Consider the following 125,893-nt stretch of genomic DNA (forward strand, 5'->3'; position numbering starts at 1 on the left):
TGATGGTTTGCTCCACCAAGCTGTGAGTTACAGCATGAGCCTCATTACACCTTCGTTCTGCTGCAGTCTGAGGCCACCCAGGGGTATCATCAGCCACATCCTCAGCAGGTAGCCCTTGTCCCCTAGGAGCGAACCCCTAAAGCCTCTGTGGACCCTGGAAGACTTCATGGATCTGTGACCAACTGAGAATGTAGGAGTCGTGGACACTGCCTGGAAATCGTGTACAGACCTGCAGCCTGCGTTTGTAGTGGTCACACACCAGCTGCACATTATGCGAATGGAAGCCCTTGCAGTTGACATAGTTAACCCCTTGTTGCGATGGAGATCTGTGCGCCACGTGAGTGCAGTCGACTGCACCGTGCACCTGTGGGAAACTTGAGATCTGGGCAAATCCAATGGCTCTGTTGGTCCCGGGCGAAATGCACAAAGTTGTGTCCTCGTGAAGACGGCATCCATGATCTCACGGATGCATTTGTGGGCGGAGGCTTGTGATATCCCATAGAAGTCACCTATGGAGCCCTGAAAGGAGCCACTAGCATAAAAATTGATCTCCGCGATCGCTTTCACGGCCACTGGCAGCGGATGACCTCCATGTCCCCGTCGCGCCATATCCTGCAGCAGATGGTAGAAGTGATCAACCAGTTCCCTAGACATGCACTGTCTTTGGCGACATTGGTTCTTGATCATCTGCAGGAATGAAAGGCTGTGTCTATAGACCCTGGGTCTACTTATGCACTGACAAACGATGGGTCGCTGTGGCTTTTCAGCAGAATGTGCAGGAGCCCCAGCCGCCCCTTTCCAGAGGGTGCTGCTCCTCCCTCTGTGCAACCAGGCGCCTCTGTTGCTTTCTCCTCCATCATTTCCACTCTCTGTACGCCACAAAGCACACAACTATTACGCCAGACTCCATATCCCTGATGTACTCCTCCTGCAGGATGAAAGAGAGAGACGTGTGAGTTGGCTTGGGTATACTAACTACCTGTCCTGGTTAAGTCTGAAGGCCCCTTAAAGCATCCCGGAGATTGCTGGCTACCACAGAGTTTAGCACGCTGCATGGCTGCCTGAAACCCCAATCACCTCTGCCTCATTCCACCTGACCGATTGATGGCAGCCTTTCCCATTGGAAAGCATGCTGTGCTCTCAGCTCAGGCATTCTCCTAACATGCACTGCAAGGCTGCACTGTTAACTTGAACCATGGGGGTGACTGGTCCAAGCCGGGATGATTACATTGCAAGGGACTGTGAGCGCCTCCACCAGTGACTGCTCCACGGCCAGCTTTAGCAAGGAGATTGAACAATGTGCCCATTCTGCAGTCCACTAAAATGCTCGTTAGTTTGCAGTCTGTGCCCAAGGGGTGAAAAACTCTGGAGCACTGGGTGGTACTTGCATATCTTTGCGTTGATTGAGTGGGCAGATAACCTAGAGGCCTGACTCACGCATGTCAATGTGGCTGTGTCTGAATAGTCTCAGTCAATCTGAACAGTGTCAGAGGAATGGTCACTTTGTACAAGGTTTCCCTAATGTGTGGCCACTTCCCTCCACCCCCACCTCCAACCCCACTACTTTCAAATGCAGCGCAGCCCTTGCCCCCACGCCTCCAATGCTTCTCAACCTTGAAGTCCAACAGGCATGCGCTGTGCAACGTTACTGTGTACTCACCTCCAAGTTGACCTCGAAATGCAGCCTGCCAATTGCATACCTTATATATGCAGTTGTGAAACACGTTAGTGTGCAATCACGCCAACGTGGACAGACGATCCAGCAGGGGTGGATGATTCCGGCAGGCTGGCCTTATAATGATATGCAGGTGTATTATAATGAAGTTTCCGATGTCTGATGGCAGGAAAAGCAGACCGCCATCAACGGGGTGAGCAGACGATTGCAAACTGATTTCCCAACAACGTGGAAATGATTTTTGGCCGTCTCATCATATTTTCCGCTCATGCCACCGAGGATACCCAGTGCCAGCGGGCACAGACAATTCCACCCAATGTGAAGTTGTGTCAATCATGTGTAATTCTCAGTCTCTGAATTTAAAAAATAGGTAAATTCGCTTACACAAAGCTGTGACATATTATTTCACTGGAGTATTTACATACTATATATCTGACCACATCACACATCAGGGCCATCATTAAGACCACCTATTTCCAACTTCATAGCATCACCTGATTCCACCCCTAGCTCATCTGATCAGCTGTGAAACCCTCAATTGTGCTTTAGTTATCCCTAAGCTTGACTATTCCAACACACTCCTGCCCAGTCTCTCATGTTCATTCTATAAACGTGAAGTCATCAAAACGCTGCTGCCTGTGTCCTAACTCACGCTAAGTCCTGTTCACCCATCACCCCTTTACTCACTCACCTACATTGATTCATGGTTAAGTAACACCTCAATTTTAAAATTCTTATCCTTGTTTTCAAACCCTTCCATGGCCTCACTTCTCCCACTTCTGTAATATCTGTCACCCTCTCCACCCCATGAGTTATCTGCACTCCTCTAATTAGACCTGTTGATCATCCCCAATTTTAATCACTCCACCATTGTTAAATGTGCCTTCAGTTGCCTAGGCCATAAGCTCTGGAATTCTCTGACTAAATCTCTCCATCACATATTCTTCCTTTAAAGTTCCTTGAAACCTACATCTGTAGGGGGTGGTGGTGTGTGTCAGCTTCACCTCTGACTTCTGAGCGGTCCGAATCGCTCCCAGTTCCTGGGCTGTAGACCTTGGACTTATTTGGGGGTTGTGACAAAGTGCAGCAGACAATGGTTTGGATGCAAGAAAAAAAAACTGGGTTTACTGAAGTCACAGATGAACTTATAACATTAGAATTATACTGAGATTATACAGACCTACAAAGTACACTTAGTTAAGAATGGGGAACACACGGCATAATGAGGGAAAATCACGCTACTAATCCCCCTACCCTTGTCCCACCACCAAAACCTAACTAAATTGAACTAGGAGAGGTCAAGGATCATGCTCACCAACCCAGAGTTTCTTGACAGTTCGAAATCCAGCTAGGTAAGCCGGTTACAGTTTTGGGGTACGCGCTTTGTGTCCTCTGGGGCCTGCCGTTCTCATGTGGTCCTGGTCTGTGGAATCTGTGAAGGTTCTTCAGTTGAGTGGAGGACACGGTTATGGGTGGTCGATCTTCGTGGAGGGCTGCATTTGCGGCCTTGTTGTCTTCGGTTGAGCCTGCCACCCCGTGCCCCTCGCTGTGATATTGCTTGCGGGCCTGCGAAACCTCCAGATCTTCTTGCTTAAACTCTGTTTCAACCGCTCCAAATTGCTCACTGATATGTGTCAGCTTTCAAAACTGCAACCCTTCTGCTAGCTAGTTTCTCACCTTCTCCTTCGTAACTGACCCAGCCAGTTATACCGTCTTTCGAATTTCTTATCGGAATCCAAATCAAGGTTAGTTCTTTGTTTTACTTTGGTGGGCTTCCTTAGGCGATTGTAGTCTCATTGTTTTTAATGGGCTCGCATGATGTTTATCGTTGTCTTCCTGCCTGGTAACTAGTTTTAAACTGAAAGCCATTGTACCTGTGGAGTATTGATGGGTTTGCATAATTGAATTGATTGTCCCTTCTTGCCTTAGTAGTTAGTAGTGATTATTTATGCAAGATTTCGATGGGCTTCAGTTTTGTGTGAGGTGAAGTCTTTCTCTGGGTTGATTGTATTAAAGGGAAGAATGCATATTCTGTCTCCTCTCGTTGTCTGGTTTCAGGCAAAACAATCCACACTGCACTCAACACGCCCGAGCATGTGCAGCCCCAGGCCTTCATGGGCCCAGCCTCCTGTCTGCAGAGTTTTACACTTAACTCAGCAGTTTAAAAGTCCAAAAGTCATATCCTTGATGATGATATGAAATATGTGGGAATTTTGAGAACCCCACAGTTCTGTTCATCCTCTCTACAATCCCTGAGGACTGTGGGTTGTATGCAACGTACCATTTCCCCTCTATGCCGAATACCATAAGGGTATTCTGCATGACCTGCCCAGTAAAGTAGCTCCCTTGGTCGGACTCCACATACTGTGGTAGTCCCCATCATGAGGACACCTCCTTGACCAGGATCCTGGCTGTACTCAGAGCCATGACTGTTCGGCAGGGGAAGGCTTCTACCCACTTTGTGAACATCCACCAGGACTAAGCAGTACTTATAGCCTCCCTGGGCGGTGGGTAGGGGCCCAATGTAATCGACCTGGATCGACTGCCATGGTCCCTCTGGCCTCCTTATGTGTCCCATAGGTACCTTCCTTTTGTGCGGGTCAGGGTGTCAGCAGCACACACCAGACAGCTGGCACAGAACTTGCGGACATCTTCCCTGAGTCCTGGCCAACATCCTGCCTGTTCCACCCGCTGCCAGGTGGTCTCAGGCGTGGGATGCCCCGCTCCTGGACCCTCATGGGCCAGTTGAAGGAACTCCCTCCTGTGCTGCTGCGGTACTACCCATTGCTCTCCCTTAAACAGCATGCCTCCCTTTACAGAGAGGGCTGCTGTGCTGTAAGGGCCCTCTATCCTTTTCCCTTCTGCCACTGCACTGAGGACTGCCTTGAGGACGGGGTCTTGGGTTTGGACCGTCTTAAGGTCTGGGGTTAAAGATACCCCTGCACTCTCCTGTGTCCCATTCCTACCCGTGACTGCTGCTATAGGACGGGACCCATATGGGTCCCAAAAAATGCCTGTGCGGGCACCCTCCTTAGCTAGCATGTTGGCCTGATGGTTGCCTTCACTCCGGGGTTCTGCGGAGGAATGGGCTTTCACCTTATGGATGAAAACCTCCCCTTCCTTCCCCACTGCTGCTAAGATTTTCTCCAGCAAGGGTTTCACTGTGAGGGGTCTCCCGTCAGCGGAAGTGTATCCGTGGTGGGACCAGATGGCCAGGTACTCCGTACACGAATTGCATGTGAACATGCTGTCCGAGCAAATTGTGTTTGGGGTGGGGAAGATCTTGGTGTGTGTAACCACGTACACTACCACGGACAGTTCAGCCTGCTGGGCGCTCATGGTGCTGGGGAGCTTAATTGCCAGGGCGAGGTTTGCCGCTGGGTCATAAACTCCACGCCCTGTGAATCGCTCACCAGCAGATACTGTGCTGGAGCCATCCACATAGATTTCACAGTCTGTGGGGTGTATCCCGGCCCTTAAACCTATGTCTACTTCCCAAACTCCTTCTATGGAACACCGGTGGGCTGTTCCAGGATATACCAGGTTAGCTGCGAGCTTTGGCTCGCAAAGCCCTTTTACTTTTAGGTCCATCTGTGAGAGAAGCAGGATCCAGCGAGCAATGCGGGCACTGCTCACTGTCCCATCCTTGATTCTCCCATCCAGGAGCATCTGGGTGGGCGTGTGATGGGTGGGGAGGGTGATGGGAGACGTGCCTGTGAAGATCAGCGATCTTTTCACAGCCCAATGCGTGGCCAAGAGATGTCTTTCACAATTGGAATAGCTCTTCTCTACATCTGTGAGTATCCTAGAGGAGTAGACCACTGGTCTCAGCTTGCCATGCCGCTCTTGGAGCAGCACAGCAGTCAGGCTGCCCCCGCTGGCTGATACCTCCAGGAAGAACTCTTTCCCTCCATCTATGGCCCCTAGAGTTGGTGCGGTCTGCAGATCTTTCTTGAGCCTGACAAATGCTGCCTGGCACCCCTCATCCCAAACCCACTCCACTCCCTTATGCAGGAGTCAGAGCAAAGGGGCTGCTGTGGCCGCATAGTCCTCAATGAAGTCTATGCAGTACCCGGTTAGCCCTAGAAACGATCTCACTCCCGTGACTGTGTTGGGGACTGTTAACTCCTGTACTTCTTCCCGACTAGCTTTATCTATGGCCCTTTCCCCAGCGCATATTGTCAGGCCCATGAATTTCACCTCCTGCTGGCTGATCTGTGATTTCTTTGGGTTCACTTTAAAACCTTCCTGCCCGAGCAGTTCCAGCAGTTTGGCCAGAAGTGGACCATGCTCCTCTCTTGAATCGGTGAATAGGAGCAGGTCATCCACGTATTGTACCAGCCGCCTGGGCTGGCTGAAGCCCTTTAAACTTTGCCATGCATTGGTGGAAAATGCTGGGGCTATTGTGGAAGCCCTGAGGCAGACAGTTCCAGGTGTACTGTTGCCTTTTAAAGGTAAAGGCAAACTTGTACTGATCCTCTCTCCTTAAAGGGATGGATCAAAACCCGTTGGAGATATCCAGCACCGTGAAAGTGGTTGCGGATGCTGGGATACTTCCTATCAGGTCGGCAACTGCTGCTACCGTGGGTGCACAGGCTGGGATGTTGCTGTTGAGCACCCGATAATCCACTGTGGCCCTCCAGGAGTTGTCCGGTTTTCTAACTGGCCACAGTGGAGAGTTCACGTGAGTGGCTATCAGTCTCAGGACCCCCTGTTGCATTAAGGAGGACATGGCTGCTTCCATGTCTGGCTCCGCTTCCCTGGGGAATTTATATTGCTTTTGTGGTCAGGCCATAGGGTCCCCATCTATACTGACCTTGAACCTGTTGATGCTCCCACAGTCGTGTTTGTGTGAGGCAAGTGTGGCTAGGGGGCTTGCACAAATTCCTGGAACTCCCTTAGGGCACTACTGACCATAAGTTTGAGGTTATAACCCTCTTTAGGCTTCATGGTGCACAGGGTCCCCTTCCCCTGTTTCCCTGGGATGATTACTACTTTGCGTTCCTTTCCTGTTTTTGCCCCCCATAGGCAGAAATTCCTCAAATCCACTAGGATCTGGTGGCCGACAATAACGTCAGCTCCCAGGATCCCTTTTCCACCCTCCACTTCATTAGGATACAGGTCCACTTAGAGCGGAGTGTTCCTAAACGAATGGTCAGCAGGATGGAAAACCAGCCTGTTGTTTACCTGTGAATCCCAACAGACTGTATGAGACCCAGTTAGATAGAGGTGAGGTGGCAGGGTTAGCTGAACGGATCACAGTACATGATACTCCCGTGTTCAACAGATAGGTCCCCGTTACCTCTTCTATCTCCATCTCAACAAGGGGTCTCTTCCATAAGTCGTAGGTAAGGGAACACAAGTAAACAGGCTGCGCTGGCTCTAGTCAGGGTCGTGGGTTAGATGGGGCTGATGGGGTCAGCGCACCGGTGGTGGCTGCTACCTTCCCTGTGCCAGTCAATAGGGTTCTCACAGCGTCCAAAAAATGACTCAACCGTGGCGGGAGGGATTCCTGTCTCTGCCTTTTGGGCTGGGGTTGAGGAATTCTTTCCCTTGTTATCTTTCCAAGGATTCTTACAGTCCTTCCTCCAGTGTCCATTCTTCCCACACCAATAACAGTTGAGCTTTGTGCTGGAAAGGTTATTCCTTTCCTGATGCCATTCCTTCCTACCATGGCCAGGTTTCATTTCATGCACTTTCCCTTTAGGGTGTGCATCGGTTCCTTTACCATTACGGTAAGCTATGGTCAATTGTCTGATCACTGAGTTCGGTAGTCAGGGAATTCTTTGGGTCAAACCACATTCCTGCTGCAGCCCTGACCTGTGGCATGCTGTTTGCCACCAGGCAACGGAGCCAGTGGGCCCGCTGATCCTGGTCCAGGTTAGCCCGGTTAGGCGTCCCACTGCATGCGCTCCTAAATACCGGCCACAACCTGTCTGCAAAAGCCTGCAAGCTGCACTGTTTTTTCCACCCGGGAGAAAGAACTTCCCTCATTCATCCCCATGGCCTCAAGAACTTCCTCCTTGAGCTCCCCATAATCACACTGTCCCATCTTGTGTTGGTCAGAAAGGGACTGGAAGAGCTTACTCTCCAGGGAGAATAGCAGTATTTTGGCCTGTTCAGCATCATTGCACTCGTTGATGCTTACTGCTTGTTCCACTTCCCTGAAGTGGACCGAGGGATCCCCATTTGCCGCAAGTTTAGTTAAATGGCTTACCATGGTCCTAAGCTGTTGGGTGCCATGGGGAACTATGAACTGGTTTTGGAGGGGTCCCTCATCCCCGTTATCAGTGGATGGGCCGAACCTTTGCTGCCGGGCTGGGCACATCAGCCCCGGTCCCAGCCTCTCTTGCTAGGGGTTTTCCTCCTCAGCTTCTGCCCCTAATTCCACCCCCCACTCCTGCCAGATTTCGCTAAAGCTTGGCGCTATGGGTGGTGGTCGTGGGCCCTCCTGCTCCTCAACCGGGCAGTCCCTTGGCACTACCTGTGGTGTCTGAACCGTCTTCCCCAGGTTTCCTGTGAAGTTGACCTGGGCTGCACTGAGGCTTATAAGGCACACCATGCCTTTTGCCGTCCTTAGAGCAAGGTTCAGACTCTCTATCTGCTTCTGGCAGGGGCCATGGTCCGCACCCTCAAACCCCTGTGCGCTCATTATCTTATAGGCTGCCTGTAAGCCTTTTACTTTCTCCTCCTGCTCTCTTACTTGTCTTGCTAGGCGGGCATTCTTTTCCCGCAACCCCAGCTCATTGTTCTTGGCTTCAGTGACCTGACACTGTAAATATTCCTGCTGGGTCTTATGCTCCCTCACTAACTGTAACCTTTCAAGGTTCAGAGCCTGCAATGCTAACAGTAACTTCTCTCCTGCTAGGGCCTTTGTTTGGACTTCCAGGGCTGACTGCCGAATCTCAGCTGCCTGTGCTTCATCGAGCCTGTCCTGGATCTGTTACTTGAAGCACATCAGCCAGACTGCCTTTTCTATGGATTTTTTATGATCCTTCCCTTCTGACCATTTAGCTGCAGCATCTACCGGGTGCCCAGCCTTTATCAGATTAGTGACCCATTTTTTTTTCCACATTCACTTTACTGAACACATAATTTGAAATCCTCTCTTCCATTACAGTTCTCTCTTCCAAATCAGTGTCCACTGCATCACAACCCAGTTGCCAAGGTCCTGCCGTGGTCGCCATTATGTAGGGAGTGGTGGTGTGTGTCAGCTTCACCTCTGACTTCTGAGCAGTCCGAATCACACCCGCTCCCTGGGTTCTAGACCTTGGACCTATTTCGGGGTTGTGACAAAGTGCAGCAGACAACTGGTTTTGGTGCAAGAAAAAAAAACTGGGTCTACTGAAGTCACAAATGAACTTATAACATTAGGATTACACTGAGATTATACAGACCTACAAAGTACACTTGGTTAAGAATGGGGAACACACGGCATAACGAGGGAAAATCACGTTACTAATCCCCTTACCCTTGTCCCACCCCCAAAACCTAACTAAATTGAACTAGGAGAGGTCAGGGATCATGCTCACCAACCCAGGATTCCTTGACTGTTTGAAATCCAGCCAGGGAAGCCGGTTGCAGTTTTGGGGTAAGCTCTTTGTGTCCACCCAACTTCGCAACTGGTGGCCCAGTTATACTGTTTTTCAAATTTCTTTTCTCAATCCAAATCAAGGTGTTCTTTGTCTGACTTTGGTGGGCTTCTTCAGGTGATTGTTGTCTTGTTGTTTTTAATGGGCTCGCATGATGTTTATTGCTGTCTTCCTGTCCCCGTAACTAGTCTTGAACTGAAAGCCATTGTAACTCTTTCTTGAGTTAAACAATCAAACTAAATTAACAAAATTGGGATAAATCAAGCACAGCCCCTAATTCAGGTCAGCTGTAGAACTAAGAACAAAGTTTAAAGGAAACTTACAAACTTTAAACCAAAATGTGATTAAAGGGGTCAATAAAACACCCCAGTCCCCGCGGTTCCCACCGAGCACGGAAGGCGAGTGTGCGGGCAGACACCGCGTGCTCCCTCTCCAAGGACACCCGGCCGCGAATGTAGCCGCGGAAGAGGGACAAACAATCGGGCGGGACTCCCCCGTCGATCGCCTGCTGCCTGGACCTGTTAATGGCCAACTTGGCCAGGCCCAAGAGCAGGTTCACGAGGAGGTCCTCCTCCTTCCCAACCCCCTTCCGCACCGGGTGAAATCCATTGTTTATGTGCAGTATTGATGGGTTCGCATAATTGCATTGATTGCTGCCTTCCTGCCTTAGTTAGTAGCGATTATTTATGCAAGATTTTGATGGGCTTTAGTTTCATGTAAGATGAAGTCTTTCTCTGGGTTGACTGTTTTAAAGAGAAGAATGCATATTCTGTCTCCTCTCGTCTGGTTTCAGGCAACAAATCCACACTGCACTCAACAAACCTGGGCATGTCTAGTCCCAGGCCTTCATGGGCCTAGCCTCCTGTCTGCAGGTTTCTACACTTAACTCAGCAGTTGGGTTCTCTGCCATAAAAGTCATATCCTTGTTGATGATATGAAAAATGTGGGAATTTTGAGAACCCTTCAGCCTTTGACCAAGCTCTGAAGGAGAGTAATAAGGACTCAAAATGTTAACTCTGTTTCTCTCTCCACAGATACTGCCAGCTCCTGCTGAGTTTTTCCAGCATTTTCTGTTTTAATTTATTTTTGACTAAGCTTTTGGTCATCCACCTTAATATCTCATTGTGGCTCAGCGTCAAATTTAGTTTTTTCAACGTTATGGGGCATTTTATTGCTATTGCTATATAACAATGCAATAAACATACCATTTATTGTTGTACTATCGTAGCTCCTAGTATGATTTGCAAACTTAACTCTAATACTACACTTCACCATAGACCTTCACACAACCTGATATGGCTTGCACTTCTGTGATACAGTTTACATTAATAGGACTATATTATTTTTACACAATTCATTTCCCCTGTATCAACTGGCCAAGCTGCTTTGCCAAAGAGTTTGCAAATTTTTGCACCTTAACACTGAGGGGTATTGGTGATTAAAATGTATTTAAGCAAATTTCACAACTGTTGTGTTTTTTTTCAGCCGTCTACTATGATTTAACCACCGCAAGGTTCAAAGCAGAACAAAAGGAACTCGGGAGCTTTAAATTGGCGCGCCTGCGTACAATCGGAAGGAAAATAGAGGCTGGTTGTGGAGTGCAGCCTCTTGCCTATGCATAATACCAGTGAAGGACAAGCAAGCATTGCTCTCTCCGCTGCTGAATAGAGAATTAGTAGGGCCACTTTCTGGCAGGAAGTCGGCATTACGCGACGCTGTACCGACTGTAGCTCGATGCGGGGTCCACGCGTTAGCTCACTATCTGGCAAGGGGAGGAGGAAAAGAAGAGGGAGGGAGTGAATGAGCTTTAACGTCGTCGTTGCTGCAGTGTGTGTTTGTGTGTGTGTGAGAGAGACGGTGGTGTAGTGTTTGTGGGCGCGGGGACAGAGACTCCAGTTTTGTTTGTTTGTGTGTGTGTATATATATATATATATATATAAAGGTAAAGGAAACGAATACTTTTTGTTTTACCTTACAGGCGTACGCAAGTCTGTCGTGTTTTCAGAAAATAGAGCGACACCGGGTGAGGTAACGGGGAGCAGAATAAAAAGGGAGAAGAATGAGGAAGCACAAGTGAGGATAAAGTGAGAGAGAGAGAGGGCGGGAGAGAGAGAGACTCCGGGTCCTTTGTTCGAGCGCGAGCGATGGTTGGAATCTGAGCCCAGTCGCTTCTGATTCTAATGCTGCTCGTGCAGACAAATAGTGCGGCATTGCTAACCTGCATCATGGCTGCTACATGGCTGCTGTGATTTTATATATATGTTTGTGCATCATTTTTATGTTATACTGCCAATGCCCAGCAATTTAAGTGGGAGCAGAGCTGTGTTTTAAGTATTGAAATAACCAGCCTCTCTGAAGGTTTTGTTTTGCCTCTTGTCCTTTCTGCCTTTCCACTACCTCCGCCCCATCTATGGATTCAGGTTCACTGGTGTCATTGAAGAGGGAAGGTTTTGTTGTTTTTGCTTGTCGACGGAAAGTAAAACGTAGATTTTCCATTAACCGAGAGGACCAGCGAAATAAATGCATTTGGAAGATTTTTTTTCAAAATTCTGTTTGGTTCTAGATTGGAATGTTTTAGACTATGTCCGCTGGATTTGAGCTTGTTTATTATGAAGTGCAGTTGTATTATAATGGATGCAAATGCTGCATTCAGTACTCCTATCCAGGTTTAAATATTTTGCAGTTTCACGTAACTGTTCAAAATATTTAATCCTTTTTTGAAATAGCGTTTCTATAGCAAATTACTGCAAATTAGTTACACATTTGGAGTATGATGTCAGTGTCGAAGACGTGGTGCATTGACGAGAGGTAGCATCTGCACTGTTTCTGCCACCACAAACCGACCCAAAACTGAATAAACTCTCACATGACACGTAAACATAGTCATTGAGGAATAATTTAAAGATTCAAATCAATAATAGTCCTATATTCTGCCCGTGGCCTGTAGATAACAGGAGTAGGCATATTCACCTTCCAGACTCTAATGTTAGGTTATTTGTGATCTGATAACAAAATTAATTTTATTTGAACATAACAATACATAATTGTTTAGAAATCACTTTTATTTAATTCTCCAGTATTGTAAATTATTATACTAGGCAGAAAAATAATCGTTGACTGGCTAATAAGCAGATCAAGGAGCTGTAATTGATACAACATTGCTCACTTGCATAACCATATCAAACTGCACTTCAAGGTTTCACATATTCAATTTCATGTTTAATGTGAATCATTTTAAATGCCTTTTAGAAATGTTATTAATAAAAAGTTTAGGTAATATTGAAATTTTATTTATTTTTCCAATTTCCTTCCTTTAGGTACGAGCGCATTCAAGAATATGGTTTCCTGGGCATCGGCCCCTCTGCACTTCACTTAAGTCATTCTTCGTTCTTGTCGCTAGGTAAGGAGCAACACAGTCAAGCCTGACCCACTTCATGCCTGACACTCGCCTAGTTTCAATAATTGTGATTATCAATGGGAATTCTGACTGTTTGTACTCTCTACCCTCTCCCCAGCCCAAAGGTGATCAGGCCAATCTTTGTGGCCCATCTGCAGCTTTGATAGAGATGAGCTATGTCATGTAGGGAAATGCAGCAATCAGTTTGCACCTCAGCAAGGTTCCACAGAAAGCAATGTGATTAATGACCAGATAAGTTGTCTTTAGTAATGTTGGTGAAGGTAAATTTTGTCCAGACACCAGGAGAACTCGCCTCTTCTAGAATAGTACCAACGGGATCTTTTACATCCATCTGAAAAGATTGGTGTTAGGAAATAGAGTTTAAGTAAATTATATTGGTATTTTTAGATGTTAGGAATGAGTTTTAGCTTTAATGTTTAAATTTGACTTGTATTTCTGTACCTGTGTTAAGAAAAGGTCAAGTTGAGTTTTAGTTTCACTTTAAAAAGTGCCTGCATTTCTAATGAGAGCTTACAACTGTAAGAGAAGTTAAGCAAACACGAGTAGAAAAACTGGGTTGTTGCCTAGCAATGGGTCCAAAGAGGCCGGCCCCTCCCACAGACACACATAGAAGAAACTAGAAACAACAGTTTTTAAGTTCTGTTTTGAATGACAGCTGTCAAGTAGAAGCAACCTAGAAGGGGCAGATAGCCAGTCCCAAGCTAAAGAAGGAAGTCTCGCAAGAATCCAGGGGAATGGAACAGGAGAAAGTCGCAAGCAGACCTTCTAGTCAAAGGAAGGACAGGAACCTGGAAAAGGACCTGTTAAGAGTGAGGGGTAGAGAAAGGCTTTAAGCTCCAAGCTGCAGGAAGTGGTGTCAAAGCAATATAAAGGCCTGTGCGAAGCCAGAAGGTCCAAAGAGACGGTTGAAGTTCTGTTAATCTTTGCTATGGGCATGTGAAGCAGTGGTACTGTTGAAGGCTGAGTTGATGAGAGTGCATGCATGGAAGACGACTTGAATTTGTGTGGTGACCCAGGGGCAGGGGAGAGGAACATCAGAAGGAGAGTTCAAAACCTTGAAGGTGAACCCTTGTGGAAGGCATCTGAGAGAAAGTGTTGGTTTGGGAGAAGATTCCAAGGTGAGTTCTTGGAAAGTGGAGATTGAAAACCTTTGTGTGAAAGACTGAGTTCAATGAGACTGGTTGGCTCATCATTTAACAAGCATCTGGGGGAAGTTGATGCGAGACCCATAGCATGTGTTTGGAGGTGGCATCTGTCAATTGGTTTCAGAGTGTCATGTGTCTGACTACCTAGTGCCAATTGGTTTTTATGGACTGCACTTGCAGTGAACATTAGGGTATAAGGTAGCTTTTGTAACTTGTGTTATCCTTACAAACCTGTATATATCTGTAAAGGTATAGTTGTGGATGAAGGAGTATTGTAACATAGTTCATCTTTTCTTGTATTAATGTTTTATGCTTTTGTTAAAAGCTCATTAGCTGTCTCCTGTGACTCTGTTCAGTAGCCCCTCTCCATGTATCTAAACAAACAAATAAAAGTTAGGATCTATCAAGCTGGATTCCACCCTGGGATCAGGTTTGTCCAGTAGTAACCTCAGTTGGGGATCATAATATTGGTATCGCCTAGCTTAATGTCTTATTCAAAAGGGTTACACCTGACAATGTAGCTCTCCTCAAAATACAGTGGTGAATCAACCTGTATTATTTACTGAAATCTCTGGAGTGGAAGTGAAATTTTTACCATTTAAACCAAGGCTGACACTAGGCTATCAGTGATGCCCGTTCAATAATTCTATTCTGCTATATTTAAGAACACACTTGGACCTCTTTGGCGTTTGTGTTTGGACTGTATAAGTTACTTAAACTAATCAGCTTCTAGTATAGTTTGTTCATGTTTCCTTATAATTGTTTTCTGGCTTGTGTTGATGAAGGCTATTACTTTCGTACCCCTGTATTTATGGTAGAGCATTGTTCGTGGCTGAAAGACTAATCAGACTGGCTTACAGTGTGGTGATAATAAATGGATGCAGCGGAGAAGAGAAGAACAAGTCAATGGAATTGGGATCGGAGCCAAAATGACAAACAAATATTTTAAAGCTATTGAAAGCAGGAATGGAGGAGATGAGGTGGAAAGATTTAAGAAGTGAGTCTGAGAGCAGGAGTACAGCAGATGAATCGACAGCCACCAATACTGAATGTGGAGGATGGGGAAACAAGGAGTCGAGCCAATGTTAGAGAAGGATGAGAGCAGTGCATAGGGCTGAAATTGAAGTGGATGGGGGTGAGGTAATGGACACAATTGAAGGCAAAGACAGAAATTTTATAATTGACATGAATGGCCACAGGGAGCAGTTGGGTTGATGGAATTGTGAGGCTATGAATAGATAAAGATATGAGTAGTGCTTTTTTGATTAGTTGCAATTTATGGAGGGTGGAAGTGAGGAGGGAAGCTTGGGAAATAGGAGAGAAACAAAGCATTAGGTGACAAAGGCATTGAATGATCTGAGCAGCAGTTGGTGTGGTGGTAGTAGTGGCTACATCTAGCTTTAATGTTACCATTTTTAGTTCAAGATGGACAAATATACTCTCTTTGTCTAGCCTGCTAAGGATGGCTGAATTTTCACATCCTTCAACAAATATTCTGGAATTAGTAGTAATTATTTTTGACCAGTGTGTGGGTTTCAAAGCTGTTCAGTTAACACTTGTACCGTAATCCATTTTGAGTTGAATGTTGCCAAGGTCCGTTACCTTTTGCAGACAGTGGAATGTTGCAAGTAAATTAGTTTGGGTTCTTTCCTTCAATATCAGCAGTGACAACTTTGGATAGCTCTTGTCTTGGACAGATACTACTTAAAAAGCTTCTGAAACTTCAATTGTTTGGAGTCAACAGATTTTGTGTAAAATAGGTTGAGCTGCTAAAGCATGCTGCCTTTATTTAATGGTTCTTGACTGTCTGTTGCTGAATCTCTGCATCACAATCAAATTCCGGAGTTGGGTTGGTGAAGCTTTATACAGTTTGACAAATGCTCTATGGATAACGCCATGTTTTTTTCCACAGAGGATTTGCTATTGACCCAGTTTGGCGATGCCTTGGTAGTGATGTCATTGATCATGATTTTGGGAATGTCAGCCCTGTCTTCGTGGCAACGTCTTGCCTCTGAGGATTGTAATCTAAGTTGACACTGTAGTGACGTACTGAGGGGGTGTTATATTGTTGAAGGTGTCATCTTTCTGATGAGACATTAAACTAAATTAGAGAGTCATACGGACTCAATGTTAACTCTGTTCCTCTCCGCAGATGCTGTCAGACCTGTTGAGTTTTTCTAGGTATTTTTGTTTTTGTTTTGGATTTCCAGCATCCGCAGTTTTTTGCCTTGAAACTAAATTAGGTTACATCCACTTAACATCTACCCTGTTAAATGGATGTAAAAGATCCCATTGTATTATTTGAGGAAGAGGAAAGAAATCCTTCCTGGTGCCCTACCAATAGTTAACCCTTAAACCAGCATCACTAAAGCAGTTTATCTAGTCATTACTCCATTGTTATGTGTAAATTGGCTGCCGCATTTCCTATATCACAGCTGTCACTATGCTTCAAAAGTATTTAATCGGCTGTAAAATGCTTTGGGGTATCCTGAAATTGTCAAAGGCATGATTTAAATGCAAATTATTGTATCTCTGCCACTCTGGATTTGACAGCTTAGTGTACACTTGCATCTGTATAGCTTGACTTGGTAGTGCATGTGGAAGATCAAACCTGATATAGTCACTACTTCATTTGTCATTACAAAAGTTCAGATTGACTCAGAATTAGCAGATTTCTCCAAAAACTTGTAAGCCAAGTAAGGCAAAGCATTTTAAAAAATTTAAACTGCAACATTTTGGAGAGACTTTTTTTCTCTTGTGGATTGTGTGAAAATTGCAGTGTTTCTTCGTACTCGCACAAATTACTACGGTCATTGTATTTTGGGTACACAGTTCTTATGTTTCCCTCTAATGTTCTAAATAACTTGGTGATAAAGGACTTCATTGTGTTTGTTACTTTAAGAATCTAGCTTTGAGGTTGATGGGAAGATTACTATCTGGATATGTTTGGTTTTTGGGAACTCCTGTCTGGAGTTTGGTCTGGAGTTTGGAAGAGCTTGGGGAGCTCCAGCCTGTGATTACATGCTCAGATTTCAACTAAAGAGCACTTAGATATTGAGCATGACCACCAACTAATTCACAATGTGTTGAAATTTTGTAAAGCAACAATGAAGTCTATCGAAGTGTATGACTTCTATATTCTCTTTACCTACCATTGTAATGTATGTAATTTTATATTTGTATATTTTTCGGCCCTCTACTCTCTATTCTTCATTCCACTTCCCTCTCCACCCAAAAAAAGGATGGATTGGTGGCCTAGCTTGTTAGTTGAAACATTTTAGATTTTGTAGGTGGCAATCCCACTGGATTACCTCACAACTGTGTTTCACTGCTTATAATCTGGTCACAAGATGTTCAAACAGTAGTTTACTCATTGAGTCCCATTATGCAGCATTCAATGTATTTACAAATTGTGGATTCTTAAAAAAAAATGTTTATGCTCCATGGATGTTCATTGCTTTTAAAATATATATACCTGTTGAGTATGTCTGGGAAATGAATAAGGATTGGCTAACTGACAGGAAGCAGAGGATAGGGATACATGGGTCATTTTCAGATTGGCAAACTGTAACTAATGGAATGCCACAGTCATCAGTGCTGGTGTCTGAACTATTTATGATCCATATTAATGACTGGGAGGAAGGGACTAATTGCATTTTCAGCAAATTTGGTTGCAATACAAAGGTTGGTAGGAAAGCAAGTTGTGAGGAGAAAGCAAAGAGCCTGCAAAGGGATGTAGATAGGTAAAGTGAGTGAAGGGGAAATAATTGTCAGATGGCGTATAATGTGGGAAAATGTGAGGGTATCCACTTTGGCTGGAAGGATAGAAAAGTAAAATACTACTTAACTATTCAAAATGTGGTAGCGAGATCTGGATATCCTTGGACATGAATCACAAGTTAACATTGCAGGTAGAACAGGTAATTAGGAGGGCAATTGGAACATTGGCCTTTAATGTAAGGGGGATGTAGTCTAAAAGTAGGGAGGTCTTGCTACACAACTGTACAGGGCATTGGTGAGACGGCACCTAGAATACCACGTGCAGTTTCTTTTTCCTTAAAGATAGATATACTTGCAATGGAAGCAGTTCAGAAAAGGTTCACGAGGCTGATTCCCAGGGTGAAGGCATTATCTTACGAGGAAAAATTGAGCAGGTTGGGCCAATACTCATTGGAGTTCAGAAGAATCAGAGGTGATCTTATTGAAACATATATTTTTTGGGGGCTTGACAGGATAGAAGAATGGGGGGGGATGTTCCCCATACTGGGTGAATCTAGAACTAGGGGGCACAGTTTTAAAAGTAAGGGATTCCCCATTTAAGATGGAGATGAGGAGGAATTCCTTCTCTTGAGGGTTGTTGGTCTTTGGAATTCTCTTCCCCAGAGAGAAGTGGAGTTAGGCTTATTGAATATATTCAAGGTGGAGTGAGACACAGTTTTGATGGACAAGAGTGATCAGGGGTTTTGGGGGCAGGCAGGAAAGGAGTTGAAGCCATAATCAGATTAGCCATGATCTCATTAAATGCTGGAGCAGGCTTGATGGGCTGAATGGCCCACTTCCCCTATTTCTTTGATCTCAATTCTATAATGACTAGTTGAAAAGTCAACATTTTCCTGTGATGTCTGAAGACCTTACGAATAATGTAATTTAATGCTGCAGACACATTGGGAGACATTTTTTGCATTAGTGCTCTGGGTGTGGAATCTTGCTTGATGGAGAAGATTGGTCACAGATGTCAACTTCCCAAATTTCCACTCATTAAAGCTAATAACTGGAAAATTGAATGGGTTGAATGGGCGGAACTATGTCCTTATTACCTAATCTGCTCTTCTGCCAATGAGTTTATATGTTGCACGTAAGGTCAGAATTTACCCTAGTATTTTTGGTTTGCCCTGTACATGCAGGTTACCTAATTTGTTGACTGATATTGCCCTTGTGAAAGATTTAAAAATAAAATGCTAAGAAGTTAAGCTTCTGTATCCTGCACATGTAAAAAAAAACAAATTCTCTATCTGACCAGTGTTTTCTAAACTGGTTTCAGTATGTAACATTGCACACACACTTTAGAAAATTTCCTTTAGTTTAGCTAATTTAGACAAAATGCAACAGTCTATTTGTAAATTTTCAGTCTACAATTGATCACTTATTTAAGATGAAATGAGGTGGGTGCTTCAGTTTGTTTTGCATATTGTTTTATTTTCTCTGCTGGAGTTATGATACAAGACCTGCTTCCTGCTAGGAAAGAATTTTACAGCACAGAGACAGGCCATTCAGACTAATAGACCTATGTCATCGTTTATGCTCCAAACATGCCTTCTCTCATCTTAGTCCATTTCAGCCTATCAATGTATTCTTCTATTCATTTCTCCCTGCTGTACTTATCAAGCTTTGTTTTAAATGCATTAAATTCCTTGTGTTGCAAGCCCACAGCACAACTGTCCACAAATTGGTGCAAAATGGCAGGGCGGTTGTAAAAATGACTTGTGTAGGAAATGGAGAAGTCAAACTGGTGTGGTTGGAATAATGTCTCAGGATTAGATTAAGACATACAGCCAGAAGAATCTTGCATTCTATTAAATGATCTCATCTGGCTGATTTGTTTCATGGCATGAACCAAATTATGAGATGTGCTATGGCCTTTATGCAAGCTTAAGTAGGCTATTGAATGGTTGTTTCTTGAGCAACGTTGTATATAGATGCCTTAAAACACAGCTGAGGGATGACCTGGCTATTTCATGAGTAAGGTCTTAATATGCAAGTGACAGAAGTTGAATAAAGTACAGGGATCTTGTAAATATAATAATTCAATATTTCATTGTTCATTATACAAATTATTTTGTGGAAGTTACTGTTAAGCTATTTTGTTTCAATGTTTTATATTGAATAGATTAGTTTGTTCAGTACTTCAAAATAATTTTTTCTTTGGCCTGTGGGTGATATGTTCAACAGGATTAGTTGCAGTGGGGTATATCTGATAGTAACTTTGTTCATGGACTGTTGTGTGCTTGTGTTCAGAGCCAGTGAAACTAGTGTAATGGGCGTGCAGGCTTTGCCAGACATAAGTACAGACGAAGACCTCCAGATATGGAAAACAAAACAAATTGGAAATAAATGGATTGTATATTTTGTAATATATTTTTGATTTTTAGGTCAGACTTTTGTTCTTGAAAATAAACAGCAACATTCCACCACCGGGCTGGATTTACTTCTCAATCAGCTCCTTTAGCACCCCACCCCCCAGCTTTTTTTTTGGTTCTTCCAACCATTTAGCAGATAAATAACTTGGAACCAGTTGCCAAAAACAGTACGGGTTGATGCCTTACTATTTATTTCCTTTTCCTCCCTGTGGAGGAAATAACTTGTCTCCAGATTGAGATTAGACAATTCCCATGTGGATGATCCCAGGTGTAAACATCCTGCATCTTTTAATTTTATTACAGGTAGTGTAACAATGGTGCAGGTAGAACCAACTGGCAGAAACTAAAATGTTAAAGGCTAAAATAGGTTTGGTGGTTACTCGGAGTATTAACAGCTAGACGAATTTATATTGGAGTATTAATAGTCATTAAGTTTACTATAGCCCAACGTTTGTTCCAGTAGTTCAACAAGGTACAACATTTAACAGGCAGGAGAAATGTTTAGGGGAAACTTTGCTGATTTTCTGTGTGGATGTGCATCTTTAATTAGTTTTGCTTCCTTAATATGTGGGGATCAAGCAATATTTGACTCTGATCTGTGATATATAGAATTGTGGAATGGTTAGACTCAGAAAGCAGCCATTTGGCCCTTCATGTTGGCTCGCTGCAAAAGCAACTCACTTCGTACCATTCCCTGCCTATCCTCTGTCGTCCTGCAGTATTTTTCTGTTCAGATAATTATCCATTTCTCTTCTGAAAGCCATAATTGAACCTGCCTCCTCCAGACTCTCAGGCAGTGTATTCCAGAAACTAACTAACAAGATACTTGCGTACCAGCATGGGCATCAGTTATGCCTTTCTCTTTGTGGCGTATGTGGAACATTCATTGTTCCAGTCCTACTCCGGCCCCCTCCCACAAGTCTTTATCCGGTACGTCAATGATTGCTTCATGCTCTCTTCTGGCCCTGGAAAAATGTATTAATTTTGCTTCCAATTTCCATCCCTCCATCATTTTCACATGGTCCATCTCTGACACTTCCCTTCCTTGACCTCTCTGTCTTGGTGTCTGGTGATGGACTGTCCACCAATATTCATTGCAAGCCTACCGACTCCCACAGCTACCTCAACTACAGCTCCTCACACCCCGCTTCCTGAAAGGACGCCATCCCATTCTCTCAGTTCCTTCGCCTCTGTCGCATCTGTTCTGATGATGCCACTTTCCAAAACAGTTCCTTTGACATGTCTTCCTTAACTGAGGTTTTCCACCCACAGCGGTTGACAGGGCCCCCAACTGTGTCCGGCCTATCTCCCACGCATCCACCCTCAAACCTTCCTCTCCCTCCCAGAACCATGATAGGGTCCCCTTTGTCTTCACTTATCACCCCACTAGCCTCCGCATTCAAAGGATCATCCTCCACCATTTCTGCCAACTCCGGCATGATGCCACCACCAAACACATCTTCCCTTCACCTGCCCCGCCGGCATTCCGCAGGGATCGTTCCCTCCGGGACACCCTGGTCCACTCCTCCATCATCCCTAAACCTCAACCCCCTCCCACGGCACCTTCCCATGCAACTGCTGAAGATGCAACACCTGCCCCTTTAATTCCCTCTCCTCACCGTCCAAGGGCCCAAACACTCCTTTCAAGTGAAGCAGCATTTCACTTGCACTTCCCTCAATTTAGTCTACTGCATTCGCTGCTCCCAATGTGGTTTCCTCTACATTGGAGAGACTAAATGCAGACTGAATGACCGCTTTGCGGAACACCTTTGGTCTGTCCGTAAGCATGACCCAGACCTCCCTGTCACTTGCCATTTCAACACTCCACCCTGCTCTCATGCCCACATGTCTGTCCTTGGCTTGCTGCATTGTTCCAGTGAAGCTCAACACAAACTGGAGGAACAGCACCTCATCTTCTGATTAGGCACTTTACAGCCTTCCGGACTGAAATATTGAGTTCAACAATTTTAGATCATGAACTCTCTCCTCCATCCCCACCCCCTTTCCGATCTCCCTTTTTTTCCAATAATTTATATAGATTTTTCTTTTTCCACCTAATTTCCATTATTTTTAAATGTATTTCCATCCATTGTTTTATCTCTACCTTTTAGCCTTTTTCAATTCCGTCCCCCCACCCCAACCCCACTAGGGCTATCTGTACCTTGCTCGTTCTGCTTTCTACCCTTAATGTCACCTATTAGTACATTCCTTAGATAATATCACCACCATCAACACCTCTTTGTCCTTTTATCTATGACATCTTTTGGCAATCTCTACCTATCACTGGCTCTCTATCCAGCTCTACTTGTCTCTTCTTCTTCTCCTACCCCCCCCCCCCCCCCCCCCCCCCCCCCCCCCCCACCCCCACCCAAACCACCAAACCATCTCATATTCTACCTCTTTTCTATTTTTCATTAATTCTGTTGAAGAGTCATACGGACTCAAAACGTTAACTGTGTTCCTCCGCAGATGCTGTCAGACCTGCTGAGTTTTTCCAGGTATTTTTCTTTTTGTTTTTGTTTTGGATTTCCAGCATCTGCAGTTTTTTGCTTTTAAGATACCTGCTGTATTTTTTTTTAAAAGTTTTACGCACATTGCCTTGGGTTCTTCAGCCATTCACCTTAAATTTGTGTTCTCTGGTTTTTGACTCTTAAGCCAATTTGAACAGTTTTTCCCAAATAGTCTGTCCAGACCCACATGATTTGGAACACTTCTGTCAAATCTCCCTTCGGCTTACTCTTTAAGGAGAACAGCCCCAGTTTCTCTAGTCTATCCACGTAACTGAAGTCCCTTATCTGTGGATTCTTGTAAATCTTTTCTGTACCCTTTTCTAATGCCTTTGTATCCTTAATCTTAACAGTGTGGTGTGCGCGGTGTGGCCTGTGGGTGTGTTTTTTCAGGGGCTAATGATCTGTATCTACTTTCAGATCATTATAAAATTAAATGCACTCATGTTGATTGTTCTATCTGACACACATCTTGTGTTGTTTGACGCTGTTACCACTAAACTTATGACCAACCAACTTCCCTTCCTGGCTCCCATGTTAGCTGACGTTCTTAACTGTTCTCTCTCTTTGAGTGCTGTATCATTTCCATCATCATTGTTTTTCTCAAAAGTCCAACCTTCAACTCTTCTGTCCTTGCAAACCATCTCCCCTTCTTCAACCTCCCTTTCCTTTCAATTCCTTGAATGTGCTGTTACCTCCCAAATTTGTGTTATCTTTTATCGAACTCCCTGTTTGAATCCCTCCACTGAAACAGCTTTTATCAAGGTGATAAATGAAATCCTGTGTGACTGACCACGATGAACTATCAATTCTCCTTTCCTTGATCTGTGTGCTGCCTTTGACACAGTTGACCACACCATCCTCCTCCAAAACTCTTCACAGTCATCCAGCTGGGTGGGACTGCATTCTTTTTCCATTCTTATTTTGCTAACTGTAGCCAGAGAATGGCTTTCAATGGCTTCCCACACCCATTCCTTCACCATTACCTCTTGTGTCCCCAAAGATCTATCCCTGCACCCCTCTTGTTTCTCATCTTGGCGACATCATCCAAAAAGACAGTGTCTGTTTCCATATGCAAGCTGACGATATCCAGCTTGGCCTCACCAGCACCCCTCTCGACCCAACTCTTCCACTGTCTTTAAATTGTCAGACAGTTTATTCAACTTGGTGGTTGAGCAGAAATGTCTTACAACTAAATTCCCTGGCCATTGAGTCCTTCTCTTTCCCTGACTAAGCCAGACTCTTTGCAACCTTGGTCTCATATTTGACCCCAAGATGAGTTTCAAACCACACATAAGATATAGGGAGCAGGAGTAGGTCATTCGGCCCCTCTAGTCTGCTCACCATTCAAATAAATCATGGCTGATCTTCTAAATGCTATTTTCCCACACTATCCCCATATCCCTTGATGTATTTACTGTCTAGAAATCTATTAATCTCTGTCTTGAACATACTCTGACTCTCCACAGCCCTCTGGGGCAGAGAATTCCAAAGATTTATCACTGCCTGAGTGAATAAATTCCTCCTCACTTCAGTCCTAAAAGGCCTAGCTCTTATTCTGAGATTGTGCCCCTTGGTTCATGCCATCACTAAGACTAAAAGCAAAAAAATAAAAACAAAAAAACTGCGGATGCTGGAAATCCAAAACAAAAACAGAATTACCTGGAAAAACTCTGCAGGTCTGGCAGCATCGGCGGAGAAGAAAAGAGTTGACGTTTCGAGTCCTCATGACCCTTCGACAGAACTTGAGTTCGAGTCCAAGAAAGAGTTGAAATATAAGCTGGTTTAAAGTGTGTGTGTGGGGGGCGGAGAGATAGAGAGACAGAGAGGTGGGGGGGGGGTGTGGTTGTAGGGACAAACAAGCAGTGATAGAAGCAGATCATCAAAAGGTGTCAACGACAATAGTACAATAGAACACATAGGTGTTAAAGTTGGTGATATTATCTAAACGAATGTGCTAATTAAGAATGGATGGTAGGGCACTCAAGGTATAGCTCTAGTGGGGGTTTTTTTTTATATAATGGAAATAGGTGGGAAAAGGAAAATCTTTATAATTTATTGGAAAAAAAAAGGAAGGGGGAAACAGAAAGGGGGTGGGGATGGGGGAGGGAGCTCACGACCTAAAGTTGTTGAATTCAATATTCAGTCTGGAAGGCTGTAAAGTCCCTAGTTGGAAGATGAGGTGTTTTTCCTCCAGTTTGCGTTGGGCTTCACTGGAACAATGCAGCAAGCCAAGGACAGACATGTGGGCAAGAGAGCAGGGTGGAGTGTTAAAATGGCAAGCGACAGGGAGGTTTGGGTCATTCTTGAGGACAGACCGCAGGTGTTCTGCAAAGCGGTCGCCCAGTTTACGTTTGGTCTCTCCAATATAGAGGAGACCACATTGGGAGCAAGGAATGCTTCCAACCTGATAGTCGCCCAACCTTGGACGGCCCGCTTCTATCTCCTACCCAAAATCCATAAACAGAACTGCCCCGGTAGACCGATCGTTTCAGCTTGCTCCTGCCCCACAGAACTCATTTCTCGTTATCTTGACTCCCTTCTCTCTCCCCTTGTCCAGTCCCTTCCCACCTACATCCGTGATTCCTCTGACACCTTACGTCACATCAACAATTTCCAGTTCCCTGGCCCCAACCGCTTCCTCTTCACCATGGACATCCAATCACTCTACACCTCCATCCCCCACCAGGATGGTCTGAGGGCCCTTAGCTTCTTCCTCGAACAGAGGCCCGAACAATCCCCATCCACCACTACTCTCCTCCGTCTGGCTGAACTTGTTCTCACGCTGAACAATTTCTCCTTCAACTCCTCTCACTTCCTCCAAATAAAAGGTGTGGCTATGGGTACCCGCATGGGCCCCAGCTATGCCTGTCTCTTTATGGGATATGTGGAACATTCCTTGTTGCAGTCCTACTCCGGCCCCCTTCCACAACTCTTTCTCCGGTACATTGATGATTACTTCGGTGCCGCTTCATGCTCTCGTCGGGACTTGGAAAAATTTAATAATTTTGCTTCCAATCTCCACCCCTCCATCATTTTCACGTGGTCCATCTCTGACACTTCCCTTCCCTTCCTTGACCTCTCTGTCTCAATCTCTGGTGATAGACTGTCCACCAATATCCATTACAAACCCACCGACTCCCACAGCTATCTTGACTACAGCTCCTCACACCCCGCTTCCTGTAAGGACTCCATCCCATTCTCTCAGTTCCTTCGCCTCCGTCGCATCTGTTCCGATGATGCTACATTCAAAAACAGTTCCTCTGACATGTCGTCCTCCTTCCTTAACCGAGGTTTTCCACCCACGGTCGTTGACAGGGCCCTCAACCGTGTCCGGCCCATCTCCCGCGCATCTGCCCTCACGCCTTCTCCTCCCTCCCAGAAACATGATAGGGTCCCCCTTGTCCTCACTTATCACCCCACCAGCCTCCGCATTCAAAGGATCATCCTCCGCCATTTCCGCCAACTCCAACATGATGCCACCACCAAACACATCTTCCCTTCACCCCCCTTATCGGCATTCCGTAGGGATCGCTCCCTCCAGGACACCCTGGTCCACTCCTCCATCACCCCCTACTCCTCAACCCGCTCCTATGGCACACCCCATGCCCACGCAAAAGATGCAACACCTGCCCCTTCACTTCCTCTCTCCTCACCGTCCAAGGACCCAAACACTCCTTTCAAGTGAAGCAGCATTTCACTTGCATTTCCCCCAACTTAGTCTACTGCATTTGTTGCTCCCAATGTGGTCTCCTCTACATTGGAGAGACCAAATGTAAACTGGGCGACCGCTTTGCAGAACACCTGCGGTCTGTCCTCAAGAATGACCCAAACCTCCCTGTCACTTGCCATTTTAACACTCCACCCTGCTCTCTTGCCCACATGTCTGTCCTTGGCTTGCTGCATTGTTCCAGTGAAGCCCAACGCAAACTGGAGGAACAACACCTCATCTTCCGACTAGGGACTTTACAGCCTTCCAGACTGAATATTGAATTCAACAACTTTAGGTCGTGAGCTCCCTCCCCCATCCCCACCCCCTTTCTGTTTCCCCCTTTTTTTTCCAATAAATTATAAAGATTTTCCTTTTCCCACCTATTTCCATTATATTAAAAAAAAACTCCACTAGAGGTATACCTTGAGTGCCCTACCATCCATTCTTAATTAGCACATTCGTTTAGATAATATCACCAACTTTAACACCTATGTGTTCTATTGTACTATTGTCGTTGACATCTTTTGATGATCTTCTATCACTGCTTGTGTTTGTCCCTACAACCACACCCCCCCCCCACCACCTCTCTGTCTCTCTATCTCTCCGCCCCCTACACACACACTTTAAACCAGCTTATATTTCAACTCTTTCTTGTACTCGAACTCAAGTTCTGTCGAAGGGTCATGAGGACTCGAAACATCAACTCTTTTCTTCTCCGCCGATGCTGCCAGACCTGCTGAGTTTTTCCATCACTAAGACTGCCTGCTTCCACCTCTGTAATCACCTGATTCTGTCCATGCCTCACCTCGTCTGCTGCTTAACTGCTTGTCCATGCCTTTGATACTGCTAGATGTGATTATTCCAAAGCACTCCTGGCTGGCCTCCCATGTTCTCCCATTCATAAACTTAACCTCATCAAAATCTCTGCTGCCTATGTCCTTACTTGTACCAGATTCCAATCACCCCATATCCAGTTGCTTGCTGACCTACATTGGCACTTTGTTAAGCAGTACATCAATTTTAAAATTCTCGGCCATGTTTTCAAATCCCTCCAAAACTTTACCCCTCCCTTTCTTTGCAGTCTCCTTCAGTTATCCAATTCTGGCCTCTTGAGCATCCTTGATTAATGCTGTACTACTGGCAGCTGTTACATTGGTGAAGTTTAGATGATTATTATGTGTTAGAGCTGTATCTTTTGAATTGTAAGAGGGTTATAATTTGGGACTGTATTTTAAACTTAGGATATCTGAGGGGGATCGTGTGATCTGTGCTGGAGTTTACCTGTCTGTAAAAGCTGGATGTGATTAGTAAGGATCAAAAGGAAAATTCAAATTGTATTACTGAAGGGGAGGGGACAATCATAGCTGTTGCTATGTCCACAATCAAGTCTCCTGAAAACAAAAATGTCACTGGTATCAAGATTATAAATAGTTGTGCTGAAACCTGCCCTTTGTTTCTAAGATGAAAGGCTCTTGTGGTCAGGGATAGCTAATTAACATTTCTACTTGGAAGCAGGATTAAAGGTGTTTCCTGTTGCTTGGAGAAGGGGATAGGGGAAGTCATTTTTGGGATCAAGTTACAGGCTTTTGTAATAACCCCAGGAATATTGCAGACCAAGACAGTTGCTGCTTTAATCTTGTGTAGTTTACAGCTCACTGATAAGGGGAGCAAGAGATAAATGTTAGCCAGGCCTGCACCTGAAGCAGAGGAAATACTAATTTTATCCAGCTGAATTTGGGAATGGAGATAATGAGGGAAGAGGCTGGAAGATTTGCCTAGGTTGGAGCTAGATGAAGAAATCTACAGAAACCCTCATAGTGAAAGGGAGTTAGACTGGGAGAAAGCAGATGGGCTTCACTTAGACTGTGCTGGGACCAGTGCCTTGGTGAACTGAATAACTAGGGCTAAATTGGAGGGGGGGGGGGGTGGTTTCTGGAGAGGGGATAAGTAAGCTTACCAAGCAAAAGGATATGGCAGCATTCAGGGCAGCTGCTTACGTAATGACACCCAGCGTGTGACAGGAAGGGACAGTGTACAAACATAAAAGAAACAGCAGCATATAGGGTCAAAGGGTGAAAAAATGGTAAAAAGGCAAAGTTAATGGCTCTTTACTTAAATGCACATAGTATCCGGAAGAAAATAAATGAATTAATGGCACAGATAGATAATAGGTATGATCTTATAGCCATTATGGAGACATGGTTACAAGGAGATCAAAGCTGGGAACTAAATATTCAGGGGTATGTGACTTTTCGAAAGGACAGGAAGGAAAGGGTGGTGGGGTAGCTTTGTTGGTACGAGATGGAATAAGTACGATAGCAAGAAATGGTCTTGGATTGGAAGATGTGGAATCCATATGGATGGAGGTAAGAAATAACAAGGGGAAGAAGACATTGGTGGTCTATAGGCCCTCTAATAGTAGCTATGCCATTGGACAGAGAATAAATTAGGAGATAATGAGGGCATGTAAAAAAGGCAGTATATTAATCATGGTTGACTTTAATCTTCATGTATATTGGGAAAATCAAATTGGCAGAGGTCGCCATGAGCAAGAATTCATAGTGTCTTCGGAACAGTTTCCTAGAACAATATGTTGTGGATCCAACCAGGGATCAGGCTATTTTGGATTTGATAATGTCTACTGAGGCAGGTTTAATGAATGATCTTAGAGTAGAAGATCCCCTAGGAAACAGTGACCATAATGTGGTGGAAGTTAGCATTCAGCTTGAGTGTGAGAAACTTGGTTCATAAGCAACTGTGCTAAGCTTAAATGAGTGTAATTACAAAGGAATGAGGGCAGAGTTGGCTGGAGTGGACTGGGAGAGCAGTTTAGCAGAAAAAGACAGTTAATGAACAATGGCAGACGTTTAAGCAAATAGTTCATGACTCACAACAAAGTGAGGAAGAAGGATTGTTGGAAGGGAATAAGCCAACCATGGTTAACCAAGGAACTTAAGGATAGTATCAAAGTGAAAGAAAAAAACATACAATGTGTCAAAGATTAGTGGTAAGCCAGAGGATTGGGAAGGTTCTAAAAACCAACAGAGGATGACCAAAAAAATGAGGGATAAAAGAAACTTTGAGTGCAATCTATCAAGTAATTTAAAAATGGACAGTAAGACCATCTTTAAATATATAAAAAGGAAGATAGGGGCCAAAGTCAATATAGGCGCCTTGGAGAATGAGGCTGGGGAAATAATGGGGAACCAGGAAATGGCAGAGGAGTTGAATAGATACTTTGCATCAGCCTTCGTGGTAGAAGACGCTAATAACATACAAAAAACACTTAAATAAGCAAGGGGCAAAAGGTGGGGAGTGGGTGGAAGAGGAAATAAATACAATCTCTCTCACTAGAGAAAAAGTAGTCGGGAAACTAATGGGCCTAAAGGCCGATAGGTCACCTGGACCTGATGGGTTACAACCTAGGATATTAAAAGAAATAGCTGCAGCGATAGTGGATGCACTGGTAGTAATCTTCCAAGAATCCTTGGATTCTGGAAAAGTTCCAGAGGATTGGAGAACTGCCAACGCCCTTATTCAAAAAGGGAGGGAGACAAAAAACAGGTAACTATAGGCCAGCTAGCTTAACATCTGTCATTGGGAAAACATTAGAGTCTAGTATAGAGCATATAATAGCAGAGTATTTAGAAATGCATAATATAATCAAGCAGAATCAACATGGCTTCATGAAGGGGAAATCATGCCTGACAAATTTATTAGAATTCTTTAAGAAGGTAACAAGCAGGATAGATAAAGGGGAACCAGTATATGTAATATTACGATTTCCAAAAGGCGTTCAATAAGGTACTACACATAAGGCTACTTAATAAGTAGTGTTCGGGGTAGAATATTAGCATAGATAGAGGACTGGCTAACTAATAGAAGAGAGAGTTAAGATACGGGGGGCATCTTCAGGATGGCAACCTTTAACTAGTGGAGTACCACAGGGATTAAAGCTTGGGCCACAATTATTTACAATATACATTAATGACTTGGATGAGGGAAAAAAATGCATTATCACCAAGTTTGCGGATGACACAAAAATAGGTGGGAAGGTATTGGTGAGAATGACAGAATCTACAGAGGCTTATTGTCAGGTTAAGTGAGTGGTCAAAAATGTGGCAGATGTAATATAAAGTGGGAAAATGTGAGGTTATGCACTTTGACAGCAAGAATAAACAAGCTGAACATAAATGGAGAAAGACTGAAGAAAGCTGCAACACAGGGATTTGGGGTCCTCGTGCATGAATCCCAGAAAACCAGCATGCAAGTTCAGCAGGTAATAGGGAAGGCAAATGGAATGCTGACCTTTATTTCAAAGGGAATAGAGTTTATAAATAGGGAAGCCTTGCTAAAACTATACAAGGCACTAGTTAGACCACACCTACAATTCTGTGAACAGTTTTAGTCCCCTTATCTAAGGAAAGATATACTGGTGTTGGAGGCAGTCCAGAGAAGGTTCACTAAGTTGATCCTGGGTATGAAGGGATTTTCTTATGAGGAGAGGTTAAGTAGTTTGGTCCTGTACTCATTGCAGTTTAGAAGAATGAGGGCGACCTTATTGAAGCATATAAGATTCTTAGGGGGCTTGACAGGGTAGATGCTGAGAGGTTGTTTCTCCTTGTGGGAGAGTCTAGGACCAGAGTGCTTAATCTCAGAGTAAGGGGTTGCCCATTTAATACAGAGATGAAGAGGAATTTCTTCTGAGGGTAGTGAATCTGTGGAATTCTTTACCACAGAGGGCTGTAAAAGCAGGGTTGTTAAGTGTATTCAAGGCTGAGATTTACCGATTAAAAATTTGCCTGGGAATCAAGGGTTATGGGGGAAAGGCAGGAAATTGGAGTTATCAGATCAGCCATGATTTAATTGAATGGCGGAGCAGACTCGATGGTCCGAATGGACTACTTCTGCTATGTCTTATGGTCAGCCTGTCTGTCCAAAGCCAGGACAAGGAGCAGAGGGCTATTAGGAACCCAGTGTGTTTCTGATTTTTTTAAAAAAATCACTAAGCAGGAAGGCAGTGAGGCCAAAGCTTGAGCTGAGGAGTCCACGCTCGTGAGGTCTTAAAGGAATGTTAGAGGGCCACTTAGCCAAAAGCTTCCCCATGAAATCGCATAACTTGAAGGATATCTGGAACGCTGAGGCGAAATCAGTGAATTCCAGAGAGCTGCGACATACTTCGTTTGATCCTAGGAGAAGAAGTGAATGAGCAGTGTATAAGGAGTGTATAAGGGTGGAATTAGAATGTGAAAAGGGATTTTTTTTTTTTTTGCTCATGGGATGTGGGTGTTGCTGGCTAGCATTTATTGCCCTTGTCCAGAGGGCTTTTTTTAAGAGTCAACCACATTGCTGTGGGTCTGGAGTCAATGTAGGTGACCTGTAGGTGCAGGTAAGGACAGCAGATTTCCTTCCCTAAAGGGCATTAGTGAACCAGATGGATTTTTATGACAATCGACAATGCTTTCATGATCATCGTTAGACGTTTAATTCCAGATATTTATTGAATTCTGATTCCACCATCAGCCATGGTGGGATTCAAACCCAGGTCCCAAGAACATTAACCTGGGCCTCTGGATTACCAATACCACTACCACCACCTTCCCACTCAAGTCTTGACAAACTATAGTGATAAGTTGGTGCTTGGTGAGGGAACATGTCAAAAATAAGGAATTAGAAAACAAGCTGCATGTACAATTATTTGCAATTGAGCAAGTAGTACAAAAAAGATTGGGAGAAAATCAAAATACCAATGATAAACAGGGAGATAAACTGCAAGCCAGAAATGTCAAAAGTATGTTAACTATCAAGAGGCTTAGGTAGACATGATGCATTTAGACATTCAGTAGCCTTGGGGGTCAGCATTGAGCATGTAATGAGCAGCAATTTAATAGATGTGCCACACCACAGCCATGGTCATTTTGTGTACATCTTACTACACCACATCTAAAATTATTGAGCTTGCACCAAAGATGGTGTGGCAGTCGCTCATAAAGCTGGCTGATGACCAAGGAGTTTCTTTGAGGACAAGCTGTTCTCTCTCATTCTATTTATAATGAGGTAGCGTCTGTTGTGAAGTTGATTGCTAACATGGTCTGGATTGGTCTTTTGTTCATGAGTTGGTAACACTTTAGTGGCAGCTGTGGCATCTCCCAAGAGATTCTTTGCTGCAGTATGATTTTCTGATGCCTGGGAGACAATATGTTTGCAAGGACTGGTAGCCATTTGGTGTTAATTGATCTCAGTTTCTGTTATTTTCATTGCATTATGTGGGAAGAATTTAACCATTCGGGTATACAATATTTTTTAACTGAGCAGGAGGGAGCTGGAATATTGGTGCATTAGGTCCCCAAGTTGAGCCTGGAAGCTTATTTTGCAGGCCCTTTCTATTCATGATTTTCTGAACTAACTTGGAACTACCATTGTTCTAGGTAAGAACATAAGAAATCTGCTCAGTAGTAGACCATAAAGCCCTTGGAGCCTGCTCTGCCATTCAGTACAATCATGGCTGATCTTCTATCTCCACTCTGCTTTCCCACCTCCTCCCCATATCCCTTGACTCCCTGCCTATCTCAGTCTTGAATATACTCAACAATGGAGTTCTAGAATCTAAGTAGTTTTGGAAAATCATGAGAGGTTGCTGCAAAGATTGTGGGTACATGGTTTAAAACCCTGGGATGTAGGCCTCAGGTCCTGGGGATTTGTCTATTTTATTTCCTTAAGTTTCTCAAACATTTTCTTTTGCTGGTAACTAATTGCTTTAAATTTCTCACTCTCTTATCAGCCACTTGATTATCCTCTACACCTGGTGCGTAATTTGTGTCTTCTACTGTGAAGACGGACACCAAAATATTTGTTCACCATTTGTGCCATTTCCTTATTCTCCAGGGTAATTTCTGCCTCCAAGGGCTCTTAGTATCTGTTTTTTTCTACTCCTGGCTTATTTACTTTCTACCTTTTTAACTAACTGTTTAGTCACCTTTTGCTGGTTTTTAAAACTCTCCTAACCTTCGGGCTTGTTACTAGACTTCGCAACGTGATAAATTTCCTCTCTTAATCTAATACTATCCTTAACTTTCCTAGTAAGCCACGAACGATTATTTCTGAGTTTTTGTCTTTTTAAGGCAATGTATTTTTGTTGAAAATTTTGAATTGTTTCTTTAAATATGTCCCATTGTTTATTTACCACCATAACTTTTAATCTATGTATCCAATCACCCTTAGCCTGCTCACCCCTCATACCTTTGTAATTGGCTTTGTTTAAGTTTGAGATTCTTGTCTGTTACTTGGGTATGTTGCTCTCAAACTTCTTATGGAATTAAGTTGTATTATGATCATTTTTGCCCAGAGGATTTCTTACTATTGTTACGTTGCCTTTGTTGCAGACTCCAATTATTTCTTGTTTAATGCTCTGTCCAATGGTATAACTAATGCTGAAGCTGTAAATTAATCCCATCAGCATTTTCTGATCCTGGTTATTCTTAATCTTGCTCCTGCCTTTGTGTCATCCTTTTATCAGGACTGCTATCCCTTTTCCGTTCTGCCCATCTTTTTGAAATTTTGTGTACCCTAGCGTATTTATTTCCCAGCCTTGGCCACCTTGTAATCATGCCTCTGTAATGGTGATTAGATTTAAGTTATGTATAATTTTATGCTTGGCATATTCAAGTAAAGAGCCTTTTTTTTTTATTGCTGTTCTTTGTATGGACAGAATTTGCTGATGCACTATTCTCATTAAACAGTCTGTCCCTTTCTGCTTGTCTTTACCCAAATTGCTACCTGCTGTATTGCCGTAGCTGTTTTATTTAGATTTCTAACTTCTCCCACCCCATTTTTTTAGTTTAAGGCCTTATCCGAACAGATAAGTGTGTAATGTAGAGTTATTTATATAGGAACATACTTTGTGCCATTCAATGTCCTTCCAAAAAGTTGTTGAGTTCTTGTGAAGCATTGGTATGATGAAGAATGCAAACATCCTTTTTAACACACTGGATCTCCATTTCCTTCAATAACCTTTGAAAGTTGCCATTATTTGACCTGAGTTATTCTCTGTCTTTATTCCAAGAATGACCAGGCAGGCATCAGACCAAATAGGAGCAGTTATGATCAATTTCTTGTTCCTTCCACCCAAGTTGGAAGTGGTTTCCAAAAGAAGAAGGCAGAGACTGTTTCCGGACTTGATGGTGGCATTGGATATTTCTGCCGCACTGGCTCCCTGATCAAGATGCCAAAGATGTGACCTCAATGGGTTATTATGACCATAGAAAGGATGTCTTGAGATAGGAAATTCCAAATAATGCTGGGTAATAAGATGAGTACATGGAGGATCCAGAAGAATGGGCCTCTTTGGGGATCTATTTTTGCGCTTAATTTTTTTCAGCATTTTTACAAATAATCTGCTTTCAGCAATCTACAGGTTATTCAAGTATGCAGATGCCTTCTGCCTGGTTTCACGATATTGCACATACTTGATAGCAAAGAAGAAATTAGATAAATAGTTTTGACAGACGCATGACTTTTACAAATCAATTTTTTACCAATTTGAAATGTACGATGTACAGTAAAATTAGAATTTTGACTTCCCAAGCTCGTAGATTTAAAAAGCAATGCAACACACTTCAAAAACAGTTGGCTTGTTTAGTAGCACAAACCAGCTGTGTTTCTGAAATGTTGTTAAGATTTCCCCTTTGATTTGTGGTTGTTAGCTCCTTCTGAATCAACATTTCTGGCTGCAATGCAAATAGCCTGTTAGCCTACAGCTTAACTATTTGTCTTAACCTACACTTAGCTTAACTATTTGTCTTGAGACCTCTGAGTTGAATATGTCCAACTAGAACCTCGTACGGGACATGTTACCTAACATGTTTTCGCCATCGTTTAGTCTTGGTATTCGGCTATCCAGAGCACAATGCCAATGTGTCAGCTTGCCAGCGCATGTATTGTCAATTGTATATGATCAATAAACTCATTAAAGTTGGCTTTTAAAGGCCTTTCTTTAAAGGTATTTATTTTGTATCGAAGTTATAAACATTTTTTTATGTTCAGATGCTTTTCTCAATGGGCACTGCAGGTTTGGATGTAAAAACTCTTAGGCAAGGTGGTTTACATATTATACCAAGAAACTGCCAAGTGAAGTTTGCCAGAAGAAGCTGGAAGAACATTCGATTCTTTAAACAACTGTGCCTTTTGAACATATTGTAAAGGACTGATGTATAATACCTGTTTATATTTTTTCTTTCCAAATCATCAAATTATTGGCAAATGTAGTTAATGTGCTTGTCTAGTGTTTGGCAGCAACTTGCATATGTATCTTGCCTCTAATGTAGAAAAATGGCCCCAGAACTTCCATGGAGGTGTAAAGAAACAAAAGTGGATGTTGAGCCAAGGAAGGAGATATTAGGAGCTTAGAGGTTTTAAGTTGGATCATAAAAGAAGGGAGGGAAGTGAAAGGGTTTGTTGACCATAAAATGCCACCTATGTGCAGTCAACTTAGTGTTTTGGACAAAGAGCCGGGACAACTGAAAATCCAATCGATAATATCTTTATTGGTTACTAATTTCAAACACCCAAGTAATAATGTATATAGATTCAATTCAACTGTTACGTAATAACTAAACTACGCTACTCTGAGCAACTGGGCGTTTACAGAATAGCTATCTATCATGCATTTAAGTTCGGTGTTACCCCCACAAGCTGAGTTAATCAGGCTTGGCCGGTGACGAACGCTCTTGATAGCTCAGGGTGGGTCTTACTTCGGTTGGTCCTGGGTTGTCGCTTTATTGGTTCCAAACCCCTGCCTTTTTATAGGGTTTTGTCCAGTTTTCCGAATGTTCCAAGATGTGCTTGGTCACCGTTACTCACAACCCTCATGACCTGAGGTTTGACATTGTTAATTCGATGTTGTTAATTCAGTGACCGTTGTAAGCAGGACACCCCTGCTCCCTTGTTCTTCTTATCAGGTCTTTATTTAATCATCTTGCTGATTACATTTGTTTCACTTTAAGTAACTGGTCATGAAATGTTTTGCTCATCTCAGATGATCTTGTTAAACTGCAGCCACAGCCTCCTTACAGGTCTTAGTTCAACTGCAGAATTGTTCTTTCTCCCAGCATGCTGTGGGGCTGAGGCCTTACCCATAGGGTGTACGGCTATAGTCCCCCCTTTGATCCATTAAGTGAATAATGAAATCAGATCACACCTTGAGTCCTGATCAACTTCATGCCTATATGAGAGGTCCTTCCTCTCGTGGTGTTACAAAGCGAAACTAAGGCGCTCATTTGTTTAGTTATTAGCATTGCTTTGCCCATTAGTTTAAACAGTTAATTTTGCATTAATTCTCAGTTCAGAGCTCTTATAATTTTCTTACAATCCTTTGTTATTCAATGCCATTTAGCTAAGCCTCCAGCAGTCTTTCCTGCCGCCTCACATGAAAGGCCAATTTCTTGTCAATCTTAGCATTCCATTGTTTCATTAAAGTTACAGTGTGCACTTGCCAAATTAATATTATCATCACAAAAATTACAGAATTCTGATCCATGGGTGAATCTGTACGTTTGAGCCCCAATCCCAAAAATCGTCCTACCAAGTAGTTTCCTTATACCTTTTAATGGTTTGGTCACTCTCTTTGGTCTGCTGGGTAACTTTCAGAAAAACTTTATGGGCATGTTCGAGCTGCTCCCTAATCTTTTGCAAATCCTCCGGTAGCAACTTGATCTGCATTTCATATTTCTCAAAATAAGTGTCTAGGTTATCCTTGATTTCCTCGGTTGCATTAATGATGGATTTCTTCCTCCTATGACTGTCCACTAATTCTGCTTCTCCGATATGGGCTGGGACCCTGGGCTTCAGTCAAAGTTTGGTTGGTAGTGGGGCATATCCTTTTCCATACTGAAACCCCGGTAAGGTGGGAGTGATACAATATCTCCCTTTTCCTTGATACCCCACTCTGGTTAACTCTATTTCTAACTTATGTGCTTCCATGGTGCAATTTAGGGTTCTACTTACCTTACACCCACAAAGTGCATGTTCATTTGGATATTTGGGGTAAGGATAAACCATAACTTTGTTTGCTGACACGAGGTTAGGGCAGACCCTACTAATCCTCCCTTTCTTTCTACCACATAGGGTAGGATATCCTTGTATGCTATCCAAACCTCTCCTCTTATGATCCCTATATTTTGTACCTTGGAAACCTTCATCCTTTGTGCATTCTGAAGTATGACAGGAAGTCCCAAAACTACCCCCATGGCTTGTTCAGTGGGTCCCTTACAATCCCGATTGAACCATACGCGGGTCAATTGCCTGAGTTGACAGTCTGTTATCTGTGAGGGGGACGGTCGCAGTTTATTGGTTATCCAAGATGGAACTGAACTCTGATTAGCCTGCTCTAGATTTTACCAGCAGATGGATATTCACTCTGTACTCCCGGGTCCTGGGAATATTGGTGAACTCATCCTACGTGTCCCTATCATATCTGGCAGGAGACATGCCTCCTCAGGATCGGGGGTTGGGCCCAGGGGGATGCCCGGGCAAAGTATTGCTGGCTATGCCTTCCTGCCTCCCCATAATTTTCTACTTACAATGTCGGCTACATGTCTCGTTGCACATTGCATGGCCCCTGGTGTCCCACTGTGACACCTAACGCAAACCCAAGTCACGTTCTCATATGCTTGGATTCTCCTGATTTGTAGGCATTCTCCTTCTCCCCTATCGAACATCAGACAGTCCTCCTCTGTTTCCAGGATGGATTGAGTTTTAGCAGAAGCATTAGTGTCAGCCAAGTTGCGGTAGATTGCATGTCGTCTCCTTCCCTCTTATAAGATAAAAGGTAATTTCTGCTCTTATGTACAGTTTTTTTTAAAATCAGTGTATCAATCATGCCCATAGTTTATTACCCCATGTCAGTGGTACATCTAGCCTCCCGTTTTAGATATTGTTGAGTTAGATGAGCCAAAGGTTTTCGTCGTCCCCTCTCCTATTACTGTCTACGGTCAGGTCCTACCAGCTGATCCAGGGGCACCTCGTCATCCCCTATGCACAGTAACCTGCCTTGTGAATTTCTTGACCACTCTGGTTGGAATTGGGCCCACCCACCAAGTGTGGTTGAGATTTGATTTGGTAAAGTCGTCAGAACAGTCAACTGTGATGGGGCTGTATCCCCCATTCTGTGTATGCTGCTTTGGTGGTGAAGCGGTCAATGTGATTCCTACAGTAGCCTACCAGAAAGGATCTTAAGGCTTTTAAATCACGGGGTAAGGGTAATTTAAGGATGGAGTCTATGCGCTTCCGTTCTATCTCCCGTTTTCCATTCGTGATAGTGGCTCCTAAATAAGCGACACTGTCGTGCATGATCTGTGCCGCCTTTGGGTTAACCTTCAACTCCAACGATTTCAAAAGGGTTGATAATTCCCCTAACAAATCAAGGTGTTCCTCTTTGGTGTCAGTCTGTAGAAGTAGATCGTCTACTGCACCAGGCACTCAGGGCGAGAGAACTTTTGGAGCCCGATGGCTAACTGCTGGTGGAAGATGGACGGAGAATTGTGGAATCCCTGTGGACGGCAGGTCCAGGTGTATTGTCTGCCATTAAAGGTGACTGCAAACTTATATTGGCATTCTCTGGTTAAGGGAATGGACCGAAATCCATTCCTGATATCCAGAACCGTGAATAATTTTGCCTTCGGGTTTTGTTTGATCATAGTTTCGCAACGAGTCGCTACGGTAGGGGCTGTAAGAATTGTCTTTTTGTTCAATTCTCGGTAATCGATCATGAGTCACCATGATCCATCTGGTTTCCTGACTGACCATATGGGGGAGTTGTTCATTGAAGCAATTGGTCGTAGGACGCCTTGTTGGAACAGGCTGTCTATTACCCTTTCCACATCAGCCTCAGCCGCTGACGGGAACCCATACTGCCGTTGTGGCTTTGGGTCCTCCCCTTCAATCTGGACCTCTCCCTGCATGTGCCCACAGTCATGCTTATGCGAGGCATAAACAGATTTATCCTTCTCCAGCAATGTCTTTACTGCGGGCTCCGACAACATCTCCGTGGGGTTAACCCTGAAATCGGCAATGATACACACCTGCTCTTGATAGCTTCCTGTGGGGATATTCAATGGAATGCCCCCTTCCTTTACCTAGCAACTGCCAAATGCAGACATTGGTCGGGTCAAATGAGAGACTTTGTTTCCACATAAAACCTGAAGCCGAGATTTGTTCTGTATGGGTGGGAAGCTGAACTAAGATAGTGGGGAGGTAACAATTCAACCTGCCTATTTTAAAGGGAATAGGTTCAGTCCCCTCCCCCATGTTGAGTGTCCGAAGAATCCACTTTAAAGAGAGTGTGCCATGTTGTTGTGGTGTTATCTCTGGATATGCTCAGGCTTGTGCGGGAGGCCCCCGTGTCCCATAAAAATTCGACGAGGTGGCCCCCAACCTCGCCTTTCACTAAGGGTCTCCCTACATTGTTCCACCTGGTGCTACGTACTCCGAAGGGAGGAGCCTGACACTGTCATGCTTGGGAGTGCTCCCCCGGGATTCTGGATACAAACATTCATGGCCCCCTTCAACAGCCAATGGAGCTATAGGTTGGGGCTGTTTGTCGACTCCTGGATTCCCTCGTCTAGAGGCCCCTTGTGAGGGTGCCCTCTGTCTATCATAACTCTGTGGTGGCGATGGACAATCTCGAGCAAAATGCCCGACCCTCTCATCCTCCCCCGGCACCGGTAACATTTATCTCTCCCTCCCTCACATTGGTCCATCTGGTCTTGGCCTCTGCTACCTGCCTGTCCTGACGGTTGGCGATAGGGAGGGGAGGGTCACTGTTTTGGGGGAATGGCGTCCTTACCTCGCCCCTCATTCCTCCAAGCTGGATCAGCCTCCTGGACCTTTGCTGGGTTCGTCTTTTTCTCCTTCCCTGGTTTTACTTTGATATCTCACGAATCGTGCTCCCACACCATGCCAACTTTCTTAAATGGGCCCCCTTTATGGTCCCAATCTGAAAGAACTGTACACAAAATATGGCTGGTGCACAGAAGTTTTAACCTGGCGTTCTCGGGGCCCTCCACTTGGGTGAAAAATGCGTATGGGTCTCCTCCTGGATTGAGTGTCGGGATTCCCTTCGCTATTTCCTTCAGATCTGAAGCTCCTACCTGGGTCTCATACGTGCATCGCCCATTCTCTTTATTCATCGTCCGTTCAGTACGAATGGTGTTTATGGGTAATGGCGCAGGTGGGGCTGAGGGTTCAGGACTTCCTGGGTACGGGGGTGGACAAGGGTCAAATACCAATGCAGGTGGTCCCAATCCTCCCGCTGCCCATAGGTATATGCCTCCCGTCAAGATCTGGTCAATCTATATCACCGTCCCCGTTTGCAACTGCAGCATTCGTAGCACAGATCGTACCCCTTTTAATTGAGATTTGTGCTCTAAGCTTCTCTTTTTCCCTTTGACATTTGGTATGATCAGCCCTCAGGTGTCTCTTCCTGTTTTGACTTCCCCACAACTTTAATAGCAGCTTGTAAATCGGTACACCTTTTAGTCAACTTAGTCATGCCCTCCAGCGCCTTCTCTGCTAATGTACGAGCTTGATCTCAAAAGGCTACATCACATTGCTTCTCGAAATTTCCCAACTGAACCATAACTACCTCGTGCTGTCTGTGACCTTCATCCTGTACCAGCCTTAAACTCTCGACCTGTTGTTTCAAATCATCTGTTTGTTGATGGCAAGAGGACAGCGCTTGGCCTTGGCTTTCTATTTCTTTACTCGACGCTCGTTCACAAGCCGCTAACCATTTAGTCCATTCCTGCTCAGATCTATGGGCTATTTCCTGGCGTTCTTTCTCCTGGACTAACATACGCTCTTGATGTCCCCTTTCTTGGTCCCTCAGGTGCACTTGGTGGGCCTGTTTTAAATCCTTCATTATCTGAATGGTCTGACAATCTTCCCCCTTGTCTGCCAGCTCAACCAGGCAAACGGTGTAAGTTTAGCAGTTTGTTTTCCCAACTTCTGACGTGTCTGTTCCCAAAAACCCACTGTTGTCAAAGCTGCAAATTTGTGCATACATTGTTCCCAATTGGGTCAATTTTTTTGTCAGAAATTTTCATAGGGCTCCAAGTCACTGCAGCTCAGAGTCCACTAGCGAGTAAACAGTTTCGCCCGAGGTAGCTTTCTTTGGGGTGGGGGGGAGCTTCCTCTGAGACCTTCCCGCCATTTTCCAGGGACTCATATCTCAACGAAGGGGGATCTGATCCTACCGAGAAAAGATCAACACTTCACCCCACCCGGTACCATGTAAGGCTGGGCAGCTGTGGGACTGCTCAAAACTAGGACGATAAGACCCCAGTTTCCTTGGAACAAGAGGGGAAATGACCAGCCTCTGCCAAGTCTGCACTGTTGGATCGTACTCGCATGTAACCAAGCCAAAACCTCAGTAGCATCTATGTCAGCATATCCTGGCCCTGTCCGCGCTCTGATAAAACCTTAACAAAAAAAAACTTCCACTTATTGATAAAACCTTTGAGCACCAATTGCTGGCTAAACTGTCTCTATGCTCTCTTCCCAACTAGATGCTAATCCAACTGTTTGTCCGGTATGCCCGTGATTCAGACCAGGTGTAGCCGTAACACGACCACATAACCTCGTGACCACCCAGGGACGCCAATTGTTGACCGTAAAATGCCGCCTACATGCAGTTAACTTAGCATATCGGACAAAGAGCTGGGACAACTGAAAATCCAATCAATAATATCTTTATTGGTTAGTAATTTCAAACACCCAAGTAATTAAAGTGTACAGATTGAATTCAACTGTTAAGTAGTAACTAAACTATACTAATCTGAGCAACTATAGCGCTTACAGAATAGCTATCTATCACGCGTTTAAGTTCAGTATTACCCCCACAAGCAGAGTTGATCAGGCTTGGCTGGTTACGAACGCTCTTGATAGCTCAGGGTAGGTCTTCCTTCAACGGTTGGTCCTAGGTTGTTACTCCAAAGGTTCCAGACCTCTCCCCTTTTTATAGGGTTTTGTCCAGTTTTCCGAATGTTCCAAGATGTGCTTGGTCACTGATTCACGGCCCTCATGACCTGAGGTTTGACATCGTTAATGCGATGTTGTTAATTCAGTGACCGTCGTAAGCAGGACACCCCTGCTCCCTTGTTCTTCTTATCAGGTCTTTGTTTAATCATCTTACTTCACGTGAAACACGTGATCAGCAGCTAGTCATGAAATGTTTTGCTTATCTCAGATGATCTTGTTAAACTGCAGCCACAGCCCTCCTTACAGGTCTTGGGTCAACTGCAGGATTGTCCCTTCTCCCAGTCTGCTGTGGAGCCAAGGCCACAGCCATAGGGCGTATGGCTACAGGTTTAAGGAGGGGATTCTTGAGCATGCATCTGAAAGCAATGATGGAGCAAAGAGATTGGGACTGGGGTGCAGTAAAGGCTGCAGTAGGAAGGAATAATGTTTCCACAATTATAGATGATGTAACCTATGTGTTTGGTAAGCACTGTCCCAGTGTTGTGGCAGGGATAGAAACCAGACCAGACAGTTTCAAACACAATTGTGTGAAAGTATGGTCATGTATTTGGGAGTGGACAGCACATTCAGAAAACTTTGGACAGAAAAGGGATGTTGGAAATATGGTAATTTGCAAGGACAAATGGGTTGAAGGTAGATTTTCTTTTTGAGGAGGAGTGTGATGGCAGTTTTGGAAGCAAGGGGGAACAGTTCTTGAGATGAAGCCATTTACAATGCCAGCTGACATAGAGGCCAGGGAGGGAAGCTGAATCGTCAGCAGTGTGGTGCAGTTGCAGGAGCAGGCAGCAAGTCCTGAGGACAAGATAAGCTTGGAGAGTATATTTGGAGAGGAATTAAGAGGAAGGCACAATTTTAGAGCTCTGATAGTGAGAACCTGAGAGGAAGCAAGAAGAAAGGGGAAAGCAACTGAATGATTGATTGCTTTTGCTAATAAAGAAGTTCTTGAGTTCTTTGCATGTTTTGGGGATGAGTGTGAGGCTGGGGAGGGGATTGAGGAAAAAGTTGGTAGTTGAGAAAATAATACATTAAGAGCTCAAAGAAAACAAAATATTACTAATTTGTACACTACAGATACTTCACACAGGAATTGAGGACAAAGTATTTTGAAGATTCAGTTGCAGTTAAGAGTTAAAGTATTTGGTCCTGTTAGACAGCAGGCTCAGAATCATTAAACAATTTTGCAGGTACCTAAACAAAAACAGAATTACCTGGAAAAACTCAGCAGGTCTGGCAGCATCGGCGGAGAAGAAAAGAGTTGACGTTTCGAGTCCTCATGACCCTTCCACAGATACCTTGATGAATGGAGACAGAGGATTTACAGAACATAAATGATGAGGGCACTCAGAAAAGTGGATACCTCTGCCATGCTGTGTTAATTGTGTTACTGCAATTATGTTGGATCTTCCTTGAGGCTTTTCCCTGCCTAGTTGGTGCTGTGAACCTATAAGCTGAAAAAAACTTTTTTTTTAAGCTCTTCCATCTCTGAGGAGGCTGCAGGCCAATCCATATCCAATAACCTGCTCTGATAACTCTGTTCACATTTCGACAGGATCCAGATCTCCCTCTTCACCAAAAATTAATCCCTTCTTCCTTGGGCTATACCCTATCTGTGTACCAAGTTATGTTGAAATCTGTCCATTAGTTTTTGAGATATATTATTTGCAAATAGACTAACAGGGGCTAAAACACTACCTCAGCCCACCTTCAGTGCTGGAAATAGCAATACTAACTTGCACGTGTTTGTTTTGATACATGGAGATGAAGCAATGATTAAAATACAATGCTTATTGCTCTGAGGTGATTGGGCTTCAATTATTTCTCTCAGGAGAATGATGTTAATGGATAGATTGGTCAAATTAACTAATATGATTGGTTGGATTGATGTGTGGTGAAAGCCTGAATTCTGAAAAATAACATTGACAGATGTGAAGTTCCAAATGGCCTGCTCATCAAGATTTTCTAAAATAATCAAGGCAAAACTGCTGTCTTATTGTTAAATGAGCTATGTGGATTAATAGATTGATTTTAGACATTGAAAGTGTTTAATGTATGATGTATATGTGCATAGATATTTTTAAAAAGTCTCAACATATTGAGACACTTTTTTGATCTAATGATAGATTGCAGGTAAAATGGGAATGTCTTCAGAAGCTCCAGTACTCAATGTTTAAAAAGGACTTGTGTGCCTGTAGCAACTTCTGCAACCATGGGACCTCCTAAAGTGCTTTTCAGCCAATGAAGTACTTCTGGAGTGAAGTCAGTTTTTTAATGTTGGAAAATTATTGCTGAATAGAATAATTGTTACCCTGGTCTACACTTAACTATTCATGGCAGAGAGTGAAATGTGCAGCTTGCAAATTGTACTGCTTACTGAAATTGTCAGGCTGGTTACACTAGAAAACAATGTTGGTAACAAAAATTATATATAGCTGCTGAACAATTTCAAGCAAGAACTGTCTTATTTCACTAGAATTGCTGCAGATGTTAGATGAGGATAGAATTAGAAAGGTTCAGATTACTTCAAGTTTGAGGTCCTCTTGAAGAGTGAACTACAGCAGTAAATTGCCCCCCTCCTGCTTTGGGGCCTTCTCTGCTCCTTTGGTTGACTTGCATTGTCAAGCTTCCAGTTGTCATGTCAGTCTCTTTAAACTTACTCTAAGCATTACTTTTTTGACTGTGAAAATTTGAATGCCTTGACTCCATAGACCAGATGATCAAGCTCACAACAAAAAAATTGTCTTCTGTAGCTGTTTGTAGCACTGCAAAATACAGAAAAAAGGTCTAGTTAACTTAACCCAAGAACTGAAATATAGAAACCACTATTTTCTCAAATATGTTCTAATAAACTGTAGCTATCCTAGTTATATTTGTACTTACTTACTGCATTTGTGATCTGACCTTGTATAATGATGTCACAAGAATGTTCCATTATCTCAAACACATAGAAGTGCCATACCTTCCAGACCCTCTACTTGCACTCCTTTCTCTTATGTGTTGATTGTGTAGAATAAAGATGTTACGTGATTATAAAACATGCAGACGTTCCTTAGTTCAAGGATACTGACCCTTACATCCCACAAGCTAAGCTCGCATTGTTATCAAAGTTCCATTAAAATACATAACATGGCAGTGCAATTAGGCAATTTAACAAAATCTCATCTCTCTCTACAGTTTAAATGTTGTCAAGGTTAACAAATGTGGGGTGAGGTAGCTTAGGAGATAAATTGAGAAATTATTGTTTGACAAGTTTGCTATTTATGTAAAATGAAGGAAGGATAGAATACGGAAAAGTTCAGATTACTTCTCTAAGTTTGAGGCCCTCTTGAGTGAACTACAGTAGTAAATTGCCCCTCCTCTTTTGTGGTCTTTTCTGCTTCTCTGGCTGACTTGCATTGTTAAACTTCCAGTTATCCTGTGTCACCCTTTATAAGCTTCCTGAGTCTGGTGAACACCTCCTGATTTGGTTGAGTAATGTTGCCAGTTCTTTAGTCCATTAAACTAATCAGGAAAATGTCTTTCCTAATCCTTCAAGCTCTGGAAATTTGATTCACATAGTGGAGTCTTTTCTTGTGCACAGGTTTCCAAAGGAACCAAGTATTAGGTAGCTTGCAGGCTGGATTTGGGCTGAGTGTTGCACAGCAGTAATGTAGGTGGTAAAAAAACACTTGCTTAATATTGTGATCACTTATAATTGCCCCATCAAGGGCCCTTTAAGGAGAATTCTCTCTTTGGCTCTGTCCTGAAAAGACATTGGTAGATGCTTGGAAACTGGTTTCTAGGAAACCAGCCAATGCCTTTTGATCATACTATAAGTAGCAGAGAGTGAGTATAAGTAATTGTAATGCATCACAGCTCTTCAGTGAATTTCTGCTTTCCCAGGTGGTTTGTCAAATTGGACCTGGCAAGTGCACTCCACAAATTCCCAGTTTCAAAGATAAGTTGTTGTGTGGACTTGAAACAATTTCCACAAACAGCATTGAGAAAATTATAGCATATCTGTTTTTGTCATTTTGGTTGAAAGTTGAATACTAGCTAGAAAATCCCTCTGCTCTTCAAATCATGTTAGAGAATCTTTAACATTCATCCAATAGGACAAACAAAGCCTTGGTTTAACATTGCATGTGCAATTGTGCATTGCTAACAATGTAGTAATCACTCAGTACTGTACTGAAGTTTTGGCTTAGATTATGTGCTAAAATTCCTGGAATGGGTCTTTAACCATTTGACACTGGTGAGAATGCTCCCATTTAGCTAAGGTTGACAATGATCTGTTTTGATGAAATCAAAAATGTACTTCTGTTAGCAATACCTATGGTGAGTTGGCAGATGGGTTGAATTATCCATAAAGTGCACAATATATTACTCTATCAGGGTGACTGATTAATGGTGATCAAGTGAGTTAACTTGTTTTTGTACAGGCTATTGTGAATTTTGGTGTTGCTTTCTGGTTGAGTTTCATTATCATAGTTAATTTTATCTTCTGCCTTTTAGAAACCCACAGGATGCAAATGATGCTCGGGAAGATATTCTAGACATAAGGGAGGTTCCAGGTACTGTGTGTTGCAGTACTGAGGGTGCCATATGGTTCACTGATTTTGGGAGCACTGAGAAGGGCTAGTGAGGTGTGGTAGACAGAAGGTTGTTGGCTATGTGAGCATCTTCTGGCTGTGTGAGAAGGGTTCCATAATGTGAGTTCACTGTATTAGGGTGTGGTGCTCCCAGTTTGGTGTTCTGGGTTTGGTACTGCTGGTAAATTAATGCTGGGTGAGATGACAGGCCCTGGATATGGTAAGAGTTGGAGCACATTCTTGTAGGAAGGAAGCACTTGGAGGCTGACAGAATCCCTGGCCTGTTAGAATATTTGGGGTTGTAGGGGCAATGTGTATCCAGGTGTAGTTATAGTGGTACAGTGGTCTTGGTGTGTGAGATCTCTTGCAAGACAGTGGTAAGTTGTGGAGTAATCGAAAAAAATGGATGAAAAATTGAGGTCCAACTGTTAAGTGTGTCAGAGTGGAATGGAGGAAAGACCAGTTTTAGGTTCTGCAAATTACTTGAACCTTAGTCATTTTCTTGACTCGGCAAAAAGTTTGGTGTAACAAATTTAGAGGACTTATTAAGTAATGAAGCAATACTTAAACAACAGGCAATAGTTTATAAGCCTCACACAGCCTTTACGCTTCAGAGTAGCCTGGACAAGGGTTGATGCTAATTCTGGCCTGGTGTGATTTTTTACTCTTCTATTATATTTTGCAAAAATATACCTCATTCATAAAATAACATTACGAAGCATTTCAAATGGTTATTCCAGAAGGTGCAAGGATATTCAAATTTTCTACATAGATCTTGTTGCACCCTTGAGGTGCTTCAGTACAATTGTGATGCATGCAATATTTACTGTATACATTCACTGTGAGTCATACAGCCTGGGGGGGGTTCTAGACAATTTCCAGCCCTTGGGTGCACGATGGCTGAAAGGCCTTAAACAGCGATCTTTCCCTTTTGCGCCTCTGCAATGGCTACCCCAAGTTTTAATGCACCCTTCCAGCACACAGCCCTGGACCCTGGAATGTGCCAGTTTGCAACACTCAGTCAAGGATAATTCTTTGCACTGGAAGACCAACAGGTTTTAGGCAGACCAAAGAGTATCTTTTACTGAGTTGGTGATCCTCCAGTTGCAGTTGATGTTTGTCCCTGTGGACATCCCTCTGAACAGCTCATAAAGCACAGAATCCTGCAGCACAGAACTGCTTGGGATGAACCTCGACAAAAGCACTGCATCTCTCTCCAAACCTTGTTTGTAAAGGCACGTTCCAGAAGAAGGTGAACAATGGCCTCTTCCCCACTACAGCCACCTCAAGGGTAACGTGGAGGGGGTGAGACTCCAGGCGTGTAGGAAGGATCTGATGGGGAGGGCCTTTCTCACCACCAGCCGAGCTATTTCTTGGTGATTGTTCTTGTTTGAAAGTTCTGGCGTGGAGGCATTCTGCCAAATTACTTTGACAGTCTGCTCAGGGAACTATCCGAAGGGGTCCACCATCTCCTTTTCCCGCAGGATCTCTAGGACTTTATGTGTAGACCACTGCCTGATGGACTTGTGGTCAAAGATGTTTTTCTGAATAAACTTTTACATGAGGTTTATATGGTACAGCACAGTTCAACTGTTTGCAGTGTTCCACAGCAACGTGGCCAGACCCATCCTTTGCAACACCGGTGACAGGTAGAACCTCAGCACATAGTGACACTTGGTGTGTGCATACCAAGGGTCTGCGCACAGCTTGATGCAGCCACGCATAAAGGTGGTCAACAGGATGAGGACAATGTTGGGTACGATTTTTTTTCTCCTTTTTAGAGGTTTGTACATTGTGTCCCTGCGAACACGATCCTTTTCCGACCTCCAGATAAAGCAGAAGATAGCTCGGATGATTACCACGGCGCAAGTGTGAGGAATGGGCCAGAGCTGTGGCACGAACAGCACACCAGGACTGCGTCACACCTGTTGACCAGGTTCTTGGGTACCAATGACATAGGTAGAACTAGAAAAGAGGTTCTGTAAAGTCAGTATGAGGAGCTAGGTACCAAATTAAGAAGCAGAACCTTAAGGATAATGATCTCTGGATTATTACTTGAGCCATGTGCAAATTAGCATAGGGCAAATAAGATTTGAGAGATGAATGCATAGCTCAAAGACTGGTGAAGGAGAAGTGGACCCCGGTTTGTGGGGCATTGGTATCAGTACTGAGGAAAGTGGGGGCTGTACCGCTGGGACGAATGTCCTCATAAATCACATAACTAGGGAAGTAGAGAGGGCTTTAAACTAGAGAGGGGTGAGGGTTCAAGCTTGGGTAGAGGTAGCAATTTAAGGGAGCAAAATAATGAGAATTGAGGGTCAGAGAATGGCAGCAAGGAACAGAGAAAAAACCTAAGAATACACCAACAGTCAAGACTAGATGTTACGAAGGTAATAAAAAGACAAAACTGAAGGCTCTTTATCTGTACGTAACATTTATGACAAAGTAAATGAATTGATGGCCCATATTTATGTAAATAAATATGATCTGATAGCAATTACGGAGATGTGGCTGCAGGTCGACAAAGATTGGGTCCTTAATATTGAAGGGTACATGACATTCAGGAAGAACAGGAAGCTAGGTAAAGGTGGAGGAGTAGCATTGTTAATCAAAGAGGGCATTGGTGCAATAGTTAGAGATGACCTTGATTCAGGAGATCAGGATGTAAAATTGATAAAGATAAAATACTGCAGATGCTGGATCTCTGAAACAAAAACAAAAAATGCTGGAAAAACTCAGGTCTGACAGCATCTGTGGAGAGAAAGACAGAGTTAACATTTCAAGTCCATGTGACTCTTCAGAGCTCTGAAGAGTCATATGGACTCAAAGTTAACTGTCTTTCTCTCCACAGACGCTGTCAGGAATGTAGAATCGTTTTGGGTGGAGATGAGGAATAGTAGCGGAAAAAAGACATTAGTGGGAGTGGTTTACAGGCCTCCTAACAGTAACCACAGTGTAGGACAAAGTATTCAAGAGAAAAAGTTGTGTGCTTGTGATAAAGGGACGGCAATAATCATGGGTGATTTTAATCTACACACACACTGGAAAAATCGGATTGGCAACAGTAGCCTGGATGAGGAGTTCTTAGAATGCTTTCGAGAGAGAGTTTCTTAGAGCAATGTGTTCTGGAACCAACCTGAGAGCAGGTTATATTAGACTTGGTATTGTGTAATGTTATAGAATTAATTAGTGACCTCAGAGTAAAGGCTCCCCTAGGTATCAGCGACCACAATATCTTAAACTTAAATAAGGGCAACCAAGTGTGAATGAAAGCTGAGCTTGCTGAAGTCAACTAGGAAACTAGGCTAGAGGATAGATCATTAGAGAAGCAGTGACAGACATTTAAAGGGATATTTCAGAGTATTCGGAATAAGTACAGTTCTACTATAAAGAAAAATTCTAAGGGGAGGACCCACCTCCGTGGTTAACTAAATATGTTAAGGAAAGCATCAAACTTAAGGACAAAGCATACAATTCTGCAAAGATGAATGGCAGGACAGATGATTGGACAGACTATAAAGAATGGTGGAGAATGACTAAAAGGTTAATGAGGAGAAAGAAACTAGAGTATGAGAGGAAGCTAGCTAGAACTGTAAAAAAAAAAAAAGGATAGCAACAGTTTCTACAGGTATTTAAAAAGGAAAAGAGCAAGTAAAATGAGTGTTGGTCCTCTCGAGACTGACAGTGGGGAGTTAATAGTAGATAACAAGAAGATGGCAGAAGATAAGAACAAATATTTTGCTTCTGTGTTCGCTGTAGAGGATACAAAAACCATTCCAGTAATAGCTGCAAATGAGGTGGTGAAAGGGAGAAAGGAACTCGGTGAAATTTAAATCACTAGATAAACGGTAAAGAGCAAACTGATGGAGCTACAGGCTGGCAGGTCTCCCGGTCCTGATGGACTACATCCTAGGGTCTTAAAAGAAGTGGCTAATGAGGTAGTCGATGCCCTGGTGTTAATTTTCCAAAATTCGCTAGATTCTGGAAAGGTTCCACCAGATTGGAAAGTAGCAAATATAGATGCTCTATTCAAGAAGGGAGGGAGGCAGAAAACAGGAAATCATAGGTCAGTTAGCTTGACGTCTGTCACCGGGAAGTTATTGGAATCAATAATTAAGGAGGTTATAGCTGGGAACTTAGAGCTCAAGGCATTCGGAAGAGTCAGCATGGCTTTGTGAAAGGAAAATCATATTTAACCAATTTATTGGAGTTTTTTTTTAAGGAGTAACATGTGCAGTGGATGAAGGGGAGCCTGTAGAGGTATTGTACTTGGATTTCCAGAAGGCACTTAACAAGGTGCCTCATCAAGGATTCTTCAGGAAAATAAAGGTTCATGGTGTGGTGGGTAACATATTAGCGTGGATAGAAGATTGGCTGGCTGGCTGGCAGAAAGTGGAGAGTATACATAAATGGGCCTTTTTCCTGTTGGCAGGATGTGACGAGTGGAACCCCACAGGAGCCTGTACTAGGGCCTCAACTCTTAACGATTTACATCAATGACTTATGTGAGGGGAGTGAAGACATAGCTACATTTGCAGATGACACAAAAATACGTAGGAAAGTATGCTGTAAAGAGGACATGAGGTTGCAGATGGATATAGATAAGTTGAGTGAGTGGGCAAAGATCTGGCAAATGGAGCTTAATGTGGGAAAATGTGAAGTTCACTTTGGCAGGAAGAACAAAAAAAGCATAGTATTACTTAAAGAACGGTTGCATAATTCTGAGGTGCAGAGTGATCTAGGTGTTCTAGTACGAGTCACAAAAAGTTAGTATGCAGGCACAGCAAGTAATTAAGAAGGCTGATAGAATCCTATCCTTTATTACAAGAGTGATTGAACATAAAAGTAAGGATGTTATACTTCAGTTATACAGGGCATTGGGGAGACCGCACCTCCAAATAGTGTGCAGTTTTGGTCTCCCTTATTTAAGGAAGGATGTAAATGCATTGGATGTTTACTAGATTGGTAGTTGGAATGAGTGGAACAAAAACAAAAATAACTGGAAAAACTCAGCAGGTCTGACAGCATCTGCGGAGAGGAACATAGTTAAAGTTTCGAGTCCGTATGACTCTTCATCAGAACTCTGATGAAGAGTCATACGGACTCTAAACGTTAACTGTATTCTTCTCCGCAGATGCTGTCAGATCTGCTGAGTTTTTCCAGCTATTTTTTGTTCTTGTTTCAGATTTCCAGCATCCGTAGTATTTTGCTTTTATCCTGGAATGAGTGGGTTGCCTTATGAGGAAATGTTGGACAGACTAGGCTTGTTTCACCTGGAATTTAGCAGAGTGAGGGGTGATTTGATTGAAGTATACAAGATCCTGAATTTCCCTGACAAGGTGGCCATTGAAAGGATATTTCCTCTTGTGGATGAGTCCAGAACTAGGGAACACTTTTAAAATTAGGGATCACCCTTTTAGGACAGATGAGGAGAAATTTTTTGAGGGTTGTGCAACTTTGGAATTCTCTGCCTTAGAAGGTGGTGGAGGCGGGGTCATTGAATATTTTTAAGGCAGAGGTAGATAGATTCTTGTTAGGCAAGGTTACTGGGGTTAGGTGGGAACATGGAAATCAAAACACAAGAGCAACGGCCATGATCTTATTGAATAGCGGAGCAGGCTCGAGGGGCTGAATGGTCTACTCCTGTTCCTATTTCTTATGGTCTTATGTTACCCACAGTGAAGAGCTAGACAGTTTTCATTTGACCGTAGCTACTCGCTTCCAGTTTCCTAGCACATGCTCCGGTCCCTCCAAACCATATGCCCAGCACCTCCTGTTGCTCTGACCTGATGGTGAAGGGGACAAAGGAGTGAGCCCAGTTCCCAAGGAACATGGCCTTGCTTTTGCCGTGATTTACTTTGGCTCCTGAGGCCAGTCGAACTGTTCATAGATGCTCATCAGTTTGCGCACCGACAGTGGACCGAGCAGAAGGTGGCAATGTTGTCCATGTAAAGGGAGGCTTTGACTTGAGTGCTTCCACTACCTGGGATTCTCACTCCTCATTCCAGAATCCTTCCTGAAGGACATAGCAAAACGTTCTATGCAACACCCGAACAGGACGGGAGAGAGGGCAGCCCTGCGTGACTCCGCGTTTATTTGGAAAGCTGTCCGATTCCCACCCATTGATTGAAATTGTGCTACTGATGTTTATGTAAAGCAGTTGGATCCAATTGCAGATTTGTGCCCTTCCCCTCGCCTCCAAAACCCAATTTGAGAGCATATCCATCATGTAGATGTGCGATATTCTGTCAAAGACCTTCTCCTGGTTCAGGCTGATGAGGCAGGTGTCCACATCACTGTCCTGTGCTTAGTCTTGCACTACTCAGATCTTCCTGCCAGGTACAGTGCAGGTCTGGTCAGGGTGCATCACCAACTCCAGAGCAGACTGAATCTTTATAAATGTGTACTCGGCCCTTTTTATCATTTTATAGCTCTGGTATCCAGGATGTTTCCTGCTGTATTTGGTAAAAGCAATTGACTTGCACCATTCATAACACAATCAACATGATCAGTACTCCACGCATAGTTACATCAATAGACTATTGATACACAACATATAGCTACATCCTTAACTACAATTAACAAAGTTAACATACAGACACCTTAATAGGCTTACATTGTTCTTTACAGTGAGTTAGTGCAAATATCAGATGTATGTAGACAGTTGTCTTTTTCCTGCCTCTTACTGTTAGACTATACATTCTGCAGGCAGACTGAATATGTTCTTATTTCTGTTCAGTCTTCCTGAGTTCTGACACCCCCTTCTGTTTCTTTAAATTCAGATTCATGCGATATGCTATCCCTAATGCCTAACCTAATCAATGCAAACAGTTATTCTCGTACCTGCAGTTAACTCTTGGCTTATCAAAAGCCCATGCAAGCATTTATAAAATACAGTCCCTAAAATTCATAGTATAAGGAAAAAGATATTAAACCATATTTCTCACATGCATTGCATAGGTATGGGGGCATGTGTTGCATTGCGACATGATTTGGAACATGGGCAGGGCATAGTTTGCACAGAACTCTACTCGGCAAAGTGCAGTGTACAGAGGCCACTGACAATGCTACTGACAGCAGTTCAGTGTGGGAATCCACAATGTTACATGCTGCCCAGTTCATTTTGAACTGTTGAGGGCAGGTTGCAAAACATGACTCCTGCAGCCAAAACAAAGCTATCCAATTTCTTAAAAACAAAAAAACTGCGGATGCTGGAAATCCAAAACAAAAACAGAATTACCTGGAAAAACTCAGCAGGTCCGGCAGCATCGGCGGAGAAGAAAAGAGTTGAAGTTTCGAGTCCTCATGACTCTTCAACAGAACTTATAATATCAAATAGATACCCCCAAAATTAAGCCTAAGTATTTCCATGCAAAACTAACAGTGGCTGTTGCCGAAATTAACTCTTGATTCAAAGCTCCAGCAAGCCTTTGATCCCAAATTACTCAAATGATAGATTTTTCTAAGACAAAGGATGTTTTATATGTTAACTTCATTAAATGCCACTGAGACAGAGTTTTATTTACAATTGCTGTCTGGTGTTGGTGCCAGAAACAGACTGCATTGATGGCTAGGGAATTTCAAGTTGCACCTTAGATTTTTACCTGGATGTTAATAATACTATTTTTAATTTCTGACCTGATTTAATCATGAAACAGAAAGATGTATTTCAACCCACTTTCTTAGGCTCTAATATTTCCTCCCTCGCATACCAGTATATGCACTGGAAATAATAGGGGCTCACTGATGAATCATTTCCTTTTAACTTATCTATAAGAGACTCTCCTTCAGTATTCTGGACCAGATCTTTATTGAAGATGTTACAAAGTTGATGGACTATTGCAGCACATGGCATCTCACATTAAATCCCTCTAAAACAATAATCAGTGTATTCCACCTCCACAATGCCAGTGCCAAAAAAAAATTGCATATCTGGATGGATGGCCAGAGACTAAAGCATAATCCCAACCCAACATAGTTGGGAGTGACTCAAGATAGGACTCTGTCCTTCCAGGAACATTTGATGAAAACAACAACAAAATTGGAAACAAACTACCAACCAAACTTGCTGGATCTACACTCTGGACCTCAGCACTTGCCCTGTCTGGCACCTCATTGACACTCAACCGAAGGCAACAATGTGCATCATAACTGGAATTCTTGGCTCAACACCCTTCGCCTGGCTTCCTGCCCTTGTAAATTCCATCACTGCTGACTGATGAAAACCTGCAAACTGGTTGAAACCATCTGTGCACCACCTCACTTACTTATCATTCCATGATGATCTGTCTTCCATCTTTGCACCCCATATGGAGCACCATTCCTGAGCAAGATCTGCCAACATACATCCTGCAGATCAAGGAATGGGAAACCTGGGAAGTCACGAACAAGTTCCTTGTGGCAAACCACATCTGTCGAAAGGTAGGCTTTGAACTGCCATGGTGAGAGTGGTCTTTGCTAAATAGTTTCAGGAAGGGCCAGGGCCCCTGTGCAGCCAACCTCCACCACTGGGGTCTCAAGTAAGAGATTGTTAATAAACTTGTGCTGAAAACAGCTGTACTTGTGATGAAGGTACTAGCACAATACATGTCCACCGGATTCATCAATGAGTGGTTTACCATGATTAGCAGTTAACTGTTAAACAAGGAAATTGGTTTATATTCCCATTGACCAATTTGCTTAGGTGAACATGAGAGCACGTGTTTGGGGAGGGGGAAGTCAAAATTATAACATCAACATCTTAAAATACTTGCTGGAAACCAGGTTTCAGTTGTCTCAAAAACTAACTAGTTTAAATCTCCTCTCCTGCCCATCAGCCAGTTATCTTTCATTTCTCCCCTCTTGGTTACTTTGCCTCCTGGTACCTATCCCAATCCATTGCTGTTGCTCTACCTTTTTTTTCCTGCTGCCACTCCAGGCTCTAATACTACTTGGAGGGTAGCTTTGGGCTTATCCATGTCTGCTTTGATATTCTTCAAAGGATTGATCAAGGCACTCTTTGCTGCCTGCCAACCAGCACCAACCCCAACTGTATGAGCTGTATTTATCTCTGGCCTTCCTCTCCAGGATACCTGCTGGGGGCTAATTTCACCTTCTCCCTCCTGCCTGTCCTGTTCACCTCATCTACCACCACATCTTTGGACTTGAGATCAGCAATCCCGGTCCCCCTCTATAGATCCCTCCAGAATCGTCAGTTCACTTGTGAAAAAGGACTTTGCTATTCATGCCAATTTGTTGGTGGCAGCATTGAAAAGATGACTTTGATGGAAGCTTTTTTTAAAAATTTGTTCACTGGATGTGGGCTTCTGGCTGGACCAGCATTTATTGCCCATCTCTAATTGCTCTTGAGAAGGTGGTGGTGAGCTGCTGCCTTGAACTGCTACAGTCCATGTAGTGTACATACACCCACAGTGCTGTTACGGATGGAGTCCAGGATTTTTACCAGTGACATTGAAAGAACGGCCTTATATTTCCAAGTCAGGGCGGTGAGTGACTTGGAGGCGAGCTTCCAGGTGGCGGTGTTCCCATCTATCTGCTGCCCTTGTCCTTCTAGATGGTAGTAGTCATGGGTTTGGAAGGTGCTATCTAAGGAGGCTTGGTGAGTTCCTGCAGTGCATCTTGTGGATGGTAGACACTACTGTTACTGTGCGTCAGTGGTGGAGGGAATGAATGTTTGTGGATGGCGTGCCAGTTAAGTTGGGCTGCTGTGTCCTGGACGGTGTCAAGCTTCTTGACTGTTGTTTGGAGCTGCACTCATCCAGGCAAGTTGGGAGTGTTCCATCACACTCCTGACTTGTGCCTTGTCGATGGTGAACAAGCTTTGGGAAGTCAGGCAGTGAGTTACTTGCCACAGGATCCCTAACATCTAACCTATTGTAGCCACATTATTTATATGGCTAGTCCAGTTCAGTCTCTGGTTAATGGTAGCCCTCCAGGATGTTGATCGTGTGGGATTCAGCGATGGTAATGCCATTGAACATCAAGGGTCAATGGTTAGATTCTCTCTTATTGGGGATGGTCATTGTCTGGCACTTGTGTGGCGTGAATGTTACTTGTCAGCCCAAGCCTGGATATTGTCCAGGTCTTCCTGCATGGACATGGACCGCTTCAGTATCTGAGGAGTCATGAATGGTGCTGAACATTGTGTAATCATCAGCGAACATCCCCACTTCTAACCTTATGATGGAAGGAATGTCAAGAACGAAGCAGCTGAAGATGATTGGGCCTAGGAGACTACCCGGAGGAACTCCTGCAGTGATGTCCTGGAACAGAGATGACTGACCTCCAACAACCGCAACCACTTTCCTTTGTGCTAGGTATGACTCCAGCCAGTGGAAAGTTTTCCCCTGGTTCCCGTTGACTCCAGTTTTGTTAGGACTCCTTGAAGCCGCATTCTGTCAAAAGCGGCCTGGATGTCAAGGGCAGTCACTCTCACCTCACCTCGGGAGTGCAGCTCTTTTTTCCTCCAAGTTTGGACCAAGGCTGTTGTGAGGTCAGGAATGAGTTGCCTTAGTGGAATCCAATCTGAGAGTCAGTGAGCAGGCTATTGCTGAGCAACTGCCACTTGATAGCACTATTGTTTATCCCTTTCATCGCTTTACTGATGATCGAGGGAAGACCGATGGGGCAGTAATTGGCCAGGTTTGATTTGTCCTCCTTTTTGTGTGCAGGACGTACCTGGACAATTTTTCACATTGCTGGGTATGTGCCAGTGTTGTAGCTGTACTGGAACAGCTTGACTACGGATGTGGCAAGTTCTGGAGCATAAGTGTTCAGTACTATTGCTGGAATATTGTCAGGGCTCATGGCCTTTGGAATATCCAGTAACTTCAGCCGTTTCTTGATTTCATGTGGAGTAAATCGAATTGGCTGAAGACTGGCATCTGTGATGTTGGGGACCTTCAGAGGAGGCTGAGATGGATAATCCACGTGACACTTCTGGCTAAAGATTGTTGCAAATGCTTCAGCCTTATCTTTTGCACTGATGTGCATTGAGGATGGGGATATTTTGTGGTGCCGCCTCCTCCAGTGAGTTGTTACATGTCCATCACCATTCACAACTGAATGTGTCAGGACTGTTTAGCTCTGTCTATCACTTGCTGCTTATGCTATTTGGTGTGTGAGTAGTCCTGTGCTGTAGCTTCACCAGGTTGTCACCTCATTTTTAGGTATGTCTCGTGCTGCACCTGGCATGCCCTCCTGCACTCTTCTTTGAACCAGGGTTGATCCCTGACTTGGTGGTAATGGTAGAGTGGGGGATATGTCGGTCCATGAGGTTACAGATTGTGGTTGAGTACAGTTCTGCTGCTGCTGAAGGCCCACAGCACTTCATGGTTGCCCAGCCTTGAGTTGCAAGATCTGTTCGAAATTTATCCTATTTAACATGGTGGTAGTGCCACACAGCCTTCATTGTGTTAGCCTCAGTGTGAAGATGGGACTTCGTCTCCTCAATGACTGCGCGCTGGTCACTTGTACTGATAGTGTCATGGACAGATGCTTCTGCGGTCGGCAGGTTGGTGAGGATGAGGTCAAGTATGGTTTTTGCCTCTTGGTTCCCTCACCACCTGCCACAGATCCAGCCTAGCAGCTATGTCCTTTAGAATTCGGCCAGTTCGGTCAGTGGTGATGCTATCGAGCCACTCTTGGTAATGAACATTGATGTCCCCCACCCAGAGTATGTTCTGTGCCCTTGCTGCACTTGGTGCTTCCTCCAAGTGGTGTTCAACATGGAGGAGCACTAATTCATCAGCTGAGGGGTGGGGAGGCAGTACTTGGTAATCAGCAGGAGGTTTCCTTGCCTATGTTTTGACTCTATGCCATAAGACTTAATGTTGAGGACTCCCAGGGTATACCACTGAGCTGCCATCTCTGCTGTGTCTGACCTGCTGGTGGGACAGGACGTACCCATGGATGGTGGTAGTGGTGTCTGGGACTTAGTCAGAGAAACATACCTTACAGACAATGTCAGGTTGTTGCTTGACTAGTCTGTGAGGCAACTGTCCCAATTTTGCCACGAGTCCCCAGATGTTAATAAGGAGGAGGACTTTGTATGGTTGACAGGGCTGAGTTTGCCGTTGTCATTTCCGGTATCTAGGTCAATGCTGGGTAGTCTGCCCAGTTCCATTCCTTTTAGAACGTTCAGTCTTTTTAGTAGTTTGAAACAACCGAGGGCATTTAAGAGTCAATCACATTGTGCACACCAGCAGAGGCTTTCAAGAGGGCATTAGATGATTGTTTCTGCTCAATTCTGTCCTAATCAAATAATGTGCAAGGGCATGGGGAAAACGCAGGGCAATGGCACTAGGTCATAATGCTCATTTGAAGAGCCAGTGCAGACACAATGGGGCAAATGGTCATCTTCTGTGCCGTTAAAATAACGTGATTCTGTGATATTGGTGCTTATCCAATTCTGGCGCCTTGAGCATTGCAGATTTTAAATGTTCTGCCATTTGTGGCCGTGCTTTCAATTGCCTAGGTCGCCCTAAAAGACTGATTCCCTACCGCTGTTTATTCCTTAAAACCTACATCTTTGACCAAGATTTTGGCTATATGCCCTAATATCACCTAATGGGACTCAGTCTGATTATGCTTTATAACACTTCTGTGCAATGTCTTCTAACGTTTTATTACAATAAGGCAAATAGAGATGCTGTTTCAAACTTGCATTGGAAGATGTTTCGGACACTTTGGACATGTCAGAGGTTAGGGCAATGCATCCCTGCTGTTCTGTTGAGTAAAGAGCAGAGTTTGAGTCAGTATTCACTGGAGATCAGATGATTATACTCCTTTTGAATATTAACTTTTAATTTCTGGAGTTGAGCTCGATTAAAATATATTTTGTTATTGTAGAATTTTTCAGCTCAACACACTTGTGTCTGTTCTCTGAAAGATATATAGCTGTTTAGCCCGATTATAAATTTAGGGATGCCTTTGATATTGCCTTGGGTATAGTGGTGCTGATCACATCTGTAAGTGGTCTGACTTATACTTTGTAACACAGCTGTAATGTCCAATATCTAATTGTACAACAGTGTGTGGCAGGGTGTAACAATCTCATCCCCTTATGATCTGAACTGGATATTGTGGCTTTCACACATGGCCTTAACATCAATTTTTCCAGTCTTTTTGAAGGACAACTAAAATTATGGTTAAATAGGCAAGGCCAGATACAGAATGTAATGTCAAAATGATTTATTTCATGGACAGCACTTCACTTCAGCACACAGTAACAGTCAAAGCAAATTCCATTTGCTTTACACTCGCTTCTTTGCTCAAAAAATGGAGAATGAATAATATGTCGACAAAACTCTGTCTCTTTAGTACCAAGAACATGTTTTGAAAACTTCTTTCTAAATCAATACAACTTACAAAAAATAACTGCCTGCAGTTTAGCTTCTAGTCCCAGGCCCCTGATCTATATGTTGCAATTTCTAGTTTAAATCCTGACACTCAATCCTTCTTACCAAAGGGGTGTGATGCTGACTTCCTCTCTGATCAATGAATCATTAGTAAACCTGCCATGCAACCCAGAAGGTGCAACACCTGCCCCTTTACTTCCCCCCTCCTCACTGTCCAAGGGCCCAAACACTCCTTTTAGGTGAAGCAGTGGTTCACTTGCACTTCCCTCAATTTAGTCTACTGCATTCACTGCTCCCAATGCGGTCTCCTCTACATTGGAGAGACCAAACGCAAACTGGGTGACCGCTTTGCGGAACGCCTTTGGTCTGTTCGCAAGCATGACCCAGACCTCCCTGTCGCTTGCCATTTCAACACACCAACCTGCTCTCATGACCACATGTCCATCCTTGGCCTGCTGCAATGTTCCAGTGAAGTTCAACGCAAAGTGGAGGAACAGCACCTCATCTTCCAATTAGGCACTTTACAGTCTTCCAGACTTAACATTGAGTTCAACAACTTAAGATCGTGAACTCCCTCCTCCATCCCCACCCCCTTTCTGATCCCGCCCTTTTTTTCTAATTTATCATTTTAAAAGATTTATTTTTCTTTTCCCACCTATTTCTATTATTTTAAAATGTATTTCCATCCATTGTTTTATCTCTACCTTTTAGCCCATTTTGATCCCTTCCCCTACCCCAACCCCACTAGGGCCATCTATCACTTGATCGTCTGCTTTCTACCCTTAATGTCACCATTAGCACATTCCTTAGCTAATATCACCACCGTGAACACCCCTTTGTCTTTTTGTCTATGACATTTTTGCCTCCACTGGCCCTCTATCCATTTCTACCTGTCCCACCCTCCTCAAACAGCTTATATTTCACCTCATTTCTTTTTTCTTTAGTTCTGATGAAGAGTCATACGGACTCGAAACGTCAACCGTATTCCTCTCCGCAGATGCTGTCAGACCTGCTGAGTTTTTCCAGCTATTTTTGTTTTTGTTTCAGATTTCCAGCATTCGCAGTATTTTGCTTTTATATTATTGCAGCTAAGAGGGTGTGGTGGGTACTCCCATCAAAAATATTTTTCCAAACAGAAAAGTAAAATTAATGAGAATGCTATCACAATGAAGCATAAGTTACAAAATGGAGATGAGAATGATTGAACTTCTAGAAATAGAAGCAGTGCCACAATTCATGGTACAGATATACAAATTGTACTCGACGTAGATCAAGGTTAACTGAAGAAGTTATATTTGCAAGTGGTCAGACAATGCCCTGGGAACCCTATGAGTCACTGAGCGTGGCTATCTAGACAATTCACTTTCCACGCCCCACCCACTTCTTCCCAGCCCCATCTTAAACAAAGGGTCCCACAAAAAATTTGATAATGTGTGAAACGTTTGTTATTCCTGGGCTATCTCTAGATCTAAGTTTCCCAAGTGGGTTTTTTAGTAGTAAAGAGGATTTTGTTTGTATACACAGTCTTCATGATATAATTTTAAAACTCTATATAATCTAAGTGGCTTTAAAGCGTTTATGATCTCCGACTAGCTGTGACATCATCTTTCTCAGCCACTTCCCACAATTCAGCCTCATCTTGTGTGGATAACTTTCAAATTGAAACTCCATTTTGGGCTCATTTCAGTTGATTGCCATTTCACCAGCAAATCTTAAAGGCACTTGTCAAGCAAATTACTTTTCCTGTAAGTGAAGAGAAAATAGTCAAAATTATGTTAAAAAAAAATTGGCTCAGATAAATTTGATAGAAAAATTGGCAGATAAGTTTACATATTTGATGTATTCCTACAAGTAGTAAAGAAGATGCAACAATAGCTGGAATTGCTTGGATAAGTAGAGTTATTAAAGCAAAATCTGAAAAAAACAGGCATATGGTGAATCTAGGGTGAATATGAAAATCAAGCAGACTGTAGAAAACCAAGGGGAAACATAAAAGATTAAGAAGGCAATGAAGGGATAAATATTGGCCAGGACACCAGGGAGAACTCCCCAGATCATCATCGAAATTAGTGCCGTGAGATATTTATATCCACTGAGACCACAGAGGGGACATTAGCAGCATTCCCTCAGTACTGGCACTGGGATATCAGCCCTGATATTTGTACTGAAGTCCTGGAGTGAGACTTTAACCTAGAACCTTATGACTGAGAGGCGAGAGTGCTACCAACTGATCCCTGGCTGATGCCGACAAATTGTCAGTAGGTAAATATCATGGGTAAGGCTTAGAGTAGGGTGAACTAGAGACTAGATAAAAAGTGAAATCTTTTGGAATTTGGGAATGACTAGTGGACTGTGGCTGAAGGAATGACAGGGCACAAGAGGAAGAATTACATGCAGTTAGGGTGACTAAAGAAAAGGAATTGGTATTGAAAAAGTTGGTGAAATTCAAAGTGTAAAAGGTTCTTTGTTCGGATGGTTTGTATCCTAGAATACTAACTGGGGGAGGAAATACCAAGAGGCTTTAATTACAATTTTAAAAACATCCTTGGGTATGCAAGTTGTTGGAGGTTTGCTACTTCTGTTGAAAGAGAGACAGGGTTTAATGGTTATTTATAGACCCATCGGTCCAACATTAGTCGCAGATAAATATCAGCGGCCATATTACAGGATAAAATTAACGCTTAGTCATGTATTTATTAAGGAGATCCAACATGGATTTGTGAAAGACAGATTATGTTTGACAACTTTAGTGTTTTTTGAGGATTTAATTATGTGTATTCATAAAGGAGATGCAATGACATGCACTATAAAAAGCATTCGATAAGGTGCTGCAGAGGAGACCTTATTCAACTGGTATTAAGTGAAATGTGGAATCACAGAAGGAAGTTGGCTCGAGGGCATAAAACAAAATGGTGGATAATGGAGTAATTTTGGGACTGTAGGGTTCGAACATGAGGTCCGGGGCCAGTGTTACGACTATCATTCTTACTATATAAATTACCTGGAGTCATTGGGGTTCAATATCAAAATACCACACAGTTTTGAATGGACTGAAGTTTATGCAAAATGGGAATCCAGTTTGAAGAGCACCCTTTAATCTGGAGGTGACAAACGCACAAAGCTGGTTTTAGCACCAGATGAGCCAAAGCAGGATTGGAGGGAGGTAATGCTGTAGAGGTGGAAATGGTGTTCTTTCTGATGGAGAATATAAGTGATAAGTTAAGGTTGGAGAGAAGTAGGATGCTGAAGTTGCAAATAATCTGGTTCAGTCTGAGACAGTCAGGGAGGGGACTGAAACTCAAAGCTTAACTTGAAAAGCTTACTTTCAAGAACAAATATTGGAGAACCTGTCTGACCCCATAAAGGCAGTGGAAGGGTCATGACAGATAGTGGAGGTGAGAGCTGAGTATAGTCAGTGTACATGTGGAACCTGACTGCATGTGTTTGGATGATGTTACCAAAAGATCGCGTGTTGAGGAGGAGGCCACGGATAGATAATTGGGTGCTTCCCAAGGTAATACTTAAGGGCTGGGAAGAGAAGGCAATGGTGGGGATACCCTGGTTACAGTGGTTTAGATAAGATTGAGACCATGTGAGGGAATAGTCGTACTATACCATCCTCATGTAATAGCTCTCTGTACTGAGCTGGATAACAGGAGAGCCGTTGCTAGAAGATGCTGTGGTCAACTGCATCAATGGTTACAGATATGTCGATCAGGGTTAGTACATCACTGTCACAGAAAATGAAATTTGAGACTTTCATTAGGGCTGCTTCACTAATAGAAAACCTGATTTTAAGGTAATCAAGCAATAATGCTTCTAACTTAACCATATCATGAAGGCTTACATATAAACAATGTGCCAACAATACCAGGGTGCACAAAATACCGGGAGGGACAGATAGCATTAGTATAGAGAATAGTAAGTTAATAGGTGAAGTCGGGGTGAGGGAGAAAGTAACAAAATCCAAATCACGGAGTATAGTAAATAAGATTGGAGAGTTGCAGATTGCCGTGTGGAAATATGATGCCACGGTAAGAGAGACTTGGCTCAAGGAGAGGTAGAACTGGGTGTTAAATATTCCCGGGTACAAGGTGTTCAGAAAAGATAGGAAAGAAGGGGGGTGGTGGTATCGTTTAAGGAGAGTGTTGCAGTGTTGGAGAAAGGGGAAGTCCCAGACCGTTCAAGGACAGAATCAATTTGGCTAGAGGTAAGGAACAAAAAGGGTGCAATTACATTGCTTGGTATAGTATAGACTGCCAACTAGCGAGGAGGATGTGTAAGAACAAGTTTACGTGGAAATTACAGAGATACAAGCATTGTAGAGTAGTTATAATGGGTGACTATAATTACCCGAATGTAGGGTGGGACAGTGCTAGTGTAAAGGGTGGAGGGGGGCAAAAATTCTGAGATTGTGTTCAGTAAAATTGTCTACAGCAATATGTGTCCAATCCAACAAGAAAAGATGCACTGTTGGACCTGGTTCTTGGAAATGAGGTGGGCCAAGTAGATCAAGTGTCAGTGGGGGAACATTTAGGTGACACTGGTCATTGTATTGTATGTTTTAGGATGTTGATAGACAAGAATGACAGGCAATCCAGAGTAAGAAAAATTAACTGGACGCTTGGGAGTGTTGTAAACTGCAAGGACAGTGTAGAACTTCAAGAGCACGTAGACAAGTTGGTGGAGTGGGCAGATAGATGGCAGATGAAGTTCAATGTGGAAAAGTGTGAGGTGATGCATTTTGGTAAGAAGAACATGGGCAGATAATATAAAATAAGGGGTGAAATTTTGAAGCGGGTGCAGGAGCAGAATGACCTGGGTGTATATGTGCATAGATCATTGAAGGTGGTAGGACAGGTGGAGAGAGCAGTTCATAAAGCATAGAGCATCCCAGGCCTTATTAATTGAGGCATAAGAGTACAAGAGCAAGGAGGTTATGCTGAATTTATATAGGGCACTGGTTAGACCTCAGCTGGAGTAATTGCGTACAGTTCTGGATGCCACATTATAGGGAGGAGGTGAACACATTAGAGAGAGTTCAGAAGAGCTTTACAAGAATGGTTCCAGGGATGAGAAACTTCAGTTACGAAGATAGATTGGAAAGGTTGGGACTGTTCTCTTTGGCGAGAAGAAGACTAAGAGGAGACTTCGTCGAGATGTTCAAGATCATGAGGGGGCTGGACAGAGTAGATATGGAGAAGCTGTTCCTGTTCTTAAAAGGATCAAGAACAAGAGGGCACAGATTTAAAGTGATTTGCAAAAGAAGCAAGTGTGACATGAGAAAAAACTTCTTCAAACAATGAGCGGTTTGGGTCTGGAATGCACTACCTGGAAGTATGGTGGAGGCAGGTTCAATCGAGATATTCAAGAGGACACTTTCTATTCAAAATGTACAGGGAAAAGGCAGGGCAATGGCACTAGGTCATAATGCTCATTTGGAGAGCTGGTGCAGATACAGTGGGCCGAATGGCCTCCTATGCCGTTAAAATCCTGAGATTTTGTTTCTTACTAGGGTTGTCAGATCGTTTTGAAGACTCTAGTCCAGTCATTTTCGAACATAACACATTTCTATATATTTGTGAGACATCTTAATGGAGAGGCATGCTTGATCCTAAGATGGAGACCCACATTAGTTGTACTCGGGATATTTAGATCAACAACTCAGATAATCCAGGACCCTCCAAGTTTAGTAGAAGCGATTGATAGAAGAGTGATTCGAATCTTGGCACACGTGTCAGTCAGATTAGTCAGGTTTCTTTGTCGCCATCTGTAATAACAGTCTCTCTTGGTAGCTTAGACTAGTCCAGTAGTTAGTATTAGTAGTAAAACAAAAACAGAAACAGAAATACCTGGAAAAACTCAGCAGATCTGGCAGTATCGGTGGAGGAGTGCACGGTTGACGTTTTGAGTCCTCATGACCTTTCAACAGAACTGTTCTGTTGAAGGGTCATGAGGACTCAAAACGTCAACTGTGCTCTCCGCTGCCAATGCTGCCAGACCTGCTGAGTTTTTCCAGGTGTTTTTGTTTTGGATTTCCAGCATCTGCAGTTTTTTGCTTTTAACTCAGTATTAGTAGTAGTTGCCAAGTAGATATAAAAGGTACAGTACAAAGGATAGAGTGACAAAAGTTAGAAGTTAAATTTTGGCTACATGAACCACTTAGAGATAGGGGTGAGTGTCAGTGAGATCAAGAAAGGCGAGAGCCAACCTAATTAACTCAGATGTAAGGTGGGTTTAGCCAGAACTGAAGATCCAAGTAGAACCAATAACACTGACACCGAAATACCTGAGATATTTGATGGACTAACTATCTAATGTTGTTAGCTTCTCAAGTATCTACCGGTTTAACTCTAAAATAACCTCACCAATTGTAATAAGCTCAAATCCTGGTCACTCCTATGATCAATGTTCAGTGTCCATTAATGTTGATCTGGTAATTCACTGAATTGGTGGTGTATCCTCTGGTACTTGATTTATTGAGTAACCCGATCATTAATTGTTGCCCTTCAAATTGCTAAGTAACTTCAATTATATCCACTTAGAATACATGTTCAATTTGTGCAGGTAAGTAATCATGGTCAACAAACAAGATATGAGACAGCATTAAATTAAAGGAAGAGTTACACATATGCAAGAAAAAGTAGAAATCCAATCAACTGGGAGAGTTTATCAAAAAAAGGAAGGGAAGAAAAGTAGTAAGAGGTGTGAAATGAAATGTGAACAAAAATTTGCAAAGTATATTAAAGAAAACAGTAAATTTCTTAATAGCATATTAAGAGAACAAGTAGTATGGATGACCATTAAATACAGATGATGGTAATATATAATTGTTGTTAAGGGAAAGGAGGACTTGTTAAATGAATAAATACCTTGTATCCATTTTCATCGTAGAGGAAGTGGATAAAATGAATATTTCAAGGGGAAGAACTTAATGGATTTAATATAAGTAGAAAGATGGTAAATAATGGAATTTATGATGGAACCATCAATGGTTTACACTCAAGGACATTAAAAGAAGCCAGTTGCCATAATTTTCCAAGGGTCTCCAACTTTGGGAATTGTGCCTTTGGTTTGGAATATTGCAAACATCGCTCTGTGAAGACTAAAGTGGGGAGAAACCAAGAAACTATAGGGCTGTTAGTTTAAATGGTAGTTGTGGGAAGCTGTTGAAATCTATCATCAGGGACTGAGTGCCTGAACATTTGAACAAGTATCAGCTGGCCAAAGTGAGTCAGTGAGAGGAATATTAAGAGGAGGTGGTAGGGGAAGCGGTGGTGGTGTAGTGGTGTTATGATCCAAGCTGAGGTTACCCCTGGACAAGCCTGATCCCAGAGTGGGACCCAGCTTGATAGATCTTGACTTTTTTATTTTCGTTTAGATACATGGAGAATAGCTACTGAACTGAGACCTAGGAGTCAGCTGATGAACTTTTAACAAAAGAATAGAACATTTATTCAACAAAAAAAGATGAACTATATCACAATACTCCTTCGCCCTCAATTATACCTTTACAGATGTATACACGTTTGGAAGGATAACACAAGTTACAAAAGCTATCTTACACCCTAATGTTCACAGTAAGTATACAGTCCATGTAAACCTATGGCACTCTGGTTAGACACACCACATTCTGAAACCGTGACAGATGCCACCGCAAACAGATGCTATGGATCTCTCCTCAATTCCTCCTCCCAGACACTTATCACTCCATGAGCCAACCAGTCTCCCTGAATTCCGTCCTTCACACGAGGGATTCCAATCTCCACTCTCCAGGACCTTGCCTTGGAATCTTCTCCTAAATTGACGTTTTCGCTCTGACACCTTCCACAAAGGTTCACCTCCAGGGTTTCGAACTCTTTCTTTCTGATGTTTCTCTTTCCTGGGTCACCACATGCACTCAAGCTGTCTTCCATGCACACCCCCTCAACAACTCAGCCTTAACAGTGCACCACTGCTTCACATGCCCATAGCAAAGAATTACAGACCTTCATTTGTCTCTTTGAACCTTCTTGGAAGCTGTTCTTACTTTAAATCTGAAGCTTGGAGCCTTTCTCTCTGTCCCTCACTCTTAACTTCACTTAACAATACCTTTTGCCAGGTTACTGTCCTTCCTTTTACAAGAAGGTCATTTTTGGACGTTCTCTTCCGCTCCCCTGGACTTGTGGGGTTTTTCTTAGCTTGGGACTTGTTATCGGTTCCCATTTAGGCTGTTTCTGCTTCACAGCTGCTTTCAACCCAACTGAACTCAGCTTCCAAAACAAACTGCTGTCTTCTGTGTGTGTCTGTCGAAGTAACCTGCCTATCTGGCCCCCTGTTATGAGGCAACATCACTGTTCTTCCTACTCTTGTGTGCCTACTTTCACTTTATAGGAGTTGTAAATGTCTCATTAGAGATGCAGGCAGCCTTTTAAAGTGAAACTAAAACTCCATTTGACCTTTCTTAACACAGACACAGAAATACAAGTCAAACTTAAACTTTTTAAAGCGAAACCTCATTCCTAACATCTACAAATACAAATATAAGTTAAACTACCTATATTTCCTAACAAGTGGTATTGTCACTGGACTGGTATTGTAGAGACACACGGTAATGCTCTGGGGACCTGCGTTCAAATCCCACCACGGCAGCTGGAGGAATTTGAATTCAGTAAAAACCTGGAATTAAAAGTTTGATCACAAAGCCATTGCTGATTTGTTGTAAAAGCCCTAATGTCCTTTTATGGAAGGTACCCCACAGCAATATCCACATTTAAATACCCTCTGAAGAAGGACACCCACATCCCATGAACAAATTTTTAAAAAAAGGTCAGGTCTGATAAATCTCTTTAAATGTTTGAAGATATCACTAGCGTAGTAGACAGGGGAATTGTCTATGGATGTTGTCCACATGGACTTCCAGAAGAAGTTTAAGGTTTCGGATGTTGGGCCAATTGAAATTTTCAAGAATGAGGTTGATAGATTTTTATTTGAGATATGAAGCAATAGTGAGTATGTACAAATGAGCGCATGAAATAGGAGCAGAAGTAGGCCATTTGGCCGTTTGAGCCTGCTCTACTATTTAATAAGATCATGGCTGATTTGTTTATATTTCAAATTCCACATGCTTATCTACCTCTGGTAACCTTTGATTCCCTTGCCTAACAAAAATCTATCTACCTATGCCTTAAAAATATTCAATGACCTTGCCTCCATCGTCTCCTGCAGAGGTAGAGAGTTCCAAAGTCGCACAACCCTCAGAAAATTTCTCCTCATCTCTGTCCTAAAATGGCAACCCCTAATTTTAAAACAGTGCCCCCTAGTTCTGGACTCACCCACAAAAGGAAACATCCTTACCACATCCACCTTGTCGAGACTATTCAGGATCTTATATACTTCAATCAAGTCACCTTTCACACTTCTAAACTCCTCTGGAAACAAGCCCGGTCTGCTAACCTTTCCTCGTAAGACAACCTGCTCGTTCCAGGTATTAATCTAATAAACCTCCTGTGAACCGCCTCCAACTCATTTACATACTCCCTTAAATGAGACCAAAACTGTGCACAATATTTGAGATGTGGTCTCACCAATGCCTTGTATAATTGAAGCATAACATCCTTACTTTTATGTTCAATTCCTCTCATGATAAAAGATAGCATTCCATTAGCCTCCTCAATTACTTGCTGTACCTGCATACTAACTTTTTGTGACTCACGCACAAGAACACCTAGATCCCTCTGCATCTCAGAATTGTGCAGCTGTTCTCCATTTAAGTAATACTCTGCCTTTTTATTCTTCCTGCCAAAGTGAACAACTTCACATTTTCCTACATTATCCTCCATCTGCCAGATTTTTGCCCACTCACTAAACTTAGCTCTATCTGTCTGCAACCTCCTTATGCCCTCTTCACAACATACTTTCCTACTTTATCTTTGTGTCATCTGCAAATTTAGCTACTATGCCTTCACTTCCCTCATCTGAGTCATTGATATAAATTGTATGATATGAATTGTAAAAGGTTGAGGTCCCAGCACAAACCCTTGCGGGACTCCACTTGTCGTACCCTGCCAATCAGAAAAGGGCCCATTTATATTCTGTCTTCTGCCAGCCAGCCAATCTTCTATCCATTCTAATATGTTACCCCCTACACCATGAGCTTTTATTTTCTGTAATAACCTTTTGAAATGGTGCCTTGTGAAATGTCTTCTGGAAATCCAAGTACAGCATGTCTACAGGCTCCCCTTTATCCAAGCACATGTCACTCCTTCAAAGAGCTCCAATAAATTGGTTAAACACGATTTTCCTTTCACAAAACCATGCTGACTCTTCCTGATTACCTTGAGCTTTTCTAAGTGCCCATATATAACCCCTTAATGAATCGACTCTAACACCTTCCTCACGGCAGAGGTCACGCTCACTGGCCTATAGTTCTTGTTTTCTGCCTCTCTCCTTGAGTAGAGGGGTTATGTTTGCTACTTTCCAGCCTGTTGCGACCTTTCCAGAATCTAGCTATTTTTTTGAAAATTAATGCTAACACGTCTACTACCTCTTTTAAGACCCTAGGGTGAAATCTATCAGGACCCAGAGACTTGTCAGTCTGCAGCTTCATCAGTTTGCTCAGTACCACTTCCCTGGTGATTGTAATTTCACCAAATTCCCCTCTCCCTTCCACCCCCTGATTTACAGTTTTTATTGGAATTTTTTTTGTATCCTCTATAGTGAAGACAGAAGCAAAATATTTGTTCATTCCACCATTTCCTTGTTATCTATTATTAACTCCCCACTGTCACTCTCTAGAGGACCAACACTCACTTTACTTACTCTTTTCCTTTTTAAATATCTGTAGAAACGCTTGCTATCCATTTTTACATTTCTAGTTAGCTTCCTCTCATACTCTAATTTCTCCTGATTAACCTTTTAGTCATTCTCTGCCATTCTTTATATTCTGACTAATTATCTGACTCATCTTTGCACAGTTATATATGTTTTTTCCTTAAGTTTGTTGCTTTCCTTAACTCTTTTAGTTAACAATAGATGGTGGGTCCTCCCTTTCGAATTTTTCTTTATTGTAGGAATATACTCGAGTATTCTGAAATATCTCTTTAAATGTCTGCCACTGCTTCTCTATTGATCTATCTCCCAACCTAGTATCCCAGTTCACTTCAACTAGCTCAACTTTCATGCCCACATAGTTGCCCTTATTTAAGTTTAAAACACCTGTCTTAGACCCACTCTTCTCCCTTTGACTGAATTTTACGTCCAGTTTGAAGGGAGTTGTGTTTTAGATCAGCCATTATCTAATTAAATGTGAACGGTCTCAAGAGACTGAATAGCCTTCTCCTGTTCCTATAAATTAATTAATTTTGCACTCATTGTTTGATTTTAATGAGTTTGTAGTCAATAAATAGTTGTTAGTGGATGAGAGTTGCAGTCTGACCTCTTTGGTTTGGAAAGAACGGATTAATTCATTGTCAGAACTTGTACCTCTCCTAATGGAGAATTGGGAAGATAAACGCAAATTCAGTCTGAACTCGATCATGTAAAGTGTTACTTAGTAGTACAGAACTTGAAGTAGTACTGAAAAGAGAAACGTGTTGCTAAAGCTCTTTGTTTTGCACTCATCAGGACAAATTTCAAACGATCACAACAATTTATACTACAGGAGAAAAGGATGCTGATTGGTTGTGTAAGGGGGTGAGAGAGTCCCTTGTGGAGTTTCACTTTGGTTCGGAGCCATACTGTGGACGAACGAGAGTGAGTGCCTCCATACCAAACAAATGTATGAAAACAACAATCTTCACTAGACAACTATTAAATAATTATTAATGTATAAAAGAAACTGAAAGTTAACTTTATTGGAAAGAATGGAAGAAAAAGCTTTTATGTATGTGTATAAAACATATAAAGGAAGAAAGCCAACTTAAATACTATATTGCAAGTGTTAACCCCAAATTGGTCTGTTCAAGACGGCTCCCAAAATGGTGAAATTCCCCTTGGCTCCTTGCACGGGTGGGCACTCCGGTCACTCACTCTGTCCACTCGCTCCGTCGACATCCCTTCCTTCTGTAGTCTTGAGTGGTTGACTAATCCACTCCAGCTGTTGGGGGCTGTGCCCCTTTTAAGTCCAATTTCTGGCTCCATTCCAGCCTTTCAAGGCTTTACTCAAATTTTCTCAAAATAAGGGTCTGGAATACATGAGTCATAGAGGTCTACAGCATAGAAAAAGGCCCTTCAGCCCATCGAGTCTGCGCCGGTCAAACAAGTACCTAACTATTCTAATCCCATTTTCCTGCACTAGGCCCATAGCCTTGTATATCATGGCATCGCAAGTGCGCCTCCAAATACTTCTTAAATGTTATGAGGATTTCTGCCTCTACTGCCCCTTCAGGCAGTAAGTTCCAGATTCACACCACCCTCTGGATGAAAAATTCCTCCTCGCATCCCCTCTAAACCTCCTGCCACTTATCTTAAATCTATGCCCCCTGGTTATTGATCCTTCCACCAAGGGGATAAGTTCCTTCCTGTCTACCCTATCTATGCCCCTCATAACTTTATACACCTCAATCATGTCCCCTCCTCAATCTCCTCTGCTCCAGGGAAAATAATCCTAGTCTATCCAATCTCTCCTCATAACTATAAAACTCCAACCCGGGCAACATCCTGGTAAATCTCCTCTGCACTCTCTCTAGTGCAATCACATCCTTTCTATAATGCAGATTCCAGAACTACAAGCAATACTCTAGCTGTGGCCTAACCAGTGTTTTATACAGTTCCAGCATAACTTCCCTGCTCTTATATCCTATGCCTCGGCTAGTAAAGGCAATTATTCTATATGCCTTCTGAACCCCTGATCTACCTGTCCCGCGACCTTGAGGGACTGATGGACATGCACACCAAGGTCCCTCTGATCCTCGGTACTTCCCAGACTCCTACCATTCATTGTGTATTCCCATGCCGTGTTTGTCCTGCCCAAGTGCATCATCTCACACTTAGCTGGATTAAATTCCATTTGCCACCGATCAGCCCATCTGACCAGCCTGTCTATATCCCCCTGTAACCTAAGGCTATCCTCCTCATTATTTACCACCCCACCAATTTTCGTGTCATCCACAAACTTACTGGTCAACTCTCCTACATTCAAGTCTAAATCGTTTCTATATACCACAAACAACAAGGGACCCCACCAATCCTTGTGGAACCCCATTAGAGTCCTTATCAATTCTCTCAGGTTCTATAAGGCTTTGCAATATTCAAGTTGTTTACACATCTCCCATCCACCATCAATCAGGTTGTATGTCCGTCAACCAAATTCCATCTGTTGATTCCATAACATAGTTGACCATCCCACGTGCAAGTTTATTCATTGTCCTGGCTTGTAGTTCAAGGGTCATTGAATTCAGTAAGAAAAATGACATCTGATAAATAAAAGACAACGTTTATTTTAGATGCCTAGTTTGAAAGGGGAAAACAATGATGTAGGCAAAATGCCAGCTGTGAATGGCCAATATGAAAAACAAGTTCTTGGGAAAACACTCCCCTTGCTCCCAAGTAATTCAAAAAAGGCGCAAAACTTGAACATATTCCGGTTTGCAGAGAATGGGCACCTGTATATGAATGTATGTCGCTTCTAGCAAGCATAATTGAGCCACATTATAAGTTCAACCGATTATCTTAAATTGGTTGTTAGTGTCGTTATTAGCACAATTATGATCAGCAAGTGCTACACAATCACGGAATCACATCTAACAGTAGACGTTTTGATTTGATTTTCTCTGCCTGTTACAAAAAAACCAAAAGAACATGTTGTTTGGTTCGATCCGCCAATCGTTGGGGCTTATGACCTCCATACCTGCATCACTCTGGCACTGAAATTCATACACCCTACTGTCTACTGCAAGCTTACTTTCACCAGCCAACATACGTTTCAGGATTTGTGTAACTGCAAGTGCTATCAAATTGGCTTTATCAGCAATCTTGTAAATAGGGCCAGAACCATTTTTTTTATTCATTCATAGGATGTGGGCTTCGCTGGCTAGGCCAGCATTTATTGCCCATCCCTAATTGCGCTTGAGAAGGCACTGCTGTGCTGCCTTCTTGAACTGCTGCAGTCTCTATGGTCTAGGTATGTCCGCAGTGCTGTTAGGGAAGGGAGTTCCAGGATTTTGAACCGGCGACAGTGAAGGAACCGTGATATGTTTCCAAGTCAGGATAGACAAGGGAACTTCCAGGCGGTCATATTCCCATCTGTCTGCTGCCTTGGGAGTGGTCATGGATTTGGAAGGTGCTGTCTAAGGAGCCTTGGTGAGTTTCTGCAGTGCATCTTGTAGATGATACATAATGCTGCTACTGTGTGTTGGTGTTGGAGTGAGTGAATGTTTATGGAAGGAGTGCCAGTTAAGTGGGCTGCTTTGCCCTGGCTGGTGTTGAGCTTCTTGTGTCGTGGCAGCTTCACTCATCCCGGCAAGTGGAGGGTGTTCCATCATACTCCTGACTTGTGCCTTTTAGATTGTGGACAGGCTTTGGGGAGTTGGGAGGTGAGTAACTCGCTGCAGGATTCCTAGCTGCTGACCTCTTGTAGCCACAGTATTTATATAGCTAGTCCAGTTCAGTTTGTGGTCAATGGTAACCCCCCAGGATGTTAATAGTGGGGTATTCAGCGATGGTAATGCCATTGAAAGTCATGGGGTGATGGTTGGATTTTCTCTTATTGGCGATGGCCATTGCCTGGTATTTGTGTGGTGCGAATGTTACTTGCCTCCTGTCAGCCCAAGCCTAGATGTTGTTCAGGTCTTGCTGCATTTGGACATGGACTGCTTCAGTATCTGAGGAGTTGCAAATGGTGCTGAACATTGTGCAATCATCAGCGAACATCCCCACTTCTGACCTTATAATGGGTTGAAGGTTATTGATGAAGCAGCTGAAGATAGTTGGGCCTAGGACACTACCTTGATGAACTCCTGCAGTGATTATCTGGAGCTGAGATGACTGACCTTCACCTAACACAACCATCTACCTTTGTGCTAGGTATGACTCCATCCAGCGGTGAGTTTTTCCCCCCGATTCCCATTGACTCCAATCTTGCTAGGGCTTCTTGATGCCACACTCGGTCAAATGCGGCCATGATGTCAAGGGCAGTCACTCTCACCTCACCTCTGGAGTTCAGCTCTTTTGTCCATGTTTGATCCAAGGCTGTAAAGAGGTCAGGAGCTGAGCGACCCAGACAGAACCCAAACTGAGCGTCAGTGAGCAGGTTATTGCTAAGCAAGTGCCACTTGGTAGCACGATTGATGACCCCTTCCACCACTTTACTGATGATTGAGACCAGACTGCTGTGGTGGTAATTGGTTGGGTTGGATTTGTCCTACTGTTTGTGTACAGGACATGTCTGGGCAAATTTCCACATTGCTGGCTAGATGGCAGTGTTGTAGCTGTACTGAAACAGCTTGGCTAGGAATGTGGCAAGGAATTGTTTATTTCTGTTTGGTGCAAGAGTAAAATAGGAAAGGTGGCCAAACCATGGCTTACAAATGAAATTAGCAATAGTATTAGATGCAAGGAAAAGGTATACAAATTGGTCAGGAAAAACAATAGACCTGAGGATTGGGAGCACTTTAGAATTCAGCAAAGAAGGACCAAGGGATTGATTAAGAAGGGGAAAATAGAGTACGAGAGTAAGCTTGTGGGGAGCATAAAAACTGACTGCAAAAGTTTCTATAGGTATGTGAAGAGAAAAAGATTGGTGAAGGCAAATGTAGGACCCTTACAGTCAGAAACAGGGGAATTTATAATGGGAAACAAAGAAATGGCTGACCAACTAAATACATACTTTGGTCCTGTCTTCACAATGGAGGACACAAATAACATACCATAAATGTTGTGGAACACAGGGTTTAGTGAGAGGGAGGAACTGAAATTAATCAGTATTAGTAAGGAAATGGTGTTGGAGAAGTTGATGGGATTGAAGGCCGATAAATCCTCAGGGCCTGATAATCTACATCCCAGAGTACTTAAGGAAGTGACCCTAGAAACAGCTGATGCATTGGTGGTTATCTTCCGAGATTCTATAGACTCTGGAACAGTTCCTATAGATGGAGGGTAGCTAATGTAACCCCACTATTTAAAAAGGGAGGTCGAGAGAAAACAGGGAATAATAAACCAGTCAGCCTGACGTTGGCAGTGGGGAAAATTCTGGAGTCCATTATAAAAGATTTAATAACTGAGCCCTTGGAAAACAGTGGATTTACGAAAGAGAAATCATGCTTGACAAATCTACTGGAATTTTTCGAGAATATAACTGGTAAAGTTGATGAGGGGGAGGCAGTGGATGTGGTTTATTTGGACTTTCAGAAGACTTTCGACAAAGTCCCACATAAGAAATTAGTGTGTAAAATTAAAGTGCATGGGATTGGGGGTAGTGCATTGAGATGGATAGAAAACTGATTGGCAGACAGGATACAAAGAGTAGGAATAAACGGGTCTTTTTCCGAATGGTAGGCAGTGACTAGTGGGGTACCGCAGGGATCGGTACTGGGACCCCAGCTATTCACAATATATATTAATGACTTGGATGAGGGAACTAAATGCAATATCTCCAAATTTGCAGATGACACAAAGCTGGGTGGGAGGGTGAGCTGTGAGGAGGATGCAGAGATGCTTCAATGTGATTTGGACAAGCTGAGTGAGTGGGCAAATGCATGGCAGATGCAGTATAATGTGGGACCCACTCTGTGCAAATGAAAGGAATGTGTTTAAGCCTTGCACCTTTTTTGAGTCACCTAGGAGTTTGGGGAGCCTTTATTTCCCTGTTGCCTTCTCCATGGCAATGCCTTGGCCACTCAGAGTCAACTTGCCAACTAGTCAGCATCCTTTTCTCCTGTAGCGTAAATTGTGATCGCTTGAAATTTGGCCTTTTTTCATTTGTCCTGATAAATGCAAGATAAAAAGCTTCAGCACTATGTCTCTCCTTTGAGCAATGTTCAAGTATGGTAAAGTGGTTCAGTGCGTCCACTTGGGCATCTTTTCTACTTAGACCTGGGCAGTTAACCTCGGATCTTCTTCAGTGAAGAGCTAAGTGTGGGTGTTCAGGGTCCACCTGGTTCCTTGGCAAAAATTTGTTGTGACACTGAAGTTAATGTCTTCTGAGAAACTTGAGATGAACAATAAATACTACCATATTGGGGTCATCTGCATCACAAGAATAAATATTTTAGACATTGTAGTAGAAAGCTAATAATCCACTGTGTTACGATCGCAATAGAGACAGCTAATGTTGAAAGAGAAATTCAAACACCCAGATATAAAAACAAAAAAACTGCGGATGCTGGAAATCCAAAACAAAAACAGAATTACCTGGAAAAACTCAGCAGGTCTGGCAGCATCGGCGGAGAAGAAAAGAGTTGACGTTTCGAGTCCTCATGACCCTTCGACAGAACTTGAGTTCGAGTCCAAGAAAGAGTTGAAATATAAGCTGGTTTAAGGTGTGTGGGGGAGGCGGAGAGAGAAGTGGAGGGGGGGTGTGGTTGTAGGGTAAACAAGCAGTGATAGAAGCAGATCATCAAAAGATGTCAACAACAATAGAACAAAAGAACACATAGGTGTTAAAGTTGGTGATATTATCTAAACGAATGTGCTAATTAAGAATGGATGGTAGGGCACTCAAGGTATAGCTCTAGTGGGGGTGGGGAGAGCATAAAAGATTTTAAGATATTTAAAAATAATGGAAATAGGTGGGAAAAGAAAAATCTATATAATTTATTTGAAAAAAAAAGGAAGGGGGAAACAGAAAGGGGGTGGGGATGGGGGAGGGAGCTCACGACCTAAAGTTGTTGAATTCGATATTCAGTCCGGAAGGCTGTAAAGTCCCTAGTCGGAAGATGAGGTGTTGTTCCTCCAGTTTGCGTTGGGCTTCACTGGAACAATGCAGCAAGCCAAGGACAGACATGTGGGCAAGAGAGCAGGGTGGAGTGTTAAAATGGCAAGCGACAGGGAGGTTTGGGTCATTCTTGCGGACAGACCGCAGGTGTTCTGCAAAGCGGTCGCCCAGTTTACGTTTGGTCTCTCCAATGTAGAGGAGACCACGTTGGGAGCAACGAATGCAGTAGACTAAGTTGGGGGAAATGCAAGTGAAATGCTGCTTCACTTGAAAGGAGTGTTTGGCCCCTTGGACGGTGAGGAGAAAGGAAGTGAAGGGGCAGGTGTTGCATCTTTTGCGTGGGCATGGGGTGGTGCCATAGGAGGGGGTTGAGGAGTAGGGGGTGATGGAGGAGTGGGCCAGGGTGTCCCGGAGGGAGCGATTCCTACGGAATGCCGATAGGGGGGGTGAAGGGAAGATGTGTTTGGTGGTGGCATCTTGCTGGAGTTGGCGGAAATGGCGGAGGATGATCCTTTGAATGCGGAGGCTGGTGGGGTGATAAGTGAGGACAATGGGGACCCTATCATGTTTCTGGGAGGGAGGAGAAGGCATGAGGGCAGATGCGCGGGAGATGGGCCGGACACGGTTGAGGGCCCTGTCAACGACCGTGGGTGGAAAACCTCGGTTAAGGAAGAAGGAGGACATGTCAGAGGAACTGTTTTTGAAGGTGGCATCATCGGAACAGATGCGACGGAGGCGAAGGAACTGAGAGAATGGGATGGAGTCCTTACAGGAAGCGAGGTGTGAGGAGCTGTAGTCGAGGTAGCTGTGGGAGTCGGTGGGTTTGTAATGGATATTGGTGGACAGTCTATCACCAGAGATTGAGACAGAGAGGTCAAGGAAGGGAAGGGAAGTGTCAGAGATGGACCACGTGAAAATGATGGAGGGGTGGAGATTGGAAGCAAAATTAATGAATTTTTCCAAGTCCCGACGAGAGCATGAAGCGGCACCAAAGTAATCATCGATGTACCGGAGAAAGAGTTGTGGAAGGGGGCCGGAGTAGGACTGCAACAAGGAATGTTCCACATATCCCATAAAGAGACAGGCATAGCTGGGGCCCATGCGGGTAGCCATAGCCACACCTTTAATTTGGAGGAAGTGAGAGGAGTTGAAGGAGAAATTGTTCAGCATGAGAACAGGTTCAGCCAGACGGAGGAGAGTAATGGTGGATGGGGATTGTTCGAGCCTCTGTTCGAGGAAGAAGCTAAGGGCCCTGGACCATCCTGGTGGGGGATGGAGGTGTAGAGGGATTGGACGTCCATGGTGAAGAGGAAGCGGTTGGGGCCAGGGAACTGGAAATTGTTGATGTGACGTAAGGTGTCAGAGGAATCATGGATGTAGGTGGGAAGGGACTGGACAAGGGGAGAGAGAAGGGAGTCAAAATAACAAGAAATGAGTTCTGTGGGGCAGGAGCAAGCTGAGACGATCAATCACCCAGTCTTGGTGCAAAGGCGATTGAGGGGAAACTTGATAGAGGTGTACAAGATTATGATACGTTTCAATAAGATGGACAAGGAAAATCTCTTCCAATTAGCTGCTAGTACAAGGACGAGGTGACACAAATTTATGACCTTGGACAAGAGGTACAGGTGGAATGTGAGGAGGAACTTTTTTTATGCAGTGAGTGGTAATGACTTGGGACTCTCTGCCCATGAGGGTGGTAGAAGCAAAAACAGTCAATGATTTCAAAAGGATATTAGATAGACACTTGGAGGAAATATTGCAGGTCTACAGGGACGGAGTGGAGGAATGGGACTGACTGGTTTGCTCCACAGAGAGTTGGCATGGACCTAATGGGCCAAAAAGCAGACTGCTGTGCTGTAAATTACACTGACTCTTGGAATCTTGTTTCATTGTTTCAGAAAATAACTGAAGCCAGAAAATTTCAGGTTTAAAACAAATGAATTTTATTATATAAGAATCAAGTAAAGCAAACGCTACTAAATAAACACTACCTGAGGTGAATACTTACACGTTACATCAATAGGCACAATAAAACCTAATCACATATACGTTAGACTGAAATTCTCAATTGAACTTCCCCTTTTTCATTATGACTTCCCCCAGAAAATCTTTGGCTACTTATCAGGTACTTGAAGGTTATCCACTTTCTTGAGACTAACTCCAAACTTTTCCACAGCATCTGTGCAAGTTCTGGGATTCATCAGCTGAAGCCTGAACTCCATTCGCAATTCCTGCAAACTGATTTTGACAGAAACTTAGAAACACCCCTAGTTTCTAATAACTTGAGATTTTCCTGGTCCACAGCTGTTCCACTGCTCTTGGCAAATTCTTTTCCTCTGCCTTCTGAACTCAGGGCTTACACTCACCAGCCTGGGTGCTTTCAGTTCCAACCCCAAAGACCTTCTAGCTTCTCCAAGTTGAAATGTTTGTTTTCTATGAGAGTTACTGGAGATTTCTTCCTCTAGCTCCAAACTAGGCAAATCTTCCAGCCTCTCTTCCCTCACTAACTTGGTTTCCAAATGGAGCTCGAGTTACCACCTGCACTCTGCGCGGTAATTAGTATTTTCTCTGCTTAAGGCTAACATTTATCTCTCCTGCTCCCTCGACTCAACTGCAAACTGCACAAGACTAAAACATCAACTGTCTCTGTCTGATATCAGAGTATAACCCTCTTGCAAAACAAAGGTACAACTCTAAAACATATTAATTTTGAAATCAGACATTCAGAACAACTGTTTGTCAGTTTAAAATAGGAAATATCTCAAATGCCCTTAAGTCATGAACCCATTAGGGATTTATTAAATTTATTTCTGCCTGCACCTGGATAATTGAGTGCTAACCTACAGGGAACCCCCTTTAATGGACTTAAGAACTGCTTACAGATACCTTTCTCCACAATTAAATTATTTTAAAAATTATTCAGGATGATATGGTATGTTGCATCTTTTTTCTTCCTATTATAAAGCAGACTTTTTCTGTTACAGTGGCACTGTTTTTCAGCTTATTAAAACAGTAACTGGTTTTGGTTAGTTTGACTGTTGCCGTCATAAGTCCCAATGTGTTCTTACTAATGAGATTTGTGCATTGAAGGGATGTGGTGTACCTACACATCTGCTTAGAAAATATCTTGAGATTTCAAAGCTAGCAGTTAAAAGGGAACATGCACCTGTTAGTTGAACATGAATGCACCTTTACTCGAAGGTAGGAGAAATCAGTTGTTTTGTTCAATTAAATTGTCCCAAGGGTTTAGAATAATATTAGAAGATGTATGATGAGCACGTGCCCTTTTAAATTATAGACCTGAAAGGCACTGTGTTTTGTACATCCACAGTATTAAGCCAAATATTTCAAAATTTTAATGTTATGTAGTCTACGTTTTAAAGAATCGTCAAAATACAGACTAGTCTGTGATGGGGAAAAATATGCTTGGGTAAGCGGTGTTAAATGTGAACTTGTTCTGGGCAGAGGCTAAGGTCTCCATTTTCCAGCAGGCCCAAGAGTTCCGGTGCATGCACGGAGCATGGCAGGGTTACACGTACACCGTTCTAGTTTGTTTTTTGCAGTTAAAGGGCTCAGCCAGCTGGGACATCCTTAGTGCACCTGTGTGATGCGAAAACAATGACCATGGGACCTGTGGTGGCAGGAAAAGGTAAGTCCACATGACTAGGTGTGTTGGAAGGCAGAAGAAGAGTCTCCAGGCAGCAAAAGTGATACTGTTGGTCCAGGTAGTGAGGGCTCCGGAGAAGTCCTGGGGATCTATGAAGATGGCAGAAGATCGCTGGCTCCAATTTGGAAAGGGTTGAGTCTCAGAAGAACCCCTGGAGCCGTTTAAAGCTCGGTGCAGACAAGAGATTGGAGTTCGGGGAAACCCAGACAGTGCCAGATCAGTGAGAGTAGCAGTCCGCTAGAGAGCTGAAACTTTGCCAGTAATTGGATGCTAGAGTGCACCTTTGAATCCTGTGGAAGGCAGTCTCAGGAGAAGCAATTGAACCACCAGGAGGTGAGTAGTCATTGAGGCAGTCTGGATCAGAGTGGCTTTTGAGGGAATTCAGAAGCTAGATTTTCAGAAGTGGAGACTTGCAGTCCCTTGTGAAGAAGACACAGTTTTAACAAGATTATGCAGCTCACAGTGATCATTGATGTCTGGCTGGGTTGCGGAGAAATCTGAGAGATCAGTTTTGGTCGCATCTGCCGTTTAATGTGCAGTGTGATGTATTCAACCACAATTTGCCTGTTAACTCTTAATTACTCAGGTTAATTCTGAATGTTAGAGTACAAGAAAGATATTGTAAATTTGCTTTACTTTTCTGATTTTGTATAATGAAGAGTATTTTATTTGATTAAAACCATGGAGTCTTGTGGCTTTATTCTCTTTGTAAGTACCTGGAATATCAAACTTTGTCTACTTCAAACAAAATCTTACTGGTCCCTAACCGGATCGTAACAAGAGACAAAGTGGACATAATATTATTTATTTCTTTTTGAGAATGACTGCTACCTAAATGTCAGAAATATACACAATAATCCTGCTGTATTTTGGTGTATTGACATGAGCTGTGGAGTACAATTCACATATATTAAAAAGTACAGAATCAAAACCTTTGGATAATTATAGTGCTATGCTATGAATGTAATGAGTTCACACTGATACTTCTTTACATACATAAAGATTGCAAATGTATGCATTTGTATGTCTGTATACACACAATGGTGATACGTTAATTGAAAATTTACACACCTGTATTGCTGCTGTGCAACTCCATAACTGGTCATACTCTACCATATTGGCTGCAATGCAAATTCAGTAGCTGTCATAATATTGTATAAATATTTGCATCTTAGGCTGTGACAGTAAATGTAGAAAGCCATCTACCTACTTACTCGTACAACTTGTCTGTCCTCCACCCCACTCTTTGGATTTATGTTATAGCGTGGAGTTGCTTTAAGACAAGTAAACAGGATACTTATGCTGGTTGCCTCTCAGTTTTGCAGTGTATTTGATGCAGCTATGTATCTTTAGCATTGAATTGTTCACATTAGTAGCATTATACCTGCCTAAGCAATATAGTGTCTCAAATTTAAGAGTGAAGAGGCATTTTAATGATTCCTGAGCATGCTGGACTTTGTAATCTAATGACAGCATACATTTTCAAGGACTTGGATTTTTTTCCCAAGTGATCTTGATTTTTTTCTGACTGTCATGGGTTTATATCCCAGAAAGATGAAAGATTCCTCTGATTAACTTTATCTGTGAACTGCTGGTGTTGTGCTGTGATTTGTCATCAAAACTGTATCTTACGCTGCTTGCTTTTTTGTTTTGACATTTTGAATGTTGTAAAGCTTATCTATTTAAATCCACAAACCCCCGGTGGTGTTTTAAATGAAATGGTTCAGTTCAGTAAAATAGCCAGCCAAGATTTTGGGATATTTCGTTTTACTACTTGGATTGACATCATCTCCAGCAGTCAGTAGTGTTGCATGGATACTTATATTCTGATGGACCATGGAATGGAATGCTGCTAGTGCAGCAGATGAATCAGTTGTTGACACGGTTTGTTCAGAGTGATAGTTATGTTACGGTCAGGAGACAGAGGCAAAATTGAACTCCTTTTACCTCTCGCCATCTGTCCGTGAACAGAGATGTTTTAATTGTTTAGAAATAGGCTGTGGCGTGTTTCTCCAAACCCTCAGGGTGGGATTTTCTGGTCACTCCTGCCAGAAGGGTAAGTTTATAATGATGCAACTGACATCCATCTCTTCCTTGGTTCCTTTTTTGAGATGGACCTCAATAGTCCCAGGTGGCAGTTAGTGCCTCTGCAGATATAATGAGTTTCAATGTCTCTCTTTGTTATAGTCCTCTGGTTTCATGGTTATATTGGGTTCTTATGATGAGGAGTGAGATTCCACAAGGCTGAGGGTGGAACTTGTAACTGCTATTGGAAATTTTCAGAAACTGTGGCCAATCTTGAGTCATATGATCTGTAGCAGCCATCTTTAGGATCATTTTTAAATAAGCAAAAGAAATAAAGTTTGATTTACACAGTTTATGATTTATTTCATGTCTCACTGACATGTCAGTAGGTTGTAAGATTGAATTAGTATTCTGTATCTTTGATTATCAGCTTTGGGAGTTGACTAAAATTTCAGAAATATTTACTTTTAAATGTTCTACTTGTGGCTGGTGGCCTTAAGAGTTGCAGAGAGTTGGGTGCTGTGCAAGAGCAATAGTTGTTTAATGTTGTTCTTCCATCCCAGCTGGAAAAAAATCTCTTGTCTTCAGTTACCTCTTTGCTTAACATTGTGTTCAAGATGAGGAAATCGCCAAAGAATTATGGATATGAGTTTATTCCCTTTATTGTCCATCTTTCTTTCCCCTTCCCCACCCATACCTCCGAGCATAAATATTTGTCAGTGTGCTTTCTTTGCACTTCTCATTCTAATTTTCATCAAAAATCTGATTACTTGCTGTGTTTTTTTAAAGCACTGGAGTGATAAAGAGAATAGCTGAACCCTCAGTTCAAGGAAGGCCCCAGGTTTCATCCCTGGTTTGTTATGGGTTAGCTGGTCAAAGGTAGTTACACATCCATATGTTACAGTGGGGAAAATGTAATCGAAGTTTCCATTAGTGCTGGCTGACATTAAAAACATAAAAAAGCAGAAAGATTGACAACACAGAAGGAGGTCATTCTGTGCTGGCCAAAAAGGAATTACCCAGCCTACTCCCATCTTCCAGTTCTGGTTCCATGGCCTGGTATGAAGTGCTTTTTAAATGCAGTGAGAGTTCCTGCCTCCACCACCCTTTCAGGCAGCGAGTTCCAGACTATGACCACTCTCTGGGTGAAAAAAGTACTCTCAAATCCCCTCTAATCCTTCAACCAATTACTTTAATTCTGTACCCCCTTAGGCTATTGACCTCTCTGCTGTTGGAAATAGGTCCTTCCGGTGCACCATATCTAGGCCCCCTCATAATTATAGACACTTCAATTAAATCTCTCTTCAGCCTCCCACATTACAAACAAAACAACTGCAGCCTAACCAATCTTTCCTTACAGCTAACATTCTCCATTTCTGGCAACATCCTTGTAAATCTCCTCTGTAGTGCGATCACATTGTACCTGCAGTGTGGTCAGCAGAATCTAGAAGAATTTGGGCAGTACTCGAGCTGTAGCCTAACTAGTGGTTTATACAATTCTACCATTCGCCTCTGTTCTTCTATTCTATACCTCAGCTAAAAGGAAAGTATCCCATATGCCTTCTTAACCACCTTATATTACCTGTCCTGCTATCTTCAGGAATCGATGGATATGCACTCTAAGATCCCGCTGTTCCTCTATGCTTCACAGAATTCTCTTATTTATTGAGTATTCCCTTGCTGTTGTCATGACTCACTGGGGATAGTGCGCTGTAATATCAAGCCCCACTATTCCACAATCCATGACAAATGTGAAAAGTTTGGCCAAACCACCAGATTGCCCCAATTCTACCCAACTGTTAATTTAGGTTAACAGAATACAAGCACCAGTTTTGTAAACTTAATAACTAAATAACTGTTTATTGAACAAATTGTCTTTAACTAGTGGCAAAAAAATATGAACTGCTAACTTCTAACTCAATGACTTAAACTCCATCCCTTCTTACATCCTGACACCCACGGGCGCGACACCCGACACACAAAACATGGATTTTATGGGTGAGATAAAACAGTTCAATAGCACCAATCTGGAGCACAGGATTAGAAGGGTTGATTTTGATAGATGTCTCCCAGGTTCCTTGCAGCTTGTTGATGACATGAGGTGGTCTCCCAGCACTCTCAATCTGTGGTTCAGTGGTTGAAAAACTTGATTTTCTGTGTGTTTACTGGTATTTTCCCCCTTTTCTTGTCAGGGGTTTTCAGAGAAAGCGGGTTACAGAGATGAGTGATAGCCAGCTAGCTATTGTGGCAGAATTGCTGGAATCTTAATAACATAGAAGAGAGATTGCAGGTCTTCCCTCTTTTCAGGCTAGGAGCTGTTTTGCCTGTACTGATACCACACAAAACCCTGGTCACCTGGTCAGGAGCCAATTAAAATGCTGTCATCAGGCAGTTCCCCTTAGTCCAGAACCCCTTTCCGGCACCATCCTATTCTCTTTTAGCACCCTGTGTTCCAAGATAGCGACATTGTGGATATTCCTCATCCTGCTCCAGTGAACATATCTTTCAACTGCAGTCATGGTAGTTTCTTAAAGCCACAGTCCAATTTTAAAGCCGCCATCCAAGAAAAAAATAGGTTCTTTACATTGCGCATGTCCTTCCCAAATGCATTTCTCTGGATTGAAATTGATTTGCCATTTTTTTGGCCAGCTGACCAGTCCATTGATATCTTCCTGCAGTCTACAGCCTTTTTCCTCACTATCAACCATACGATCAATTTCTGTATCATCAGCAAATTTCTTAATCTCCTCCTGTCCCTGCCCCTGCCTACTCTCCCCACCTGACCCCTACATTTAAGTCAAAGTCATTGATATATACCCCAAGCAGCAAGGGTGCAGTACTGAGCTCTGTGGAAGCCCTGGAAACAGCCATTAGCCATAACCTTTTTTTGTTCCTGCTGCTAAGATGAATTTAGATCCAACTTGCCACTTTCCAGATATAAAAACAAAAAAACTGCGGATACTGGAAATCCAAAACAAAAACAGAATTACCTGGAAAAACTCAGCAGGTCTGGCAGCATCGGCGGAGAAGAAAAGAGTTGACGTTTCGAGTCCTCATGACCCTTCGACAGAACTTGAGTTCGAGTCCAAGAAAGAGTTGAAATATAAGCTGGTTTAAGGTGTGTGTGTGGGAGGCGGAGAGATAGAGAGACAAAGAGGTGGAGGGGGTTGGGGTGTGGTTGTAGGGACAAACAAGCAGTGATAGAAGCAGATCATCAAAAGATGTCAACGACAATAGTACAATAGAACACATAGGTGTTAAAATTATAAAGTTGGTGATATTATCTAAACGAATGTGCTAATTAAGAATGGATGGTAGGGCACTCAAGGTATAGCTCTAGTGGGGGTTTTTTTTTATATAATGGAAATAGGTGGGAAAAGGAAATCTTTATAATTTATTGGAAAAAAAAGGGAAGGGGGAAACAGAAAGGGGGTGGGGATGGGGGAGGGAGCTTACGACCTAAAGTTGTCGAATTCAATATTCAGTCCGGAAGGCTGTAAAGTCCCTAGTCGGAAGATGAGGTGTTGTTCCTCCAGTTTGCGTTGGGCTTCACTGGAACAATGCAGCAAGCCAAGGACAGACATGTGGGCAAGAGAGCAGGGTGGAGTGTTAAAATGGCAAGCGACAGGGAGGTTTGGGTCATTCTTGTGGACAGACCGCAGGTGTTCTGCAAAGCGGTCGCCCAGTTTACGTTTGGTCTCTCCAATGTAGAGGAGACCACATTGGGAGCAACGAATGCAGTAGACTAAGTTGGAGGAAATGCAAGTGAAATGCTGCTTCACTTGAAAGGAGTGTTTGGGTCCTTGGACGGTGAGGAGAGAGGAAGTGAAGGGGCAGGTGTTGCATCTTTTGCGTGGGCATGGGGTGGTGCCATAGGAGGGGGTTGAGGAGTAGGGGGTGATGGAGGAGTGGACCAGGGTGTCCCAGAGGGAGCGATCCCTACGGAATGCCGATAAGGGGGGTGAAGGGAAGATGTGTTTGGTGGTGGCATCATGCTGGAGTTGGCGGAAATGGCGGAGGATGATCCTTTGAATGCGGAGGCTGGTGGGGTGATAAGTGAGGACAAGAGGGACCCTATCATGTTTCTGGGAGGGAGGAGAAGGCGTGAGGGCGGATGCGCGGGAGATGGGCCGGACACGGTTGAGGGCCCTGTCAACGACCGTGGGTGGAAAACCTCGGTTAAGGAAGAAGGAGGACATGTCAGAGGAACTGTTTTTGAATGTAGCATCATCGGAACAGATGCGACGGAGGCGAAGGAACTGAGAGAATGGGATGGAGTCCTTACAGGAAGCGGGGTGTGAGGAGCTGTAGTCGAGATAGCTGTGGGAGTCGGTGGGTTTGTAATGGATATTGGTGGACAGTCTATCACCAGAGATTGAGACAGAGAGGTCAAGGAAGGGAAGGGAAGTGTCAGAGATGGTCCCACCTATTTCCATTATATAAAAAAAAACCCCCACTAGAGCTATACCTTGAGTGCCTTACCATCCATTCTTAATTAGCACATTCGTTTAGATAATATCACCAACTTTAATCTTAACACCTATGTGTTCTATTGTACTATTGTCGTTGACATCTTTTGATGATCTGCTTCTATCACTGCTTGTTTGTCCCTACAACCACACCCCCCCCCCCCCCCCCCCCCCCCCCCCCCCCCCCCCCCCCCTCCACCTCTTTGCCACTTTCCCTTTGATCCATGAAGTTTAAAATTTTTGGCCAGTCTGCTATGTTGCATGTTGGTGATTAAATGACGACAAATGTTAGCTTAGCTGCAACTTTTTTTCAGCGTACCTACTATATGTTGCATTAAAGCTAAAATAAAGTAGGTACTGAATTTCCTGTCAAGCAACAGTATGTGTCATTAGCCTTATTGAGATACTATTTGTTCTTAACTGGGCAAGAAGAAAAAAATATATGCATATTTAAAAACAGCTGTATCCTCGGAACAAACATTAGAGAAAAGGGGTTAAGAGGTTACATGCCACCACCACCAGCTGCTGCCTCTTTTCCCCCCCCCCCCACCCCCATCCCGACTTTATATTTTGCTGAGGTTCCTGGAGCTGGCTCTGAGGGACAGTGTAGAACATGCACACCTGCAATCGACATACCTCCAAAGCATTCATGTAAATAAAGTAACCGAGGTTTCTCCTGGCCAGCTGCCACAATTTTCTGGAATTGTGACTCAGCAACACCCCCAAGGAGGGCCTAAGGGAAACTGGCACAAGCCAAAGACCCTCAAGGTGGAGGGAAATCTTTTTCGGTTCCCACCAGATTTTCAGGCCATCGGGCTTTCTGGTGTTAAGATGCTCAGAAAAATATTAGTTAAAAATGTAATTTAGAAAAAATGTAAGGCATACTCCATATCAATAGTGATAAACACAATTGTATTTCAGTAGTATTTCTTACCATTGAGCCAAACTGATGCTGTAAGGCAATGTGATTATAATTGAATTTTATATACAAAGGAAATAAGATTGTCTTGGAAAATTTTTACTTAAATGTGGAATTTGCTTAGATAAGTTTTGACAAGCAGATGTTCCCAGAAATAGTTACATTGTTTTTTTTTCAAACAGGACTATTAGACCTGTGTGCACTGAACCAGGTTCCATGTAACTCTTAATAATAGTGCTGGGTGCTACTACAGCAGTTGTCTGCGTGGCTTGGGGCTCCCTACATCACACTGTCGGCATCACTTTAGCTTTACCTTACCAAAAGCTGTGCTACCTATCCAGATGAATGAAGACCCCATTTGGGAAGCGATCCAGTCAGAGGTTATCGATTGATGCAGCAGGTAAGGCTGTTAAAACTGAAGGATGCGTTTGATTTGCTCTGCACTCCGAAGTAGTTGTAAAAAAAAAAAATCATTTGATGCTGTAGATGACAAACTTACACTACCACCTTTGTATTGAATTTCCCTACCGGAAGAACTAGTTTGACTGTATCTGCCCTGATGAATCCTTTTATGATTTTAAGTACCTTAATTAGACCACCTCTTAAGTCTTCTAAACTCAAGGGAATACACACTCTGTTTATGCAACCTTTACTCTCAATTTAACCCTTAAAATACCTAAAATAATCTGGCGAATCTGCTGTATTTTCTTCAAGGTCAGTATATCTTTCCTGAGGTTTGGCCCCAAAACTGAATGCACTCCTTCATCTGGGGTCTGACAATCTCTGTACAACTGAAGCATCACTTCTTCACTTTGGAATTCCAACCATCTCGGATAAAAGATTTCTAGACTTTAGACATCAAACTTTTTAATGACTTGTTATATCTGTTCACTAGCTTTTAGTGAATTTTGAGCATGGACACCTTTGTTCCTCAAGAGTTCCTAGTCTCTCACCACTAAGTACATTTTCTGATTTTGTCTTTTTTGGATTTAAAATGGTTGACCTCACACTTGCTCACATTGAACTTCATTTGCCATATATTTGTAAACTCATTAAGTCTCTGTCCATTTCTAATGCTCTGCAGCCTCTATACAATTTATTGTGTACCCCAACTTAATGTCATCTCCAAACTTGCACATTCAACTCTTTCATCCAAGTCATTAATAAATATGGTGCAAAGCCTGTAAATCATCTTTGATGTTTGATCACTCCCCATGCCCTCCTGATGGGAGCGTGACTTAAGTAGCAAATAGAAATGCAGATATGGCTCCAGCAATGACTGTACAAGTTTAGAATAAGTCATTCTGATTTGATGTCTTGAAATCCCTTGAGGTCACAATCAAGATTTTGTTGTGAAATTTAAGAACATCGGTACATGTTGTATTTACAATAAAACTTTTGTGATAACCCATTTTGTCGCACTGACACACAGTGCGGTTCTTTTTATCCCAACTAGTCAAAATTATTCTATAGCAATTCAGACTATTGGATGAGTTTGGATGAATTAGGATGAGTTATTTTGCTTTGAAATTTTCTTTCGATTAATTTTAAAGAAGGTTGGAACTTCTTCAAGACAGAGGGAAATTTGGATATGACATGCTTCATCAAAAGTAGGTATTCAAGTAGATCCAATGATATGGATAAACCAATCAAGAAAACTGTTAGCATACAGATAAAGAGTTGGGGGAAGGCTCTGGTGGAAGCACTAATGTAGGCACTTGAATAAACTGGCTTTGTTCTGTACCAAAATATATATGATTAACAAGTATTGAAATGTATATTTTAGATAAGGCAAGTTTAAAATGGAGTAAAAGAACAAAAAACATGACATAGAAAGAATCAAAGATTGGAAGAGGAGAGGAAGAGGGTTATTTTTTAAAGAGGGAATTTTGCTGTTAACTTTTTAAAAATTCGCTTGTGTACAAGTTGTTGGGACACCAATTTACAGTTCCATGAATTGTTTGGATGTGAGCTCAATTACCTCATTTTGCTAAGTTTTCTTGGCTATAGTCTTGTGGGGAGCTGCTGACTCAAGGGATGGAAAAGGCCGGTTTTGTACTTGTATAAGTTTTAATTTGTGCAATCAAACTTGTTGCAACTTTCAACTTTAAAAGAGTCTTGGTTAACAACCCACTTGCATCTGTTTCCCCTACAACTTTCACAATTAAATTATATCAACCCTTACTCATTTGTTTTCTCCAATGAAAAAAAAGTAATAGTTGCTAAATTTTTTGATTTAGCTTTGAAATGAGAGAATCCTTCAGGCCTGCAGCGTTTCGACCACAATCTTAGGATCTGTTTAAAGAAGTGACCAGTTTCTTTTTTTTTAACCTTTTAGTAATCTAAATACACGTTACCTCTTTAGAAATAATATTTTCTTATGTTTGTGTGTGCACCAGTGTGTTTGAGGAGTGGGTGTTTATTGCGTTTACATTTTGGCTCTTATGAAAAATAAACATTTATCCTTTATCTTGATTCTGAAATTACAAGAGAGCCTGTTTCGTGTTCTTTTAAAGTCACAGCACTCAAGGGATTAAAACACTCCTCAAAAAATACATCTTTTTGTGGTCAGCTGAGAGATGGGAAAAAGGAAAAATTATCCCTTATGCCTCCTTCATGTCCATGACGCAACATAAAGCAGTAATAATTGTTTCTCTTATGCAAATTACTTATTTGGTTTCTTTATGATTTCCAGTTTTCCAATATTGTAATCGTAATATGTTTACATTTTGCTGCATTTTTCTTAGATGCTATGGGGTGGGGGGGGGTGGTTTGGTGGTTATAAAAGAAAAACAAATTATACACTGAGAAGGCTTGGGTCTGGTCAAAAGCCTGCTGCAAAAGGGGAGGAGGGAGACTTGAGAGAAAGAGATATAGAGAGGGAAAGATGGCGAGAGAAAGAGGGGGATATGGAGAAATGGACTGACAGACGCAAAGAAATCAACTGGCTTTATGACCTCACACTCTTTTCCTGTGCTACAGAGTGAGCACATCCCCACCATTACTTGCCATTTTCTACTTAGTCGGAAGTTCGGTTGAGTCCATGCCTTCCTGATTTGTTGCAGTGCTTCAACAGTGAAATAGCAATTCTATGAGTTGCTTGGGTTTGCTCAAAAAGTTTCAGGACAATTTCAGATTTCCAGATTGGAGAGGTTATAGTATATATACCTGAGAAATCAAGAGTCATGTAGGTACTTTGTGGTGTGAAAAGCAAAGCAAGCTTGCTTCTGATGTGCATCAGTAATTTTCTGGGAGCCTTGTAAGTTCTGACACTTGGAGCTAGATTTTCATATTGGAGGTGGGAATTGGGATAGGGGGCTAATCCTGCATCTCCGCCTCCATCTTGAGACTGTTGGGAGGTGAGATATTTCAAGGGTCCAGGCCTGTTGCACAAGTGATGGCAGGCTGAGTCCAGAGTGAGCAGGTTAAGAGGCCCTCCTCCATTCCCAAAAAATCTCTGCTTGGTTCTTCTAATGCAGTCAGTGGCTCAACCTATTTACAATTGAACCTTCTAACCACCTTTCTCCCACTGCACCCCCCCCCCCCCCCCCGTCCGTGCCCTCCCTCACCAACCCTCCACTTTATTAATAGAACTCTCAAGTCCTATTATAACAGTTGGGAGGCTTTTGAATAGCCCATAACTCTCCAAGTAATCAAATTGACTTCAGAACTGCTATCTCAACAGATCTCTAAACTGAATATCTAAAAACAGTGAAAAAAGCTTAAACAATTATGCATTGTTAACATACTAAGCTATTACTTGACAACTTGTCAGTTGGCAGAAATAACAATGTGGCAAGCACATCATCTAATGGGTCGTTACATCTTCCAATCACAGCACTGTCATGTGTCACCTGATTGAACACTGATACAATTCATGCTATAGCTTTTCAAGATGAACTTTTTGCTTATATTTTTAAACTCCTGCCTCCAATCCATGGTTCATGTCTCCATGCAGCTGGTGTTAAGTTCAATAACTGTTAAATTCTAGTTCATTGAAAGATTAAAAAAAACCTTATCGAAGATGGGCTCTCGATGAGCCCACAACTCTTTGATTGCCTCCAGTTGCAGACCTACTCCATCCCTCGCCTTGTGAAAATGGCTGAGGGCAGGTACAGAGGTGAGAACTCTGCATGCGCTGCTTGGCAGCCATGTTTTTCCAGTCCCACCTGCATTTGGTCCCGATCAGGTGTGTTAACTATCTTTAGTTATGGCCTTCTATTTTTTTCCAGTTCTGTCTCCTCTGAGATGTTGCTCAATGCTGTTCAAAACGCTTCATCTTTGGTCGCGTTTAAGTTGAGCATAGTCATCTGTCTGTTCCAACAAAATGAAGAACATCTTTGCTTAATACATTTGTACTCTTTATTAAAGGGCAACTAACCGTGATGTATGACTATTTTTCCCTTAATGCTTAAAGTTTCTCTGGGTTTACTTTTGATCATACTGCATGCTGTTATGAAAATGCGTTATGTAAAAAAATTAATTTATAATATCATTGGCTGGACACTAGCATACCGCAGCTACTATATTGCATTTGTGAAGGATATAGCCTGCTTTTATGGAGACGCAGTCTACAGAGCTCTTGGAGAGAGGTCACATGATCAAGCCCTTGGGTGAATAGATACTGGATTTTGAATAGTCAGAGAGACTGCCACAGGGGCAATAGCCTTAATCCATCTCTTTCTTCTGAAATCTCTGTCATCAAATCTGAACTGTTTGCAATTTGAAAAACCCACCAGAAGACCTCATTGCTGCAAACCAAGAGTTCTCAAAGGAGAATTTTGAATCAATCAACCATGACTGCAGACCCACTACTTCACTGTGGAAAGGGACCCTTCAACTGTAAACAGAGACAATCTAGACAATCCATTAATATTTTTGTTCCTAACTTGTTTGGCAAAGTTTTTAATAGCTGATACACTGCAGTGTTTTATTTATTTTTTGCATGCTTGGGGGACTTTGTGTGTGTTGTTTGTGTTAGTGGGCAGTTGGACATATTTGTACATTTTAAACTTTGGTTAATAATTTATGCATCTTTACCTGAGTTTTAGCAATAAAATTAACACTTATTAACTTAAGGAACCTAGCTGGCTTATTTCTTGCATTGAGCTATACACCATTAAATATATATCAAATTGGTAATATCACCTTTTTAAATTCAAACTCTTATAACCAATTCGAGTAGGAAAAAGAGAGGAGTCAGTTCATCTCTGCTGAACTGATCGTAGCAATGTTGTAAAATGGGTAATTTATATAAAGTTAAATTATTATAAAAGGGAGTAGACCAGCCATGATCTTATTGAATGGCAGGGCAGGCTTTAGGGGCCGAATGGCTTACTCCTTCTATTTCTTATGTTTTTATGTTTCACGGGTTTTATCTTTGAGCATGAGCATCACCACACACTACTGTGTATGGAGTCCATGTGGGCAAATAAAAATTTCCTAGAATTTTCAAAACTGCAACAAAAGCTGCTACCTCCGGACATTGAATAGTTTGCTTGCTGAGTACCCATTGCAGCACTAGCTAGCCAGCACGAGGATTTTGTTCTTAAGGCCTTCTAAAACTGGAACCAGTACATAACTCACGTGGTCAATCCAAGCATTGAAATACAACCATTATTAGAAAGTACACCTCAGAGCAGAGAGACGCTAAATGACCTGAAAATCGTATCAACAAAAGTACAGTCACACTTTTTTTTTAAAAAAATCATTCTTGGGATTTGGGCATTGCTTGCAAAGGCAGCATTTACTGCCCATCCCTACTTTCCCTTGAGACTCACGTTAACTCCAAACTGATACTTGATTAACTTGATAAATTGATGTTTGATATTTCCAGTGTGCTTCAACAATGTGTTTGTCACATGATTTGATCACTCTTCATTTCTTTTAGGCCTTCCTGGTGTTTCTGGCAATATGATGAAGAAGAAAACTAATCACAGGTGTGTCTGCCAAAACAATTGTGATTGTAAAATTTAATAAGCTCAGTAGAGTTGCCAACTCTCCAGGATTGTCCTGGAGTCTCCAGAAGTTGAAGATCAATTTCTAGGACACTGCTGGGAGAAAAACTGGGAGCAAAATTATGGGGCGTGAAAAATAATTTATTAGAACACTTTTTCTTATTACTTATAAAAATGTTCGACTAGGTAAAGGAAAGGGGGTTTGACTGATGGTCAAGAATCATCCAATCAGGTACTGAGGTTTTTGTTTGCTTTCTCATGGGTGTAGAAAAGTGTGATATGGGAATAGATATAAAGATGATTGGTGGTGCTTGGATAGTGTTAAGTGCAGGACAGTTGGAGAAGGAGGTAATGTGTTGAAACTTCCAGGAGTACATCCAACTTGACTTGGCAGCCCTAGAGCTGGGCAAATACTAGTTCTGCAGTAAAGCATGCTTGACATTGTGTAACCTCTTCCCTAGGCTCAGTTCAAGTTTGAGTATTTATAACCGGGCACTTCAGTGCATTATCGAGGGAATGCTGTTCTGTCCCAGGTGCTCTGTTGGATGAAATGTTAAAATTTAGACCCATTTCCCCTTTTAGATAGATATGAAAGAACTCGTGGCACTAATTGAAGAACAGGAGGGAAGTGGTCTGAGTGCCTGGTCAACATTTATTCCTCAGCCAACACCGAAAAACAAATTATTTGGTTGTTTACTTTATTTCTGCTTGTGTGACATTTTCTATGTTACAATGGTGACTACGCCTCAAAAGTACTTCATTGGCTGTAAAGTGCTTTGGGATGCCTTGAGGTCATGTAAGGTGCTATCTCTCTTTATAATAAAGTTAAGCATGCCTCCGTAATGTCACTGTTGAAATGATCCCCATAGAGACCGATTACTTTATAATAAGAGTAATTTCCCAAACGATCAACAAAAATTAACCAGTGGAAAATATTTCATTTTTTAAAGACTTCTACTGAAACAAATAATCTAGAATCAGCATTGATCGAACATTAATTAACAGGAAAGCAATACACCGAGCCAAAGACAAATAAGCTTTTGCATTCATGAGTACCACTGCAATATGTCTTACAAAACACTGTTATGCAGTGCCGCGTTTCTGACCAATATGTAGCTTTGCAGGAACAGTCCCACAGACACTCCCAGCTCATCAGCGAAGGTTCACTTCTCCCCACCATGCCAGGTCGAAACTTACGAACATACAAATTAGGTGCCGGAGTAGGCTGCTCTGCCATTCAATAAGATCGTGGCTGATCTGAGTGTAACCTCAACCCCACATTCCTGCAAACCCTTGATCACCTTTCACCCTCTTGTTAATCCAGAATTTATCTAGCTCTGCCTTAAAAATATTTAGATTCTGCTTCCATTGCCTCCTGAGGAAGAGTTCCAAAGACTCACGACCCTCAAATAAAAAATGTCTCCTCATCTCTGTTTTAAATGAGTGACCCCTTACTTTTAAACAGTGACCCCCTAGTTCTAGATTCTCCCACAAGAGGAAACATCCTCTCCACATCTGCCCTGTCAAAGACCCTTCAGGACCTTAAAGGTTTCACTCACATCGGCTCCTACTTTTCTAAATTCCATTGGATACAAGCCTAACCTGTCCATGCTTTCCTCATAAGACAACTCGCCCATTCCTGATATTAGCCTAGTAAACCTTGTTTGAACTACTTCCAACGTATTTACATCATTCCTTAAATAAGGAGACCAGTACTGTACAGAATACTCCAGATGTGGTCTCACCAGTGCCCTGTACAACTGAAGCAGAACCGCCCTATTTTTGTAATCAATTCCCTTTGCAATAAATGATAACATTGTATTAGCTTTCCTAATTACTTGCTGTACCTGCATACTAGCCTTTTGTGATTCATGCACTCAGCCACCCAGATCCCTCTGCATCTCAGCTGTGCAATCTCTCACCATTCAGATAATATGTTCCTTTTTTATTTTTCCTGCCAAAACGGGCAATTTCACATTTTCCCTTATACTCCCATTTGCCAGATTCTTGCCCACTCACTTAACCTATTTATGTCCCTTTATAGCTTCCTTAAGTCCTCTTCACAATTTAGTTTCCTTCCTGTCTTTGTGTTGAGGAAATGGAGCAACCATTCCTTTGGTCCCTTCATCTAAGTCATTAATGTAAATTGTGAAAAGTTGAGGCCCCAGCAGTGATCCCTGTGGCACACCACTCATCACATCCTGCCAAACAAAATAAGAACCATATATGCCAACTCTCTGCTTCCTGTTAGCTAGCCAATCTTCTTTCCATGCCAATATGTTACTCCCTACACCATGAGCTTTTATTTTCCGCAATAACCTTTGATGTAGCACTTTATCAAGTGTCTTCTAGAAATCTAAGTACAATACATCCACCAGTTCCCTTTTATCCACAGCACGTGACTCCTTCAGAGAACTCCAATAAATTGGTTAAACATGATTTCCCTTTTACAAAACCAAGTTGACTCTGCTTGATTGCCTTGAATTTTTTTCTAAGTGCCCTGTTACAACATCTTTAATAACAACTTCTAACATTTTCCCTACAGCATCATTTGACATTCGTTTTACTCCGTCTAAGTTTTCCCAGGTACAGTTACCACCAACAAGGCACACCTTGGAGACACTCTTGTTTCTTAAATCTTCAAAAGCCCCATCTGTTGTGCTCTTTTCCCTTTCTTTTGAGCATAAACAAAACTCCTATGCATCCTGCTTTGTTGTTAACACTCAAACAATTCACCCTGTTTTCCCGCAGCAGTTGCTTCTTTGTCTCTGCATCTCAAATAGCAGCTGTCCTTTTTTTCTGAGATACCATGAAAAGGTACTTAAAATTGCCACCCCACTTCAATGGGTTCCTCTCCCTATAGCAATCGGATCTCAGGCTTTTTCCAAACTGAGGTGCTTAAATCCAGCGTTTCTTGATATTAGGTGGAGTAAATCAAATTGGCTGAAGACTGGCATCTGTGATGCTGGGGACCTTCGGAGGAGGGCAAGATGGATCATCCATTCGACACTTCTGACTGAAGATTGTACCAAATGCTCCAGCCTTATCTTTTGCACTGCTGTGCTGTACTCCTTCATCATTGAGGATGGGAATATTTGTGGAGCCACCTCCTCCAGTGAGTTGTTTAATTGCCAACATCATTCACGACTGGATGTGGCAGGACTGCAGAGCTTAGGTCTGATCTGTTGGTTGTGGGATCGCTTAGCTCTGTTTATCACTTACTGTTTATGCTGTTTGGCATGCAAGTAGTCCTGTTTTATAGCTTCACCAGGTTGGCACCTCATTTTTAGGTATGCCTGGTGCTGCTCCTGGCACGCCCTCCTGCACTCTTCATTGAACCAGGGTTGATTCCCTGGCTTGATGGTAATAGTAGAGTGGGGGAATATGCCGGGTCATGAGGTTAGAGATTATGTTTGGGTACAATTCTGCTGTTGGTGGCCCACAGCGCCTCATGGATGCCCAGTCTTGTGGTGCTGGATCTCATTTTAAATTAACTCAATACAAAGGAATGGTAAAACAATTTCCATCCTAGCTCATGTTTATTTAGCAAACTTTCTGGAGAGAAATTCCATTCATCTACCAATATAAGTGACTCTGCTGACCCTATGGCTTGAATCTTCTGGTTGGCGTGCGGGGCCAGGCCCTGCCCGCTGATGCGTAAAATGATGCGCGATGACATCGGGACATCACCACGTGTCATTCAGATCTCCAGTTCGATGGGCATGCAGCAGAGTCAGCTGTGCACCTGCCAAACTGTCAAAGGCGTATTAAGGCCATTTACATATCAGTTAAAACAATTAACAGGGTTGGCCCAAGCAGCCTTTGCATTTTTCATGGAATCTCATCGACGGGCAGGATGAGGTTTCATGAAGGTTTTTAAACTTTAATGAAAATTTTTAATAAAATTCATAGACATGTCCCAGCTCGTGTGACACTGTCACATGAGGGGACATGTCCAAATAATTTTTTGAAATCTTTTATTCACTTTTTGATGATGAAATTAAACTCCCCGAGGCAGCTCTGCACACGCAAAAGAGCGGGCCCCGACTCTCCCTCCTCTCTCCTCTTTTTCTCCCCCCCCCCCCCCCCCCCAAAATACAGGGAGCGCTCAGCACTTCTGTGGGGGGGGGGGGGGGGGCATGTCAATCTGGGCGGGCCTTAATTGGCCTGCCCATGTAAAATGGTGGCGCGCAGCCACTCGTGGGTGGCGATTCCTTCGCCCACTCCCACTCTGCCCCCCTGACAAGGAGAAAATTCTCCCCTATATCTCTAAGATTAACATTTTTTTTATTCTTTCATGGGATGTGGGCATCTCTGGCAAGGCCCGCATTTGTGGCCCACTACTAATTGCCCTTGAAAAGGTGGTGGCGAGCCACTTTCTTGAACCGCTGGTGTAGGTACACCAGCAGTGCTGTTGGGAAGGAAGTTCCAAGATTTTGATCCTGTGACAGGAATGGAACAGCGAAATAGTTCCAAGTCAGCATATTGTGTGGCTTGGAAAAGAACTTGCAGGTGGTGGGTTCCCATGCCTCACTAGGCAAATGTGAGGACACTTCACCTTTCAACCGAAAGCTTCCATAATTTCCCGTACTCTGATCCACTTTAGTGATAAACACGAGATCTTATCGCCTTGTCATAAGCTTTACTCACTTGAGATAGTATTTTCTGGAGGAGCACTGTGCAACCCTACAATTACTACAGCCTTGCTTTTTAATTTCCAACTTTCAGCTTTCACATGTTATCTTTGTCATTAGAAAGAACATGTCAATCCCGTTGAATCAAACTTGTCGTCTGGACTGTCTCTTACCAACCTGAGGAGTGCCTCTGTTTTCCCCCCAGCCATTTTCCTCACTCTGATCAGATTTCTTATCTCTCCAGTTTGAGTTCCTAAACAAAGACCTGTTACTAATATGCGTGTAAGATAACTTGTAGTAGTCATCTGCCATTACTGCAGCCTCCCTTATCTTAGAAATTTTATGGTCTTCCATGTGAGACCTTATTCCAAAGGCACAGTATTTTTAAATTCTTCCATTAGAACAACCTTTCTAAGGATCTTAAAGTCTTGTTCAGCCTTCATAGACCTACACATCACCTATCAAATGCCATTTCCTTTTATCTAGCAAATTCCACAAAAGTCTGACTGTTTTTCCTAAATTTCTAAATTTCTGTCTATAAGCCTCTGGCACTAACTCATAGGAATTGAAAGCAGCAGTTTTCACTGTTTCGTAGTGACCAAACTGTAGGTCTGGAAGAGATGTGTACACCTCCGAAGCTTTTCCTATGGACACACTTTGCTGTATAATATTCCAATTTTCCTTGGCCATAATTTATTACAAATACTTTTTGGTAGTATAAAAGACCACATATCCTTTTTACTCAGTTCTTGCTTCATAACACCCATTGGACCTCTTCTGTAGTGAGGCCACTATGATGTAATTTCTTTAGTCAGTTTTCACAAATTGGATCCTGGTCTATAGTCAATATTGCTAATTAGATGTGAATTGCACTTTCAACCAATGTTGTTGTCAACATTTCCTATGGGCTTCCCAAAAACTAATTTCCAATTACATAAGGCACAAAAATAATCTTCATAATGTTATATTTGTAAGTCTTTCGGAAAATGGATTGTCCTTGATGTCTGTTCATGTCAATACTTTGCATTTTTCTGATTTGATTTTTTTTTTGCTTTTTGAAAATTAATTCATGGGATGAGAGTTTTGCTTGCAAGGCAAACATTTGTTGCCCATTTCTAAAAATAAAGAGAGGCGTATTCCGTTCTGTGGTGGTGAACCACCTCTTTGAATTACTGCAGTCCATGTGGTATGGGTACACCCACAGTGCTGTTAGGGAGAGAGTTCCAGGATTTTGACCCAGAGACAGTGAAGGAATGGTGATATAGCTCCCAATTCAGAATGGTGTCTGGAGGGGACCTTGCAGGTGGCAGTGTTCACATAAGTCTGCTGCCCTTGTCCTTCTAGGCTATAGAAGTCATGGCTTTGGAAGGTGCTGTCGAAGGAACCTTGGCAAGTTGCTGCAGTGCTTCTTGTATTAAGTACACACTCGTGTCACTGCACCGGTTGTGGAGGGAGTGAATGTTTAAGGTGTTGGATAGGGTGCCAATCAAGCAAACCGCTTTGTCTTGAATGGTGTTGAGCTACTTGATTGTTGTTTGAGTTGCACTTATCCATGCAATAGAGAGCATACCATCACATTCCTGACTTGTACCTTGTAGGTGATGGACTAGCTTTGGGGAGTCAGGAGGTGAGTTATTCACTGCAGAATTTCCAGCCTCTGACCTGTTCTTGTAGTCACTGTATTTATATTGCTGGTTCAGTTAAGTTTCTGGTCAATGGTAAGCCCCCAGGATGTTGATGGTGTGGAATTCAACGATGATAATACCATTGAATGTTGTGAGGAGATGGTTAGATTCTTTCTTGTTGGAGATGGTCATTGCCTGGCACTTGTGAGGAGCGAATATTATTTGCTGCTTCTGCGCAGTTGTTGTTATGATCCCCGTAGACACTAATAACTTTTAACTGGGAGTTTGAATTTTTTTTATATAGCTGAATGGATGACACAATAAGATTTTGCATTTTATGATGTTTACTGTCACAAAGACTACAAACACTGTTGACTAAATACTATCTTTGTAAGCAAGTTTATACTTTAAACCACTGATGGAATACGCCTCTTTTTATTTTTAGCACAACCAAAAGCAAGGATATGTTACACTATCCTTAAAGTACACCTTCGATTCCCCTGATAGCAGTCCAAATATATTCTGAGGGTCTTGTGTTCTTTTCCTTTTTTCAGCCTGGTAACTTCTAACCTCCAGAACTGTTTTCACAGTGAGTGTATTACTGAAGATCATCCCTCTAGTACAAGCTAGTTGAATCTTCCAGCTCTGATTTAACTCCTCAAGAATTTGGTCTTTTTAATCCAAGCGCAAGCTTTCTCCTGCATTCTCACATGGTGAATCAGAGACTTTTGACTTCTAGCTGCTCTCCCTCTCCCAGACCCAGGCAGACTAATACATCTGTGAAATTCAGATATTTTAGGAAAGCCTGTAACCCGATATCACTCTGGCTTCGCCTGTACCCTTCCTGTCTGAAAGCCCATCACTATGGCAACATGAATCACATGAGCCTTGTATCCAGGTAGAGATGCTGATGAAGAGTCATTTGGACTCGAAACATTAACTGTATCCCTCTCCACAGATGCTGTCAGACCTGCTGAGTTTTTCAAGGTGTTTTTGTTTTTTGTTCTAGATTTCCGGCAACCACAGTATTTTGCTTTTATGCTGATTAGCTATCCTTGAGACCCAACTCTTTTTAATCTTGGAAATAAATGGACAGTTTAGAGCACAGTTAATAACAATCTGACATTCTTGACACTTTTATGGGACTTTGGAGGCACTAAATCTATCCACTGTTAGCACATAGACTGCTGCCATTGTCCCCAAGAGTAAATGCCTTGCACCTTCTTCCCAGTAAAACAATCTGGACCCCTTTAATCTCTAACAGTCAAGTCATTTAGACCTGCTGTCAGGCAGATTCAGAACAGGTCATATTACCCCTTTCCTTTTAACTTAAATTGAAGACACATTTCAAAACATAATAGTTTTATAAGTCTCATAATTATAACATTGATCAAGTCATGGACTGCTTCAGTATCTGAGGTGTTGCGAATGATACTGAACACTGTGTAGTCATCAAACATCTTCACTTCTGACCTTACCCTGGATGAAAGGCATTAATGACGCAGCTGAAGATGGTTGGGTCTAGGACACTACCCCGAGGGACTCCTGTAGCAATGTCCTGGGGCTGAGTTGATTCTTGTGCTCCTCATTGAACCAGGGTTGGCCCGCAGGCTTGATAATAATGGTAGAATGAAGGTTATGCCAACCATGAATTTACAGATTGATTATGGTTGAATATAATTCTGCTGCTTATGATGACCCACAACCTCATAGATGTCCAATTTTGGCCTGTTCTGAGTCTACCCGGTGTCCATGGTGGTAATTCCACGTAACATCATGGAGGACTGTGCAGTGGTCACTCCTACAAATACTGTCATGAACTGATACACCTGTGACAGGTAGATTAGTGAAAATTAGGTCAAATAGGTTTTCCCCTTTTTGTTGGTTCCCGCACCACCTGCTGCAGGGAGATAATGGCAGATATTTCTTTCAAGACTCGGCCAGCTCAATCATGAGTGGTGCTACCAAGCTACTCTTGGTGTTGGACATCAGAGCCCCCCACCTGGAGTAGATTCTGTGCTCTCACTAACCTCCGTGCTTCCAATGGTGTTCAACACTGATTCATCAGCTGAGGGAGGGTGGTAGGTAATAATCATTGAGAAGTTTCTTTGCTCATGTTTTACCTGATGCGGTGGGACTTTGTGAGGTCCAGAATCAATGTTGAGGACTCCTGGGGCAACTCCCTTCTGTATGCCACTGTGCAGCCAGCTCTAGTGGGCCTGCCCTGCCGGTGGTACAGCATATATACAGAAACAGTGATGGAGGAGTCTGGACATTGTTTGTAAGACATGATTTGGTGAGTATGACTATGTCAGGCTGTTGCTTTGTGGGACAGCTCTCCCAATTTTGGCACAAGTCCCCAGATGTTACTGAGAAGGACTTTGCAGGGTCAACTGGGCAGCATGTGCCTTTGTCGTTTCCAGTTCCTAGGTTGATGCTGGGTAGTCTCTCTGGTTTTGTTTTTCTTTGTCTTTCCTGTAGCAGTTTGATACAACTGAGTGGTTTGCTTAGACAATTTCAGAGGACAGTTAAAAGTCAACCACTTTGGAGTCAACTGCATAGAAATGAAGGTTGAATTAAACTGTCAAATTTTGATGAATATATATGTTAAATGGTATGTCATTGCAAGAAGAAAGCATAATATTAACAAACCCCAATGGTTTCCCAAATGGCTGAGTGGGTAAATGCACTTCATGTTGCAGCACAGATTCGTGCAGGGCAGAAGGTCCATGATTCAATCCCTCCCACTGACCATGATGGGTACTAACCCCATTCATAACAATCACTAGTAGTTAGGAATAAAACAGAAAATCCTGGGTGGTAGACTTAACACTTCAGATTTTAGAATTATAAGACCTGAAACAATCAGCCCGTTTCTGTCTTCACGGTTGCTGCCTGGCCTGAGTTAGCTACTCTCAGCTAAATGACAAGGGTGCTGCAATTGCCCTGCAGCATTCCCGGTTACAGCATTCCCTTGCAGACTCAGCCAGGGTTGTCACTCCTGAAGGAGTGTGCTGAAAATAGAATCAGGCTCGGCTAAGGTGCTGTTCACTGCACTGGTTGAATCTGCTGTCAAGACTGTCTGATTAGGCACTTAATGAGGCACCAGAGGGTGCTAGAGCCCTTTAAACTTTAGCAAGCACAAGTCAATGTGTTAACAGAAGGAAGAATAGGGATGAAAACTAGGGGGGAGAAAAGCTTATGGTATAGAATTGTTTTTAGATTTATTTACTTGGCTTTCAAGAAAATACATTCACATTAAATATATTGGATGGAGTTAGTATCCTTCATGGCCAGAGGGTGGATTGCAGCATTGAGAGTATATCATGTTGAGTAGATCTCCAAAAACAGGCCCCGGGCTGCTGGGTATTTTCCCAAGGACAGAGCTTTAAAAATAAAAATATTTCTCCATCTATTAAAGTTTCCATTGTGGTTTATCTGTGTGTTCCCTTGACATTTTGATCGCAGAAGGAGAGCTTATTGATGCTTTGCTTCATATATCGTTTGCTTGTATTATATATTTATATGATTTGATTGCCAGGTTACAAATTCTTTTGTAGCGACTAGCTGTTTTGGAGGAAGTAGTTAATTTGTCTGTATTGTGTTTATATGCGATTTTTTTTCTTCTGTTTCCACTGCAAGTTAACCAGCTATTATGAACTTATATCTGTGGCCTTGTGTGGAAGTCATATTTTGATTTTCACTCTTGCTTAACATTTCTAAGGTATGCTTTCTCTTTTATGCAGGAAGCATCGTAGTAATGTGGGGCCAAGCAAGACAGTATCTCATTCACGACGGAACATTGTGGGTTGCAGAATTGAGCATGGATGGAAAGAACAAGGTGGAATAACACAGTGGAAAGGCACAGTTCTGGATCAAGTACCAGTGAATCCTGCACTTTACCTTATCAAATATGATGGATTTGACTGCGTATATGGACTTGAACTTCATAAGGACGAAAGGGTCTTAGGATTTCGGGTCCTACCAGATCGAGTTTGTGAGTGAAAATATGGTTTTAAGATCACTGATGATTCAAATTTACATTTTAAATTAAAAGAATGTTTTACGTTACAGGTCACTAATTACTTAATATTACTAAGTACTGTATATTCACTTTTTGTTTTTAGCTGTCTCGCGAATCAGTGATGTGGATCTGGCAGAAATGATGATAGGCAAAGCAGTTGAGCACATGTTTGAAAAAGATGATGATGGGGCTAAAGATGAGTGGCGAGGAATGGTGCTTGCACGTGCTCCGATCATGAACACGTGGTTTTATATCACCTATGAAAAGGATCCTGTCTTGTACATGTACCAGCTTCTAGAAGACTACAGAGAAGGAGATTTACGTATAATGCCTGACTCAAGTAAGTGTAAAGAGAGTTTTATTATTTTTGTTTTTCCCTGTCCTTGTGTGTTTACATCCAGCTATTATGAAAATTACTTTAATTCAATGTTAGAAAAGTCAGGTTGCATTTGTACAGACACTGTGGAATGTTATATGGGCTTCTGTGCAAATTTGAATGTGTGGACTGGGGGCCATGCTCAAGTATTACTACTAGCTCTTAGCAAGGTGACTTTATAAGTACTTACTCCAACATTTTTACTTTGTCTAACCTTAATGATGAAATGCTGTGGAAGTGCAGGACAGGCAACAAGAAGGATGCACCAGCTGTGGTGCATTAATCAAGTAAAGGATGGTATCAAATTGAAAGAAAAGATACAATGCTGCAAAGATAGATGGTAGGCCAGAAGATTGGGAAAATTTTAGAAACCAGCAGAGGATGACTAAAAAAATAATAGAGGGAAAAATTGGAGTATGAGAGAAAACTAGCAAGAAATATAAAAGCAGACAGTAAAAGTTTCTGTAAGTATATGAAAAGGAAATGAGTAGCAACAGTGAGTGTTGGTTCTTTAGAGGGAGAGACTGGAGAATTCATAATGGGAAACAAGGAAGTGGCAGAGACGTTGAACAAGTATTTTGTATCTGCCTTCACAGTAGAAGACACAAAAAGCATCTCAAGAATAGTAAAAAAGCAGGGGGGAAAAGGGAGAGAGGAACATAAAACAGTCATGATCACTAGTGAAAAAGTACTAGGAAAAGTAATGGGACTAAAGGTTGACAAGGCCTTCAACTGATGGCCTGCATCCAAGGGTCTTAAAGGAAGTGGCTGCAGAGATAGTTAATGCATTGGTTGCAATCTTCCAAAATTCCTTAGATTCTGGAAAGGCCCCAGCAAATTAGAAAGGCACAAATGTAACACCACCAGTATTCAAGGAAGGAGGGAGACAGAAAGCAGGAAGTCAGTTGGTCTAACACCTGTCATTGGAAAAATGTTAGAATTCATTATTAAGGCGGTATTAGCAGAACATTTAGAAAATCATAATAATCAGGCAGAGTCAACATGGTTTTGTGAAAGGGGAAATCATGTTTGACATTTATTAGAGTTCTTTGAGGATGTAACCTTCTATGAGCATGGATAAAGGGGAGCCAGTAGATATAGTATATTTGGATTCCATAAGGCATTCAATAAGGTGCCACGTGTTTATGTTACTGCACCAAATGAGAGCTCATGGTGTTAGGGGTAATATATTAACGTGGATAGCGGATTGGCTAACTAACAGGGTACAGAGGGATAAATGGGTCATTTTCAGATCGAAAACTAACTAGTGGAGCGCTGCAAGGATTAGTGTTGGGACCTCAATATTTACAACTTGTTATCTGCTGTCCCTTGATTCGAGGATGATGCCTACTCAGGGTTGCGAGTTTCTGCCATGGGTCTTCCTTGACTCAGCAGACTGATTCTTGATCAGCAGATTTTTGGGCATTTTCCACTCCTCAGATACTGAAGCAGCCCATGCCCAAATGCAAGAAGACCTGGCCAATATCCAGGCTTGGGCTGACAAGTGGCAAGAAACATTCATGTCACACAAGTGCCAGGCACAACCATCTCCAACGAGAGAATCTAACCATTGGCCCTTGACCTCCAGTGGCATTACCATCACTGAATCCCCCATCAACATCGTAGGGGTTACCATTGACCAGAAACTGAATTGGACTAGTCATATAAATACTGTGCCTACAAGATTGGGTCAGAGGCTAGGAATCCTGCGGTGAGTAACTCACCTCCCGACTCCCCAATGCCTGTCTAGCATTTACAAATCACAAGTCAGGAATGTGATGGAATACTCTCCCATTTGCCTGAATGAGTGCAGCTCCAACAACACTCAAGAAGCTTAACACACTTTAGGACAAAGCAGCCAGTTTGATTGGCACCCCATCCACAAACACTCACTCCCCCCATGTGGCAATGGCAGCTGTGTGTACCATCAACAAGATGCACTGCAGGAGTTCACCAAGACCCCTTAGGCAGAACCTTCCAAACCTACGACCACTACCATCTAGAAAGACAAGGGCAGCAGACACATGGCAACATCACCAGCTGGACATTCCCCTCCAAGCCACTCCTCATCCTGATTTGGAAATATATTACCATTCCTTTGCTGGGTCAACATTCTGGAACTCCATTCCTAACAGCACTGTGGCTGTACCTACATCACGTGGACTGCAGCGGTTCAAGAAGGCAGCTCTCCACCACCTCAAGGGCAATTAGGTTTTGGCAATAAATGCTGGCCTAGCCAGCAACATTCACATCCCATAAATGAATAAAATGAACACATTGTCCCACAAGGTAGTGGGATCTGGAGTGCAGGATTTGCTTCTATTTCTTTCCTTCTCCACTGCCACCCTAACTCATTGTTAAGATGTTTGGACTCAAAAGCATGATGCAGCTTGATGGACAAGTTGTTGCCATTTTAAACAGTTGGTAGCAAGCACCTCCCATTCATTAAGGTCAATGTTGCCATTCTTAAGTGAGAGCTTTAGAGTGTTTTTCTTTGTCCTCCCCAGAATGCTGACCATTTGAGAGTTGTAAGAACAGGACCTAGTGGGGGAAGATGCTTTTTGGCAATCCGGTTATTGTCCAGTCCATCATTGTTGATTTTGCAGGAGTTTTGCCTGAATGCTTGTTGAGTTGGTTTCAAGAAGAACGCTAGCGTTTGTTCAACAGTCCTCCCACTGAATCCGGAGGATGAGGCGGAGGCATTGCTAATGGAATTTCACTAGTGTTTTTATGTGCTGCTCATACACAGTCCAAATCTCACTGCAGTACAGAGGAGTGGTGATGACAACTGCTCTGTAAAGACTTTTGCCGAATTGCAAAGTTCTTTGTTGTCAAACACTCACTGCCATAGTTTGTAGATGGCTGAGCTGGCATGACTGATCCAGTGTTGGATCTCATCATCAATGGTGGCCTTTTGAAAGAGGTAGCTGCTAATGCATGAGAAGTGCTCAATCTATTCCAGAGTGTCTCTTTCAATATATATGGGCTGTGGAATATTTGGATGAACAGGTCTGGGTTGATATGAGTTTTATTTTGGCAACATTCAAGGACAGGCCGATCCCTTGTGTGCAGAATTGCATAGATTGAGAGTGGCTTGCAAATCTGGTGTAGAGTGGGCAAAGATGCTGCAGTTATCCGCAAACTGTAGATCATGGATGTCTATGCTGGTCCATGTAATTTTGGCACGGAGGCAACTGAAGTTAAAGAAATTTCCACCTTGGTGGTATTTAATACTCCCACCAGAGACAGTTGATGAGGTCACTGTCAGGTAGATTGTAAATAGTATGGGGGCTATCACACAGTCTTGCTTGGCAGCTGTCTGGATTTTGAAGACATCTGTTTCATATCTCCCATTGATTATAGTTGGAGTCATATCATCAAGAAGCAGTTGCAGGGTTGTGATGAAGGTTCTTGGACATCCAAATTTTTGGAGCACAATCCACAAAGCCTCGCGATTTACTAAGTCATATACTTTGGTCAGGTTGATGAATGCAATGAAGAGTCCCTGGTGGAGTTGTTGATGTTTTCCTTAGATTTGTCTGGTAACAAAGACCATGTCAGAGATTCCTCTGGAAGGCCTAAACCCACACTGTCTGTGGGAGGTTTTCCACAGCCATAGGAAGTCAGTGATTCAGGAGAGTGCATGACAGGATTTTCCCTGCTATGGACAAGAAGGAAATACCTCGGTTGTTTTCAAAGCATAATTTATCTCTCTTCTTGAACACAGTTATAATAGTTGTATTCCAGGAGTTGGTGGGAGTGGGGGATGGATGTCTAATACCTTGCAAATCTGTAGGATGATTGCAAGGGAGTCTTGATGTGAGCATAAGCTTTCATATTCTCAGCTGGAATACCATTGGGGGCCGCAGGCTTTTTTGTTTTTCTTTCATTTGATTGCTTCTTGTAGCTCTCCCAGTGATGGTGCTTCACCCATGGATTGTACCACAGGTTACTGGGGGATAGTCTGGAGGGTATCAGCTGCCACTGTGGATTCATGGTTGAGGAGTTGTTAAAAATGTTCTTTCCAATGTTGACAGGTGGCATTGTTATTCATATGTCGAGTAACGCCATCCTTTGAGTTAAGGGGATTTTGGTGAAACCACCAGGGCCATCTATAGACTCGGGTCAAAATCCCCTTACGGATCTAACACTGGATGAAGGGACCAACTGTATTGTAGCCAAATTTGCAGATGATACAAAGAAAGATAGGAAAGCAAGTTTTGAAGAGGATATAAAGAGTCTGCAAAGGGATTTAGGTAGGTTAAGTGAGTGGGCAAAAATTTGGCAGATGGAGTATAATGTGGGAAAATGTGGTTGTCCACTTTGGCAGGCAGAATGCAGTAAAATCTTTGTTATCTGGCATGCTCTGAGAATCAGTGGTGCCAGTTAATCAAAAATGCCAGTTAACAGGGAGTTTACATTACTCCAGACACAAGACAAGGTGCTGCTCTGTCTTTTGAATGGTTGAGGGAAGAGGGGAAGTAGCTGAGCAGTCAAGGGCTCCAGCACAGCAGGACATCATAGTAAAACCACCACAACAGAAGACCAAGCCAACAGCACAACTGAAATCATGACCTTTAGACCAGCTTTTTAAAAAATTGAGCTGAGAGTTTCACTGACAGTTGCTCCGAGCGTCAACTGTTGCTTCTGACCTTTGGCAACTTTATGAGTTTCCAGCCAGCTTTCTTTAAAAAAAAAATCAGAACCGAACAGATCACCACCACACCCGAAGATCAACTGCAATGTTGGGGTTTTGGAAATCCACCACTTGACTCTTCGTTTTTGACCTGCAAAACGGCTTTTCAAACAAAATCGAGCTGTCAGAAATTCCAGATAATAGATCATCCTGGTTGATATAATGCCGGGTAGCACGCAGTTTACTGCATTGTTTAAATGGAGAGAGACTGCAGAGTGCTGCGATACAAAGGGACCTGGTGTCATTATATGTGAATTGCAGAAAGTTAGGATGCACGTAGAGCATATAATTAGGAAGGTAAATGGATTGTTGGCCTTCATTGCAAAGGGGAGTGGAGCATAAAAGTAGGGAAGTCTTGCTACAACTGTACAGGGCATTGGTGACACTGCACCTGGAGTAGTGTGTACAGTTTTCGTCTCCTTACTTAAGGAGAGATGTACTTGCACTGGAAGCTGTTCAGATAAGTTCACTAGGCTGATTCCTTGGATGACAGGTGTCTAATGAGGAATGGTTGTGCCTATACTCTTTGACATTCAGAAGAATGAGAGGTGATCATATTGAAACATTCAAACGTATATTCTAAGGAGGCTTGACAGAATAGATGCTGAGAGGATATTTCCTTTTGTAGGAGAATTTAGAACTGGGGGCACAGTTTAATGATAAGGGGTCTCCTATTTCAGACAGAGATGAGTAGGAATTTCTTCTCTCAAACGCTCACTAGTCTGGAATTCTCTTCCCCGGGAGAGCAGTGGAGGTAGGGCCATTGAATATATTCAAGACTTGAGTTAGACAGATTTTTGATTGACAAGGGAGTCAAGGGTTTCTGGGAACAGGCAAGAAAGTGGCGTCAAGGCCACAGTCAGATCAGCCATGATCGTTTTGAATGACGGAGTAGGCTTAATGGGCTGAATGCTTACCACTCCTCTTTCTTATGATCCTAGGCAAAGGTTTAGTTGGAGTTTCATAATATATTTATATCCACTTTATGCCAGGACTTGTTTTGGAATTGCGGCTTAAAACTAATGAGGTCAGTTTTAATTCAATTTAACATTGCTTTGGTATATTCCATGATATAATGGAACTATACATTTGGTTGTAGTCTGATCCCCATTTAACAATTGGGTATCACAAGTACATTTCCCTGCTAGCAAAGCATCTTTGATGTCTGACCTATTTGAAAACTTGGTTTGTTTTACTGTGGCAAGCATTGCCACATCTGATAAAAACAAAGAGATAAAAACAAAAAACTGTGGATGCTGGAAATCCAAAACAAAAACAGAATTACCTGGAAAAACTCAGCAGGTCTGGCGGCATCGGTGGAGAAGAAAAGAGTTGATGTTTCGAGTCCTCATGACCCTTCAACAGAACTGAGTGAATATTAGGAGAGGGGTGAAATATAAGCTGGTTTAAGGTGGGGTGGGTGTGATTGTAGGGACAAGCAAGCAGTGATAGGAGCAGATAATCAAAAGATGTCACAGACAGAAGAACAAAGGTGTTGAAGGTGGTGATATCTAATCGAATTTGCTAATTATGAATGGATGGCAGCACACTCAAGGTACAGCTCTAGTGGGGGTGCGGTGGAAAGACAAGCAGGACATAAAAGATATAGATTTAAAAATAATGTAAATAGATGGGAAAAGAAAAATCTATATAAATTATTGGAAAAAACAAAAGGGGGAAGAAACAGAAAGGGGGTGGGGATGCAGGATGGAGTTCAAGATCTAAAGTTGTTGAATTCAATATTCAGTCCGGAAGGATGTATAGTGCCTAGTTGGAAGATGAGGTGCTGTTTCTCCAGTTCCTTCCAACTAGGCACTTTACAGCCTTCCGGACTGAATATTGAATTCAACAATTTTAGATCTTGAGCTCCCTCCTCCATCCTTACCCCCTTTCCGTTTCTTCCCCCTTCCTTTTGTTTTTTCCAATAATTTATATAGATTTTTCTTTTCCCACCTATTTCCATTATTTTTAAATCTATATCTTTTATGCCCTGCTAGTCTTTCCACCCCAACCCCACTAGAGCTGTACCTTGAGTGTCCTGCCATCCATTCTTAATTAGCACATTCGTTTAGATAATATCACCACCTTCAACACCTCTTTGTTCTTCTGTCTGTGGCATCTATTGATTATCTGCTCCTAACACTGCTTGCTTGTCCCTACAACCACACCCCCCCCCAACCTTAAACCAACTTATATTTCACCCCTCTCCTAATGTTCACTCAGTTCTGTTGAAGGGTCATGAGGACTCGAAACGTCAACTCTTTTCTTCTCCACTGATGCTGCCAGACCTGCTGAGTTTTTCCAGGTAATTCTGTTTTTGTTTTGCCACATCTGATGTTTGATTGCTGAATGTGATTATGTCATATGAATATGGGGATACAACTTATAGATTGATAACCGTAGCCTAGGTTTCTGCCATATCTTTATAATGTTGGTACTAATGCTGACAACAATATAGTCAAATGTTATAAAATATTGAATTAAGAAAATATCAGTTAAGGCAAGTTTAGCATGTTTTGCGTATCACTAGAAGATCTAACTTCTTATATTAATTGAAATAAAAACATTGTGCTGGAAAAACTCAGCAGGTCTGGTAGCATTAAAGCAAAATACTGCGGATGCTAGAAATCTGAAACAAAAACAAAAAAATGCTGGAAAAACTCAGCAGGCCTGACAGCATCTGTGGAGAGAAAGACCGTTAACATTTCGAGTCCATATGACTCTTCAGAGCTAAAGAGAAATAAAAATGTGGTGAAATATATACTGTATATGGGGGGAGTGGAACAGGTGAAGCTGGATGGAAGGCCAGTGATAGGTGGAGGCAAAGGAGAGATTGCCAAAGATGTCATAAACAAAAGGTCAAAGGGGTGTTAATGGTGGTGGTACTGGCTAAAGGAGGTGCTAATGGTGACAGTAAGAGTAGAAAGCAGAATGTGATAATAGCCAGACCAGGGAAAGCACTCTGGAAAGAACAACATGAGCAAGTGACCGATGGCCCATTGAGGGTGGGTGGGGAGAGGGGAAGGTGATGGGGAAAAAAGATTGAAAATAGGCTAAAAGGTGGGGATAAAACGATGAATAAACATGGAAATAAATTTTAATAATAAAAATAAGTAGAAAAAAATAAAAATTTAAAAATAAAAGTGAATAATGAAATAAGGGGATCAAAAAGGCGTGAGGATGGAGGAGAGAGTTCATGGTCTGAAGTTGTTGAACTCAATGTTGAACTCAACACTGATTAGGCTGTAAAGTGCCTAATCGAAAGATGCATCTGTGGAGAGAGGAACAGAGCCCAATATGATCCTCTTCGGTTACACTTCATGGATTGAACCTGGAGGCTGATTCACCAGGTGCTCGGATTACAAGAGTAATTCTTTTAGAATTCATTCTCGGGGTATGGGTGTCGAGAGCAAGGCCAGCATGTATTATCCATCCCTAGTTACCCTGAGGAGGGGCATCGTCGTCTTGAACTGCTGCCATGCATGTGAGCTGTTCGATACAAATGAATGGCTTCCTAGGCCACTTCACAAGGCAGCTGATTAACCACGTTGTTGAATCACATATAGACCAGACTGGGCAAAGATGGTAGGTTTCCTTCCCTAAAGTAGATTAGTGAAGCCGATAGGATTTTACAACAATCCAACAGCTTCATTTTCACTTTTACTCACACCAGTTTAAATTCTAATGTCATAAGAACTTGTTCAATGAAATATTATGAAAATCTGTCAAAAATGACCTGGTTGCTGCTTTGTAAATTATGACTGTCATATTATTCTGACCTCTACCTCGACTTTCTTCAATAGTCATGCATTTCATCCACTATGAATAGGTATTTTACTGTCTTTGAAATCAGTTATCTGCTAGACTCTACAAGGTCAGTTAAGGATTTCAGACAGTCAAACTATGTCATTGAATACTGATCTTGTAGAGGTGTAAGTATTTTCCACTGAAAGTACATTTACGTTTAAGGGTAGGGTCATAGTGTTCTGTAGAGTCCTAATTTTATTGATGTTTTGTTAAATTTCTGCTTCCACAGATAATGATTCTCCACCAGCTGAGAGAGAGCCAGGAGAAGTCGTAGACAGCTTGGTGGGTAAACAAGTGGAATACGCCAAAGAAGATGGCTCAAAGAGGACTGGCATGGTCATCCACCAAGTAGAAGCAAAACCATCAGTGTATTTTATCAAGTTTGATGACGATTTCCACATTTATGTCTATGATTTGGTAAAAACCTCTTAGACACATTTCATAGTGCAGTGGGAAGGCCATATTGGCCAACTCATGGACTTTTCCATATGCGGACCTTGATATACTAGGCTCTAAAAGCCCAGTAAGCTATTGTGATCTCACAATCTCTGCCATTGACAACAAATACAACACAAGTTTGAATCAGCCAAATGGTTCTACTAATGTTACCATTTATGATGGTTTGAATGCAAGAGGGTTACTTGCAAAAGAAACAGTCTAAAACCAGTATTTTAGAATAAGGGAACTAGGTTTCCAGAGTACTTTGTCACTCATGGGAAACAATAAAGCTTCAAGATAAGAAACCTAAATTAGGGTCTGGAAAAAAAGTGAGAAAATGTATCAGCATAAAACAAATTTTCAATTGGACAAAAATAATTTTCTGAATTGAAAAATAAACAGAGAGGAAAAAGAAGAATGGATCAGACACCATTCAGTCTTATAACACGTTTCCATGTTACACCTTTTTTGACAACTGTCCTTTTTTGAAATCAAGTACATCTTGTTTGACCTCGAAGGAAGCTGCAAATTTATTAAGATTTTATAACATACCTTTTGATCTTAATAAAACTGCAATGAGCCATACATATTAAAGGAAATGCACTTGAACATTTTTCTTAAACCCTTTTTTTAAGGAGCTTAGGTAAATTTCATTATTTTTATTATGTAGTGAAAGTACACATATGAAAGGTGAAATTTAATATGAGAAGTTTGGCAATGTGAGAGAGGAATAGGGAAGAAAAATAAGCCGTGAAAGTCTGGGAAAACAACCAGTATATTTCTATACTGGTTATCATGGTGCTGAGAATACAAAAGTGATACTGTTAAAATTCTCTCTCGGGTATGAGCGTCGCTGGCAAGATCAGCATTTATTATCCATTCCTAGTTGTCCTGTGGAGGTGTATTGTCGTCATGAACTGCTGCCATGTATGTGAGCAGGTGAAGGTGAGCTGTTTGATACAAATAAGTGGCTTCCTAGGCAGCTGAATTAACCACGTTGTTAAGTCACATATAGGCCTGACTGACAAAGATGGCAGGTTTCCTTCCCTAAAGGACATTAGTGAACCAGTTGGGTTTTTCCAACAATCTGACAACTTTGTTTTCACTTTCATTGATGGTGACACAAATTCAAATATCATATGACTTTTTTCGGTGGAATATTATGAGGAGGTGTCTAAAATGAACTTGTTGCTATTTCTAAATTATACCTGCCAAATTATTCTGTTTTTACCTTGGCTGGCTTTTTTTATAGTGACACATTTCATCCACTATGAGATCTGTACTTCATTTGTGCTAAGAAGGTGCACAGTTAATTGGCTATAATATTATAATTATCTTTAAATGTTTCCTTTGAGTAAACTTAATAACTTTAACTGTACAGTGTAGCTGAAGTAATTCCTAAAACCTATCAGAAGCTGATTCGGCTCTGGCCTGCTGAATCTTGGTCAAACCAATTATCATACTTCAATTTTAAGATGTGCTGTGCAAAATAATATTTAGCTTATCTCCATTAAAAAAAATTCTTTAACACCCCAAGGCTTATTATCTGATAAATATTTAAAGTCACATGCCTCAATTGTCTATAACGCTCTTAGTCCAATGATTAAATGTCTTACGTTCTGTCATTGCTCAGATCTTGTACTTAGTAACAACAATAAAATTATTGTTCTCTAAAAATAAAGCATTCTAGACGTGATTGGGAGTGAGCGAGTAAAGCGGCAATTTAAATAATGACACAATAATCTGAATTTCCAAATGCTGCTGCTTATACCTTTAGGGCAAGGATATTTTACAGCAAAAAAAAACACATTGTACCTGGGAAGAATGTCACCTGCCTTGGAATTTGGAAGTGATTTAAGTATAAGTGCAGCAATGAACCTAAAATGAGTAAGCAATGCATCAGGCAACATTAATATTTTCCTTATTAGGTATTTTGGAACTTAATGAGTGTCAAATGGGCATCTCATACCATTACAGATGGAATATCAAAATATCCCATAGCCTTAAAACCACAGGTGTGTGTCTCTTTTTTGTCATATAATAGCATTTCTGATTTCATGACATGAAGAAAGTGGGAACTTTAATTTATAATATATGCTTTTATATGAACTACTTTCCTTAGAATTGTTAATGGACCATAACTTATTCCATTCCTTCACCACCCCCAATGCCTGATGTTTCTTCAGCCTCTCCTGACAGCAGTAATTTACACTGGGATATGATTCCACAGGTGCTGGTAGAAATCCAACATCTTGCCCAAGTGAAGATTCAACATGTGTTTACCTAAATATTGGGGGTAATAAACTGCAAAAGGCACAATCTTAATATTCAGGTAGACCCACTGTGAATTGGAACCTTATCTGGATTTTTATTTGATTCCCCTTCATGATTGAAACCTCCTACTTACCTGGTGGTGTTAACATTATAATTTGTCTTGGCTAACCATGCACACAACTGGGGTTTTCCTTGTCTGTATAAATCCACTGAGTCATTTAAAATTCTATAATTAAACCTACCAAATAAAGTTTGGTACCATTTTGTGTAAAATATTTAACGTGTATTGTAAACACAGTACATAGTGGTGGACCAATTATGATGCAATTTAAAATCTCAGTTTTGAGAAACCTTCACTTGAGGAGATCATCTTTGTTGCTCCTCCTGGGATATGGAACTAGATGTCACTTGCAGTATTAATCTTTTGTGCATCCTTCATTAACCTAAATCATTGATCTTAATTGACTGCAATAGTCCTTGGTCACAATGCCTGTTTGGTTAATTCATCGAATACAGTGTATTTCTGAGGAATCTGATGTGAATGCTACTGTTTTAAATATTTCTTTTCAAAGCTGTAATTCAAAAATGATTTACTTGTGCACCTGTTCTTGGTTATGAAACTGTATTCTGGAACACTAGTTCAATGTTAGAAACTTTAAAAAAAACATTTTACACTTATTACGTCACCAGGTTTTAAACGCCAACAGCTTTTTTTCTTAGACTAGGGTACCTTTCCAGATCCCTCTTTGACAATAATGTTGATTCCCAATAGCAGGCATGCTTAGTTACCACTTGATTAGAGCTACCTTAGTCTTTACTTGCAGCGAAAACAACAGCCATTTTCAAGGGTTTATGGTAGAATATTGACTGTTTGTAAAAACCCAACTTTCATGTGAGGCAATTTTTGGCAACGAATTGTGAACCTGGATGACAGTTTTTTCAAAAATTAAGATACTAAGGATTCTTTAAAATAAGTTGTTAATCACCTATTCATGTTTTTGCTTTATTTATTCAAGTTGCAATTCTTTAGCCTTATGGCTTGTACCTAAATGTAATGTGCTGGACAATAATATGAATACATCATTGATGTTTAATCTGAAAATGACTACATGCAGGAACTGTCATTTCTCCAGTATTCCAAAGTAGGCAACCAAAGGCAGGTTACTGTGTTTTTAAATTATTTCTGCTCACAAAGAACCCCTTGATACTGTACTATGAAGCATTTCTAACCCAGCTCTAAGTCTCTGTGTTGTTAACAGTGTGTTTAAACAGATTCATCAGACCTGCAAACTCAGTATTGGCAGAATTTCTGCAAATTTGTCAACTTGTAAATGTTTCTAGAGTAGGTCTACAAGATGATTTAAAATCTAATCCTTATTGATATTGAACCAAATGTGACTCTTTATTTTAGGTCTTTCCGCAGAAACACAAATTGGGCAGGGAACACCAAAACAGTACTTGATGGAGTGAACTTCAAATTGAATTTGTTACAGATTTGAATGCAGTGCTCTCATGACCTTGGTTAACAGTAGAATTTTTTTTTTCCCTGGGAGCCAGTATTGCTTTATAAAATTATCTTGGGGCTTGTGGTTGTAACTGACACAATCTTGGATACGTATTAAAAATAGTTGATCATTTAACTTGGGTTGTATAACTACTGTGTGTGAAATATGGCTTATATAGTGTGATCTTTTAAATGCAAACGTTGTGTTTTTCTGCATGTTCTAATGTTAGACCCATTTCACATAATCAGCTATGCATGTAACACCTTATTTTAGGTTGCCTGTTTGCTTATTGTATTGTCTGATTGTTAGCTAGGATGAAATGCACTGATTTTAGAACAGTGCCAATTGTGGTGGCTTATGTCTTAAAAGGGACCATACTTTTTCCTTTTTTGAGTGGGGTGGGGTGGTGGGGAGATAGAGAAAATCTGGCAAGGGTTCTTCATAATCAATTAACAAATGTGAAAAAGCTAGGTTTACCTTTTTAAACATGTAACCCCTCTCTTGGAATCTGTATCCTGAGCATTTTAAAATGTCCGTGCCAAGTTTGGTAAAGATACAGATTTAAAATCGTACTTATTGGAGCTTATAAGCAGAAAGGGGCCTTTTGTTACTAAAATTAAACGCACAAAATGAGCATTTATTGACACTTGTGCCTTGAGCCATTGCTTTATCTCTTGTAGATCTGGCTAATGTAAAACAATGCAGTTAATTTAGTTCAGATGGTGGCATAATAGAAGTATGTGTAGCAGGGAGCTTGATAATGGACCTCATGATTTGACTTGCTTTTGGAAACAAAGCCCACTATTTCCATGCTACTACGTTTTTGGATTATTCTTGAATAAGGGGGAAAATACCACCATTAGAATACAGTTACAAAATGTATGGTCCTTCATTAGTTACAATGCTTTTTAAAGAAAACTCAGCTTAACAGTTTATGGTATATGTATAGTTAAAATGCAATGTTGATGTTTGCTTCTGGAGTTAGGCAAATTTTCAAATGTATAGACATTGTAGATCATGTTGCTGTATGCCATTAGATCTATAAACATTTCACATCTTAAAAATCTGTTTACTTCTGTAAGGTTTTTTATAATTATGTTGTATAACTATAAAAAATAAATTTCTGTGCAATTTAAATGTGTATGAAACAATCTTTAACCACTATTTTTGAAGTTCTTATTGAACTAGAAGACAACTGGCATTGAACAAGGACCGTGTCCACACTTCTAAGATTGATAATAAGTATAAGTAGTGACATACCCAATTCTGCTGCACTTACAAGTCCATTATATTGCTGGGAATTGTTCTTATTTTGACCCACTGGATAGTGCATTACTCCAATGTGTCAAGAAACCATGGATAATTGAGTGGACACAGGCTGATCATGTGAGCAATCGAGGTTTACCTGACTTTTTATTCTTTGCTGGGATGTGAGCATTGATGGTAAGGCTAGCATTTATTGCCCATCCCTAATTATCCTTGTGTAAGAGGTGGTGAGCCGTCAACTTGAATTGCTGCAGTCCATGTGATGTAGGTCCAGCTGCAGTGCCATTAGGAAGGGAGTTTCAGGATTTTGACCCAGCTACAATGAAAGAACGGCAATATAGTTCCAAATCAGGATGGTGTGAGTTGGAGGCGGTGATGTTCTCATGCATCTGCTGCCCTTGTCATTCTAGGTGGTAGAAGTTGTGGGTTTGGAAGGTGCCGAAAGGAACCTTAGCAGGTTATTGCAGTGCATCTTGTAGGTGGTACACACTGCCACTGTGCTAGTGGTAGAGGGAGTGTTTGTTTAAGTTGGTGGATGAGATGCCAATCAAGTGGGCTGCTTTGGCCTGAATGGTGTTGGGTTCTTGAGTGTTGTTGGAGTTGCACGCATCTAGGTAAGTGGGGACTATCCCATTATTCCTGACTTGTGTCTTGTAGATGGTGGACTGGCTTTGGTGAGTTGGGAGGCATGCGACTCAATGCAGAAATCCTAGCTTCTGACCTACTTTGGAGCCAGTTAAATTTCTGGTCAGTGATAAATCTCGGAGGTCTTCTAGTGCAGTGAGTAGCGTCCCTACCTCTGAGCTAGAAGCTCTGGGTTCAAGTCCCACCCCAGGACTTGATGGCCACAGAAGGTGTGTTCATAATCTGGAGAAACTGGTTGATTATCAACCTGTAAATCCTTCCGATAAGCTTGTGGTAAGAGCAGGAGAGTTTCCTGGTCAGCCAGGACTGTGCAGTAACTACAGCGAAACAGCCTTCCCATGTTCAAAGACTCCACCACAAACTCGTGCCACAGGTTGTACTCTGTGGCAAGTGTCTTTGCTTCAAGGCACTGCTGGGGGAGATGCAGAAACTCCAAGATATTACTGGTGGGGATTCTGGTAATGTTATTGAATGCCAAGGGGAGATGTTTAGATTCTCTTGTTGGAGATGATCATTTCCTGACACTTGAGGTGCAATTGTTACTTGATTTGTATCAGCCCAAAGCTGGATGTTGTCTGGCCTTGCAGACTGCTTCAGTGCCTGATGAGTTGCAAATGTTACTGAACACTGTAATCATCAGCGAATATCCCCACTTTTGGCCCTGCTGGTCTTTTGGATGGGTCATCGCCCTGTATAGCAAATCTTTTGGGATGTGGCTATCTTCCATCCTGTGCACATGGCATACTGGGCATAATTTTCCCAAATTAGCACTTAGTGTGGTAGCAGGTGCGTAAAATGTTTTACCCGCTGGCTGCGATGGCGGGTTTTCACACCTTATCGTCCTGAACCCGCCTCAATATCTATGCACTCCTGGGAAACACGGCATTTCCATCAGCGGCAGGATCTCATTCGGCCACCCATCACCCCATCGCTGCACCACACCGACTGCTATGTTTAAAGTCCATCCGCAAGCGCACATTTCAGTGCTTCCAGCTCACCACTGCTGCATGGAAGATATGGCCCTGAAACTGAAGACCTCAGCCTTCAGGTTCAGTGACCCATCTCTCGAGTGACTTCTGGATGCCATGGAGGCCTGCCGGGATGTCCTCTACCCCCTCTTTGACCGCAGGGTGGGCAGCAACTGCCCTAAACCGGCTGGGGAAGTGGTGATCAGTGCCAACGCCCTGCAAAAAAGAGGACAGACTCCCAGTGCTGTAAGAAGATGAATGATCATCTCCATTTCACCCAGGTAAGTCACTCACCTCATCACTCAACTCTCTCACTCTCAAACCCATTACACATGCACAGGGCCTGCACTCACTGCCAGTTCAAGGAACATCACCACTCACTCACCATCATTGTCCTCATCCCATCCATTGAACCACTCAACAGTCACACAGGCAGGCATACTTGTCACCTGGCCTGGCAGGCGTCCTGCTTACACTTTTCCATCTCTATCCATGCAGGACAAGCTGGCACACAACAGAGAGCGAGGTCGCAGACCAGTGGTGGAATGCCCAAAATCAGGGTCCTCACAGACTTTGAAAACAGAGCCATCCAGCTGGCCGGCGATGACTGGTACCGATCCTGTGCTGACAGTGATGTTGGTGCTGCTGTACCAAGTGGGGATCCAGCAGTGCAAAATCCATCGGACAACCATGCTGTGAGTGAAACAAAAACCGAATTACCTGGAAAAACTCAGCAGGTCTGGCAGCATCGGCTCGAAACGTCAACTCTTCTCCTCCGATGCTGCCAGACCTACTGAGTTTTTCCAGGCAATTCTGTTTTTGTTTTGGATTTCCAGCATCCGCAGTTTTTTGTTTTTATCATGCTGTGAGTGATGTGTCCTGTTTCACAGGCAACTGCCATGCACTAATTATCTCCTTGCTTTTGCAGGCACATCTGCCAAACAGCCGACTGAATCCATGACCCAGGGCCCCCAATCGAGCTCTGAAGAAACCTCTGAGGAGGAATCTGGAGGCATCCTCCCTGAAGTCCCGTCACAGCGCTCACCCACACCCTCCTCCAGTCTCCTTGGAGACAGGGCTGCACTTGTCCCCTGATCCCCCACCCCCCTCCACCAATCGGGCAGAGCAGCACTTAACCCTGACTCCCTGGCACCCCTGAAGCCTGCAAAGCAACAGGCGACCGTGGTGAGCTCTGCAGAATGTTGCTGTGCACTCCCCTCCAGTTCGCCCAAAATGCAGGCCGTCAAGTGCATGTCGCCTCTGCTGTTGTGAAACATGTTGGCGTGCTTTCCTGCTGACGTGAATGGATGATCCAGTGGGGGTGCAAGACCCCGGTGGGATGGCCTGATAGGGATAAGCTGATTTATTACAATGAGGTTCCCGACGATCAATGGTGGGAAATATGGACAATCGCAACCTGCCTTCCTGCCGTTGTGAAACAATCAAGTCATATGGTTCGCTCATGCCCACCCCATCCTGCACGGAAATTCCACCCACCAAGTCAATATTCCACATTTTCCATTAGATGCCAGTGTAGCAGTTGCACTAGAATAGCTTGGCGTGAAGCGCTTCTAGTTCTACGACATAAGTCCTTAGTACTGCAGCTGGGATGTTGGCAGAGCCCAAAGCCTTTGCTGTACCAAGTGCGTTCAGCAGCTTCTTGATATCACACACACTGAATCAAATTGTCTCAACTGGTATCTCTGTTGAGTTGGTACTTCTGGATGGTTGCAAATGTTTCAGGTTTGTCATTTGCATTGATCTTCCCAGCTCCCCCATCATTGATGGGAATGTTCATGAAGCCTGTTACTCCAGCTAGTTTTTTAATTGCCCACCATCATTTAAAACTGGATGTGGTAAGGCTGCATGCTTTGATCTGATCTGTTGGTTGTGGGACCGCTTACCTCTGTCTATCACATGCTGGTCACATGTTTTAGCCCTGTATTGTAGTTTCAGCAGGCTGGTACTTCATTTTTAGGTATGCTTGGTGCTGCTCTAGGCATTCTCTCCTGTAATCTTTATTGAACAGGGTTGTTCCCCTGGCTTGATGGCATTTGTAGAATGAGGGATATGCTGGGCCACGAGGTTACAGATTGTGATTGAATACAGTTCTATGTGCTGACGGTCCACAAAGCCTCACAGATGTCCAGTTTTGGTCTGCTGATTTCTGTGTAGCACAATGATAGTGCCACACAACACGATGGAGTGAATTCTCAATGTAATGATGGGACTTTGTCTCCACAAGAAATGTGCGGTGATCACTCCTAACAATATTGTCATGGAGAGATGCATCTGTAATAGGTAGATTCATGACAATGAGGTGAAGTTGGATTTTCCCTTTTGTTGGTTCTTACCACCACAGGTTGATATGAGCTTAATGATTTGGCCAGCTTGGTCAGCAGTAGTGCTACCGAGCACCTCCATCCCAGCAGGTAGGACCTGTAGGCCTGCCTGAAGTGCTGGGCTGCCAGCCCACTGCAGGGTGCCTGCCTCCAAGCAATTGATCTGCTTGCCTTCCCATGCTTCCCTCTCCCAGACATTGTCTGTAAAATCATAGTCAGCCTCCTTAAATTACCTTTAACAAGGCTCTCAGTGAGCCTCATTGGCTGCCTGCATCATGGAGACAGACAGGTTTGGGACAAGCCAGGCTGTCTTGGACAGAATGGCCAATGTCAGGAACAGTGTTGGGAAACCAGCACGCCAGCCAGTTGCAGCATTTTTCACACCGCTGGCTCTGATATTTCCAGGCTCTGTTCCTGACCTCGGCAGGGCCCAAAAATCTGCCCAAAAAGTTAGCATGCTGGTACAGCAAGAACTTAGCAAGGTAAATGGAATGTTGGCCTTTATTGTAGGGAAGTCCTGTTGCAACTAAAGGGCATTGGTGAGATCACAGTAGAGGGGTCTCCTTATTTAAGGAGGGATATATTTGCATTGGAGACAGTTCAGAGATGGTTCACTAGGTTGATTCAGGGGATGAAGGGGATGGCTTATGAAGAAAGGTTCCGCTTATACTCATTAGAGTTTGGAAGAATGAGAGGTGATTTTATTGAAACAAGATTCTGAGGGGGCTTGACAGGGTAGATGCTGAGAGGAGGATTCCCCTCATGGAGGAATCAAGAACTATGGGACATAGTATTTGAATAAGGGCTCTCCCATTTAAGACGTAGTTAAGAAAAAAATCTTCTGTGGATTCAGAATCTTTGCAATTCCATACCACAGAAAGCAATGGAGGTTGAGTCATTTACTATGGTCAAGTCTGAGATAGACAGATTTTTGATCTACAGGGGAGTCTAGGGTTATGGGGAACAGGCAAGAAAGTGAGTTAAGATCAGATCATAAGTTCAGATCAACTATGATCTTACTGAACAGCTGAACAAGTCAGAAGTCAACCCCTCTGCTCTTGCTCCTATTTTTTACGTTCTTATGTAAAGTTAATCATTAGTATTCAGTACGATAAAGCATTGATGCAATGTTATTCAATATGAAAGAAAATATGAGAATGTGGGATACAGTGATTGCAGAATTGAGCGTTTTATCAATAGTACTAAAGTTGGGAATTTTGTGCAAAGGGGATTTTTGTGCTAAGTATTTCATGAGCTGAAATTTAGCTTAAAATGTGGGATTTTTAAAAACTAAAAGAAACTGTAAGCTAGTTAGCAGAAACTGCCTGTCAGTGGCAGTTAACTGTCAATCAGCTGAAGGTAGTTGCCTGAATAGATATTAATTACTGTAGCAGGAAGCTGAATTAGAAGTTGCAACTTTGTTGTGAGTTATAGGACCGGATTTTCATGGAGTTGGGACGACTCTGAAGACCTTTTAAAAATGGGTGGGACCTGGCTGGGGAGATCTCACCCCCATTTCCAAAAATTGTTACAATTTCTGCCAGTAGGGCAGGGGAAAGAATCATACAGGTGTAAAATACAAATCTGCTGGGCCATTTGAAAATAGTACAAAGTTTAAACAGGCCCCATTTTGGCTGTTCCAATGACTTTAACTTGCAGTTTAGAGTCACAAATTTATGGAGATGTAAACACTATGGAAGGGTGGATAAGTTCTGTTAAAGTGTTATGATGTGAAGTTGTTTAAGTCCCTAGCCCTTTAAAAACAAAAAAAAAAAACTGGGTTGCAGTTGTCACTTAGAGTAAAATAAAACCACACACACTCTGCTGGAATGCATTGATTGACAGGCTATCTGGTGTAGCTTAGAAGAAACATTACCATTTACTTCAGCTTCAATAGACTTCATTGTTATTACAGCTGAGCCCATTATGAATGTTTGACTGTATTTCAAAAGGTCCCAAACCACTTAGCCCCCCCCACCCCCACCCCCAGCTGAGATGAGTTCACATTTTGATTGACAATTTTAATAGGTTACTAAAAGATCAGCTGTCTTTGATGTGGTTATTGACTAGAAGTTTCTTTTTATAACGGATTGACCACTTGAGGGGATTTTAAATCTTTGAATGGGTTTCATGAATGAGAGTTTTTTTCTGATTCAAGTGTGTGTGAATGAGAGTTCTATTAAATTGTTAGAAGTTTAATATTTTTTCAGCTCCACATGGCTCCCGAGTTCTGCTTTTAGTGGACTCGGTGAATGGCT

The 125,893-nt window shown here is 42.5% G+C and overlaps 1 protein-coding gene across 3 annotated transcripts; it reads left to right on the forward strand.

Annotated features, from left to right (window-relative positions):
• Nucleotides 1–11,082: 11,082 nt before the first annotated feature.
• On the forward strand, nucleotides 11,083–119,551 carry LOC121277251 (spindlin-Z-like). 3 transcript variants are annotated; one of them, XM_041186487.1, is made up of 9 exons: nucleotides 11,083–11,209; nucleotides 12,585–12,667; nucleotides 89,261–89,478; nucleotides 90,632–90,688; nucleotides 94,969–95,017; nucleotides 105,041–105,291; nucleotides 105,422–105,658; nucleotides 114,427–114,614; nucleotides 118,321–119,551. In XM_041186487.1, the coding sequence occupies exons 3-9, from the start codon at nucleotides 89,424–89,426 to the stop codon at nucleotides 118,369–118,371; spliced, it is 888 nt and encodes a 295-aa protein (XP_041042421.1). In that variant the 5' UTR covers nucleotides 11,083–11,209; nucleotides 12,585–12,667; nucleotides 89,261–89,423; the 3' UTR covers nucleotides 118,372–119,551. The 3 variants fall into 3 exon arrangements, with proteins under 3 accessions (XP_041042421.1, XP_041042422.1, XP_041042423.1); XM_041186488.1 differs by having other exon boundaries at nucleotides 114,427–119,551; XM_041186489.1 differs by lacking the exon at nucleotides 90,632–90,688.
• Nucleotides 119,552–125,893: the final 6,342 nt, after the last annotated feature.

The sequence above is a fragment of the Carcharodon carcharias genome, chromosome 4 (assembly GCF_017639515.1).
Source record: "Carcharodon carcharias isolate sCarCar2 chromosome 4, sCarCar2.pri, whole genome shotgun sequence".
NCBI classification, from domain to species: domain Eukaryota; kingdom Metazoa; phylum Chordata; class Chondrichthyes; order Lamniformes; family Lamnidae; genus Carcharodon; species Carcharodon carcharias.

Bases quoted from the DNA above. Each gene is read 5' to 3' on its own strand.
- LOC121277251 (XM_041186487.1), top strand. From the start codon at position 89,424: ATGAAGACCCCATTTGGGAAGCGATCCAGTCAGAGGTTATCGATTGAT. The intron at 89,479-90,631 runs GTAAGGCTGTTA...TTAATTTTAAAG, and splicing joins GTTATCGATTGATGCAGCAG to AAGGTTGGAACTTCTTCAAG. The intron at 114,615-118,320 runs GTAAAAACCTCT...TCTTTATTTTAG, and splicing joins ACATTTATGTCTATGATTTG to GTCTTTCCGCAGAAACACAA.